Here is a 121,896-nt window from a genome sequence, read left to right on the forward strand (position 1 = left end):
CACGGAATAGTGGAGGAGTCACTGAAGAAGTACGTGTGCGACCAGTGCGGCAACGAGTACATCCTCAAGCAGTCGTTCAGGAAGCACCAGCTGACCCACCGCGGAAAGATCATCCCCTGCAGTGTGTGCGACAAGCTGTTCGCGACACATGACCATCTGCGCCGGCACTACAACACCGTGCACCTCAAGCTGAAGAAACACTTCTGTCCGCACGAAGGCTGTGATATGAAGTTCGCCTTCCGACGCAGTCTGACCAGTCACGTGAACATGGTCCATCTCAAACTGCGGCTCTTCCCCTGCACCTGGCCCAACTGCGACAGGAAGTTTTACGCCAAGAAACACCTGACCGTTCACCTGCGTATTCACAACGACGAAAAGCCGCACAAGTGCAGCATATGTAATTACGCGTGCCGACAGAGGGCAGCACTGAATTGGCACATGAAGAAGCACGGGATATACCACGAGCCGCAGGATGACGTGACCAAGCCGACGTACTCTCAGTTTCCTTCCAATTTCAAACGAGGGAGGAAAAGGACGAGATTCCGAAAAACGAAGCCATACTCGATGGTAGAGGCCCGTGGGTTAGATCATCTGGTCAAGGAAGAGCACACGTTGGTAGGGCCTGAAAAACAGACGTCGGAATTCACAGACCAGGACAAAAATCAGACTCGGTCTTCTTCACCTCCAGGTCAAACGAACTTACAGCGTCAATTTTTCGCCGAGGAGGCAAACCTTCAGTATCCTACAATGGTGAAGCCCATTTCGAAGTTCCAGATGCAGTTCGGAGCTGGTGATGAGTACAATCACGATGGTAATCGTGACCAGTCGAAGAGTTATTCAGACGACAGTTCCATTGAGTGCGGAGCCCGCAACACATCTAGTCTGCCACTGAACGGCGAAAGGACGACTCAGAGAGACAAACCCGATCACAGACTCGATCCGGTTAGCGAATGTCCAACTTCGTCTTTTCAGTCACCATTGCATTTTGCAGGCCATCCAGCTGAATTACCGAAATACGAGAATCCCAATTCCCTCAGAGCTTCCACATCATTCCAGATTTACCCACAACCACACTCAACTGCGACAAACACGAAACTAAATTACAATAACACAGCAGCTAAGGAACCCTCTCCCAGCAGCCTGAACGCTAACAGTGATAAACTCAATTCATTGCATTACGAAAGTTTCGAAAAAGTTCATTCAAAAGTTTTAGATCCCGGGGGTGTCAAATATTCGGGAAATGTTATCAATTTCTCAAAATACGAGAAACAGTACGTACCGGATGATGACGTAAATCCCGATGGACGTGGACACGCGACCTCCAACGTGAAGTATTCGGAAAATCCCGACCTGCTGAGTGCTAGAACGACTGGCGCTGACCTGTTCCATCTGAACAGCAACTTTGATTCATCACAGATGAACCGCGTCAAGTCGTGGATCAATCAGATGCACATGGCCGGGTTCCAGTACCCGCCGAGTCAGAATTGTTTTCCTGGGGACACGGAACACAGGCTGGTGATGAGAAAGTACATGAATGAAAATGAGTCTGATCTTAGGCACGGGATGAACAGCTGAAACTTTTGAACATGGGTTTGTGAAGCATATAAGTATCTGGGTCCATTGATTGTCATGGCTGGTTTCATCTAGTTGTTACAAATGGATCAGCTTTAGAAGACTTGAATGAAAATGAGTCTGATCTTAATTAAGACACAGGATGAACAGCTGAAAGGCTGAACATGGGTTTGTGATGGATACATATCTGTGTCCAGTCATAGATAAGTATGAACAGTTGAAGGCTTGTCAAGGGTTTTTCATTTAATTATAACAAATGTAAACATCTTTGCAGACAGCTGAAGGATTGAACTTGGGTTTGTGAAGCATAAGTATCTGTGTCCAGTCATAGAGAAGTATGAATAGTTGAATGGTTCTCAAGGATGGTTCTGTCTAATTGTTACAAATATAGCAGCTTTTGAAGACCAGCCTGAAAATGAGTGATCTTAGACACAGTATGAACACAGGGCTAGTGGTCATAGACATTGATGAACCGTTGAAAACCTGTCATGGCTGGTTCTAATTGTAAAAATATAGCTGCTTTGAAGACTGAATGAAAATGAGTGTGATCTTTAGACTTTCGGTGAACAGCTGGAAAACTGAAAATGGGTTAGGGATGCCCAGAAATGGGATGATCAGTTGAAAGTTTGTCACGGCTCGTTTTCTCTAGCTGTAACAGTTGAGGCAGCGTTGGAGATGAATGGATACAATGAATATGAGATGAATAGCTCAAAGCTTGATTGGTTTAGTCTAGATAATTTTTTACAACAACTTTTCAGCCTTGAATGCAAGATTGTGTATCAATCTTATGCATTGAACAAATAGCTGAAAGCTTGAACATAAGTTGGTGATGTACAGGTGTGTGAGTCTGTTAATAGATATGGGATAATAGTTGAAAGCTTGACTGGTTTCATCCAGTTGGATCGGGATAATTCCACTTAACAGATGTATATCGGCTTTTCAGGCTTGAATGCAAGATTTTGTATCAATTTTGTGCATTGGACGATGAATAGCTAAAGCTGTGTCATGACTGGTTTCATCTAGTTGGATCCGGATAATTCCATGTAACAGATGTATATCAGCTTTTCAAATTTGAATGCAAAATTTTGTATCAGTCTTACGCATTGGACAAATAGCTGAAAGCTTGTCATGACTGGTTTCATCCAGTTGAATCCAAATAATTATCTGTAACAGATACATGTATGTACATTCAGCACCTTCCAGACTTGAATGGCAGATTTTGTCTCGAAGAGGTTGTGTTTCAAGAAAATAGACCATTGTCATGGTTTTTAGGCCAAGATGCAGGATTGTGTTTTGAAGAGAGTGTGTGTGCCAAGAAATTTTGCAGGCCGTTAAATGCAGAGCGTTAATGTTGAATAGGTTATAGCACATGATGATGGAGCCCAGTGATGATTTTCAAGCCTTTGAATGCAAGCTTTTGTTTTGGGAGCGGCTGTTGTCCGAGAAATTAGACTAGTGCGGAAAAAAATGTTCAAGTCTTACGTGTAGGAGTTTGATTATGGGTGAGGTGGACCATATCCCTGAAAAGTAAATCCTGATGATGATATATAGCAAAGTGTATATAACATGCCCCTACCAAAACTAAAATCATACTTACACTTAAATTTGAAGTGTATATGGTCATCCTGGTATTTTTAATATCTCAAAATGCATTTCTCATATTTTTAAAAACACATGTGCGTCTGAGAAGTAACAGTTATGGAGTCCAGTTTTAGTCTATTTTTAGAGGATATTTCACCATTTCAAAGTCACAGACTCAGGTTTCACTCAGTTATAACTTTATCCAAATGAAAGAAAGAAGTGTTTTATTTAACGACGCACTCAACACATTTTATTTATGGTTATATGGCGTCAGACATATGGTTCAGGACCACACAGGTTTTGAGAGGAAACCCGCTGTCGCCACTACATGGGCTACTCTTCCGATAGGCAGCAAGGGATCTTTTATTTGCGCTTCCCACAGGCAGGATAGCACAAACCATGGCCTTTGTTGAACCAGTTATGGATCACTGGTCGGTGCAAGTGGTTTACACCTACCCATTGAGCCTTGCGGAGCACTCACTCAGGGTTTGGAGTCTGTATCTGGATTAAAAATCCCATGCCTCGACTGGGATCTGAACCCTGTACCTACCAGCCTGTAGACCGATGGCCTGCCACGACGCCACCGAGGCCGGTTATCCAAATGTGTTACAGGTTTGTAGATTAACTGAACTTACCGGGTAGTGTTAATTTTCACGGGTTGAAACTAGGGTGTGTCCCTTTAAGAGAGGTTAAGATTAAGCTTTGTAAACTGAGTCCCTTGTTTTGGAAATGGAATCATTCTGAATGCATAAATATTGTCAGGGATGTTAGTTCTTTTAACTTTTTACCAGAATTCAGATTTTTTTTTATTCAGCATTAAATTTTTACCAAGTAGATTGAATTTACCTAAATGCTGAAAAATTACTAAGTTTTTTTAAAACTATGATAAACACTTTACAGCTGTTATTTAAAAAAGGGTCTCACACCTCTGAACTGTTGCAAGTCTGGTACTTAGTGATTTTCTTTATTATATGATTGTTGTTTTTTCCTGAAGTTTTTATTTATTTACAAAGTTATTGCTCGTTTGAGTATTTTGCTTTCTTGTTTGTTGATTGTGGAGTGTCATAATCATTGTAAATGTTTTAATTTATTGGCAATATCAGATCTGGAGATGTCGATTCTGATGATACGAAATGCATTTCTAACCATTATTTTGTGGATACTGTTCAACTTCCAGTGTCAATTTATACCTGTTTTAAACAGGAAAGCATTTAGTTTTAGCCAATTTTCACACTTGTAGAACATTTTATTGAATATTATTCCAAAATGGCTCATTAAAAAACACATTTTGGTATTCTAATACTAAATGTTGTAGCTAGTTAGCATAATTTGGCAATGGGCATGGTGAGCTCTGTTAAATCTATCATATTTTCATATGCTTGTTTTTCCTGTCTATTTTCTGTGAGGTCTGGACGTAGCCCAGTGGTACAGTGCTCGCTCGATGCGCGGTCGGTCTGGGATTGGTGTAACAAAGGCTGTGGTATGTACTATCCTGTCTGTGGGATGGTGTATATAAAAGGTCCCTTGCTGCTAATCGTAAAGAGTAGCCTATGAAGTGGCGACACCAGGTTTCCTCTATATATCTGTGTGGTCCGTAACCATACATCTGACACCATATAACCGTAAATAAAATGTGTTGAGTGCATCGTTAAATAAAACATTTCCTTCTTTCTTTATTTTCTGTGAATTATGAAAATAATGTGTCTACCATGTCTGTTTTCATGTTACCTGCAAATGAGTGATCCATGTACGAAAATACGTGAATTTCGAACCACTTTTTGAAATGACATCATACTGAAAATAATGTGTCTACCATGTCTGTTTTCATGTTACCTGCAAATGTGTGATCCATGTACGAAAATACGTGAATTTCGAACCACTTTTTGAAATGACATCATACTGAAAATAATGTGTCTACCATGTCTGTTTTCATGTTACCTGCAAATGTGTGATCCATGTACGAAAATACGTGAATTTCGAACCACTTTTTGAAATGACATCATACTGAAAATAATGTGTCTACCATGTCTGTTTTCATGTTACCTGCAAATGTGTGATCCATGTACGAAAATACGTGAATTTCGAACCACTTTTTGAAATGACATCATACTGAAAATAATGTGTCTACCATGTCTGTTTTCATGTTACCTGCAAATGTGTGATCCATGTACGAAAATACGTGAATTTCGAACCACTTTTTGAAATGACATCATACTGAAAATAATGTGTCTACCATGTCTGTTTTCATGTTACCTGCAAATGTGTGATCCATGTACGAAAATACGTGAATTTCGAACCACTTTTTGAAATGACATCGTACTGAAAATACGTGAATTTCGAACCACTTTTTGAAATGACATCGTACTGAAAATACGTGAATTTCGAACCACTTTTTGAAATGACATCATACTGAAAAGGGTCAGGACGTAGCCCAGTGGTGAAGTGCCTGCCTGATGCGTGATCAGTTTAGGATCGATTCCCATCAGTAGGCCCATCAGGCTATTTCTCGTTCCAACCAATGCACCAAGATCCCTTGCTACTAATGGAAAAATGTAGCGGGTTTCGCCTCTAAGAGTATATGTCAAAATTACCAAATATTTGACATCCAATAGCCGATTATTAATAAATCAATGTGCTCTAGTGGTGTCATTAAACAAAACAAACTTTCATACTGAAGAAAGTGTCGTCATCAATAATGGACAAGGAATATATGTACCGTATGAACTGACTCGTATTCTTAAGGTGTCCTTTCAAAATTAATATGCCAATTTAATTAATATGGCTATGGTGAGTATATGGAAGGAAGGAAATGTTTTATTTATCGACGCACTCAAAACATTTTATTTATGGTTATATGTCGTCAGACGTATGGTTAAGGACCACACTGATATTGAGAGAGGAAACCCGCTGTCACCACATCATGGGCTCCTCTTTTCAGTTAGCAGCAAGGGATCTTTTATATGCACCATCCCACAGACAGGAGAGTACATACAACAGCCTTTGTTACACCAGTTGTGGAGCATTGGCTTGAACGAGAAATAGCCCAATGGGCCCACCGACAGGAATCGATCCTAGATTGATCACGCATCGGGCGAGTGCTGTACCACTGAGCTACATCCCGCCCCCTTGTGTATATGGAAACAATCAACACGAATGTGGATTCATACTTTACGTACCAGAAAAACATACATATGGAAACGTAGCTTTAGTCATCAGACCTACCCAGCAGCCTCATTTCAGTGAATTCCTCAGTATGGAATCCCATACTGTGTATAAAATTGTGCACGAAATCACATTACCGGTAATAAAAACGGGGCTTATAAGTCTGATGGCTTAATTAGCTGCTATGCCACCGAAGCATGTGTAATAAAAAGTAATGGTTGTTTTATATACGTGTATAAGCGCTGAAATATAAATTAATATTCTTATGCTTACCTGTATGTCTGCAGTTATTCTTTACACCTGTCCATGTTGAGTCATGTAGTTTTGTGGGCATTGTTTAAGGATTATTATTTTTTTATACGAATTAGCAGCAACACAATAAATTATTATTGATTACTTGTTACATGCTTATAAAATGTAATCATAATTATTATAATCTTTTATTTGCATGTTTTTCATATATATATGTACGTGTGTATGTAATGTGTATATATATATATATGTGTGTGTGTGTGTGTATATATATATATATGTGTGTGTGTGTGTGTATGTATGTATATGTATGTGTGTATATGTTTGTGTGTGTGTGTGTGTATATATATATATATACATTTGTTCTGTTGTTTTTTTATTATCACATAACTGTTTATAAACATTTAGTTAATTGATATTTTGTTGAATATTAAAACATTGTTATAAATTCAAGTCATTATATAAATTTGTGCAGTAAGCACTGAAATAATTTATTAAATTTTTTTGTGCTGTTTATTAAGCTTTTAAATATAAACTGTGTAGAGTATACATAATATTATATATTATTTTTCTTTTCTAAATTGTGATATTAGATGTTGATTGATGCGTATAGACGGCATTTGCATACCAAATGGTTGAATCCAGTCAGAATTTAATTTTCATTCAGTAAATACAAATTCAACTTTAAAAACTGTTACAGTTGTTAGGCCAGGACCCCATTCCACGAAGCGATCTTAGCCTAAGATCACCTTAAGTGCTTAGCTACCTCATGTACTTAAGGTGATCATAGCACTAAGATCGTTTTGTGGTACGGGGCCCAGGACTTGAACCCAAAACCATAGTGCACTGTTACGCACTAGAATGCTGTGCCTTAGACCACTAGATGCATTCAGCACCAAACAGACATTTCCATATATATTTGAAAGACCAATAATCAGTTACCCTATTGGAATAACAAGCTCATTGTTATCAATATTCATAAGATTGAACGGTTGTGATTGTAAGGAACTATTTGATTGGATAATCCTGTTGTTCATTGTAAAGAACTATTTGATTGGATCCAGCCATTGGGTGCATGATTGTGGTGCATGGAAAAAATAAATGGCATAATTACGGAGAGGTAATATAAATAGAACTGTACCAAGATTAATATATAACATGAATTCTTACCCAAGCTTTTTTGGCTTTATGTCGACAGATGTTTTTCAAATACTTAATGACAGCAGACTTTTCTGTTCCTAAACCCTAAGTCAAGCCATCTTTCCATTAACGCGATTCTGTTAGAGGAAATATGCATTTCCACATCTGAGCTTTATGATAATTCATAAAAGGCTTCAGAATTAAAAACTGAGGTAACTGTTTCCTTTTTTCATAAACCATTATGTTCATGATAAATAGGCTACACAAAATGACAATTGTGTGAGCAATGCGCAAACAAAGCAGTCATTCTTTCAGTTTTCAGAGGCAAAATTTCTATACAGGTTACTTTGTTTCATTTTAGGGCCAATACGTAGTCCAGTGGTAAAACACCAGCCTGATGTGCAGTCGATCTGGGATCGATCCTTGTCCGTGGGCCCATTGAGCTATTTCTTGTTCCAGCCAGTGCACTACGACTGGTATATCAAGAACATTTCCTTCCTTCATTTTCTAAATCCATGTCTTGGTCAACACACATTATAAACTGGAGAATTCTCCTGTTCAAAATTTATCAACCTATTTTGTTTTATTGTGAGCTTCACAACTTTCTTTCCAATACTGTTGTGCATGTTGCCACACAATTAGTACAACAGATTTAGACAATTACATTGTCGATTAATCTACCAGTAAACATTATGCATTTTGAGAGAGAGAGAGAGAGAGAAATGTTTTCTTTAACGACGCACTCAACACATTTTATTTACAGTTATATGGCATCAGACATATGGTTAAGGACCACACACATATTGAGAGAGGAAACCCGCTGTCGCCACTTTGTGAACTACTCTTTTCCATTAACAGCAAGAGATCTTTTATATGCACCATCCCACAGACAGGATAGTACATACCACAGCCTTTGATATACCAGTTGTGATGCACTGGCTGGAATGAGAAATAGCCCAATGGGCCCACCAACGGGGATCGATCCCAGACCGACCGCGCACCGAGCGAGTGCTGTACCACTGGGCTACGTCCCGCCCCTTTCTGCATTTTGATTACACCAAGCAGAAGACTTACACTCAAGACAAATTGTTCATCAATTGACTTTGTTTTCATGAACAAAATGACCGCACACAGAAACACTTACAATGTATATGAGAAAATGTACCGTGTATATGCACTGTGTCCATAAACTCGTGGATGGAATTGCGTTAAAAAGAGTAAGCTTAATGCTATTCCTAAATACATGTTGGTGAAACGTCTTTTGGCAAATGTAGGTCCAATCTTCACTTCTTTTCATTTATGTATACATTAAATGTACTTGGTTTTCAGACGAAATTGTTTGGTATTAAATACTGTCTAAAACATTATTCCTTGTTTGAAATAGCAATTTTATTAACATCTAGTCATAGAATTTACTTCTGAATGTCTAATCCAGTGTTTAATTTATTTCTGAATGTCTAATTCAGTGTTTAATTTATTTCTGAATGTATAATCCAGTGTCGGATCCATGTAATATTGGGGGGGGGGGGGACTAAGGGGGGATAGGCACATGGACCAACTCATAAAATGGGCAACCCGATGAAAATTAAAGGGGAAAAAAACTTAATTTAATATATATTTAGTGGGGATGGGTCCCATGGTCCGCCCCCCACACATACACACATTCCTGGATCTGCCTTTGTAATCACCTGCAACTTCATGTGGCATGTCGCAGCCCAAAATTTTCCAATCTTAATCTGGGGCATGTATAAGTGTTTATGTCTGTGATAAATTGATATGTTCTGAATTACACATTGTGGCAATTTAATAGAAAGTGTTTCTACAAGGCAAATGTACTTCCAAAAATCCTGTATCATCAGCATTCTGGCTCTTGCAAAACAGTCAAAGTCAAGCTCAGCATCATAAGCTTATATAGACATTATTCAGCCAGTACACCATGACTGGTATATCAAAGGTCATGGTATGTGCTATCCTGTCTGTGGGATGGTGCATATAAAAGATCCCTTGCTATTAATGGGAAAAAATGTAGCGGGTTTCCTCACTGAGATTATATGATAAAATTACCAAATGTTTGACATCAAACAGCCGATGATTAATATATCAATGTGCTCAAGTGGTGTAGTTAAACAAAACAAACTTCTTCTTTTTTCTATAGACATTAAGACAACACAGGCCCGTAGGAACAACATGTGGACTTGGAGTGGTGGGGAGGTGTGTGGTTCTAGTGGGGGTGGGGCACTAACCAGATTTTATTTTTTATATAGGGGGAAAACATTTTTGTCCTCGATTGCGGGGATGTTGTCCGCCCCCCCCCCCCCCCCCCACCCACCCGATTTCTTCCAAGGATACACTGGATGTAAAGAGATGAATATTCTAAACAAAAATCTGTAAGTCTTAACCTTATACAACTTTTAAAGTCTAGACTCAAGTGTTTGATTCTTTAATATTTAATGCCACAACGATCACAAATATAAATGGTGCGAGAGAGAGAGAAAGATCATGAAAGACTGAGTCTAGACTAAACGTTTTTATGAGCACTAGCCCAGAAATGCAATTCAGTATTTTTTGAAGGCTGTGTAACTGAAGGAAGGAAAGAAATATTTTATTTAATGATGCACTCAACACATTTTATTTACGGTTATATGGCGTCAGGTTATATGAGCAGTGAAAAAATAAGACTCCTCAGCATTTTCCAAGTCAGTTTTGCAGTTAATGAGAGCTTAATTTTTTCTGTGAATCAATAAATAAATAATTAAGCACTAAGGCATATTTCTCACTATTAGAGTCCTTTATGATCACTCAAATCAAACAGCCTATATTTTATTGTTTCGATTATCTATTTCCGTACAACCGGAGTGTTTCTGGTCATCCTGGTGTTTCTAATACCACAAAATGCATTTTTCATATTTTTAAAAACGCACGTGCGTCTGAGAAGTAACAGTTATGGAGTCGCGTTTTAGTCTATTTTTAGAGGGTGTTTCAACATCACAGACTCTTTGTTTCACTCTGTTGTATCCAAATGTGTTACAGGTTTGTAAATTAACCAAACTGACAAATATATTTCCCTCCTAATAAGTCAGGAGTGCTTTCATTGCACATTACTGTGTAATTAAAGTTATAATTTCATTGCTTGAAACATTTTTCATTTGAGAGGTGTGCATGTCATATACATGTAGCCATAATTGATTGTGAGAATAAGCCATAATTTTGTTGTTGATTATTCAGTCATGGTATTTGGATATTGTGATGATACACATCTATGTGCTTTACATAATATCAGTATTTATCCTTGTTATATAATATATATATATATATATATCCATATATAATTATTTCATGTGATGTAAAATCTAATGTGAAACTGTCACTTTTGAAAAAAAAGAAGTGGAAATAAATGGTAACATACCATCATGGTCAGGATTTTGTTTGTTATATGTTTTGGTGGGAAACTTGATCAGTTCCAGGTACATACGTGTATTAAAGGTACATACCCGAGTTTGCTGCATTGTAAGATATTTCCGACCAATAAAATATTTCTACGATTAAATTACATATTAAATTTATTTTCTTTGTTTAGAGTATCAGTGTCTGTACATTTAATGTTTTTGTGGTCTTAATATTTGTAAGAAGCCCAAACTGGATTTTGTCTTCAAATAATTTCGTACGTATGATTTGTTGCCTCTCTCTGTTATAGAGTGGACAGGACTGCAGGAAGTGTCACCATTATCCTACCTTGTGATTTAAGAGGTGGAACCTATCCCAGTGGTGAAATGCTCGCGTAGTGCACTGTCGGTATAGGATTGATCCCCATCGTCCACTGGGTCCATTGAGCTATTTCTTGTTCCAACCAGTGCAGCAAGATTGCTGTATCAAAGGTCGTGGTATGTGCTATCCTGTCTGTGGGATGGTACATATAAAAGATCCCTTGCTACTAATGGAAAAATGTGGTGGGTTTCCTCTAAGACTGAGGTGAGATGTAGCCCAGTGGCAAAGCATTTGCTTGATGCGCGGTCAGTTTGGGATCAATCCCCGTCAATGGACCCATTGGGCTATTTCTCGCTCCAGCCAGTGCACCACAACTGGTACATCAAAGGCTGTGGTATGTGCTATTTTGTCTATGGGATGGTGCATATAAAAGATTCCATGCTGCTGTCGAAAAAGAGTAGTTCATGAAGTGGCGACAGCGGGTTTCCTCTCAATATCTGTGTGGTCCTTAACCATATGTCCAATGCCATATAACCGTAAATAAAACGAGTTTAGTGTGTCATTAAATAAGCCATTTCCTTCCTTCCTACCTTGTGATTCAAGGGGTGGGACCTATCCCAGTGGTGAAATGCTCGCGTAGTGCACTGTCTGTATAGGATTGATCCCCATCGGTGGGTTCACTGGGCTATTTGTTGTTCCAACCAGTGCACCAAGATTGGTATATCAAAGGTCATGGTATGTGCTATCCTGTCTGTTGGATGGTGCATGTAAAAGATCCCTTGCTACTTAAAGGGACACACCCTAGTTACGTTTATTTGTTAACAATTATAGCGTTGTTTTTCGCTATTAAACCCCATTTTTCACAATTAAAATTGCACTTTACTTAAATTTTATTATTTAGAATACACATTTCCATTCACCTGAAGTGCTTTTTGGTAATCCTGATGTTTGTAAAACCACGAAATGCATTTTTTGCTTTTTTTCACAAGACGTGTTGTCGAGAAAAAAACGTTAAGCAAGCGAGGTCCAATCTATTTTTAGAGGGGATATTTCCATTTCAATGTCACAGACGTTGGTATATCACGTGACCGTTATCATTTTGGTTCGGTTTGTTTTCTCGTGCACGGTTCGCACAATCAACATCCGATTTGTTGTTCATTTGTGAGATTTTTCTTCACAGTTCGTGAACATTTTCAGTAACAATAAAGTTCAGACAAGTAAGTGTCTCAATACAAAACGTTACAAACCCTTAAAACCAATAATTTTGCTAAGTCTTACGATATCTGGAGAGGGGATATAACCTGGACAGAACAGTTGGAACATGTCCAGGAGAGGTGAAACGAACACACCCAAAGTCTGTGAAATTTGTCGTGACGTAGGCATTGTTGTGCTTCGAGCGACATCTACCGGTGACATCAGAATACTAACTTTCAAAATTATTTCAAGCAATTGGGACATGGGGATTCCCATAGTATTTATCGATATAAAACCTGCTTTTTCACTCCATTTGATAAAAACGTGATCTAAGTGTGTTACAGGTTTGTAGATTAACCAAATTATAATTTATTTTCGCTGGATGGAACTAGAGTGTGCGGCTTTAATGGAAAAATGTTGCAGGTTTCGTCTAAGACCAAATTACCAAAATAAAAAATTGGCTATTTCTCATTTCAACCAGTGCACCAAGATTGGAATATCAAATGTCGTGGTATGTGCTATCCTGTCTGTGGGATGGTGCGTATAAAAGATCCCTTGCTACTAATGGAAAAAATGTAGCTGGTTTCCTCCAAGACTATATGTCAGAATTACTAAGATAAAAAATTGTTTTCTTTCTTGACCACTAGAAGGTATATATACTGCCATATTTATGTAGTAACATGCGGCTGAAGCTGCTATATATGTTTCAGTCAACATTAAAGGGACAGACCCTATTGTTAACAACTACAAAAAATTACTCTCCTACCTTTAATTGCTGTTAGATTTCCTCCAAAGTTTGTCCAGACACAAATCTTGAAAAAACCATTACAATGACACAGATTCCACATACCAGATGATAACTATGTCACCTATATTGACTTCGCTGAGAGAGCATAGGGCAAAAAGCATGTAATTTTGTTGCCAGCTGCCATTTTGTGGAATATTCTTTAAGAGGGGTGAAAGGATAGGACTTAATCTAACAACGTCATAACATGTTATGATATAAAAGCAAATGTGATGACATTGTTTTTTTGTTTTTGTTTTTTTTAATGATACTACTAGAGATCATTGATTTCATATTAATTGTGTCATATACTTTGGAGGCTTTCACCCCTCTTGAAGAGTATTCCATAAACAAGCAACATGGCAGACGGCAGAAAACTGCATGTATTTTTTCCTATGCAATCTCAGCAAAGACGATATCAGCGACATCGTTGCAGTCTCGTGTGTGGAATCTGTATATTTGTGTTGGGTTTTTTTGCGATTTGTGTCTGGACAAACTTTGGAGGAAATCTAACAGCAATTAAAGGTAGGAGAGTAATTTTTTGTAGTTGTTAACAATTTGGTTCGGACAATTTTATTTTTTTTAAATAGTTTCAACCCGTGAGAATTAACACTACGTTTAGTTAATCAACAAACCTGTAACACATTTGGATAAAGTTACAATTGAGTGAAACCTGAGTCTGTGACTTTGAAATGGTGAAATACCCTCTAAAAATAGACTTGACTCCATAACTATTACTTCTCAGACGCACGTGTGTTTTTAAAAATATGATAAATGCATTTTGTGATATTAAAACCACCAGGATGATAAAAAAGCACTTTGAATGTACGGAAAGGAATAATCTAAACAATAAAATCTAAGTAAAGTATGATTTCACTTATCAAAAATGGCTATTAATAGTACAAAATGTGCCTTAGTGTTTAAAAACTAGGGTATATCCCTTTAATACTATGAATATAAATGCTACTATCTCACCCTTAAAGTAAATCTGAAAACAAAAATTGGGGGGTTAAGCAGCTAGTTTCAAATATAAGAGAAAGAATCTGTGACTCCCATAAAACTGCCATAATCCTAACTTTAGTAGCACCCTGTACATTTCAAGTACACTATTAGCCGATTGGTAAAGTGTGGTCGGTATATACTTGTAGCATCCATCCCCATTGAGGTGCTACAACACGTACAATAACCCTAACCCTTGTATACAACGTCTAGGTCATTTATTGCCTACCAGAATAAATTCAATTATATAAAACAGTTAAATGTATTATCTTCTCATCATTTACAGTATACATTGTATATTACTGGTAATTTGATTTTCAATTGGCTTCTGATGTCCATGATTCAGATCAGCAGTTGTAATCGGAAAAAAAGAACGAACGTTTTATTCAACACGTTATTTACGGTTATATGGTGCCAGACATATGGTTAAGGACCACATAGATATTGAGAGAGAAAACCTGCTGTCGCCACTTCATGGGCTACTCTTTTCAATTAGCAGCAAGGGATCTTTATATGCACCATCCCACAGACAGGGTAGTACATACCACAGCCTTTGATATACCAGTCATGGTGCACTGGCTGGAATGAGAAATAGCTCAATGGGCTTGTAATGGGAAATGCTATGGTCAAGTGTGTCTACATTGTATATTAATTTGATTTTCAGTTGGCTTCCAATGCCCATGATTCAAATTAGCAGTTGTAAGGGGAAAAGTCAAGTGGGTCTACCAATTAAAAGAACATAGACAATACATATCAGTGGCGGATCCAGAAAATCCATTGGGGGGGGGGGGGGGGGGCACCAATGACATGAGGCGGAATGCCAATGGAACTTTGGGGGAGGTTTGGAGGGGATCGTTAAAAAATGAAAATTAATATATAATAAAATTATAACTCGCAAAATTTAGGGGGGGGGGGGGGGGCCCTTCCCCTAGATCTGCCTCTGAATATGAATAACAGATTAAAAGAACATACATAATAAATACGAATAATAGCTTTATTTCAAGTCAGTAATCAGATAGGTTGCTAACAATTACTAATTTTGTCTGTAAACTTTACATTTCCAAATAGTAAGCAGTGTTATAAAACCTATTCACAAAGCACCCAGACATGTACATGTACGATCTAAAGAAAAACGTTTTACATTCCTCCATATATGAGCTCATACATGTACAGTACTGTATTTATCTAACATGCAAGTATATAATATATGTTAACCATCTAATACCTGTATACAATATAATTATAGAAATATAATATATATATTATAAATCCATTACAGGGCTCGAAATAGAAAGTAAAATATGCTGTTATGTTTACAAAATGGCTGGCCAACGGAAATATGTCCTTGCTAAAAAAAAAATATAGGCTGCTGGAAATTTAACTTTGAGATGTATTTTAGAGCATTATGGAATTAAAATATAACAGAAACATGAGTGGAGGGTTTGGGACAGTATGTGGATAATTAGGACCTACTGAAATATATTTCAGAGCATTATGGAATTAAAATATAACAGAAACATGAGTGGAGGGTTTGGAGCACTGTGAGGATAATTAGGACCTGCTGAGATGTATTCTAGAGCATTATGGAATTAAAATATAACAGAAACATGAGTGGAGCGTTTGGGGCAGTGTGTGGATGTTGAGCTAAATAGCAGATGAGATAACCGTATGTAAATCAGTCTCTTGAAAAATGACCTGCAATTTTTTAAAGTTTTAGTAGGTGGATTTCTATTTCCCCTGCTTGGTCTAAAAATAATGGACTGCTTTTTAGTTTTCACAGGCTGCTTTTTCAAGCCCTGTACTATACAAACTTCTTTAAATAAAATGTTTAATTAAAGGGACATTCCTGAGTTTGCTGCAATGTTTAAGATGTTATCGACTAACCGAAACTTTTTAACGATTGTAATATATTTTTCTGCATAAAATATTAATGGCTGTATATTAAATGTGTTTCTGATTGTTCTAAGTTTAAGTAAGTTTAATCATGGAAATATTTTATTAGTCGGAAAGATCTTACAATGCTGCAGGAATGTCCCTTTAACCCCTACCCTTCCCCTTTTAAAATAAATTTTATGCAAGAAACATAGTGTGGGTCAAACATAAAAATACTACACTTCGTTGGTGGGTTTTTTAATTTTCAGTTGCATGATTAATATACTCGAGGGTAGATACAAAATTAAAAGGACTGAAATTTCTCTTTTTTTCACACACTTTTGTTAATTGCTTACATAATTATATTCCATTGAAATTCAACAAATACAACTGTGAAAGCAATAAGAAAATCACTATTGTCACGTAAGTATTAAAACATCAGAAAACTCAACTATTTAATTACCTATTCTGATTCACCAGGGCTTCTAGCATTTTTGCAAAATCCACTAGCCATGGGATCAGTAATTTAAACAATGTACTCGCCACGATAAAAATTCACTAGCCCTACTTTACTTTAAATTAATAAAATTTTACCAAATAATAGTAATAATCAGATATGTCAGAGGGACTATACTAAAGAGGCTTAAAAACATTAACAGTAGGGGTTGGAGTAGGATCAGTATATTCATATTTACAAAATAGACTTAACTGCAACATTTGACAATTTTTGTTTTTCACTAGCCATCGGGCATGGCAATTGTAGTTATTTACTAGCCCAACAATGAATATCACTAGCCACAGGAGTGGGGCTACCATAATCTAGAATCCCTGGATTCACAATTAAAGTTCAACATCTACCAAGTTTCAAAAGTATTGAGTCAAAAATCTAAGAGAAATTAGACTTCAAAGCAAAGCTGACAAATATGTCAGATAAACTGGTAGAAAAGTATGCCTGATAAATGTCACAGAGTAAAAAAAAAAAATTGTTATCAAATGTCTAAGAAAGCTCTTACGGGTGTGTTTCATTTTGCTTCAACTTACGTCCGTGCTTATTATAATCTTATATAATATATCCAATTATGGTTCAAGCACATTATCATGTGCACATATCAGCTATCTATCTGGACTGTCTATCCTGGACTGAGTTAGTTGTTAGTCACTGGCGTAGGAAGTGTGTGTGGTGGGGGGGGGGGGGGGGGGGGTGCAAGAGGGGCATGTGTCCCACCCATTTTGTGGGAGCAGAGATGTTTATATATTTATACATGTATTTAGATATATATATGTGTGTGTGTGTCCACACTTTATGGCACCTTTCTACACCTGTGTTAGTGGTTAGTGAGAGAGAAGTCTGTGTAGTACGTGGCCTTACACCTACATATTGAGTTGTTAAACTCGCTCTAGGCGGGAGCCAGATCTGGGGTGCGAACCCAGTACCTACCAGCCTTAAGTCAGATGGCTAAACCTGTACACCACTGATGCCTATGTCTATGAGTGTCAAAGATTCAACAGATTAATAAGTCAGGGCTTCTGGATTATGGTATCCCCACTCCCATGGCTAGTGATATTCAATGTTGGGCTAGTAAATAACTAATATTACCATGCCCAGCGGCTAGTGAAAACAAAAGTTGTCAAAAGCTGCATTTTAGTCTTATTTTTAAAATATGAATATCCTGTAACCCACTCCCACCCCCCCCCCCCCCCCCCCCACCCCACACACACCCAATCTTAATGTTTTTAAGCTCCATCTCCCTCCATCTCTCTCTTTAGGTGACATATCTCATTATTACTATTAATTAGTAACATTTTATTTACTTAAAGTAGGGCTAGTGGATTTTTAATCGTGGCTAGTAAATTTCTTAAATTACTGATTCGGATCGCATGGCTAGTGAATTTTATAAACAATCTAGAAGCCCTGTAAGTTAGTATGGCTCTTGTCCCTAAGTAGCCCAGGGCTATTCAGGGTTTCTGCCAGAGGGTAAAACAGGTATGGTGCCATACCTAAAACATTTTGCAGATTTTAATTTTTTTAAGTTAACCTTTTAACCAAATTAATTACTGTTATCATTACTGTATGATTTTCTTAACTCTAACCCTACACCTAACCCATTTTCTTTTGGCTTCCTATCATATAAGTATGGGGAGCAATTAATCACTCCACTAATTGTTTTCACTGCGTGGTGTGTTTACTATGCATAATTTTTTTTTTTTTTTTTTTAAATATTTCTAACAGAAGCTAAACTTTTTAAAAGTTTCACAATCTTCTCTCAATTCTAGTAAAACTACTGAAATATGTATAATTTATATATGTTATCTTATGGTACAACAAACAATATATTTAAAACAATGCAATAACAGTTATTAGTACTAAAAACCAATTCACTGAATTTGAAATGAAAGAAAACAACAAACAAAATAAATAAATAAAAAATAAGTTTCTTTTTTAAGATACTTAAAATGTTCACAAAAACAAAACAAAAAACCATCAGATTCTGTAACTTCAAAACAAAACATTAGTGTTTAAATGAATCAAGATAAAATAAAAAATACCAAACCAAATATGACAAGCTAAATAAATAACAAGTAAAACTACGAATATACAAGTTAACATGTACACATCTAAAACATATACACTGCAAAAGTAAGAATGTATCTCACAAGAAAGTATCCATTAAAACTAAGTTGTAATAGAAGTGGTGTAGGTCACAAGCCAATATTTTAACACTCATAAAGCTATTATCACAATTATCAACTTATTCAGCATGCGTAAAAAAAAAACACAACAACATACATTTGTTTTTCTTTTGATACTCACTTCTACCTTCTAAAATTGTGCAGCAAAACTGTTCATTTTGTTACGAATATGCTTTCCAACATTTGTGTTTGTTTTAAAGAGGCAGGATTTAGCTCAGTCAATTGAAGAAGTTTGTTTTGTTTAACGACACCACTAGAGCACATTGATTTATTAATCATCGGCTATTGGATGTCAAACATATGGTCATTTTGACAATCATAGAGAGGAAACCCGCTACATTTTTTTTTAGTAGTAGCAAGGGATCTTTTATATGCACCATCCCACAGACAGGATAGCACATACCACGGCCTTTGATATACCAGGCATGGTGCACTGGCTGTGACAAGAAACAGCCCAATAGTCCCATCGATGGGGATCGATCCCAAACCGACCGTGCATCAAGCGAGCGCTTTACCACTGGGCTACATCCCGCCCCCAGTCAATTGAGTGCTCAAATGAGATGCTAAGGTCAGTGGATCGAATCCCCTCAGTGGGTCCATTCTCAGATTTGTTTTTTGTCAGTTCCAACCAGTGCTTCATGACTGATATATCAACGGTCATGGTATGTGCTGTCCTTGAATATCTACATGTACATGCCAGATCATCCTAGTTACCAAAAATCACATTAAATGTTTTTTAATAAATAGTAACATTTCAGTTTGGAACATGTTACAGGTTTTTTTAACATATGACACATTTGAAACATGTTTCGCTTTTATAAAATATTAGTTATATGTTATAGTTTTTGTGACATTTTTTATTATTGTTGCACATTTACAGTTTTGGAACATGTCAAAAAACATGTTACAGTTAAATGGTACATATTTCAGTTTTGAAATTACAGTTTTGAAATATCATGTTCATGTTAAGATTTGGAACTTTTTACAGTTTTATAACATGTTGTAGTTTTGGAACATGTTACAGTTGTGAAACAAGTTTTAGTTTGGAAAGTTGTCAATTTTGCAACATGATACAGTACTGGAATTTATTATACGTTTGCAAAATGTTTCACTTTTGGAACATGCCAACATGTTTGACCATTTTTCATCGTACAGTTTTGAAACATGTTTCAGTTTTACACAGTTTTGAAAAGTGTTGATTTGAAAACATGTTGCAGTTTTGAAACATGTTACAGTTTTGAAATGTTTCATTTTTGCATCAAGTTTTAAACATGCCAGTTTTAAAACAATTCAGGTTTGCACATCATGCTTTAAACTTTAAAAAGTATAAATTTTGAAACATGCTTCAGTTTTGCACATCATGTTTTAAACTTTGAAAAGTATAAATTTTGAAACATGCCACATTAGTTTTGAAACATGTTTCAGTTTTGCACATAATGTTTTAAACAGTTTTGAAACATGTTTTAAACTGTTTTGAAACATGTTTCAGTTTTGCACATCATGTTTTTAACAGTTTTGGAACACATGTTACAGTTTTGGCCTTTTAACAGCTGGTCCTCTGAAGAGAGTCATGGGCACCGTCGCGTCTTCGTCGACACGCTCACCCAGTCTGCTCTGGTTGATGTCGTTCTGCTGCCGCTCCCACTGGTTCCCGCCGTAGTAGCTGTTCACCGCCTCAGCCATCGCTCCGTCGATTCCCTCGAGAAGAATCTGTTCCAGCAGAGACTGTATCATCTGAAGGCAGAACTGAGCCAGGTAGAAGTCATCTATCACCACAGAGATGTCCCGGAGCTGGGAGTCTGGCCGCTTCTCGAAGACAAACACGAGCATCGCTTTGAAGAAGGCGTTGATACACGCATCAGCTGGGTAGTCTGCAAAACAGATCAGCAGAGGGATCTTGTATATGCACCATCCCAAAGACAGGATAATACATACCACTAACATTGTTACACCAGTTGTGGAGCACTGGCTGGAACAAAATAAAGCCAGTCAGGCAGAAAAATGAAGAAACAAAATGGATGATGCTATCCAAGACAAAAAAATCTAGAAAACATTGAAGGATCTTGAGAAGAAAGGAAAGGAAATGTTTTATTTAACAATGCACTCAACACATTTTATTTATGGTTATATGGCATCGGACATATGGTCAAGGACCACACATATATTGAGAGAGGAAACTCGCTGTCGCCACTTCATGGGCTACTCTTTTTGATTACAGTAAGGGATCTTTTATATGAACCATCCCACAGATAGAACAGAACATACCATGACCTTTGACATACCAGTTGTGGTGCACTGGCTGGAATGAGAAATAGCCCAATGGGCCGGGATGCAGTCGATTTGTCCACTGGACAATTCGTCCACGGACGATTCGTCCACTGAAAATTCGTCCACTACTCGAGACGATTCGTCCACTACAAAAAATCAGTTCCGGACGATTCGTCCACTGGGTTTTTATTTCCACAGTACATTTCGTCCACGGACTAAATAATGTGTACTACATGTATGTGGGGGCTAAATAAATTATTAGATATATTTTACCCCGTATTTTTTTTTTGGTGTGTCATAAATTTACAAAGGTTAAAATAACTTATATTGCATTAGATTACGCTTAGTAGATGTTTTTGTAACAATGCTCTGCAGACATAATTCTTTGGCGTTTCTATTTATTCGGTTATTGTTTGTTTCTATAATGTACGCCTTTCACGCTACATGTCGTAGGATGTTTTTAGTACAAAATGCCCAGTAAAGATAATCTTTAGCCCTTCCCTTTCAACTTGTTTGGTTTCTGTTTATTTTACCAATTAAGTGTACAGGTGTCCTCTATTGTGATATTGTGAAGTAATTAGTTTAAGCTTGTTTCACCAAGTTGGATCCAGTAGTGTCTAAAACAACATTTAATTAAATTCGAATTGAAGACAAGTTTTTATTTTATTTCGAGGTTATTAGGCATATGGGGATAACATGTGACGAGGGAGGGTACAGTGGATAGAATTTACGCCATTGAAGGAGAACATGACATGGTAATAAAGTCTTCCGACGCAGAGGCTTGCATTACCTATTTACCTCATCGTGACATGTGAGATAATGTACGAGCGAGTGGACGAATCGTCCGCATGATAATGAATACAAACAGCAATCTAATTAAAATTAGCTCCACTATTACATGTGGATCTAACAGCAGCCAGTTGTAGCTCATGTCCACCTAGCCCGAGTACTCTGACTGTAAGAGAGCTAGACGGACATAAACACGCTCTCATTACAGTCAGAGACCAACCTATGTATTTGGCAATTCCTGACAACCAAAAAATTGGCAAAGATTCCCACTCTAATACCACACCAATCCTATGTTTGACGTCAAATACCTTTACATCGATCATTTTCAAGTTAACTGATAAAAACAAATCCACATATTAATCACTAATACACATACTACAGAAAGAAATCCTTACTAACCTGTGCCCACCAGTGGGCTGGTAATGGACAATTCACTTTCTAATTACAGACAGAAGGCGGGATGCATGGTCAGTTTTTTTGGATCAATCCCCGTCCGTGGTCCCATTGGGCTATTTCTCGCTCTAGCCAGTGCACCACGACTAGTATATCAAAGGCCATGGTATGTGCTATCCTGTCTGTGGAATGGTGCATATAAAATATCTTTTGCTTCTAATGGAAAAATATAGCGGGTTTCCACTCTTAGACTATATGTAAAAATTACCAAATAGCTGATGATTAATAAATCAATGTGCTTTGATGGTGACATTAAACAAAACAAACTTTAACTTTAATTACAGACAGGACTTTTTTTATTATTAAATCTGAAGTTAAACGTGAATAAAAAGCTTACTAACCTGTGCACACCAGTACATAACAGAGATTTTGTTGTTTTTTTAATCTGAAGTTGAACATAAATACAAAGTTTTCTAACCTGAGCCCACAAATGAGCTGCCGATGGACAAGTCCATTTTTACAGAGGGTTTTTTAACATCTGAAATTGAATCTGAATAAAAACAGATGGACCGACAAGTCTATTTCTGATTACAGAGTTGTTGTTTTCATTACGAAGTTTTATCTGAATACAAACCATACTAACCTGAGCCACCAATGGGAAGGCAATGGACAAATCCATTTCTAATTACAGAGGTGTCTTTTTCTTTAAATAAATCTGAAGTTGAACCTGGACACAAAGCTTACTAACCTGGATATGGAAAAGTCCATTTCTAATTATAGAGGGGTTTTTTTAAATCTGAAATTGAGTCTAAATACAAACCTTATTAACCTGAGCCCACCAATGGGAAGGCTATGGACAAATCCGTTTCTAATTACAGAGGTGTCTTTTTCTTTATATTAAATCTGAAGTTAAACCTGGACACAAAGCTTACTAACCTGGATATGGAAAAGTTCATTTCTAATTATAGATGTTTTTTTTAAATCTGAAATTGTTTCTGAATACAAACCTTACTAACCTGAGCCCACCAATGGGAAGGTGCTTAACAAATCAGGTTCTAATTACAGATGGTTGTTTTAAAATCTGAATATAAAACTTATTAACCTGTGTCCACAAATGGGCTGGCGATGGACAAGTCTATTTATAGTCACAGAGGGTTGGGGTTTTTTTAATCTGAAGTTGGACCTGAATACAAAATTTACTAATACCTGAGCCCTCCAATGGGCTAGCAATGGATATAGAGTTCTGTTTATTATTAAATATGAAGTTGGACCTTAATACAAAGCTTACTAACCAGAGCCCTCCAATGGGCTAGCAGAGGATAGAGTTCTCTTTTTTATTAAATATGAAGTTGGAACTGAATACAAAGCTTACTAACCTGTGCCCACCAGTGGGAAGGCGATGGACTTGAGCTTGAGATGATCATTGGCGTAGGTCAAGCAGTTTAGCAAAGATTTGAGCAGGTCATTACATGACTGAGTCTCGTTTTCCACAATCCATGTCGGAGCCGGGACGTGCAGGATGTGAGACACCTTGCCGACCAGAGTCCCGCTTGCCACAGTGTTGAACACCTGGGCCTTCTCCAGGGGTCCACCGTTCTGCCGGAGGAAGTTCTGGCACTGGTTGATCATGGTATTTCCTGCAGCAGCAGCCACGGACATCGAGGTCCTGTTCACGTGAGTCAGCTGACCATCGGTGGAGTTCACTATGGCATCGGCCGTCTGCTCAACGAGATCCCCATAGCAGATGTGGATCTTGAGGTCGTCTGCGAGCTCGAAGGTGTACTTGTCTCCCTTGTTTGACAGTGGGTTCATTTCGACAGGTGGAGCTGGAGGTTCCTTTGACTCAGATTTTATTTTGGTTGCCGATATCTGTGGTTCTCGAGTCCTCGCGAATCTGTCTTCAGCTGAACCTGCTGGAGTCAGCCGCTCTTGAGATCTCATGATGTTCCGTCCTACAGCTGCTGCAGTAGACATGGAGTGGCCAGCATGTTCACCACTCTGTCTATCTGCAGCTCCAGTTCTACCTGCTGGATTATTAGTCTGAACAGGACCGTGTGAAGCCGTTTCGGATGTTCTAAAATTGGCAGACTGGTCTTCGTTGGATCTTGAGATAGATGCTGAAGGAACAGGTCTGCTAGCATTTGATGTAACCATGTCTGTTTTTCTAGTATAATCTCCTGAAGATATCGTACTTGGAAATATTGGCTGATGGCTTCTTGCAAAAGAGTTAAAAGGTGTTGCAACTGTTGCTCTTGGGGTAGCCAGTGAAACTGGTTTACCTGCAGAAACTGAAGGCTTCTGACCAATCATACCAACATTGACTTCATTTGAATTCTGCGCGACAGAAGAATGTTTTGCCGTCAATTCAGACCGAATGCTACTTGTGTTTTCTGGTGTGCTCGAAGTGCCAGCATAAAATGGATTCCTCATAGTTTCAACATTAGCCGTCTCTGAAACCAAATTACCGGCGGTCTCACTGCTGGTGGTTTTCTGCTTGTCAGCAAATGAGGACCATGTTGGTCTTGTTGGATTAATGAAACCCTGAGACGGGTAGTTCTGAAAACCAGTGGTACCAGGTCTGGTTGGCAGGGTGTCATCAGAAGATGATCTCATATTCACTTCAGTAGACTCTGGTGATGCAGGTCGTTTGATTGGAGTCTTGTTGACAGATGCGTTCAACATACTGTTCCTTGTAGAAGGAACATTGCCTCTTGGTGGCAACACAGACCCAAACCTTTCTAGCTTGATGCTCATTTCATGCTGTGGAATCACCTGTTTTACAACTGAAATCCCAGGAGATGAGACAGTCTGAGTTGGTGATGAACTATATCCTGTAACCATAGGAACAGTCATCATACCAGATCCATGGCTTGGGACAACTCTCATTGGTGATGAAGTATATTCAGTATCCATCGGTTCAGTCATCACACCAGATTCATAATCTGGATTACCTTCTGGTGGTGAGCTAGTTTGTGTGGCCATAGGAACATGAACAGGCATCACATCCGATCCAGATGCTGGGTGAGGTGCTGGTAATTCATGTTCAACCGAAGAAAATGTCTGTGACCCTACCGAAGCTGTATGGACAATACGGTTCATATTCAGCGATATTTCTGGAAACTGGTATGGTGGAGATGTTATAACTGCAGGACCACAGGAACGGTCAGTCGTCTTGGATTCCTGGGTCTCGGCAAAGAGATCCTCAGTTGAAGTCATGGCAGATGACATCTTAGATGAAGCAACATGTGGTGAGACAATAGCAGTTGTTTGGGTCAATGTCTTGTCAATATTACCAGACTGTGGAGCAACATTTTCAGGCTTTTTAGTTCTTATGTTCGGCATATTTTCAGTTGATGATGATGATGATGATCCCTTAAATTGAGTTGAGAAAGATATGGTTGAGGGGCTAACTCTTTCATTGGTATTAGTAGAAACTGTGTGACCACCACCAAACTTGACGACAACATTCTTAGTAGCAATTTGTTCTTGAGTTGATGGCAAGGGTGAAGCTTTGGAGCTGACCATTAAAGACTCGGATGCAGGGCCAACGTTTTCTTCCCCACCATGTGAGGATGATGTCTGATCAATACCAAACCTGGCGCCATGCTCTTCAATTGGTGAAGATGTAGCTTTAGGGCTGACTTGGACAGACTCGACTGCTGTTGTTTTACCTTGATAGATGTATGAGGAAAATGTTGGACCACTACCAAATTGAACATCCTTAGGATCAGTTCTGTCTTTGCTTACTGGTGACGGTGTAACTTTTGGACTCACCGGCAAAGGCACCGTTGTAGTGCTGGTTTTACTTTCATTGACATGCGAATCAGCCTGCTGACTGTTACCAGAACCGACATCTGTAGGATCCATTTCGTCATGCACTGACGTTGAGGGTGTCAGTGTAAAATGTTGAAGTGTCGGTGACTGTTTACTAGACATTTCCTCAGTGTTTTTTTCCTTTAGTAAATGTTTTGGAAATTTCTTCTGTTTCTGAGTATAAACCACTGGGTGTTGATCACTTTTTTTTTCATCCTGCAATTTCTGTGAATTGGTATTTTCCTTAGCATCAAGCACAGCAGACACCAGTGATGACTTTGGCATGGACATGTCAATTGCAGCTTTTACTAATTCCGGTGTCCTGATCCTTTCCTGTTCAGAAACACCCACATGTCTAGCAGCTGGCTTCAGAAGATTATTGGTTCTGAATGGAGAATTAGTGAAGTGTTCAAACTGTTTAGGAGAGCGATGACCTTCTTTCTTTGTAGACCGTGTGGTCTTCGGCTGCTTCTGGGTCGCCTGTTCATCTGGGATTCCAGCACTTCCTTTAAAAGGCCTGTTGGAGCCTCCAGTGCTCCTGACATCAGCATTGGTGATTACCTCAGGCTCGACGTCCGATATCTTCCTTTTCACCGAGCCACCTGCAGTACCAGCTTGACTTGATCTTTTTGGAGCCTCAACAGAAACCATGTCTATCATCCTGGATGTGGGACTGCTGGTGGCCACTTGGTTTCGTGGTGACCGATTCGTCTTACCTGTCTTCGGTATACTACTCACAGAATGAGATGATGGTGAAGAAGTAGTTTCTAAGCATTTATCAATCTCCATAAGTATCTCATCCTCACTCCCCAGATCATCATCATCATTTTCTGAGGAGTCGATAAATCCTAGTATTGGCTTAACCTGTCTCTCCATAAACCTGCTTCCTCTGTCTGATCCTTTGACAGACTCGTCGATTCTACCTTTCACATCTTGTTCCTTGTCCTCAGAACCAGTCACTCTGGAGCTGGGTTCTTCCTCGGGTGCCTCCACCGATTCAATAGACTCCTCTTCTTCCACCTCACTGAAGCTGTCGCTATCATTCATCGACTCACTTTCGTCTTGTCTGGAGACATCGGCTCTCTCGTGATCAGAACCACTGTGGTAGGCATCGTCCCCTCCAGAGTCGGACCCAGACGATGCAGGCTTCGACACCTGCTCAAAGACCTTTATGTGGTGTGTGTATTGTTCGTTCTTCTCCGAATCTGAATCACTGGCATCAGCCTTAGAATCTTGATTTCCCATGTTTGATTATCAGTAATCGTCTTAAGTACAACTTGGCAAACACTGCTATGTGTGCACAAAAAACATCTGTAAAGATAAATTAAAAAAATTACTTATATTTTAATTGGTCTTAACTGAAACAGATTACAGAAGGAAGGAAATGTTTTATTTAACGCATGGGCGTCGATCGGTGGGGGACGCATCCCCCTCACTTTTCAACACCGGGGGACAATCTATATAAATGTCCCCCCCCCCCACTTTTTTGTTTAGCAAAAGCAACAACAACAACAGCAGCAGCAGCAGCAGCAGCAGCAGCAGCAGCAGCAGCAGCAGCAGCAACAGCAGCAGCAGCAGCAGCAGCAGCAGCAGCAGCAGCAGCAACAACAACAACAACAACAACAAAAAAAAGCGACACACAACGTACTGTTTTTGGTCGGTTTTAAAACATAGACAACTATTTTGTTAAACTGTCAGAAATCAACGTTTTGATTTGCAATTTGGATTTGTTTCTTGAATTAAAAGTTTAACCACTAATGTGTAGCTTTATGATTTTCATTCACATTCCTTTATCACACACACACACGTTCCCCCACTTTTAAAGCCAGATTGACGCCCATGATTTAACGATGCACTCAACACATTTTATTTACTGTTATATGGCATTATATTTGGGGGGGAGCCCAGTGTAAAGGCCACACAACATCTAAAAACTGGGAACGTACATCCAGTTGTAAATAATCATGATGGTACACCATGACTGATACTGAGATTTTATTTTACTGGGTTATATCCCACCCCATTTCAGAAGGAAGGAAATGTTTTATTTAATGACGCACTCAACACATTTTATTTACGGTTATATGGCGTCGGACATATGGTTAAGGACCACACAGAGATTGAGGGAGGAATCCCGCTGTCGCCACTTTTCAATTAGCAGTAAGGGATCTTTTATATGCACTATCCCATAGACAGGATAGCACATACCACGCCTTTGATATACCAGTCGTGGTGCACTGGCTGGAATGAGAAATAGCCCAATGGGCCCACCGACGGGGATCGATCCCAGACAGACTGCGCATCAAGCGAGCGCTTTACTACTGGGCTACATCCCACCCACCCATGTTGAAGTGTAACTGATTAATTTATATAAAGTGCTTGCATGAACTGTTGCATCGATTTACAGGCAAGCACTCAATCGAACACATTCTAGGAATTTACCCAACCGAATAAAACTGAACCGAGCCGAGCAATAAAAACAAAATGGCAGCCAACAATGTTCGGAAACGTGTGTTTACATTTTGTCGTAGAGTAACATACTTTGTTGTGCCTTAATGGTTCAAATGATCAGTTAAGCAGAAAAACAATGTATGTATATTAATTAATTAATAAATAAATAAATGTATTATTTGACCACAAAAGTTAGCATTTTATTTGACAACTCGGAAAATTGTAAATTCCGTATAAGATTTGCTATTCCGCAATTCTGTGATCATGGAAAATCGGTACCCCTAATTGTTTCTAATTAATAATAAATTAAATAGGCAAAGGAGTTCTTATCAGATTGGTACCTCTTCGAAGATGTCTATTTAACCAGTGTTTTCCGATTTGTATAACAAAGATAAGTACCAGTCATATATTAAAAGGTTGCATGGACGCTAAAAAATTCTGGTATTATTAAACATGTCTTTCAATCAGTTAGATAAGGTTTTGTAAATAGTGGCAATCAATATGCAAAATTATTTTGCGTGCGCTGTTAAGTGTTACGTGCATTATTTTTCACACTGAAATTATGTGTGCTATACGAATGCGATCACATTCGCGCACCGTAAAAGACAAGATCTGGGAGATGATATTGATCTACAACGGAGCATTTCTTACACCAGTGTGTAAGAAAGCATTGTGTTTTGTTGGTTTTTTATTTCTATTTTCCTCAAGTGAAACAACCACATCGACATCTAATCAGTGTTGTTTCTGACTGTAGAGATTATAACTGTCCAAATCTCTGTCTAGCTCTCGAACAGCAGAGTAGCTAGGCCTACTCGGGCTAGTGTTGAGGTGGAAATATCTATATACCGGTAACTTATCTCCTAATCAAAGGGTTATTATTGTATTAGAGCGGGAATCGTTGCCTACTTGGTGGTAGGCAGCAATTCTGTGTTTTCGCTGTGTTTTCAGCTACAATATGTGAAACAAAATAAACTGCAATCAAGTAACGTAAAAAATCAACAATGTAGACGTAAACAAATCCATTCTAATAAATAAAAGTGAAACACCCTCCGTTAAACAGGAAATGGTGCGACGTTTCTAACTGCGTTCAGGTGCATGCGTTTGCAAAAGGTATCGTACTGCACATGTGCGGTTCGTTATTTTCCATTTTTAAGGCAACTACATGAAAAAATATATGTTTCTTAATTATGCACAGTTGCCAAACACTTAATTTATTAATTTTTTAAAGGAAATATTCAATTTATCAAGCGTTCTGGTCCGGTCCGCGTTTTATCAACATACATCGCTCACACTTAATGTCAATACTGATAGGCATTACGTTCATACCTGTGAATAGTTTGTATAATATACTTTTTTTAATGAATTGATTCTAAATTAAGACAATTTATATACTCAAAATTATTTACCACTGTTATAAATGGATTATGAATACTATTTACTACAACAGAGGCACAAAAATGTAGCATACCTTTTGCAGATTGAATATAATAATTGAAAACAAATTCTAACAACAGGGGTCTTAAAAATAGTAAAAATTCAATTCTTAGACCTTGTTGATCTGGCACGTGTGAGGTCATGTGACACGCACCGAATGTTAATTCATCTTTCTCCATTTTAAGTCAATTTCTACGAGTCATACATGTGGACCCGATATCGGTAATTATAACCTCCTTAGTGCCCATGCAAAATTTCAGGGCTCTAAGTTCATCATGTCCTGAGATAATAGGTCTTGAAATATAGCAGGAAAATTACGGCAGCCATTTTTCAGCTAAATTTAACTCTTACCATAGTTAGGAAAATATCCATTACTTCAAAACTATTTGAAATATAGAACTCAAACTTGAGATTTGTTCATGTGGATAACTGAGGCATGTTTGGTACAAATTTCAAGTGAATCTGAGACCGAAGTGCGTGGGTGACCTCAAATATTTGTTATTGGAATTTTTCCAGCATTCTTAAAATGGAAACGTCATGTATCGTCTCGGTATGTATTATGACGCGGTATGTATTTTGGCACGCTATCTTTAAATAGCAATTGTGCGTCATCAAAGAAAAGCGATGACGTCAAATGCAGAAATTTTTGTTGACGGAAGTATTTTTTATTGATAAGAATAATGCAATGTTTTCAATTTGCCAGTTTGCGGTAAGTATAAACAATTAAAAATGTCATGTAATTTAAAGTACTATTTTCCATAAGGCACTTTTTTTAACATACATAAACATCCCTCTATCTCCAAATTTTCACAATGAATTTTACTTACCTGCTGTACGAAACATTGTCGTTTGCTACTATTGAAATAAACACAAGGGAATTAGATCACCTCTACGTCAATCTATTTTTATGGACGTCCGAAAGAGTCCCCTGTCCTTATTCTATATGCACTGCATACGATTATATTGGGTCAGGATTAAACATTGTTCAAGAGCATATTACATCTTAAAATAATATCTATATCACATGTATGAAATGTAAAGTGGACATTGTTTTGAATAATACTAATAAAAAACAAACAAAAAAGTATCGAATGGCTGTCAAATTTAAACTCACCCTATCAATGTACAAGTAGTGACTATGTTTGCACTGGGCTATATGGTTTACATGTGACAATCTCGTTAAAATGTATGTTAAAATGTGTTATTTTTGACATGTTTTATTAATATGGAAATTATGGACCACCACACATCGTTTCCAGTTGTTTGGAGTTGTTTTTCTTGAATATTGGTCATTCATAAGTTATCTGGATGTTCCACGTCAAAATACATACCACATCATAAAGGTTAGAATATTACAGTATGCACATATAAGCTAAAACAAAAACTAAAAATCTCACTATATATTGAATTTAATGTTTATATTTTAATGATATATATATACATTAGGTTATGTCTTTGTAAATAATAACAAGAAAAACATCGTTATTTTTATACTACGCGAGATCATTGCTTATCTGCATCAAAACCCATACCGCGAGGATACCCACTGTATCGTTATTGTAAGGCGATTTAAAGTGACATCATTGGAATACTGATGTCATTCAAATTCAAAATTAGCTATATTATTACAATGCTTCGCCACATTAAAATAAAAACTGGTCCACTAACCTTGACCCCTGTCAAATTTCTATAACAAGTGGACAATGTTGTTTACAGGTTGGTATTTTGTTATTTTTCATAATTCTGGACAAAATATTAATTTAAGTTTCAAAAGATGAAATAAAAAATACCTTTTGTCAAATATATCATATCAAAAAATTACCGTTGGATATATTTTATGTACTGTGTACGAAGCCAAAACAAGGGTGCCAAAAGTGACTGTCGTCGACCGTAGGCGTAGGAAAATGGGGCACTGCTGACTGAGATTAGCGACCGCAGCTGCCGCTAGGGGCGCAGCTGCGCCCATATTCCGAAATGCTACGAGTTTGGTTCACAACTAGTGGTGATGTTCAAGGCCAGAATACGCTTGTTTTGATGACGATTTTGCACGTTTCTTTGGTTGTTATGACAAGTACACATCTTCTGTTTGATGTATATCCTGTTTCCGAACTTGAACGACTACAAAAAGACTTTTTTTGAGGCAAGTGAAACTTTGAATACTTTTTATTTTGCCCCAAAAAGGGCGATTTCACCGAGATATTGATAAATATCTATAGTAATATAATAAAACTGCATAAATATTTTTTTTTTGTAATTTTAAAACACCAACAACTTTGTTTAATTTGACATCAAAAATATTTCAAGGGAGGTAACTCTGACCCACTGACCCGCAAAAGTGAAAATACAGAACTTCACAGCAGGGACACATTTTGATAAAATTAAACGTATTTGATGCTTTGTCATTATTTATCCACCCATTATTAACTTTTTGGGTAGAATATATATCATACTGAAGCATTATTTTTAGAAGACAATGCATATATTGAATTCAAAATAACGTAAAATAATGTTTTGCTTATCATGATGACTCAGCAGTTTCTAATAGCTAGTTGATTTTAAAAAAACATTTTGATAATGCATAACTATTCAAATATATACATGTAAATCTATTTTCATGTAAATTATTTGAATGAGTTTAGCATATGACTGGATCAGTTTTATACAAAAGAATAGTATTAATGTAATGGAAATAAATTATTAAGTATAATACAGAGAATTTGTACTTTCTAAGTCTGTTATAATTGTAAATACATTTTTTAAAGAAAATGTTTCAGGTACCATAACTTCTCACATTGTGACACAAACTTCAATTTTTTGGTAACCAAGTAACATTAAATTCTAAGTATAATTATACTTTTTCATCACTTCATTAATGAATATTACTGTTAAAAATGGTAAAGAATTAATTATTTGTAAAAGATACTAAACTGTAAAGTAGATGAGATTAGCATATTTAATACAGGGAACATTTGTATAGCATCACGATCCACTCTGCAAGTTTCAGATATATAGCTATACAATGCTAAAACATTAAATAGTAGTTGCTAATCAATTCTTAAATTGATAGCACTGTCACTAATCAAAATTTTAAAAACAAAATGTTCTCTGTAATAATTGTTTTTTTTCTAATTAATATTAGTTGAGAATACTTCCACATCAGCTAAGGACTAACAGATGATCCCACAATGACACGTTCTGATCTAAGAAGTACACTTAATATTAGATTATGACAGTGTATGTTACTCTCACAGTTACCGTATCTAAGATATGCACCTCTACATTTATGTGCAAAATAGTTGGACACATTCCAATAAAATCCTCAGTTGAAGTCTCAGTCTATTTATAAATAAGAAAAAAGATAATGTCTCACGATTTAATTCTATTAATCTTTTTTTTTTTTTATGAAGAACTCTGCTGAACATTAAGTTTCTGCTTAAAATTGGCATATGTGAGGTGGCACTATTGGTAGTCTTTTGAACAGGTGAAAATAACTACATACAGAAAAAACATTTGAAGGTGTGTTTCATCTGATGTAATGAATATTTCTATTTACAAATATTATGTCAAACTAATTACAATATTTTAAACAAGAAGATAAATAGCCATGGTCATAATGGGTATTTTTCTTTATTCCAGGAAATTTGTAGTCTCTGTGCGTCTATGGAGAAACCTGAAATGGAAACGGAGTGGGAGATACACTATGGTTATGAGACAACTTTCAGTAGATTCAATTATACTTCAAGCTTGATGCTGTTATGTTTTCTGTTTCCAACTGTGACAGAACTTGGAACAGAAATGAAGTGTGTGACAATAATTCATAGACAAATTTAGACTAATACTCTTTCATGGATGCTAAATTTGGTAGATCTAGCCATACATTTTTTATTATAATTCAAAGTGGTATATAGTTATATTTATAATAATTCATTGTTTGAATTTGTTTTTATAAAGCACTTTATTAAACCAAAATAATCATAGCTACATTTAGTAAATTATTTAGCACACATGTGTGACTGCTGTCTCATGCCTTAAGTGTTTCAGCTGCTAAAATATGTTTTGGGGATATTTTTTCTGGATAGAAATTTACCTTTCTGATATTGTATGAGTGTTTGGACATTCCTTTCAATGGTGAAATATGGCTACTTACATTGCTTTGTTTCTAATAATGATATCGAAGGTGTAAAGTATGTAAATATTTATGTAAGAAATTGATTAAACATATTGGCCAATCATTGGCATTCGTCGTGTGATAAGTTTTTACTGGTTTGAGTTAAAAGACTGGTACATATGATAAGTTTTATTGCATCTTTTATTAAAATCTACATGTATTCAATATTATTATGAGTCTAGGTAAATATATATATATATATATATATATATATATATATATATATATATATATATATATATATATATATATATATATATATATATATATATACACAGTGGACTCTGTCTAAACCAGATTCTGTGTAATGCGGATCTCTGTGTAAACCGGTCCATTTCTAAAGTCCCGCCCAGCTACCGTTAAACTTTTAGGTATAAATATCTGCCTAATCCGGATTCTGTGTATTCCGGACTCCGGACCAAAAATCAAGAACGAAAGAACCGTTCATGTATTAATTACCTCTGTCTACACCGGTTTCGGATTTCCCGAAACGACGGGCCTCTTAATTAGTGGAACAATGATCGCCAATTATCAAGGAATCGGGACGCCGTCGCAAGATCAAATACAAAATGTAATCCCAGTAGTGTGAATATTACTCTAATTACGGTCGGCCGTTAGATCAGTCGGATTAAAATTAGTGTGTGTGTTGATACGCAACTAATTTCACTCTTACGAATTCTGTGAGTTGTACTTGTCAAACTAACACATGTATAAATATGTGCGAGTCGCTCGTATGTTTTGTGTTCTCATTTCATTTATAATGGCGGAACGTCCCAAAAAACGGCAGCGTATCGAACTTTCGTTAGAAACTAAAGTCAAATTAATACAAGAATTTGATTCAAATCCTCAGTCAAAACAGAAAGATTTAGCACTAAAATTTAAAATTGGAAAACAGACAGTATCAGACATCATAAAGCGTAAACAACACTACCTGCAATTGTACGATGCAAACATTTCTGGGGAGAGAAAACGAATAACAAATGGAAAGTTTGAAAATCTAAATGGACTGTTGCACCAATGGTTTAATCAGGCAAGATCTAAAACTCTACCAATTTCCGGCCCAATTTTAAAAGAAAAGGCTCTTCAGTTTGCCGAGCAGCTTGGCATAGCAGACTTTAAAGCGTCAGATGGTTGGCTAACGTCATGGAAAACTCGTTTTAATATCAAACAATTCAAAGTTAGCGGAGAAAGCGCAGGTGTCAATCATGACGTTGTCGACGATTACAAAGAACGCCTACTGACGATAATAGGAGATTTCGACTCCAAGGATATCTTCAACTGTGACGAGACCGGATTGTTTTTTCGAGCGTTACCTGACAAGACCCTTTCTTACAAAAGCCAGGCGGCGAAAGGAGGTAAAATTTCGAAAGAACGATTAACTGTTTTATTGTGCTGCAGTTCAATGGGAGAAAAGTTAAAACCTTTGGTGATTGGCAAAGCACAGAATCCTCGTTGTTTTAAGAACATAAATAAGGACACACTACCTGTCACTTGGACAGCCAATCGGAAAGCTTGGATGACATCTCAACTGTTCAACGATTGGCTACAACAACTTAACAGACAGATGCGGCAACAGCGAAGAAAAATCCTGTTGTTTATTGACAACGCACCATCCCACGGTCAAGATCTAAGTGTGAGCAACGTAACAGTGAAATTTCTCCCTGCTAACACCACTTCAGTGCTGCAGCCATTAGACCAGGGTATTATCAAAGCTTTCAAAGCACGATACCGAAAGTATCTGATGCGATCACTCATTTCGCGGATGGAAGACTGTGCAAGCGTGACCGAGCTCTGCAAGGCAATCACGGTTCTGGATGCAGTAAACTGGATTAACGCAGCATGGAAGGAAACCCAACAAACAACAATCGCCAAGTGTTTTATGATGTGTGGATTTCCTGTCACCTCCGAGCAGGAATCTGATGATGAAAATGATGACAACATTCCTCTCGCTACATTGCTAGCCACCATCTCAAGTGAAGTTCCAGTGGCTGAGTTGTTAATTTCGATCACGATATTCCCACAGAGGACCCGGATGCGAGTGACTGGGAAACTCAACTAGTGGTGGCGCACAAATCTACCGACAAAGGTGAGGAAAAACCAGCAGACGACAGCTCAGACGATGACAACAACACAGAGTTGGACACAATGCCTGAACTAAATTATGCCGAAGTGCTAAAAATTATAAAACAAGTTAAAAACTTTGCAGCAACTAAAGAAAATAGACTTTTACAACCAGTTTTAAACTTGGAAGTCATGACAGAAGAGTTTGCCCTTGAAAGAAACATCAGGAACAAACAGACAGCAGTGACAGACTATTTCTCAGGTGAAACTCAATAAACTATGTGTACATTCATTCAACTAATAACAGTGACACTTGCTATTTAAATAAATAAAATGTTTATTCATTCGATACAGTCCATTCAATCAATGTGACACTTGTTAAAACTACCATGTCCTTGTGCTATTTGATGTGTATTAAATCAATAAATTATTTATTCATTTTACGTTTTATGTGTTAAGAGGTTTTGCAATTTAAAAATATTTTTATTGTCTTTGAAATGATCAATTGAAAGTCTGGCTTGCGGTGTAAATGTCACTGCTGATCGCGAGTCGCCGATCTTTCAAGAACCATAACTCTGGATGAAATCTGGCTAAACCGGTCCTCTGTATAAACCGGACTATTTCAACGGTACGAAGCGAGTCCGGTTTAGACAGAGTCCACTGTATATATATATATATATATATATATATATATATATTAAATATTTTGAAATAAGAAGCTTATTTTTTATGTAACGTGTATCCACTTTCCATCTGCGATCTAAACCTTTATGTTTTCCTTTTTATTATTGGTCTGGATGTACATTATTGTATAAGCGTGAATAAATGTGAACTGAAAATGTTATTCTGATGTAACATTTGCATAAATTATTATGTCATTAAATTACTTATTCCAAGATTTCTGTGTGTTTTTGTCATTTTGGAGCGGTTTCGAACCTACGCCAAGAATACGTATGTTATCAGAAATAATAGTAACCCTTTATATTTTCACTTGAAATTTTCAGAGATGCAACATTGATAACTGCTTGTAACATCTATAAGCTTACAACAGAAATTTCTCTGTTATTTTTTGGTTTACAAAAGTGGACGTAAATGACAATTAAAATCGTCATGTCGGCCATGTTTGGTCACAGAAGTACAAGGCTACTACGACTTTATTTTGCTTCATTTGGATAATATAGTGATGTTTTTTTCAATAAGAGCAACATATTTAATGAAACTATGACCATAAAGAAAAATAAAAAATAAAAATTTGTTTGGTCTGCGGTAGCCTACCTACTGAGATCTCGTACGGCAGAGTAGGCAAGTGCCCCTTTAAAATAATGTTTACCGTCATTGTTGCGTACTTAGTTTTGGCATTTAAAATTATTAGTTTTATAGTTTTACCTTCTGTGATAACATAATGTCAGATGTTGTAATATTTTCTAGGAATCTGCGTCATTTTCAATGTTCTGACGCCAAAATAACCTATTTTCGATTTCAATTTTTAAAGGAAGTAAATAAACAAATCGAAGTTCATTTCCGCTATTGCGCAGTTTTCTCAATACTTGGCTTTCCTCTTTTCTCTTTCTTCTTCTTTAACTTCCTCCAATGTGTGGAGCTCTATTCTCTAATCAATGTGAATTTTAAACTTTATTTCTGTGATTTCTTGAATGTCTCAAAATTGATGGTGTAAAATGTATGTAATCCAAGCCTCTAATTGCATCCAATGTACTAATTTTAGCATGGAAGATGGATGGGCTTTACGTAGCCCAGTTGTAGAGCGCTGTCTTGATGCGCGGTCGGTCTAGGATCGATCCCCGTCAGTTGGCTTATTTGATTATTTCTCGTTCCAACCAGTGTATCATGACTGATATATCAAAGGCCATGATATTTACTACCCCGTCTTTGGGATGGTGCATATAAAAGATTCCTTGCTACTAATGGAAAAATGTACCGGGTTTTCTCTCTAAGACTATATGTCAAAATTACCAAATGTTTGACATACAATAGCCGATTCTTCAATAAAGTAATGTGCTCTAGTGGTGTCGTTAAACAAAACAAACTTTAAAACTTTTCATACATGGTGGGGGGGCAGTGGTTTGGGGGCGTAATTATCAAACGTACAAAATGTGTACATTGGGGGGGGGGGGGGGGCATACCGGATCTTGTGCATATGTACTTTATGGATGGCATCCATAATCATTTAAATATGTACATTTATGTTTTATTAATGAATGACACTATACTATCAAACGAGGGTGTGATTTAGCTCAGTCGGCTGAGTGCTCGTCTGAGGTGCTTGCGTCGAAGGATCGAACCACCTTGGTGGATCCATTAGATCAAGTCAGAAAGTTTAACGTGCACATTCAGAGCAAGTTGTTGTAGCGCACGCCTGTCCTGGGCGCAGGTGTCGGCCTCAGCCGGTGTGGATCCATTCAACTGATCGGTGTTTTTCTAGTTCCAGTCAGTGCACCACGACTGGTCAAAGGAAAGTGCATATAAAAGATCCCTTGCTGATAACAGAAAAAGATAGCGGGTTTCCTCCCTAAGACTAAATGTCAAAATTACTTTTTAAAATTGCTTGACATCCAACAGCCGATGATTAATAAATCAATGTGCTCTAGTGGTGTCATTCATTCATTACAGGTGTTAGTGTTCATTGAACACTTCCATTTTGATGTTTTAATTTTTTTTTAAATTTATATATACTTTTAATAATGTAGCATATCTGCTATATTGGGCATAGACCTATATACTACATGTTATTAACCTTGTAAAATGCATTATTATGGCATATATCTGTATCAAAAATAAACATTAGAGTTCAAAACCATAACGTGAAATATTTTTATGTCTCAGAAACTTGATAGAAAATAAGTTGCCTTCGTACCCGTCCATCTTGCCTTGGTACCTTACATTTTGTTATTAAAGGGACATTCCTGAGTTTGCTGCACTGTAAGATGTTTCCGACTAATAAAATATTTCCATGATTAAACCTACATATTAAATATATTTGTTTGTTTATCAGTGTCTGTATATTCAATGTGTTTCTGGTCGTCTTAATATTTGTAAGAAGCCCAAACTGGATTTCGTATTTTAGGAAATAAAATGAAATTTAATCTAGTACAGATATTAGAACAATCAGAAACACGTTTATTATACAGCCTCTAATATTTTATGTAAAAAATATATTTGATATGTAATTACAATCGTTAAAATGTCTCTTTTAGTCAATAACATCTTAAAAATTGCAGCAAACTCAGGAATGACCCTTTAAACCGAAGGCAATAGTTGCCGTGCCCCACCCCCCACCCCCCCCCCCCCCCCAATAATTGAAAATTGACCCCTGACTGTCTGTGGAATAGTGCATATAAAAGATCCCTTGCTACTAATGAAAAAATATTATTGGTAGTAAATCTTAAGGCAGAGATGAATTTTAGTTTTCAAAATTTTACGGAGGAGTATACCCCGAAGCACGCTAGAGACGTATCTTTGCGCCCTCGATTTCAGTCACACACACACACACACACACACACACACACACACACACACACACACACACACACACACACACACACACACACACACACACACTGTCTACTTCCTTCCACCGTGCCTGCTTTAGTCTTGGCATGTGTGCTCCTGCCCTGGAGTCAGCCACTGGCGAAGTCAGAGACTGAAACCGGGGTGGGCGTGCCTGAACCCTAGGGATGTGGGCACGTTAATGGAGTACCCGATGCCCGATGCGTGTGTACTGCATTATCGATTAGTTAAGTGAACATGCAAGTGAAGCTGTATACCTAAATACCCTAATATGTTCAAATCCATTGATTTGTGTAACAATAATAATGCTCAGGTATTAGAAAAATTAGCTGTGTGTTGTTTTAAAGCATTTCAGCTAAGGAATAATATATTATAATATATCTAAAGCTTCTATGTAACACGACAATATTTAAGTATTTTATGTTTAATTAATTACCTGTTCATGTAACTGCAGTCTTTTGGGTGCTTATGTATATATGACGTGTGTGTGTGTGTGTGTGTGTGTGTGTGTGTGTGTGTGTGTGTGTGTGTCTGTGTGTGTGTTCATATACCACCATATTTTATTTTATTTTATTTTATTTTATTTTATATGTAAGTACATGTATATTATGAATGCTCAAAGGCCAGTATGCCTATTGCAATCAAATATATATATATATATATATATATATATTATATATATATATATATATATATTATATATATATATATATATATATATAATGGCGCTGACGCAATCTAATTAAAATTAGCTCTACTGGGTTTATCAGTAGATCTAACAGCATTGCATGGACTCCCTTGTCCAGGTGACATTTCATCTATAAATAACAATTTAAATATCGACCAATTACACTTCGCCTTTTATAGCGTTATTCGAGAGCATACAATTTTAAAAAATATCGGGCGAGACTATTAAATATTTTACGCAACAGGCGAAATTGTCGGTCTATTTCAACATTGAAAAAAAAGGGGGAAAAGTACAGTAATAAACTCTGGATTGTATACTAGTATGAACAGATTTTATGGCTATACCATCACTGGGGTTTTGTTGTAGTTTTTTTGTTTTTTTTGGGGGGAGGGGAGGGGTTCGTCTTGAAACGAATTTTATATAAAATTTTATATTGAAATTAGTTTCCGGCATACTTCCTAATTCACCCGAATCATTTCGTATGCTCTCTTCATAATCCCGAATGTTTTCAAATTCTTTTCAAATCACTGGCATGATTTTGCAGGTAAGGTTTTGATTGGTCGAATAAAAGGTCAACTGGACATGAGCTTCAAAGTGCTGCTGTTATAGTGGAGCTAATTTTAATTAGATTGGCGCTGACGTAAAAGGATAATTGCCAGTTGTATTTTAGAATGGATATCAATTTTCACGTAACAGATATGACGCCACCATGACGGGGTGTATTTTATTTCCACGCAATGTGCGACGTTGGAATAGATGATATTTCATTATAGATATGTCGCACACAAATAAAGAAAATATTAAAAATGAGATTTAATCTCTATAATTTAAAGATAATTTTTAAGAAACTTTTTTTTATTTACATAAAAAAAGTTATGAGAGTTGGTAGCCTATAGGTTTAAAACTTACTATTATGTTTTATAGGAGTTTTATTTATTCATTATAGAGTTAGGTTACATGTCAATTCATCGGTTTCCGCTTGACGCAAACGGACCTTTTCTTTTTTTAGACAAATTAGACAAGTTTTGCCAAGCATGGTCGTTGTTAGCGGGAACAAGAATAAGTTCATTTTCCGATACGTACTCTAAAAATTCCTGACTTTTTTGTTTGTTTTGTTTTGTCTGTTTTATGGGTGTTGTTTTTGTTTTGTTTTGTTTTGTTTTGTTTTGGGTTTTTTCTATGTTTTGTTTTGTTTTGTTTTATTGGGGGGGGGGGGGGGGGATTGGGGGGGGTTGTTGGGTTTTTTGTTCGTTTGTTTTTTTGTTTCTTTGTTGTTGGGGAGTTGGGGGAGGGGGGTTTCGTTGTTGTTGTTTTGGTGGGGGGCTGTTTGTTTGTTGTTGTTGTTGTTGTTTTTTGTTCGTTGTTGGGGTTTTTTTTTGGGGGGTTGGGGGGTGGCGTAACTTGTTTAATTTACTTTAAGACGCAGAAAGTATCCCAGTGGTAAAGCGCTCGCTAGATAAGCTGTCGGTATAGTATAGGATGGATCCCCGTCGGTTGGACTATTCAGCTATTTTTCAATCCAGCCAGGCCGTGGTACGTGCTATCCTGTCTGTGGGATGGTACATAGATGGTACATATAAAAGATCCCTTGCTACTAATGGAAAAAACGTAGTAGGTTTTCTCTTTTTAAAGATTATACGTAAAATGTACCAAATGTTTGAGATCCAATAGCCGATAATTAATAAATCATTGTACTCTGGTGGTGTCGTTAAACAATTTTTTTAAAACTTTATGATTTGTATTCTAGTATTCGTTATTCTGGAGTGTGAACTGTGATCTTGTCAGTGTCAGATCCGTAACTAGGATTTTGTATGTGCGGGAGGGGTAGGGGACAGATTAATTCTTGGAACAAACGAGCATGGCGGGCACAAGACACTAGAGGGTCGGGGGATTGTTATGCAGCTACGTCCCTGCTTGTTCCAGGATGGTTGTTACATCAACTTAAATTATTTTCCGAAAAGAAGTACAAACACCTAGAATGGCCATAAACGTTGGAAGATGACAGCAACTTGTGAAGCTATGCATTAATTTGATTTTCAATGGGGAGGAGGCGAACGCAGTGCATTATCTTCAGAGTTGGGGAAGTGCCACTCCCTTCCACTTCCGACGCCTATGACGGTAACTCGAGTGTACTCTAGTGGTCTTCTGTAGAAATGTAGAGCGCACTCAAGCTGTAAGGACGGTTGTCGCTGAATGTAGTGTGTCCGTGGTTTGATTAGTAGTAGCTGCAAATTTAGTGAATTGAGTGTATTTTAGAAAAAAGTACTTGTCAACAGTGTGGTTGTCAGAAATTGACAGTCTGTCACATAGAGTGCACTCTAGGATGTTCGTATTCTTGTAGACACAATTATAATACATAACCGGAATACGGCTAGCGGACACTCGAGCTATGACAGTGAAGGTTCTAATAGACCAAATCAATTCCTATTGCCGATAATGTTAACGTTTACTAATAAAACTGACACAAGCAGCGTATCAACACACCCAGGAAGTACAGCAATAAAAAGTGTGGAACCTCACATCTAATCTACCTGCAATTTAATGGGGGGGGGGGGGGGGGGGGGGGGGGGGGGCACATACCATTTAAGATATTTATTTAATGTTTTTATTAGCCATCGTAATTTTTGCTGGAAATTGCAGTTCCATTTTTTGGGGTAGTTTCAACCTCTGATATATACTGCATAACAACTGTATGACAAATAAAAGTGTATCTATTTATTGCCAATGGATAATAGTACTTGCACAAATAATCAATGCCACATATTACTACCAATCACAGCCACAGCTGGTTTTACTCCGTACACCTCGAACTTTGACACGGAACTTTCTTATTTGGTACCAGGCAACCTGAAAGCACGCGATTTATTAAAGGCACTATATCCTGAGTCTTCTGCCATTGTAAAATGTCTGTGACTATGTGACGGAACATGCTCTTAATTTTGTTTTCGCCTGTGGCGATATTAATTGTTTTAGAGGGCCGTGTGCAGTTCCAAATGCACTTAGCCAAGTGGGCAACTTGTTACGTGATACCTTTGCGCGACGGTCGTCGAGCTTTTCTAATACACACCTAGCGCAGGCGTGGAGGCCATGTGGCCAGTAGTTACGTAATAACTCCGCTAGTGCTGTTTATGACCAGGGGATTGCTCGCGGAATGGCGACAGCCAGTCTGGGCGATCTAAGAAAAATATGCCGGCGTGGTGGCTGTGGAAAATCCACATGATACGTGAGGTACCTCCTTGTAACCCCAGGCGATATTCGGAGTTTTGAATAAATAGCTAGGATTTTAGAGAAATCAGGGAGAAACAAAAGGAAGGCTCCAGGGGATCGCTGTCCGTCCGGACTGGTAAATATTATATTTTCTGCTCTGTGTATAACCTTGATGTGATTGATGTGACTTTAAATATTTTAATACTGTATTATACCAATATTATTTAGACGGTGCTGCCGGTCATCTGACGCAGTAATACCAGTATTAAGTCTGTATTACAAGGTTATTGAATGAGTAGTTAGGGTTAATTAAAAGTTAACCAGTTAGGAATAGAGTTGTAATTCCTATATTAATTAAGTTCCCCTGGAAGGGTTTCTCAGTTATCACAAGTTACTGAACGAGTAGTAAGGGTTAATTAAAAATTAACCAGTTAGGAATAGAGTTGTAATTCCTTTATTAATTAAGTTCTCCTGGAAGCGTTTCTCAATTATCACACGTGTGGGTGTTGTGTCACGGTGAAGTGATTAGCATATTGTGTAAACTAGACACCTAGAGATTAACTAATTAAGTGATCAGTTCTGGGTTGTTATTATTTGTTGTTGTTAATTAACTACTGCGGCAGTACATTTGTCAGCGTAGGTTAATACAGATTCCAAAGTGTATTGTGTTTTTGTTGTGTTTTCTAGTGAACTAAACGTGCTATAATAATATATACTTTATATAAGATCTTATCTCTGATCATACCTAGACGAGCCAGCGGGTATAACTGCCTGTTACAGAGAGATTTAATAGATATACAGTTAGGAGAGATATTGGGACAATCGTGTTTCATTCAGTTACGGGTATTATAGAATCCCCGTGACAGACTAACAATTACAATGCTTTATATTTATAACATGTTATGGTGAGATAGTGTTTTACATAAAAAGCAGGATGTGTGTTTGTTTGAGGTGTTTTTTGTTGTTGTTGGTGGTGGTGGTGGTGGGTTTTGGGGGGGAAACAAGCGGAAATCTTGCTTGGTCTGAAAACTCGGGATAGTCTCTTTAAATGCAGTAGATATGAAAACGAGACTGGGGCTTTAAAGTACATTTATTTCGGGCTGTGCAATTTTCGCAAGGGCTGCGAAGCGTTCATGAGAAAATTCACGTCGAAATTTTAATCAAGTCGATTTGGAGAATTAGAAAAAAAAAAAAAAAAAGCTAGCTCGTGCTTGGCGTGGGTTTTGCGGTGTCGACTGGAAGATACTGACTTAATGACCACAACGGTCCGGGTGGGGTGGGGGAGAGGGGGGATTAAGATACATCCCAAATATATTCAAGTGACTTTTTTTCTTCTTTCTTTCTTTTTATTTAATTAAAATAAATAAAAATGTAGGTCACATTTTGACTAGAAGAGAATGACTTGATGATTGGAGGCAGATCCTAGGTACTATCAAAGGACCCGCCTACCTTCCCTCCCCCCCCCCCTCCCGTAATACATTCTAGTGCCTCTTTTTAATTATATTTATTTTAATTTTATTTTTTCTTCTTTTTCTGAAGGCGAGATGTATCCCAGTGATAAACCGCTCGCTTGATGCGCGGTCGGTTTGGGATCGATACCCGTCAGTGGGCCCATTGGGCTATTTCTCGCTCCACTGGTACATCAAAGACTGTGGTATGTGCTATCCTGTTTGTGGGATGGTGCATATAAAAGACCCCTTGTTGCTAATCAACAAGAGTAGCCCATGAAATCGCGACAGTGGGTTTCCTCCCTCCATATCTGTGTGGTCCTTAACCATATATCCGACACCATATAACCGTAAATAAAATGTGATGAGTGCATCGTTAAATAAAACATTTCCTTCCTTCCTTCTTTTTTTTTTTTTTTTTTTCTTCTTTATTTTATTTTTATTGGGTGTTCTTTTCACGAGTTGATCCATGTTTTCATTTTCCCTTTGCCCCTCTCCACCCCCCCCCCCCCCCCCCCCACACACACACACCAAATATTTCCTGGATCTGTACCTCATATGATAACATTTAAGAGCATATCAAGAAGTTCGACAGCTCGAGGTCATGGGTTTTCCTCAGGTCCATTAATCATAAAATAAAATGCAGTAATATAACATTGTTTGCTATCTTTTTTTAAAGCTGTAATCTCGATTATTTACTCAGCAAAATTAACCAAGGGCCCAGTAAACGTTTGGTCATTCTTCGCCAATCTGATTAAAATTAGCTCTACTGGTCTCACCAGTAGATCTAACAGCATTGCGTAGACTCCCATGTTCAGGTGACATTTCATCTATAAATAACAATTTAAATATCGACCAATTACACTTCGCCTTTTATAGCGTTATTCGGGAGCATACAAATTGTAAAAATAACGGGCGAGACCGTATTTATGCAATAGGCGAAATTGTTGGTCTATTTCAACATTGAAAAAAACAGGGGGAACAGTGCAGTAATAAACTCTGGATTGTACACTAGTATAAACAGATTTTATGGCTATACCATCACGGTTTTGTTTTTCGTCTTGAAACGAATTTTATATAAAATCGTAATTCACCCGAATCATTTCGTACACCCTCGGCATAATCCTGAATGTTTTCAAATTCTTTTCAAATCACTGCATTCCCAGTCTGGAGCTCCACGCGGTAAGACGTGTTTGTTTCGCTTGTACACACTGCACGTGCTTTCGCGGCTCGACTTGGGGATCCTTCATTTCGTTGTTTTTGTCAGCGAAATGAAGTTTTCAACTAGGATGTATGCGGCCATTGGAACTGATTGAACGCTGGAACGCTTCTGGTTTCGACAGTCTGCACCACCAGGTTGGATTCTTTTTTAGCGAGATTCCTTGCCTCCACGTCATTTCTCCGTCTGACTATGTTGACTTGGGGTTTTTTTCGTGACTCGTATGACGGCCATTCTGCAGAACGCCACGGTTGTTCCCGTTTAGTCTCTACATGTCCGAGCCAGTCCTAGCAGCACTGGGAGATTGACCGCCCCACTCTAAGAAGAAATAGGAAGCGGGGTCGGCCCCTACTACTCTTTTCTAGACTTTACTTTGTTTTATTGTGATACCATCTCGTATCCTCCGGAGTCGGGCCCGTCCGTACCACTATACCAACCCATGACGACTGGACTATATCCTAGTCTGATTCTCTCTCTCGTTCAGATGGATCCGTCTACTGACTGTCAATCTAGGGGTTTTCTTGACGGGATGCAACCCATCTCGTCCCTACAAGCTGTGCACCCTAACGACCTTAACGAGGCACTCACGTGGATATATAGACCGGACTTTGAACTTTTAGACCTTCGTTCAAAAGTTTATGTCGAAATTACTTTTTTTTTTAATATTATTAAATAGTCCGATCATCTCTTCTTTCTCTTATTTATTTTTGGACTGTCCTTCTAAAATGCTCCAAATTATATAAATATTCGACCGAGCAGTCAATTCTTTTTATTTTTGGCTTGTAATGTTTTTTTTTTTTTTTTTTTTTTTAATTCTATTAACTTTTTTACTAATTGCTATTTTCAAAATTCTGCCCATTTTCAACTCTAGGCCCCGCCTCTAGAAGGGTGTGTACACATTTATTTTAAGAACTGGTGTAATACTGACGTCACTCTTAAACAGTGTACATTCCAGTTTTTATTTTAAGAACCGATGTAATGATCAATACAGTATTTTGTCCAAATGTGTATTTGAAGACAATGGTTACTTAAAATACATATGTTAATTAATATCCCCAACCCACTTTTTATTATATAGCAGCTTATTAAAGAGACCGTTCATCACACCCAACATTGAATACATGTATACTAGAGAAGAAGAAAAAATAATGATGGGATGTGAAATGTTAATAAATGATACACTGATATCTGTATTATACATTTATCAGCAAAACCACTCCTATGTAGTCTTGTTTAGTATTTCCAAAAAGTGTAACATGATTCATAGGTGTGCGTGTGTCACGGTGTGTGTGGTACCGACCGATATGATGCAATCCTGAATGAACCGAATGCTGGAACTTTCGGAAGTCTTGCCAATGTTATACTCACCTATATTAAAATAATATCCATAGGAAAAATCCACATAGATACTTACTTATGAGAATGATTTTAGCAACTAATCTTATACGATATAAGGCGCCACAGTCTGGGAGTCAAATTGAAATGCGTTATCTGTCAGCTGTGAATCGTTCAGTTGATCTATATACATCCTGGTAATCTAAACTATGTGTGAGCCCACTTGAATTTTGTTTACCCCCCCCCCCCCCCCACACACACACACAGACACATCTCGATGACGATAATATATATATATAGTGTTGGATTCGGGGGGTGGGGAGGGGGCGGGGAGGGGAGGGGGAGTAGTGAGACCGGAGTGCCCCTAACGTACATATTTATTTATTTGAAATAAGAATTTTTTTCTTAATATAGTATATACTTACTTTTGAAGATACATCTTTAAGTATATCCATATAATGCATTTTTAATCCACTCCTTAATACACTGTTTAGCACAGTACATGTCATGCACTTATGCCAACATAGAGAAAAATGCAATTGAAACATCCGATTCTGAATGGGATCATATTATGGTGCTAAAGTTCCAAGAGGGTCTGTAATGGAGGGGGTGATTATATACAACGTTTGTATAAGCTAATGGATCGTGTTTTATGATATTCATTACTGCTTGATGCTCTGGCCCTAATATCTGACCACATACAGCATTTGAGAAATGATTTACAGAGTGAGACTGAAACCGGATACACACACTTACGTTACAGTGGAATAACCTTTTGTTATATTACATTTTTTCCTTCTATATTTAAAGATAAATGACGAAAATATCTACTGGCCGTTAATTTTGTTAAAGAGACATTCCCGAGTTTGCTGCATTGTAAGATGTTTCCGACTAATAAAATATTTCTACGATTGAACTTACATATTAAATATACTTTCTTGTTTAGAATATCAGTGTCTGTATATTCAGTGTGTTCTAGTTGTGTTAATATTTGTAAGAAGCCCAAACTGGTTTTTGTCTTCAAATAATTTCGTACGTACAAAAAATTAATATTTTAGGAAATAAAATAAATTTAACCCAGTATAAATAATAAAACGATCAGAAACACGTTTAATATACAGCTACTAATATTTTATGCAGATAAATATGTTTGATATGTAATTATAATCGTTAAAAAGTCTCTGTTAGTCGATAACACCATAAAAATTGCAGCAAACTCAGGAATGTCCCTTTAATAATTTAGAATAGAATAATGCTATCTTTTTCTTACCATGGCACGGTTGGCGGCAGCGGGTTTTTGTTTGTTTGTTTTTGTTTTTGTTTGTTAGTGTGGGGTTTTTTCTCTTTCTAATTGACATGTTTTCGGATATGTTTCAGACAGATGATGTAGCCCAATGGTAAAGTGCTCGACTGATACGCGGTCAATCTAGGATCGATCCCCGTCGGTGGGCCCATTTGGTTATTTCTCTTTTCCAGCTAGCTGGATCGAATCACCTCGGTGGATCCATTCAACTGATTGGTGTGGTTTTTTCTCGTTCACCACAACTGGTCAAAAGCCGTGGTATGTGCTTTTCTGTCTAATGCATATAAAAGATCCCTTGCTGCATTAAGAAAATGTAGCGGGTTTTCTTTATTAACTACGAGTCAGAATTACCAAATGTTTGACATCCAATAGCCGATGATTAATTAATCAATGTGCTCTAATGGTGTCGTTAAACAAAACAATTTTTTATATATGTCAAAATTACCAAATGTTTGACATCCAATAGCCGATGATTAATTAATCAATGTGCTCTAATGGTGTCGTTAAACAAAACAATTTTTTATATATGTCAAAATTACCAAATGTTTGACATCCAATAGCCGATGATTAATTAATCAATGTGCTCTAATGGTGTCGTTAAACAAAACAAACTTTAAAACATTTTTTTCCCAGCTAGTGCCCCACGACTGGTATATCAAAAGCCGTTGTATGTGCTATCCCGTCTGTAGGATGATGCATATAAAATGATACTTTGCTTCTAATGGAAAAACAATGTAGCGGGTTTCTTAATTAAGACTATATGTCACAACTACCAAAACTTTGACATCCAACAGCCGATAGGTCTAATAGACAACATGAACAGAAAAAGTTAAAAGTGAAAGTTTGTTTTGTTTAACGACACCACTAGAGCACATTGCTTTATTAATCATAGGCTATTGGATGTCAAACATTTGGTAATTTTTGACATATAGTCTTAGAGAGGAAACCCGCTATATTTTTCTATTAGTAGCAAGGGATTTTTTATATGCATCATCCCACACACAGGATAGCACTTACATGTACCACGACCTTTGGAATACCAGTCGTGGTGCACTGGCTGGAAGGAGAAATAACCCAATGGGCCCACCGACGGGGATCGATCCTAGACCGACTTCGCATCAAGCGAGCGGTTTACCACTGGGGTACGTCCCGCCCCATGTGGATGTAGCCCAGTGGTAAAGCGCTCGCTCGATGCGCGGTCCGTCTGGGATCGGTCCCCATCGGTGGGCCCATTTGGCTATTTCTCGTTCCAGCCAGTGCACCACGACTGACATATCAAAGGCCGTGGTATGTACTACCCTGTCTGTGGGATGGTGCATATAAAAGATCCCTTGCTGCTCTCTCAATATCTGTGGTACTTAACCATATGTCTGACGCCATATAACTGTAAATAAAATGTGTTGAGTGCGTCATTTAATAAAACATTTCCTTCCTTCTTTCTCGCCCACGTGGATAGAAGAAAGGCACTATACGGGAAGTAAAACAAAAATACATGTATATTATTCTAAATGCTAAATATTTAAAAAGTAGGTTTCAAAAGTTCTTTCAAAAGTATTATCTTGTCCAATATTCGATATGAATTCCTAATATTATATTTCTGCTGCTTAATCATTTTTAATCAATAATTCGTGTAAAGTACGGCTGCTTTAAAGATTTGACAGAAATATTTTTTTCTCTGTCAAAATGATGCTTGCAAGTTCTGGGGCCATACACCATGTAATTAATTTGATAAACCAAAACACAAACGAACAAGTAACAAGCATCCAAGAATGTCTGTAAAGTAACCCAGTTTAGGTCTTTTCCTATAATTTAAATTTAAATTTAAATTTAAAATTTAAATGCTAATGCCAGTGCCATCAATTCCATCAATTCCATCAATTGCAATTCCAATTACATCAATTCCAATTCAATCAATTCCAATTTCAATTTCAATTCCATCAATTCCAATTGCAATTTCAATTCCATCAATTCCAATTCCATCAATTCCAATTCCAATTCCAATTCCATTAATTCCAATTCCATCAATTCCATTTCCATCAATTCCAATTGCAATTTCAATTCCATCAATTCCAATTCCATCAATTCCAATTCCAATTCCAATTCCAATTCCAATTCCATTAATTCCAATTCCATCAATTCCAATTCCAATTCCAATTCCATCAATTCCAATTGCAATTCCAATTCCATCAATTTCAATTTAATTTTAAAAACTTTTGATTTTAACTTTAATTTTGATTGGTTTAAATCTTTGAGATCGTGGAATAGAAGAAGAATTTGTTTAACGACCCCACTAGAGCGCATTGATTCATTCATCATCGGCTTTTGGATATTAAATATTTAATAATTTTGACTCGTAGTCTTCAGAGGAAACCCAGTCCATTTTTTTCCATTAGCAGCAACGGATCTTTTATATACACTTAGCCACAGACAAGACAGCACATATCACGGCCTTTGATATACCAGTCGTAGGGCACCGATTGCGACAAAAAACAAATCCGAGGAAGGAAGGAAATGTTTTATTTAACGACGCGCTCAACACATTTTATTTACGGTTATATGGCATCAGACATATGGTTGAGGATCACACAGATATTGAGGGAGGAAACCCGCTGTCGCCACTTGATGGGTTACTCTTTTCGATTAGCATCAAGAGATCTTTAAATATGCATCATCCCATAGACGGGATAGCACATACCACGGCTTTGATGTACCAGTCGTGGTGCACTGGCTGGAACGAAAAATAGCCCAATGGGCCCACTGACGGGGATCGATCCCAAACCGACCGCGCATCAAGCAAGCGCTTTATCACTGGGCTACGTCTCTCCCTTGGGTCCACCGAGGAGAACCTATGACCAAAGCACCTCGGGCAAGCGCTCTACTCACTAAGCTATACCCAGACCCAAGATTTAGAAAATCCCATTTCTAACATTACCAATGTATTTTGGGGTACATGCACGCACACACGCACATACACTCCAAACCCCCCCCCCCCCCCCGGGCACACGCACAACACCCAAACCCAAATAAAGCCCCCCCCCCCCCCCCCACACACACACACACACACAAAACAAAAAAACAAAAAAACCCGTCTTCATTCAGGAAAATCATGTTTAAGAAACTTTGCACTTTTCTAAAAGTCAATTTTGTTTTTCAAAACACATTTACTTGGCCGCCAAAGGCCAGTAACATATTAAAAGTATTTATTCCCGTCTAATGTTAGCTCCATCCAATCAGAAACGGCACTGTAAGATTTAAATTCTTACTAAGTAATCACATTAGACGTCTGCTTGCAACCTTCTGAACCAATCGCAATTGGCGTTATTGGCGCGGATGAAATTTGACGCGGACTAATCAAAATAAAGATTGCTGATCGAGTCGAGAACGTCCAATTTTGTCTCAAATAAAATCACTTAGCGTTCAGAACACCGAAAACCGAATGATAGATTTATTTAACTGATCACCCTTGCCTCAGATAGGAATCGTATTTTAATAGACATCTGTGTCAATTATCTTAATAATTCTTAGGACGTGAGATTCTGAATCTTTAAACTGTGAAAGAGAATGGAATATTTGCTTACCGTCACCTCAACGCTGGAAGAAATAGTGCATATGTACTTTGCAATAAAAAGGACAGTTGGCCTACATATCACGACCTTTGATGTACCAATATTTTGGCACTGGTGGGGACGGGGGGTGGGATGAGTCCATCGACATCGATCGATCCTGCATTTTGGCACAGAAGTTTGTTTTGTTTAACGACACCACTAGAGCATATTGATTTATTAATCATCGGCTATTGGATGTCAAACATTTGGTAACTTTGACATAGTTATAGTGAGGAATACCGCTACATTTTTACATTAGTAACAAGGGATCTTTATTATGCACTATCCCACAGACAGGATAGCACATACCACGACCTTTGATATAGCAGGTGTGGTGCACTGGCTGGAAGGAGAAATAACCTAATGTGCCCACAGACGTGGATCGATCCCAAACCGACCGCGCATCAAGCGGGCGCTTTTCCAGGGGGCTACATCCCGCCCCCACCGTTTGTTGGCACAGGTGCAGTGAATAGTAATTTAAGACACATTAATTATTTACTTTATTCATTATAATATATCAGTATGCCAATAATAGTACGCACAGAGGGCTGTACCTAACCAGGGCCAGATCCACGAAATATTTCGGGGTGTTGAACTAAGGTAAAATGGCACATGGACCACCTCGTGAAAAGGGCAACTCCCACTGATCGGCCTCGGTGGTGTCGTGGTTAAGCCATCGGACTACAGGCTGGTAGGTACAGGGTTCGCAGCCCGGTACCGGCTGCAACCCACAGCGAGTTCTCAAGGGCTCAGTGGGTAGGTGTACGGCCACTGCACCCTCTTCTCTCTCACTAACTACTAACCAACTAGCCAGCTAATAACTAACCCACTGTCCTGGACAGACAGCCCAGATAGCTGAGGTGTGTGCCCAGGACAGCGTGCTTGAACGTTAATTGGATATAAGCACGAAGATAAGTTGAAATGAAATGAAAATATAAATTTCGAAAATGCTGTATAGTAAGAATGATAACCAGCACACTCATCTACTCACCCGAAAAAAATAAAAACAAAACAGAGAAAAACACAAGAAACGAAAACGGAAATTGAGGGTGGGGTGGGGTGTAAGTCAAAGTTAACAATGACACAATAATAGATGATCTTAAACAGTTAGACAAAAAAGAGGGGTATTTTATCTACTAAAAGGGCACCTTTTTTTCGATTTCATTTTAAAGCCGCACGCCCTAGTTCCATCCAGCGAAAATAAATTATAATTTGGTTAATCTACAAACCTGTAACACACTTCGATCACGTGTTTATCAAATGGAGTGATAAAGCAGGTTTTATATCGATAAATACCATGGGAATCCCCATGTCCCAATTGCTTGAAATAATTTTGAAAGTTAGTATTCTGATGTCACCGGTAGATGTCGCTCGAAGCACAACAATGCCAACGTCACGACAAATTTCACAGAGTGCGCACAGACTTGGGGGTGCGTTCCTTTCACCTCTCCTGGACATGTTCCAACTGTTCTGTTGTATCCCCTCTCCAGATATCGTAAGACTTAGCAAAATTATTGGTTTTAAGGGTTTGTAACGTTTTGTATTGAGATACGTACTTGTCTGAACTTTATTGTTACTGAAAATGTTCACGAACTGTGAAGAAAAATCTCACAAATGAACAACAAGCAAACGTCAACAAATCGGATGTTGATTGCGCGAACCGTGCACGAGAAAACAAACCGAACCAAAATGATAACGGTCACGTGGTATACCAACGTCTGTGACATTGAAATGGGAATATCCCCTCTAAAAATAGATTAGACCTTGTCTGCTCAACGTTTTTTTCTCAGAGGCCCGTGGCATTTTATGAAATACGAAAAATGCATTTTTGGTATTACAAACACCCGGATTACCAAAAAACACTTCAGGTGAATGGAAATGTATATTCTAAATAATAAACGGTAAGTAAAGTGCAATTTTATTTGTGAAAAAATGGGTTTAATAGCGAAAAACAACGGCGTAATGGTTAACAACTAGGGCGTGTCCCTTTAAGGAGTAGACAACTATCTATCCATCCCCCATTTTTTCTGCTAGGTACAACCCTGGGCGTCTCATTTTTCACCAACTTTCCCAACGTCACGGGTTTGTACCAACAGACCACATCTCAACTGCTGTAACTCAATTTCCGAAAAGCCAATAAAAATAATAGCCAAAGCAATTTGGTTTCCTTGCACTGGTGCGTACAATTAGTTCCTGCTCCGGGTGTCAAAACTCACAACGTGTCAATGGCGAGTAATGTCTTTTAGCGGCGACTCCGCTAGATCAATACTGTCTAAGATGAGCGATATACGGCAATGATCGAATACACGCGGGGTCGCAGTGGATTACTGGAAGTCGACACAGATTCTCGTTGGGAAGGTTTTTTCAGTCATATAGATCGCGCAGGGATTACTCTACATACAGGTAAACAGTCTGTACTTGATTTCATAGTTTGTATTACTTTTTATGCTATTTTATTCATGTGTATTTCAGTGATATTGTGAAGCGATCACTGTACATAAACGTAAACCTTCTGTAATTTATTGCATAGTTTTTATTACTTTTTATGTTATTTTATTCATGTGTATTTCAGTGATATAGACTGTGAAGTGATTACTGTTCATAAACGTAAACCGTCTGTAATTTATTGCATAGTTTTTATTACTTTTTATGCTATTTTATTTATGTGTATTTCAGTGATATAGATTGTGAAGTGATTACTGTTCATAAACGTAAACCGTCTGTACTTTATTGCATAGTTTTTATTACTTTTTATTTTATTGTATTCGTATACATGTCAATCATACAGTGATAAGAAAACGAGTATTAAATTGATTTAGTATTACTACATACAAATAACTCTGTCCAAATGTTTCTAAAATTATTTTGGTGGAAATGTTTATGGAAAAACGTTTTCTTAACGGCACCACTAGAGCGCAATCATCGGCTATTGGATGTCAAACATTTGGTAATTTGGCATATAGTCTTAGAGAGGAAACCCGCTACATTTAAAAAAAGTTTTTTAGTAGTAGCAAGGGATGTGTTATATGCACCATCTCATAGGTAGGATAACACATACCACGTCCTTTGATGTACTAGTCGTGGAAATGTTTATGGAGCCATTACGTGCTTTGTAATACATCATAAAAACATTTACAGCTGATACCAGAAGGTGGAGCCATTTATAATATTACCACGTTGAGGGGAGCAAAAAATACTTGTTAAACTGGTATCAGGGGAGTGATTGCTTCCCTAAAACAGTGAGTTCGGGCTCACGACGGGTGCCAATGGTATAGCAGAAAATGCTCACCTTTCGCGAACATCTAATATCAATGTTTTAACAATGGTTCACAAGTGCATGCCATCACAACTGTCTAAATATCCATTGAGCGCTGTCTTGTACAGATTTTGATTTACAAAACAGGAAGAATGTATCGTCCTGGGACCAATTTCACAAATCATCTTAAACCTAGCATTGCACGTAAACATAAATCTACGACTAAACCACAGTTCATATTACTTCTAAACTACAAGTAATATATTTGATAGTAGCCTATACGTGTGTGTGTGTGTGTGTGTGTGTGTGTGTGTGTGTGTGTGGATGTGTGTGTGGATGTGCGCGCGCACGTGTGTGTGTATGTATGTGCATGTGTGTGTATGTATGTGTGTGTGTGTATATATGTGTGTGTGTGTGTGTGTGTGTGTGTGTGGATGTGTGTGTGGATGTGCGCGCGCACGTGTGTGTGTATGTATGCGCATGTGTGTGTATGTATGTGTGTGTAATATATGTGTGTGTGTGTGTGTGTGTGTGTGTGTGTGTGTGTGTGTGTGTGTGTGTGTATGTATGCGCATGTGTGTGTATGTATGTGTGTGTGTATATATGTGTGTGTGTGTGTGTGTGTGTGTGTGTGTGTGTGTGTGTGAAATATTATTTTCTTTCGTCCTTACAATAATCCATCTTCCATAATGATACATTTTCTGCGTAAAATCGATTGCTAAACCTTGATGGCCATGAGTGGTAGTCTTCCAACTGTCAAATTCAAATTCTTTACTCCAATTCTTTATTCGCTCAGAACATATACATGATACATGAGGTAAAATATAATACAATTATACAATGTGAGAAAGTAATACTGGATTAATGTTTCCCCTGGGAGAACATTATCAAATGATTATATATTATATGTATATACATGTAAATTCACACACGATAGTCATTCGTGAGATCCATCACACCCTCGTCAAGGTTCTAATAGACCAAATCAATTCCTAGTGCCGATAATGTTAACGTTTACTAATAAAACTAACATAAGCAGCGTATCAGCACACCCAGGAAGTACAGCCGTAAAACGTGTGGCACCTCACATCTAATCTACCTGCATGAAAATGGGGGGGGGGGGGGGGGGGGGGGGTCACATACCATTTAAGAGATTTAGTTAATGTTTGTTAATAGCAACCGTCATTTTTGCTGAAAATTGCAGTTCCATTTTTGGGGGTATCCCGCATTAGTTTCAACCTCTGGTATATACTGCATAACAACTGTATAACAAATAAAAGCGTATTTATTATTGTTTTACACGCGTATAACTACATACATATACAATGATTAAACACCTGTTTATGTTTTACACGCGTTTAACTACATGCATATACAATGATTAAACACCAGTTTATGTTGTACACGCGTGTAATTACATATATATACAATGATTAAACACCTGTTTATGGTTTACACGCGTGTAACTACATACGGTTACAATGCTTAAATACCTGTTTATGGTTTACACGCGTGTAACTACATACACATGCAATGCTTAAACACCTGTTTATGGTTTACACGCGTGTAACTACATACACATACAATGCTTAAACACCTGTTTATGGTTTACACGCGTGTATCTACATACACATACAATGCTTAAACACCTGGTTTACACGCGTGTAACTACATACATATACAATGCTTAAACACCTGTTTATGGTTTACACGCGTGTAACTACATACATATACAATGCTTAAACACCTGTTTATGGTTTACACGCGTGTAACTACATACATATACAATGCTTAAACACCTGTGTATGGTTTACACGCGTGTAAGTACATACATATACAATGCTTAAACACCTGTTTATGGTTTACACGCGTGTAACTACATACATATACAATGCTTAAACACCTGTTTATGTTTTACACGCATGTAACTACATACGCATGCAATGCTTAATCACCTGTTTATGTTTTACACGCGTGTAACTACATACATATGCAATGCTTAAACACTTGCGTTTAATAAAAAACAGGCTTCGTAAATCCCCCCCCCCCCCCCTTTATCTTGTGCGGTCGGTCTAGGATCGATCCCCGTCGCTGGGCCCATTAGGCTATTTCTAATCCTAGCCAGTGTTAAAATAACGTTAAAGTTTGTTTTGTTTAACGAAACCACTAGAGCACATTGATTAATTAATCATCTGCTATTAGATGTTAAACATTTGGTAATTCTGGCACGTAGTCATCAGAGGAAACCGGCTACAGTTTTCCTAATGTAGCAAGGGATCTTTTATATGCACTTTCCCCCACAGACAGAAAAGCACATACCACGGCTTTTGACCAGTTGTGGTGCAATGATTGGAACTAGAAAGAACTCAATCAGTTGAATGGATCCACCAACTTAAGCACCTCAAGCGAGCACTCAACTGATTGAGCTAAATCCCGCCCCTTCTAGCCAATGCACCACAACTGGTATATCAAATGCCGTGGTATGTGCTATCCTGTCTCTCGGATGGCGCATATAACAGATCCCTTGCTACTACTGGAAAAAAATGTAGAGGGTTTCCTCTCTACGATTATATGTCAAATTTACCAAATGGTTGACATCCAATAGCTGGTGATTAATGTGCGCTAGTGGTTTCGTTAAACAAAGGCAGGGCGTAGTCCAGTGGTAAAGCGCTTGCTTGGTGCGCGGTTGGTTTGGGGTCGATCTCCGTCGGTGAGCCCATTGGGCTATTTTGCATTCAAGCCAGTGCAACACGACTGGTATATCAAAGGCCGTGGTATGTGTTGTCCTGTCTGTCGGATGGTGCATATAATAGATCCATTGCTACTAATAGAAAAATGTAGCGGGTTTGTTTTCTAAGATTATATGTTAAATTTACTAAGTGGTTGATATCCAATAGCCGGTGATCACTGTGCTCTAGTGGTGTCTTTAAACAAAACAAACTTTAAATTTTTCTAGGGATAAATAATACAAAACTCGTTTTATAAAAAGGTAACTCCTTTATTCTTTCAGGGGTTGCTTAATTAATCAACAGGCACATACTGCTCTCTTAATATGCTATATTACACAATGTAATATTATATTGAATTGCAGGTTCAGTATAAGCGTACTCGTCGTTACTTCATCAGTGATGGAAAATGGAGGAGGATGGTAAGATAATTTTTGTTTTAAATGTCCTTAAATATAAATACCGGTCCACGGTGGCGCAGTGGTTAAGCCATCGTACTACAGGCTGGTAGGTACAGGCTCGTAGCCCGCTGCTGGCTTCAACCCAGAGCGAGTTCTTAAGGGCTCAATGGGTAGGTGTAAGGCCACTACACCCTCTTCTCACTAACCACTAACCAACTAAACTAGCCGAGGTGTGTGCCCAGGACAGCGTGCTTGAACCTTAATTGGATATAAGCAGGAAAATAAGTTGAAATGAAATGAAACATTATTAGAATGTTAATCAGCACTCACCTACTCAAGCGAAAAAAACCCTCAAACAAAACAAACAGAGAAACACAAAAGAAACGAAACCGGAAATAAAATTGAGAGGACTTTAGGCGAATAAATTATTAAAACAAAATCATCAAAAACACATTGTTTCATCAGTTGTATTTCATGGGCGTACATGGGGGGGGGGGGGGGTCCGATGGGCCCCCCCCCCCCCCGAAATCGCGTTTTTTTATAATTTAATATATCTGACATTCATATCTGACATTATTATATTTACTCAACATAGAAATATATGCCCAATATCTCTGCAATCTATTTTGGAACCCCCCTTTTCAAAATCCTATGTATTGGAACCCCCCTTTTCAAAATCCTATGTACGCCCATGTATTTGTTTCATTCTTTTCATTTCATTTCATTTCAACTTATTTCCGTGCTTATATCCCAATGAAGGTTCAAGCACGCTGTCCTGGGCACACATCAGCTATCTGGGGTGTCTCTCTAGGATAATGGGGCGGGACGTAGCCCAGTGGTAAAGCGTTCGCTTGATGCGCGGTCGGCCTAGGATCGATCTCCGTCGGCGGTACCCATGGGCAATTTCTCGTTCCAGCCAGTGCTCCACAACTGGTGTAACAAAGGCCGTGGTATGTGCTATTCTGTCTGTGGGATGGTGCATATAAAATATCCCTTGCTGTTAATCGGAAAGAGTAGCCCATGAAATGGCAATAGCGGGTTTCTTCTCTCAATATCTGTGTGGTCCTTAACCATATGTCTGACGCCATATAACCGTAAATAAAATGTGTTGAGTCCGTCGTTAAATAAAAACATTTCCTTCCTTTCTCTAGGACAGTGGGTTAATTATTAGTTGGTTAGTGAGAGAGAAGAGGGTGTGGCGGTCTTAATCTACCTACTGAGTCGTTAGAACTCGCTCTGGGTTGAAAATGTGTACACCCTCTTAATAGACCATTTGTTTTTACCGTTATGCAAAGGATAGCTAATTCACTTTTGTGGACAACAAAAATCACCCGTTAACAAGTGCTATAAATAATATATGATACACTTCTCTTAACTTCTCTGAACCAGCCTCGGTTGCGTCGTGGTTAGGCCATCGGTCTACAGGCTGGTAGGTACTGGGTTCGGATCCCAGTCGAGGCATGGGATTTTTAATCCAGATACCGACTCCAAACCCGAGTGAGTGCTCCGCAAGGCTCAGTGGGTAGGTATAAACCACATGCACCGACCAGTGATCCATAACTGGTTCAACAAAGGCCATGGTTTGTGCTATCCTGCCTGTGGGAAGCGCAAATAAAAATCCCTTGCTGCTAATCGGAAAGAGTAGCCCATGTAATGGCGACAGTGGGTTTCCTCTCAAAATCTGTGTGGTCCTTAACCATATGTCTGACGCCATATAACCGTAAATAAAATGTGTTGAGTGGTGCGTCGTTAAATAGAACATTTCTTTCTTTGTAACTTCTCTGAAAAGCCATATTGTTTTAGCATTATCCAAAAGATAGCTAATTCACTTTAGTGGACAAGAACATCTCCTGTTAACAAGTGTTATGAATAATATATGATGAACTTCTCCGACGTTAAGCATATATGAACACTTTCTGTTTGCGTGATCAAATTGACTACCATGGTGTAATTGGCCTCTGGGGGCTTTGGCGGTCATCGTACGGCGTTTATTTTCCGCGTTTTACGGCTACCGCGTTCGGAAGCGGGAGGCCCATGGGCCACAACTACCAATTCTGAAGATAATGTATTACCCTCCCTCCACTGAAAAGCTAAGCAAATTAGAAAATTACGGCACCGTCCCAAGTTGCTGTCGGCTTCCGACGTCTATACAAATTCCATCCCGGCTATGAAAGATCTCTTTCCGTTGAAACATACCATAACTGGCCTCGGTGGTGGTGGTGGTGGTGTGTGTGTGTGTGTATATATATATATATATGTGTGTGTGTGTGTGTGTGTGTGTGTGTATATGTAAATATGTATATGTATATGTATATGTATATGTATATGTATATGTATGTATTTACGGCTCGTAAGTACTGGGTTCACAGCCCGGTACCGGCTACGAAGAGCAAGTTTTAACGACTCAATGGGTAAGTGTATGGCCACTACACCCTCTTCTCTCTCACTAACCACTAACAATTAATAACTAACCCACTATCCTAGACAGACAGCCCAGATAGCTGATGTGTGTGTCCTGGACAACATGCTTGAACCTTAACTGGATATAAGCACGAAAATAAGTGAATGAATGAGTGAGTGAACAAATTGAATGAATGAATGAGTCAATGAATGAATGAGTGAGTGAGTGAATGAATGAATGAATGAATGATTCAATGAATGAGTCCATGAATGAATTAATTAATTAATGAGTGAATGCGTGAGTGCTTGAATGAGTGAGTGAGTGAATGGATGAGTGAATGAGTGAATGAATATAATGAATGAGCTTATGGTCTCGGTGGCGTGGTGGTTAAGCCATCAGACTTAAAGCCGGTAGGTACCCGGCTCCCACCCAGAGCGAGTTTAAAGTTAAAGTCTGTTTTGTTTAACGACACCACTAGATCATATTGATTTATTAATCATCGGCTACTGTATTTCAAATATTTGGTCATTCTGACATACATTCTAACAGTCTAATAGGAAACGCGCTTCGTTTTGTCATTAGCAGCAAAGGACTTTGTTTTAACTTGTACTTTCCCCACAGACAGCAAAGCACATGCGGTCTTTGATATACCAGTCGTGGGGTACTGGTTGGGAGTGGGGGAGGGGGGGGGGGACAAATCAGAGATTGAGTTTTCAGAGCGGAATCTAGCTCTGGTCTGTTTCTAAGGGTATTTCCCCGTTTAGGCGTCACACACTCGTTTTACTCCGTTTTAACATTATCCAAATGTCGACGTAGCCCAGTGATACAGCGCTCGCTTGATGCGCGGTCGGTGTGGGGTCGATCCCCGTCGGTGGGCCCATTGCGCTATTTCTCGTCCCAGCCAGTGCACCACGACTGGTATATCAAAGGCCGTGGTATGTGCTACCCTGTTTGTGGGATGGTGTTTATCGAAAAAAAGTAGTAGGGTTTTCTCTCTCAATATCTGTGTGGTCTTTAACCATATGTCTGACGCCATATAACCGTAAATAAAATGCGTTGAGTGCGTCGTTAAATAAAACATTTCCTTCCTTATCCAAATGTGTTATGTACAGGTTTATATAGATTGAGCAAACTAGGGTCTGTGACTTTAATTGACCTTGATTTTGACCTTGAATCATTCGCACAGTACAGTATGCAGCATGGCCACAGACCACAATTAATTTCGCTCTATGTTTTTATATTTATTTAGTGGCTATAACATTTTTATTAATATCAGCAGGCCCATGAATATATATATTTTTTTATGTACCTGAGGGAAACATACCCTGAAAGGACAACCCCTGTTGTCCAGCTCTTTCTCCCAGGATATTGGTTTAAACAAACACACCCACTAAAACTGGCCGGAGTACACCAATTTTACACAATACGCACTACTTTTGCATGGGCCGGAATTACCACAAACAAGTCTTCAATGTCAACACGTTACACATGTTTACAAACTACATGCTCTCCCGTCAACTTCAGTCAAATACTTGCCACTTCAAAGCTGTCTGCCTTGAAATAATCGCAATCAAACAGCAGACTACTTGCGCGGAGAAATTTCCGGATTTTCCACAACCAAAATGGGAAGATAACTGTAATCTAAGGCCAGCGAAGCCAGCAGACGATACCGAAACCGTTCATCTACACTCGGAAACCATATAACTTCCCATACGAAGCTAGTAATCTAATCAAAAATATTAACAGTATCGACCACAGTAACAGTACGATATGCTGAACAATATCAAATACTCCGAAGTGACAGACCCGCGTTTTTAAACACTACGACGTATTTTGTAGCGATGTTCCAATGATCGATTATAATCGAAAATCGATCGGGTTGGCTTTTACGATGTGATAATCGATTATAAAGATGCATTATCGATTGTGTGGGGAAAATGTTAACTGTAACTGTTCCTCCAGTTTAGATGATAAAATCGATGTAAATATACAGTTGTTTGGGTTAGGTTCCATGTGTACATAAAGAAAATAAATATTAACTGTAACTGTTTCTCCAGTTTAGATGATAAAATCGATGTAAATATACAGTTGTTTGGGTTAGGTTCCATGTGTACATAAAGAAAATAAATATTAACTGTAACTGTTTCTCCAGTTTAGATGATAAAATCGATGTAAATATACAGTTGTTTGGGTTAGGTTCCATGTGTACATAAAGAAAATAAATATTAACTGTAACTGTTTCTCCAGTTTAGATGATAAAATCGATGTAAATATACAGTTGTTTGGGTTAGGTTCCATGCGTACATAAAGAAAATAAATATTAACTGTAACTGTTTCTCCAGTTTAGATGATAAAATCGATGTAAATATACAGTTGTTTGGGTTAGGTTCCATGTGTACATAAAGAAAATAAATATTAACTGTAACTGTTTCTCCAGGTTAGATGATAAAATCGATGTAAATATACAGTTGTTTGGGTTAGGTTCCATGTGTACATAAAGAAAATAAATATTAAACAGTTATTCTTACACACCCGTTGGTGAGAACACCATGCGTTATGTTTGGTTACACGTGGTTGTTAACACATGCACCTGTGTTAACAATTTCAAGACATAAGACTGGCTGCTCCTAGGTGATGACCAGATCACCAATGCCATACAACCAATGAAAAACTACACGGTGGAAATCGATTAGACTGTGACGTATAGTTAACCTGCTATTAATGTGTCTGTGACGCGTAAGTCAGCTACAAGTGCAACGGCTCTAAATAACTTTTAATCAAAAAACATGTTAAAATGTGCTTACAACTCGTTGTTTAAAAACGTATCAAACTCGCTTTCGCTCGTTAGAAACATTTTAAAACAACTCGTTGTGAGATAAATGGTATTTAACGGCCACTCATGTATTATTCTCTCTGTCTCGTTAGATACATTTTAATACAACTCGTTGTGAGATAAATGGTATTTAACGGCCACTCATGTATTATTCTCTCTGTCTCGTTAGATACATTTTAAAACAACTCGTTGTGAGATAAATGGTATTTAACGGCCACTCGTGTATTATTCTCTCTGTCTCGTTAGATACATTTTAAAACAACTCGTTGTGAGATAAATGGTATTTAACGGCCACTCGTGTATTATTCTCTCTGTCTCGTTAGATACATTTTAAAACAACTCTTTGCGAGATAAATGGTATTTAACGGCCACTCGTGTATTATTCTCTCTGTCTCGTTAGATACATTTTAAAACAACTCGTTGTGAGATAAATGGTATTTAACGGCCACTCGTGTATTATTCTCTCTGTCTCGTTAGATACATTTTAAAACAACTCGTTGTGAGATAAATGGTATTTAACGGCCACTCGTGTATTATTCTCTCTGTCTCGTTAGATACATTTTAAAACAACTCGTTGTGAGATAAATGGTATTTAACGGCCACTCGTGTATTATTCTCTCTGTCTCGTTAGATACATTTTAAAACAACTCGTTGTGAGATAAATGGTATTTAACGGCCACTCATGTATTATTCTCTCTGTCTCGTTAGATACATTTTAAAACAACTCGTTGTGAGATAAATGGTATTTAACGGCCACTCATGTATTATTCTCTCTGTCTCGTTAGATACATTTTAATACAACTCGTTGTGAGATAAATGGTATTTAACGGCCACTCATGTATTATTCTCTCTGTCTCGTTAGATACATTTTAAAAGAACTCGTTGTGAGATAAATGGTATTTAACGGCCACTCGTGTATTATTCTCTCTGTCTCGTTAGATACATTTTAAAAGAACTCGTTGTGAGATAAATGGTATTTAACGGCCACTCGTGTATTATTCTCTCTGTCTCGTTAGATACATTTTAAAACAACTCGTTGTGAGATAAATGGTATTTAACGGCCACTCGTGTATTATTCTCTCTGTCTCGTTAGATACATTTTAAAACAACTCGTTGTGAGATAAATGGTATTTAACGGCCACTCGTGTATTATTCTCTGTTTAAATAACTCGTTGTGAGATAAATGGTATTTAACGGCCACTCGTGTATTATTCTCTATTTAAAGGTAAAATTAGTCATTTGCAGGATGCACACGACAATATGTACATGGTCCTTATAATTCAACGCTTTCATATTGTCATAAATTGCTTGCCGATTGTGTAATCGAAAGTTGATCGGTCGGTGCCAACCGATTATGACCGATGATCGATGATGAAATCCCAACCGATTCCCATCACTAGTATGTTGTCACTATTGGAGACATTTTTGGTAATTGGAATCAGACATTACGTAGACTTTATTGTTCAGGGCGCGAGACGCAGCCCAGTGGTAAAGCGCTCGCTTGATGCGCGGTCGGTTTGAGATCGATCCCCGTCAGTGGGCCCGTTGGGCTATTTCTTGCTCCAGCCAGCGCATCACGACTGGTACATCAGAGACTGTGGTATGTGCTATACTGTCTATGGGATTGTGCATATAAAAGATTCCTTGCTGCTAATCGAAAAGAGTAGCCCATGACGTGGCGACAGCGGGTTTCCTCCCTCAATATCTGTGTAGTCCTTGACTATATGTCCGACGCCATATAGAAGGAAATGTTTTATTTCACGACGCGTCGTTAAATGAAACATTACTTTCCTTCTTTCACAAACGATGAAAAACACTAGCTCCAGTTTAATGTGCTGAGTGCGCAGTTAAATAAAACGTTTTGTTATTTGTTGTAGCAGGTCCGGAAATAGGTTTTGGAATCGGGTCGATTTCTGTAGTATTTAAATAACCCACTGGTTTGAAGTTACTGGTTATATTTAGTACTAACTGATAACAACAGTACAAGTAGTATAGGAAGGAAGGAAATGGTTTATTTAACGACGCACTCAACACATTTTATTTACGGTTATATGACGTCGGACATATGGTTAAGGACCACACATATTGAGAGAGGAAACCCGCTGTCGCCACTTCATGGGCTACTCTTTTCGATTAGCAGCAAGGGATCTTTTATATGCACCATCCCATAGACAAGATAGCACATACCACGGCCTTTGATGTACCAGTCGTGGTGCACTAGCTGGAACGAGAAATAAGAGCTACAGTGTCACTTGCATAACAGCAACACGAGGCGGTGCTCAGGCATGAGGGATTGGCCTATATTGATGTTGTGTGTTGGGGGTGGGGGGGGTGGGGGGTGGCGGGTCTTCTTTTTTTTGTAGAGGGTTGTCAAGGGAGAGTATTACCTAAAACTAGTATTCACATGCCCCTCTCGATGTTGTATTTTTCACAGATTAGACCTATAACCTGACACATTGTATTAACTGCATGGAGTAATTAATAGTGGTGCGTAACCTATAAAAGAGCTCTTTTCGTTGAATAATACTGTCTTGGATACAAGGACTGGTGTACATAAGAACCTGTGCCCAAGACAGGCGTTTGCTAAAACGAAGGAAGGAAATGTTTTATTTAATGACACACTCAACACATTTTATTTACGGTTATATGGCGTCAGATTGCTAAAACGAATACGAATAAGTATATGTTTATTTGGAATGGCGATCATTTCACAGCGTGTTCCACACATAAATACATTACAATGCTTATACATAAATACACATCTATAATCCTTCCCACAATGAACGCCTTTTTTTCATACTATGGAATTTACTACAAGTTATTTATTTCTGAGCCGACTGTTTTCTAAATTATACACAAAAATAGTGGGGGTTTTGTTATTTCCAAATAATTCCATTTTATAATTAGTGTTTGTGTCTGGATTGGTTAAAATGCTATCACGTGATCTAAAAAAAAAAAACGTTCATTCTTCCATGAACGTGAAAACTGCACTTTTTCGGTAAACAAATAAAAACAGAATGTTATTACCGGAACTACTTTTTATCAATTACGTCAACAACGGAATCCCCGAGGATTCCCATCGTTTCTAATTTTACCCCAATATCGTCTGCACTGTGAATGGCAGTGATAAACTGACAGACAACAATCACAATAGCTTTGGTGGGGACTTTACATTAAGCCACCGCAATTCAGGCTTAAACGACTCCGGTTTTAAACCTAGACACATAATGTATTTGACAGGCCACAAAAAAACCGAAGGTTCTATAAGAAGTTATAGTAGAGAATGCTCAACAAATCAAAAAAGAGACACGAGCGCAGCTCTGTCACATTTGACAAAAACACCAAATCGACAACTTACACGCGCGAAAACACATACGCTTTCGTGCACAATTACGCGATCTGTCCTTCCGGAGAATAATATCACACAATCACAAACTTCCTTTGAAATCCACACACACAGTAACACTGAAACCACTGTATTCCTTTCAAGTCAGTCTTCACGTTCACTTTTCACTAATTCAACTTTTGATAACTGCAATTTTAATATAGTAATTGATAAATCTTCTAAATAATTTGACACTTTCCCCGTATGTTAATTAGTTTAAAATTCACACTCTAACCGCTTTACAACAAATCTTCCATTTAAGTATATAGATAATTCAATTCTTAATTAATTATCGTTTGATATTTTTGAGAAAAAAAACCCCAACTGTTTGCGTTATCAGTTGATGTTCAGTTATTTTAAATTTTATAACTTTTTATCCACATTTGATTCAGAAAATTAAAATTTATAAAACCTTATGTAAATCATTATTATGAATTGGAGATTTGACGAAAAAAATCGAAAGTAAATTCGCTTATTTGAGTATTGATACAGTTGTAAATTATTGTGGAATAGAGTTCGATTGGGTTTTTAAATATAGTTTTGTATAATGGCAATATTAATGCATGTGGTATTATAATTATTATTCACAGAAACCATTTTTTGAAGGAAGATGGGACAGACTATAGTTGATAACATTAATGTTAAAAGTGAACATAAAATGAAATGACAAATGTTAAATTAAGTATGTATACTATTTTGTCTGACTATTTGAGCCTTAATTATGAAACAGCTTGCTCTGAATGTGCACGTTCAATTAACTGACCTTGACTTTGACCTTGTATGATGCCCACAGCGGATACAGAAACCGTTCATCTACACTGGGAAACCATATATGTTATTCCATACGTAGACTAGTCGTCTAATCAAAAATATTAATAGCATATTGATCGCAGTAGCAATAACATATGTTGAGAAATGTCAAATTCGCCTTGAGCTTAAAGTGACAGACCAAAGTTTTTAAACATTACGGAGTATTTTTCACTATTAGAGCCATTGTTGATCACTGAAATCAAACATTACTTAGATTTTATTGTTTAGATTATCCATTCCCGTACATTCGAAGTGTTTCTGGTCATCCTGGTGGTTTTTTAATATCACAAAATGCATTTTTCATATGTTTAAAAACGCACGTTCGTTTGAAAAGTAAGAGTTATGGAGTCGAGTTTTAAAGAGACAGACCCTAGTTTTTAAACACTGCAGCATATTTTTCACTATTAGAGCCGTTTATGATCACTAAAATCAAACATTACTTATATTTAATTGTTTAGATTATCCATTTCCGTACAACCGAAGTGTTTTCGGTCATCCTGGTGTTTCTACATAAAATGCATTTTTCACATTTTTATAAACGCATGTGCGTCTGAGAAGTAACGGTGATGGAGTCTTCTTTTAGTCTATTTTTAAGGGTATTTCAACGTCACAGACTATTTTTTCACTCTGTTGTATCCAAATTTGTTAGAGGTTTGTAAATTAACCAAACTTAGTGTCCAACTTAGTGAAACTAGGGTCTAGGTGAAATATATGTCTTACTGTTTAAAAACTAGGGTCTGTCCCTTTAATATATTTTAAGGGTATTTCCCTGTTTCAACGTCACAGACTCTTTCACTCTGTTTTAACTTTATCAAAATGTATTAACAGGTTTCTAGATTAAAGTTACATTCTCTGGTTATCATATTATAGGGTGTATACTACCAAATCAAATCCCATAGACGACAATAGTAACATATGTGGCTAAAACTCCTACCTGCAACGTATCAACCGACATAAACGCCACGGATATAAATACTACCACCCCTTACACTTAAAGTGAATCAGAAAAAAATGGGGGTCAAGCTGCTCGTTTCTGAGATAACGGGTAGCGTCTATGACTACCCTAGTTTCGCACAAAATTCGAGTACTTTTTTTTACAGGTACCCCATACATGTTTCAAGCACAAGGCTACTTGACACATTGGTACTAGATGAAATAAAATTGCACATTTTTTTTACCCAGATGAAACTATTATTTTTTACAACCAACACACTCACATTTATAACCAATCACAGGACTTGTGGTGTTCACTTCTCTATCAAAAGTTCGGTGCACCTCCAACTTTGACCCAGCCGGAAGGTATTTGGTTTAGTACTACCTATGTGAAATACAAGCTCAACAAAGTCGTGTGTGTTCGCTATGAACGGATATCGTCAAAGGTATACGCTTGATTCGTCGCCTGTGCCGCCATAGCTCGGCAAAGCACAAACGACAGCCTGTTGTCAGTTTCAGTTAACACGTGCGTTTGCCAATTTCAAATTGTAGGGTTCGTCTCAAAAAATTAAAAGAGAAATCTTGCGCTGTACGAAGAACGTTCGGTTGAGGATACGGTACTAGAGTCTTTAGTTAAAACCGGTTTGACCTTGACAACGTATTATCGACAGTCGTACCTTCCTATTTCAGAATTGATATTTTATAAAGTGTTAGTAGAACTTTCAAAGTTTAGTTTGTATACTAGTAACACATTAATCTTGTATATATTTTTAAAATAAAATATACTAAAGTAGACAATGAAGGTTTTCACTTTTTAATTTTACGTGTTAAAAATTGTCAAAAGTTGGGGGGCGGGTTGTTTAACGACATCAAAGATAAAGCATATTGATTTAATAATCATCCCACCCCATACAACCGTAAATAAAATGTGCTGAGTGCGTCGTTAAATAAAACATATCCTATCCTTCCTTCCATCTGCTGTTGGATGTCTAACATTTGGTAATTTTTACATATAATCTTAGAGAGGAATCGAGTGCGAATAATTTTTACATGTTCATATACCACTAGAGGTTCGAGCAATCGGGTGCATGTGCAGGGGGAGGGTATTGGAGGTCGAAACCCTTACTTGCCCAAGCTTAAAAAAAATTGAAATGTATTTTTGAGGGGAGCATGGCCCCATATAAACTTCGCTTAACACAGTCTATAACCCCAACCCCGCTGAAATCCCTGCACACATGCCTTGGAAACCCGCTATATTTTTTTTAGCAAGGGATCGTTTATATGTACCATCCCACAGACAGGATATCACATACCATGGTCATTTTTGTATGCCCGCCGATGGGGATCGATCCTAGACTGACCGCGCATTTCCCAAAAACACCTTTTTAGGTCTAAGTAATGAATAAAAATAACATATAGTCTTGAAAAATGTTACGTAAATCGAACACAGTACCCTCTTCCTCTACCCCTAGAGCGTTACGTAATTAGTAATACACCCTTACATGTAACGCGTATGCCAACAGCTGGCCACTGTCAAAATTTCTAGGCAAATCCCCCATTCACCGACCCCTGGAAAGGCGTTGTACCATACTTCTATGGATATAAATATGTTTTGGAGATATGAGACGACTCCTCAATCAAGACAGTTAAATTTGTTCAAAAATTGCGAAATCTCACGTGATCTCTTGTTGAGGAATTCTATACTTGTGATAAGCCAATGAAAACAGATCGGTACGAGCCCGTCAAAAGTGTCCCACTTTCTAAATACTGGCTTTGTTTGTGACCTGGATAAGCCAGCGTAGTGAAACCAATGCGGAGTGCGGCGTCATATATGCACCAAACGTAATTGGATTTTCTGTTCTATATGCTTAAATAATAAAAATATTCCAGGGACTGTAGGTTTTAAACAAACTTACGGTCCATTTTAACGGGTTGAAACTAGGGTCTGCGACTTTAATTGACTTTGACTTTGACTTATGACTTTGACACCTTGACTATTTCGCACACTACGCAACATAGCCGACAGCTGATACAGACCCCCCCCCCCCCCACTACCAATACCACCACCCGTCCCCCCACCAAGTGACACCCATGATCCAGATGTGTTACAGGAGTGTAGATTAACTAAACTTAGTGTCCATTTTTGCGGGTTGAAACTAGGTTCTGTGACTTTAATAATACCCTGTCTTTGACCGTGATTAATGCGCATGTAGTATTCATCATAACCGGCAGCGGATACAGAAACCGTTCATCTATACTGGGAAACCGAAGACCCTGTATATTATTGCATACGTCGATCAGTCATCTAATCAAATTTTTTTAGCAATATCGATCACAGACTTAGCAATACGATATGATGCAAATATCAAATTCGCCTTGACCTTAAGTTATCACGGTGCCAGTATAGTATTACGGCAGAATGAAACATTAAGTGCCAAAATTAATAAGCCTGTTTTTCTTAAACGCAGAAGTTTAAGAACTGTAAATTGTAACTGTATGTGGCTATACGCGTGTTGGACATAAACAGATTTTGTAAATTCGGGTCTAAATATTGGTCAGAACCGTTTACCCCTTTTTCGTTCAGCTCCATTTGGAAGGGGGCGGGACGTAGCCAAGTGGTAAAGTGCTCGCTTGATGCGCGATCGGTATGGGATCGATCCCCGTCGGTGGGCCCATTGGGCTATTTCTCGCTCCAGCCAGTGCACCACGACTGGTTTAATCAAAGGCCGTGGTATGTGCTATCCTGTCTATGGGATGGTGCATATACAAGATCCCTTGCTGCTAATCGAAAAGAGTAGCCCATGAAGTGGTGACAGCGGGTTTCCTCCCTCAATTTCTGTGTGGTCCTTAATCGTATGTGCGACGCCATATAACCGTAAATAAAATGTGTTGAGTGCGTCATTTCCTTCCTTCTTCCTTCCATTCGGAAGAAAAGTTATTAGCAGGGGTGGATCCAGGATTTTGTAAGTGGGCGAGGAGGAGGGGGAATAAAATTCTAAAAAGGTTCATTCCATCATGACTTGTGGGATATTTGATGATTAATTCCCAAATTGATTCCCAAATTGTAGGATAACATTTGAAAACAAAATTAATTGAAAAAGAATGGTGCCGTCTATAACATTTTAAAGGGGATCCTGTTTTTGGTAGACTTTATTGAAGTTGTAAGCACTATCTCAGGTTGAAAAAAGTGATTTTGGTTGGCAGCCCTTTCATTAGCTAGAGTGTTTTGAGAGATATATCTCTTTCACACATAGTTGTTGTTTTAGTTTAGTGTGACTGATTGGACGCTATCTCCACAAAGAGATAAAGACATTATTCCACATAGCCATTTTAAAAATTAGCTAAGCAATTCTCTTTAAGGAAACACATATTTCATTTAAGAACACCCCCCCCCCCCCCCCCCCCCCCCCACCCCACCCCAAAAAACACCATAACCAACAACATGTTCAATCAGACCATATCCATACCAACTCAGTTAACGACACCACTGGAGCACATTGATTTACTGATCATCGGCTATTAAATGTTAAACATTTCATAATTTTGAATATAGTCTTAGAGACAAAACCCGTTACATTTTTTCCATCTGTAGCAAGGGATCTTTTATATGCACCATCCCACATATAGGATAGCACATACCACGGCCTTTGATATACCAGTCGTGGTGCATTGGCTGGAGCGAGAAATAGCATATTATTGGCCCACACTGATCACGCATCAGGAGAGCGCTTTACCACTGGGCTACGTCTCGCCCCCTGCCAGCTCAGTAAGACGTTCCAAAGGTTAAAGTTTGTTTTGTTTAACGACACCACTAGAGCACATTGATTCATTAATCATCGGCTATTGGATGTCAAACATTGGGTAATTCTGACTCGTAGTCATCAGAGGAAGCCCGCTACATTTTTCCATTAGCAGCAAGGGATCTTTTATTTGCACTTTCCCACAGACAGCAAAGTACATACAAACTGACAACTTGTGGTGCATTGGTTGGAACAAGAAAAAAACACGAATCAGTTGAATGGAAGGAAGGAAATATGTTATTTAACGACGCACTCAACACATTTTATTTACGGTTATATGGCGTCAGACATATGGTTAAGGACCACACAGATTTTGAGAGGAAACCCGCTGTCGCCACTACATGGGCTATTCTTCCGATTAGCAGCAAGGGATCTTTTATTTGCGCTTCCCACAGGCAGGATAGAACAAACCATGGCCTTTGTTGAACCAGTTATGGATCACTGGTCAGTGCAAGTGGTTTAGACCTACCCATTGAGCCTTGCGGAGCACTCACTCAGGGTTTGGAGTCGGTATCTGGATTAAAAATCCCATGCCTCGACTGGGATCCGAACCCAGTACCTACCAGCCTGTAGACCGATGGCCTGCCACGATTACGGTTATATGGCGTGAAACATATGGTAAAGGACCACACAGATATATAGAGAGGAAACCCGCTGTCGCCACTTCATGGGCTACTCTTTTCGATTAGCAGCAAGGGATCTTTTATATGCACGATCCCATAGACAGGATAGCACATACCACGGCCTTTGTTACACCAGTTGTGGAGCACTGGTTGGAACGAGAAATAGCCCAGTGGGGCCACCGACGAGGATCGATCCTAAACCGACCGCGCACTAAGCGAGCGCTTTACCACTGGGCTACGTTCCGCCCCCAGTTGAATGGATCCACCAAGGTGATTCGATCCTGTGACACCAGCACCTCAACCGACTGAGCTAAATCCTGCCCCACGTTCCAAAGGTATACTAGACAGACCACACAAATGTCAAACTGACATCGATCCAAATTTTGTTTTAAAAATACAAATACCACGAAAACTACTTTTATTGTAATAACCATGGCAACTCTTACACACATAATACTAAGGGTTGTGACTGATGGGACAATTAGTCTATATTATGTACACGTAGAGGCCTCTGGCACTCACCAAATTAGGTTCGTTTGTCCTTGCTATACCAAAGTGTGTGTGTCTATCCGATTCAAAGACATACAATTTTCAGGCCTATTTTATTTGACACAGCTAATTTTTTATTAGTTTTTCTTCACGTCAATATTTCGACCAATAATAGTTTTTTTCAGTTCATACTTCACATTTACTCACTGACTGCTATGTGCAGGTATTTGAACAAGCTGGGTTTCAATAATGGTTTCTCATCATCTGTAGTTTCAAACAGAGAAACAATAAACAGTTTAGTAAAATATTTGGCGAACATCATGAAAAAGAGTGCTGAAAAGACAGTAGGAAATTATGCTCCAATAAGTACAAACAAACATACTACAGCTAAAGAGAAAATCTGTTTTGGTAAAGAGTGTAGAATAGCAAGGTTTCATTTTCACAAAGCAAGACTTAAGTTTAATCACAGTAAATGTAATATAGATCGTCTCTCGATGATGGGTTTGAGCCAGCAATATAGGAAAACTGTCAAATTTTACAAACGTAAACACGATAAATCATCCGAACAAAAAATACGAAAAATGCAAACAAATAAACCCAAGGATTTTTGGAAACTATTAAATTCAATAAACGAAAAAAAACCTACCCACTGATATAGAAATGGATAAATTTTTCGAATATTTCAAAGAAATAAATGAAACAGACCTTAATGATGTTGAAAGCATCAACATAGATATTTCCTTTGAAAACAATATCCTAAATAATGAAATCACTATTGATGAAGTACTGAAAGCTATTAGATGCCTTCAAAATAATAAAGCAATGGGTTCAGATGAAATTTCAACGAATACCTTAAATATGGAGAAAGAAAACTCGCCTCAATCTTAGTAAAACTATTTAATATCATTTTCAACACAGGCATCCTACCAGAAGATTGGCTAAATGGAATTATTAAGCCAATTTATAAAAAGAAAGGTAGCCCAAAAGATCCCGAATCTTATAGACCCATTACAATAGTAAGTTGTTTTGGAAAGCTATTTACATCAATTTTAAATAAGAAAATAAATTATTTCCTCGAATCCACAGAACAACTAAACTAAAGTCAAGCTGGCTTTCGCAAAGGTTATAGTACTAATGATCATATTTTTTCTTTGCATGCTCTATGTGAAATTATCAAAAAAAGAAAAAAAGAAATTGTATTGTGCTTTTATAGATTTCTCGAACGCATTTGACACTGTTTGGCGAATATGATTATTGCAAAAAATGTTAAGTCTAGATGTAAATAGTAAATTTCTTAGAATTGTTTATAATATGTATCAAGGTATTAAATCATGTATTCGCCACAATGATGAATATTCGGCTTATTTCCTATGTCAAAATGGAGTACGTCAGGGTGAAAATATGTCCCCCATATTATTCGCTATATACTTAAATGATCTAGAAAATGCATTAAAAGAGAAACAATGTAATGGTATAAGAAAAGAGTATGAAAACAACAATACTGACCTGCTGTTTATAATTACCCTGCTACTTTATGCTGATGACACTGTGATTTTGGCAGAATCACCAGAAGACCTACAAAAGTCTTTAAAGGTTTTCTCGGAATATTGTGAAATTTGGACTCTAAAAGTAAATATAGATAAGTCTAAAATATTAGTATTTGGTGCAAAACCACCCACAAATAAATCATTCTACATTAAGGACATTAAATTAGACATTGTCGATAGTTATAAATACTTAGGCATTATATTTACTAGAACAGGATCCTTTATTCAAGCAAAAACATCTTTAATAGCACAGGCTAATAAAGGTATGACCTTACTGAAAATGAGAATTAGAAATCTTAATTTACCAATAGACTGCCAAGTACGCTTGTTTGATAGTACCATTGTCCCTATCCTGTTATATTCCTCGGAAATTTGGGGTTTCGGTAATAATCAAAATATAGAAAGAATACAGCTAAATTTTCTAAAAGACTTATTAAGGCTAAGAAGGCGTACCCCATTAGGCGCATTCCTATTAGATATTAAGATACAAATTAGAATGCTCAGTTTTTGGGCCTCGTTGATCACAGGAAAGGCCTCTAAAATATCAGATATACTGTACAAAACAATGATTAGTGAAAGCACTAAAAAAATGGGTCAAAATTTAAATGGTTAAATGGCCTTTGTTGAACCAGCTATGGATCACTGGTCGGTGAAAGTGGTTTACACCTACCTACCCATTGAGCCTTGCGGAGCACTCACTCAGGGTTTGGAGTCGGTATCTGGATTAAAAATCCCATGCCTCGACTGGGATCCGAACCCAGTACCTACCAGCCTGTAGACCGATGGCCTGCCACGACGCCACCGAGGCCGGTCTAGTTATGATGGAGAATATATACATTGTACCCACATCTGAAACGTCTATAGAAGAATGTAAATTGTAAAACATAGTTGATCGCATGACATTAATATATATATATATATATATATATATATATATATATATATATATATATATATATATATATATATATATATATATATATTTTTTTTTTTTTTTTTTTTTGTTTTTTTTAAAATGCAACTTCACCATGGAATTGACCAAAAGGGCAATTTGAGTTTGTCTAAGGCAAATTATCCGAACTCCGAAAGGGAACGAGATCTCCAGTGGGTTTGTGGGGCATGCTCCCCGGAAGGTTTTGAAATAAAGATGCCCATAAGGCTGGTAGATAATGGGTTCGCAGCCCGGTACCGGCTCCAACCCAGAGCAAGTTTAATGACTCAGTGGATAGGTGTAAGGCCACTACACCGATGTTTCTCTATGTAACCACTAACATAAGGCTGGTAGGTACTGGGTTCGCAGCCCGGTACCGGCTCCAACCCATAGCAAGGTTAATGAGGGCATATTTATTCTATATTGTGAATGATGATTTTTTTTTTTTTACAGTCATTAAAAAGGGCACTTCAAACGGCCCCCTCGCCCCCTTCCTTCATGGATCTGCAATATACGTATGTGCTATTTATCTTCTGGGAATGTCTAGAATTGTAGTGTATGTCACTTCTGTGAATCCATTTCAAATCCAACTCAACAGATAATTTAAGCAATAAAAATTGTTGAAGGGGAAAGAAAATCTTTTAAAAAAAACAACAACCCTGGTATCTAGGCAATAGCACACGAATGAGCTGATGTCCGAAAATACAATTTCTGCACTTGCATTAAACGAAATCCGACTATGTTCAAGACGATATTGCACCGCGTATTAACTTCCGGTTTTGGGTCGTTCCTGCGTAAGAATTGGCACGTTCATATGAGGCTTGTCAAGCGCGAGGCGATTCATTGATTTATCGTTTTTAAATGTCAGTCAGTATTTGTTCGAGAACTGACATTTTAAGAGGATATTAAAAAGAATGATGTTAAAACGAAAAAAAAAAAATCTATTAAAGTGTTCCAAGACCATAATGATCTTGAAACTGGCAGCCATCAAACAGAATTCCAGTAATTGGTTTTATTAAGGCAAGGGAAGAGAATTCGATTGTTTTGTGACACCTTGGCGAATGGTTTAATCTGCGATTATTAATTTTCGTGTTAAATATATTTCCGGTTTAAAAAATAGTTCTTCATTATTCATTTATTTCAACTTATTTTCGAATTATATTCAATTAAGGTTCAAGCACGCTGTCTTGGGCACGCACCTCAACTAGCTGGATTGTCCGTCCAGATCAGTGGGCTAGTTGTTAGTTGGTTAGTGGTTAGTGAAAGAGAAGAGGGTGTAGTTGCCTTACGCCTACCCACTGAGCCCTTAAGAACTCGCTCTGGGGTGGAGCCGGTACCGGGCTGCGAACCATGTACCTACCAGCCTGTAGTCCGATGGCTTAACCACTGCGCCACCGAGGCCGGTTGTTGTTAAATAACAGGAGCAGATCCAGGATTTTGTAAAGGGAGGGGAACACAAAATTCAAAAAATTGCAATTTGAGTTTGTCGAAGGCAAATGATCTGAGGTAGTTTGGGGAAATAAATAAATAAAGAAATGTTTTATTTAACGACGCACTCAACACATTTTATTTACGGTTATACGGCGTCAGACATATGGTTACGGACCACACAGATTTTGAGAGGAAACCCGCTGTCGCCACTACATGGGCTACTCTTTCCGATTAGCAGCAAGGGATCTTTTATTTGCACTTCCCACAGGCAGGATAGCACAAACCATGGCCTTTGTTGAACCAGTTAAGGATCACTGGTCGGTGGTTTACACCTACCCATTGAGCCTTGCGGAGCACTCACTCAGGGTTTGGAGTCGGTATCTGGATTAAAAATCCCATGCCTCGACTAGGATCCGAACCCAGTACCTACCAGCCTGTAGACCGATGGCCTAACCACGACGCCACCGAGGCCGGTAGAGGAAATAAAGATGCCCAGAGACTCATTTTCAGAGCAATTTAGTGTTTATTGTGGATGGAAAAAAAGAAAGAAAAAAAGAAGCAAACAAACAGAAAAGGTTCTTAAAAGGGGCACTTCAATCTGACGAAAGGAGTCACGAGGCCACGTTCCAATTTCCCCCGCCCCAGAACAATTGCCTGAAACTCAAGACACCCTACCAAGAAAGCCCCTTTAATTCGCCTCTGGTTTACTCATTTCTCATTGCCAGACACAGTTCATATAGCTGATCGAGTCGTGTGCAAACCGTAGGGCAGGACGTAGCTCAGTGGTTTTAGCGTTCGCTTGATGCGCGGTCGGTCTAGGATCGAACCCCGTCTGTGGACCCATTGGCCTATTTCTCGTTCCAGCCTGTGCTCCATAACTGGTGTAACAAAGGCCGTGGTATGTACTATCCTTGTCTGTGGGATGGTGCATATAAAAGTTCCCTTGCTGCTAATCGAAAAGAGTAACCCATGAAGTGGCGACTGCGGGTTTCCTCTCTCAATATCGGTGTGGTCTTTAACCATTTGTCCGAAGCCATATAACCGTTAATAAAATGTGTTGCGTGCGTCATTAAATTAAACATTTCCGTCCTTCTTGAACCGTAATTGGATATAATAGGGAAAGTAAATTGAAACGAAATGAAATGACACTTTATATTCTGAATTTATGGGAGGGGGGGGACTTTTCATGATCCAAGTGATATATGACTAAAATGTGTTTTCAATGTCAGATTACATCAGTTTGATACCATCAGAAACTCGACCTCCAAAACACAGAATACTGGAAATGGACTTCGACTCGTGCAATGGAGAGAACCCGAGTTTAGAGGACAAACCGAGCCAGTATGAAGACGACGTTTCGGATCTAGAAAGCTGCGTGGACTTTGACGAGGAGGCGTGTCGAGCACCACCATTACAGGTGTCAATCAAATTAAATTACAGCACATCTTCGTCTGTAACAACGACTGTAATTTGATCAATAACCTTTTTATTGAATTTAAAGTCTTGTACCCAGACTTTAACGAAATTACAAGTCACTCAACTTCATTTACTAATGAACAGAGCCATACTTAGCTGTTTTTCTTTCTGTTTCGCTCTTTCAATGTATGTCTGTAGATATTCCTGACTCTCTATCGTTCTCATGTTGAGTGCGTCGTTAAATAAAACATTTCCTGTCCTTTCCTCTATCGTTCTCTATCTCTCTCTCTCTCTCTCTCTCTCTCTCTCTCTCTCTCTCTCTCTCTCTCTCTCTCTCTCTCTCTCTCTCTCTCTCTCTCTCTCTCTCTCTCTCTCTCTCCTGCAGCATTAATGTATATTGTAAAACTATAAAGTATAATGGACTACAACATTTTATTATCAGTAAACTACTTAATTTACATTAGTCCTCTACCGGTTCAACCGGAGGGACTATATGTTTCATTTCCGTCATTCTGGGTCTGGTCCCACAAAATAATTGTCCGGATGTGGGGTTTGGTGGGGTTTTGTTTTGAGATATTGAGCTGAAATTTTGTGTATAGCTCTATCACGTACTGTTACAGATCAAGTTTAGACTTCCATGGCGATTTACCCGGGGTTTTTTCTTTTACAGATTTATGGCCGTTGAACTTAGGAAATAAGAAAATTTGTTTTCCCAGGCTTTTTTGCCCTTTTGTTTTTGTAATGCCTGAAACTATTGAGACGAAATTTTGTATATAGTTTTACCACCTACTGTTACAGATTAAGTTTCTGGCGATTTACCCATTTTCCATAGAGTTATGGCCCTGAATTTAGGTGATATGAAAATTTGTTCGGTCCGGTAGGGAAACATGTATTAAGTTGCCTTAGCAGTACTCTCAGAATCAGTGGCGGATCAAGAAAATCCATTTAGGGAGGGAGGCCCCAGTAACATGAGGTAGAATGCCAAGGGAACTTTGGCGGAGGTTTGGAGGGGGATCGCAAAAAAAAGAAGAAAATTAATAGATAATAAAATTATAACTATCGCAGAATTTAGGGGGGCGGGCACCTGCCCCCCCCCCCCCCACCTTAGATCCGCCTCTGAGAATGCTTGCTTGTTTATATTTAATTTGTCTTCCCACTACAGGACCTGTACAGGTATCACGTGTTCTTCTCTCACAGCGCAGATGACATCGACTGGGTGCGACAGATGATTGGCCGACTGCAGGGTCCGCCATTTTGTTACCAGTGCTACTATCTATGCGACAAGTTGCACCGCAGACTGAGCATCGTACAGAACTTGCAGTGTGCCTTGATGCTGAGCGAACGAGTGGTCCTCGTGCTGACTAAACAATACGTCACAGACACGTGGCCGCACTTCCTGACGATGATGAAGAGTCTGACGTCAGCGAGTCTGCGCCAACAGCGCATGCTCGTCCTCGTTTTGGAGGAGTGTGAAATTCCGGCTGAGCTGGAGCACAACGAGTTTCTGGACGCCAGGGAATCGGATTTCTTTCGAATATTCGTGACAAGGTTGAAAAGTGGTATGTTTGTTGGAATCTGCTTTAACGTAATATTTTGTGTCATTTTTCTCGTTCCAGTCAGTGCACCACGACAGATATATCAAACGCTGTGGTATGTACTATCCTGTCTGTGGGATGGTGCATATAAAAGATCCCTTGCTACTAACAGAAATATGTAGCGGGTTTCCTCTCTAAGACTATATGTTAGAATAATGTTTGACATCCAACAGCCGATGATTAATAATCAGTGTGCTCAAGTGGTGTCGTTAAACAAAAATATGTTGTGTCCTTTTGGTCATACATTATTATAAACATGTGGGAGAAGGCCTTGGTATCATCACATAGATGGTTGATCACTATGGTCATTAAAATCAAAGATTAATTTTCATAAAATACACCATATATCCGTGGATAAAAATTCGTGTTTGTTGTTGTTGATGTTGTTCTGATGTTATTAATATTCTTCTTGTTCTTCTTCTCAATTCTCTTCCTTTTTCTTATTCATCATCATCATCAGCAGCAGCAGCTTCTTATTCTTTTTCTGCAGATTCTTCTTCGTCGTCTTCATCATCATCATCATCATCATCATCATCATCATCAACATCATCATCTTCATCTTCATCATCATCATCTACTTCTTAATCGTCTTCTTCCTGAGATGCACCTTGATAAACATTTTGACTCTATGACACTAGTGTTAATAAATATATTAAATTTAATTGCATGTACTACAATAATTATTCTCGTATTTGCAGATCGACTTCCTCGAAGCAGCCAGTCCATCAGCAGTGATATTGCTGCAGCACTGTCAGCACGTGAGATCTCACCTCTTTGTCACCTAGTGGCTTAGAACTTAAAGGGGCTCACCTGGGTTTACAGCCATTGCAAGATGTTTTTGTCTAACAGACTCTTAACACAGCCTTTTTTGCGACTAACATTACACTTTAAATACATTTTCTTATTTATATATCAGTGTCTGTGTTTGCGGTCGTGTGCTGAAGTTTGCAGCAGTTATATTTCAATTTATTTTCGTAATATATGTACTTTTTTATACGTTCGAAATTATTCGAAGATTAAATGCAGTTTGGACTATTACAAACATTAGGATGACAACAGACGTTTTGTTTATACAGACATTTGTATTCTAAACAAGTAATTATCTTTAATATCTAATTTTAGTCACCAAAAGGCTCTTTTAGTCGTAAACAAATTACAATGGCACCAGACTCCGGATAGTTCCTTTAGAGACGAGGTTGTTGGATCAAGTTAATTATATCCCCTTTCCCAATCTCAAGGAATTGATGTAGCTAAGGATCACCACCCTCTTAAAGCGGAATGATGGATATAATGTCTGTCTTAAATATGGATGCCACTATCTCACATCCACTCACAATGCAATATCGTGTCATTTCATTTATATTTGTGTCTATATCTAATTAAGATTCAAGCACTCTGCCCTGACAAGCATCTCAGCTATATGGGCTGTCGTTCCAGGACAGTGGTTTATATGTCTAGACGTATAATTTCCAGAGATATGATAGCTGATAACGACCTCTAGTCTGGCAAATATCTTGTGTAAAATGCTGCTTTTTCTCTCAAACTTCTGGCATTCTATTGCCTTTTGTCAGTAAATTGGTCTGCTTAAAAAAACACTACCATCAACGCCAAGACCGGTGTAACGGTGAGAAGATTTTGTATGGTTTTAAGAGGGAGTCGTTATTCTACGGGGGTCAGTTTGCAACGTGTGGGGAATCGTAGTACTACGGGCTTTACAGCAGTTATTTTTCTACTGTAGAAAACTGACTATTATGCCGTAGAAAAGTGACCGGGAGTCAACAAATATTTTCGATTTTAGCTACATTTCGTTTCACAAATGTTTTCGATCCTACAAACATGTATAACTGTGATTGACTTATACAATACAAAATCAAAGGTCTCAGAAATCAGTTTTCAAAGCATGGAACTGTTAATGTCATGTTTTTTTTAAAGTTGCATTTATGAATTATCGTTTATTATAACATTTAATAAAGAAAGCACTGCCATTAAAAGGGATCTGTCAAAACTGTTTAATGTCGGCTTCTTGCCATAAACATTTATCATTTTTAGTTTAAATATTAAAGTTTATGCCTTCAACTAGACTCCGCAAAAATGACAACCAAATGACATTTACTATCCATAACTATATGCAGTAGATTCAAAAATAAAAACTGGAAACAAAATTAACTTTAAAGGCATACTGTCACAGATTTAAGGACCTTATTTCTCTAAAAATGGATAATAAATAAAAATTACATTAATTGTTGGAAACAAAATCTAGCTCTCTCTTCACCTTAACTGAACCATGATGGAATGAAATCCATGTCATCCCTCTCAGCAATTTTAGTTTTTGAATTATGGACCATTGCCATAATTCAATTATTTTTACAAAATGCCATTAATAAATGGAGTATGGTGGTTTTATGAAGATGGTTGAATAAAGTATATTTAGGAACAAATCAAATTGTATTTGTTCAGGTAATACTTTGTTAGACCATTAAATAGGTCAGTAGTCCGAGACAATATGCCTATAAGATGGAAACTGAAATATGATATTTCCAGCTATGATACTAGATATTTAATGTATTATGGAACGAAATAATGGAACACACAAGTAGAATCAGGCAATAATGACTGCGACCACAGCTCTCATCCATAATGCCTGGGAACTGACCATGTTACCGACATTCAACCCCATTTCGGTGACATTCAATCTCACATTATATCTTTATATTCTATATAGACATAACTTCGCTGGTAATGAATTGAAATTAGATCTAAAATGTCAATCTTTTCATCAGTTAGTGTTCATTCAGAGCCGAACTTTGCCAAACAAACATTATGGAGTGCAGCAATATATCATGGTCTTTCCTAGCTCGAGTGTCTTCTAGTGTTATTCTATTAAATGTGAGAACATAACCCTAACCCTAACCCTAACCCCTCACATATAATAGAATAACGTTAGAAGAAAGAAAGAAATGTTTTATTTAACTACGCACTCAACAGATATTATTTACAGTTATATGGCGTCAAACATATAGTGAGGGACCACACAGATAATGAGAGAGGAAACCCGCTGTCGCCACTTCATGGGCTACTCTTTTCGATTAAACAGCAAAGGATATTTTATATGCACCATCCCACAGACAGGGTAGTACATATCACGGCCTTTGATATACCAGTCATGGTGCACTGGCTGGAACAAGAAATAGCTCAATGGGCCCACCGACGGGGATCGATCCTACACAGACCGCGCATCGAGCGAGCGCTGTACCACTGGGTTACGTCTCGCCCCTAAACGTTAAAAGACACTCGAGCTAGATCTTTCCCAGCTAAACAAAAAGGCCACGTTTAAACTAAACAGGCACGTTTTGTCTTCTTTTTTCGGCCTCGGGCACGTTTCCCCTTGCTCCACCCCGCAAGGTACAGTCCTGTTTAGCGATGTTCCAATGATCGATTATAATTGAAAATCGATCGCTTTGGCTCTACCAATCAGATTATCGATTATATAATAATAAATAATAATTAAATAGGTATTACAGGTAATACTAAACCAAATAACTTCCGGCTGGGTCAAACCTTTGATAGAGCAGTTGATACCGCAGGTCCTGTGATTGGTTATAAATGTGAGTGTGTTTGTTGTAGAAAACAAAAAGTAGACTAGTACAACTGTCAGGTAGCTTGTGCTTGAAACATGTAAGGGTACCTGTAAAAAAAAGTACTCAGATTTTGTGCGGAACTAGAGTAGTCATAGCCGCTACCCATTATCTCTGAAATGAGCAGCTTAACCCCTATTTTTTTTTCTGATTTATTTTAAGTGTGAGGGGTGGTAGTATTTATATCCGTGGTGTATATGTCGACTGATATGCTGCATGCAGGAGTTTTAAATAGCCACATTGTCACGGGGATCCTATAATATCCGTAACCGAATAAAACACGATTATCCAAATATCTCTCCTAACTGTATATCTATTAGATCTCTCTGTAACGGGCAGTTATACCCGCGTGGCTCGTCTCTAGGTATGATCAGAGATACGATCTTATATAAAGTATGTATAATATAGCACGTTTAGTTCACTAGAAAACACAACAAAAACACAATACACTTTGGAATCTGTATTAATCTACGCTGACAAATGTACTGCCGCAGTAGTTAATTAACAACAACAAATAGTAACAACGTAACAACCCAGAACTCATCACTTAATTAGTTAATCACTAGGTGTCTAGTTTATACAATATTCTAATCACTTCACCGTGACACAACACCCACACGTATGATAATTGAGAAACGCTTCCAGGGGAACTTAATTAATAAAGGAATTACAACTCTATTCCCAACTGGTTAATTTTTTATTAACCCTTATCTACTCATTCAGTAACCTTGTAATACAGAATTAATACTGGTACCTATCACAATAAAGACATGAACCCACAGTTTACCTAGGTCCTCTAGGATGACTGGTTAAGCTTTTTATATATTAGACAGTGAGCCTACAGTTTACTGCGTCAGATTACCGGCAGCACCGTCTAAATAATATTGGTATAATACAGTATTAAAATATTTAAAGTCACATCAATCACATCAAGGTTATACAACAGAGCAGAAATAATATATTTACCAGTCCGGACGGACAGCGTTCCCCCTGGAAGCCTTCCTATGTTTCTCCCAGATATCTCTAAAACCCTAGCTATTTATTATAAAATCCCAGTATCGCCTGGGGGTACATCGCGGCACCGAATACCTACAAGTGATATTTCCACAACGACCAAGACGACAATTTTCCTTAGATGGCCAGACTTGCTGACGCCTAGTCGCCAAAATCACGGTCGTAAAAACCGCACTCGCGGAGGTATTACGTAACTACTGGCCACATGGCCTCCGAACCTGGGCTGGGTGTGTATTAGGCACAGCTCGACCACAGTCGCGCGGAGGTATTACGTAACAAACTGCCCACCTCGGCTTAAGTGCATATTGGAACTGCACACGGCCCTCTAAAACAATATCGCCACAGGCGAAAACAAAATTAAGAGCATGTTCCGTCACACACCCCCACCTCAAAAAGGATATTTCCTCTACTCTAGGAATAGGGAAATATACTACATTATAACAAAACAAATGTGCGTTAACCGACGCATCCGGGCATTTATAACACATAGTAATAAAGTGACTACCAGTAATCACACTGAGTCTCTGAGTCCCTGGTATACAATAAAACTACTCAAAAGAATTTAAGGGTCAGACGATATTTTCGACATTATTTTCTGAATGTCAATTATATTAGCTAGACCATAATGTCACGCATGGTATTGTTCCTTTTTGACGAAAGTGGGTCTAAGCAACCCATAAATGAATTAAAATCCACTGTCATGGACACTGTCGACTAGTTCTAATGGCGAAAACATGCTTACATTTGCACGTAAATTAGGGCGAAAGCGAAAGGTCTGCTAAGTGCCCATAACTTGCTTTTTCACAAAGCGCTTCATTTGCACGCTTTGCGTGTGTATTCCATGTTCCCAATGCTGAATTTCCGTATAATTGGAGCTTGCGTTGGTGTACGGTGCACACTCCAAATTCGACAATGGTACGACGTTAACTGACTATCGAAGATCGAGGAAGGGCTATTGCTTGGCTTCAGGATGGCAATACGCAAAGAAATGTTGCTCTGAGACTTGGTGTCAGTCAGAGTGTCGTTGGCCGACTGTGGCAACGGTACCAAGCAACGAATTCTGTTCGAAATCGTCCACGTTCGGGAAGACCCCGAAGCACTACAAATAGAGAGGACCACTACATCACCAATATGGCTCTACTTCAACGCACAACCACTGCACGCCGATTACGTGACAATCTGCGGACTGCGACTGGAACTCGAGTGTCTGATCAAACCATACGCAATCGTCTGAGAGCCAATAATCTACGCTGCCGTCGCCAGGCTGTTCGACCACCACTCCTACCACGTCACAGAACGGCCAAACGTCACTGGTGCACACTTCATCTGCGGTGGCAACGTGTTCAGTGGGGTCGAGTGATGTTCACTGATGAGTCCAGGTTTAGTCTCCAGTTCAACGACGGTCGGGTTCGTGTCTACAGACGTCCTGGGGAGCGCTTCGCTGACGTTAACGTTAGACAACGTCACCGGTTCGGTGGTGGCAGCGTCATGGTGTGGGGCGGCATCTCTATCCACCACAGGACCCCCCTCTATGTGGTGGATGGCAATCTGAATGGAATCCGCTATCTGAATGAGATTATCCGGCCGTTGGTTCTCCCAGGCCTTCAGCAGATTGGCGGCGGGGCAGTTCTGCAGGATGACAATGCCAGACCCCACCGCGCCAGGGTGGTAACGGACTTTCTCAGACAACAAGGTATCGCCAGGATGGATTGGCCAGTGACGTTTTTTGTAAATAAGGAACAATAAATAAAAAATTTGGTGTAGTTTACATCATCAATCTAATACACTCTGAAACTTATTTGGTTATACATTTTTGACCCTTAAATTCTTTTGAGTAGTATATATAAAAACAAAACAGAAATCAAGAATGTCAACACATTATCATAACGTTCAACTTCGGGACAGGGCATCAGCGATTACATTGGATGTGCCCTTGATATATTCAATGGTAATTGGGAATTCCTGCAGAAGAAGACTCCATCTCAAAACTCTCTGGTTGGTGGCTTTCATTCTGTGAATGAAGGTAAGCGGATTATGATCAGTAAAGACCACCACTTGATGCAATGCCGACTTCACGTAGATCTGAAAATGCTTCAGAGATTGTACCATGGCCAAAGCTTCCTTCTCTATAGTGGAATAGTTCACCTGGGGTTTGTCAAACCTTTTGGAGAAGAAACTTACAGGATGGTCCAGTCCATTTTCGTCTTCCTGGAACAGCACAGCTCCAGCTCCCACGTCACTGGCATCCACAGCCAGCTTGAAAGGCATTCGGTAGTCTGGTGCTGCCATCACGGGAGACGAGGAGCGCATCTGCTTGAGACGGTTGAATGACTTTTCGCATTCATCTGACCACTGGAACTTCGTTTCCTTCTTTTTCAGTGTCGCACGTTTTCCAGGTTTTCTCCGATAGGCATGCTGTCGAAACGGTGTAGCGTTGGGTTCCAAGCGCAGATCCTGGCTTAAGGTATTGGTAACCGTTGGAAGGTCCTGACAAATGGAAACATTGTCTTGTTTCAACGTAGTCAACTTTGCTCGCTGGGGGCTCAAGTCTGCTATAATCTGGCTGTTGGTTAATTTGTTCTCTGCAGTCTTGACGTCATCACAGGAAATTGAGTGATTCTCAATTTGGACCGGTAACTCTGGAACTATCGGCAGTCTGTCAAAATAACCTTTTAGCAAATTGATGTGACAATACCTACTTTTCCTAACCCTATCAGGAGTGTTTATCACATACCCTGTCTCATTAACCCGTTTGTGTACAACATAGGGACCGAAATACCGGTTCTGTAATGAACCCCGTTTAATGGGAAGGTACAGCAGCACCTTATCCCCTGGTTTAAATTCCCGACTCCTAGCCTTCCTATCAAACACTGATCTTATTTTGCTCTGAGCATGGCTCAGTTGCTTCCTAGCTAGTCCGGACGCCTGCCACAACCTATCACTAACTCTCTTATTCATTAATACTCCCTTGTCCATATCATAACCTGACATCTGATCCTCCATCTCACCCTCAGTTAACAATGTAGTGCGAGCTGCCAACAATTTTGGATCATCCCCCTGCTCTAGAATTAACTCTTGTTTATTACAAGGTAAGTCCCCTCTATCAAACACAACTGGTTCATTTACCCTCTGCGGGAGTCAACAGGTTCCACCACATTTATTTCCTCAGTAGACTTATCTACTATTTTACTGATAACCTCATCCACTCCAATTTCATGGCTCACACACGTATCAGACAAATCACAAATATCCTCTGGGTCTCGTGTTACCCTTCTGGCCATAGCCCTAGTCTTTACACACGCAGGATAACTAACCTCATCAACCTCACACTCTTTTATGGGTAAAGGCTGTCTTCATTTAACAATTTGTCACCTTGGGGCTGGCAACACTGACTAGTCAAATCATTACCCAACAAAACTCCTATGTTTTCAACAGGCAAGTCCTTCACAACACCCATAACGACTGGTCCCGTCACAAACTTCGAACACAAGAAAACGTTATGTAACCGGACAACCATTTTTTCTCCAGTAACCGAGGTTACGGCCAAACTACGTCCTGTATCTGAATTCTCAATACCAGTTAAACACTCTGACGTTATCAGCGACTGACTACACCCGGTATCTCGATAGATTGATATTGCCTTAGGACTCAATTCTTGTTTCACATCACAAACCATACCAGTGGACACATACGGGTTTACTTTCTCTGCCATGGGACTAACCATTAACTCTCTCGCTAACGAAGCTGACCTCACTAAACCGACCACTTGCGCATTATCGCGTTTCCTTTTAAAACAGTCCCCGACAAGATGGTTATCCTTTTTACAGTAACTGCAATGTGGACGAAAAGTTCGTGCATTGGCTGATAATGCAGGTTTATCCTTACTTTGCCCACCAGGTGCATTCCTTGCCTGACTAGCTGACCAACTAGATGACTCTCCCCGATAGTTACTTTCCCGGGAAAAACCTGGCTGAAATTTCTTCTTATCACCCTGTTGTAAAGAGCTACCCTGTACTGCCTGAGCTTTGTGTATTAACACGTAATCATCTGCCACTATGCCTGCCTCCTCTATCTTTTTGACATCACGATCCTCTAAATGAATACGTAAGCTAACTGGTAATCCATTTTTAATGTCCTGTAAGATCAACAACTCCCGTAACTCGGTATATGACTCTGCCTGATGAGAAACCACCCATTTATCAAACATCCCTGCCTTCTTAGCCACAAACTCACTATAAGACTGACGCTGGCTTTTTCTCAACTCGCTATACCGTAAACGATAATCCTCAGGTCGTAATTCATAAGCCCTCAACACTGCAGCCTTAACTAGGTCGTACTGACTTGCTCGCTCATCACTCATGGAACTATAAGCTACACTAGCCTTCCCCTTAAACTTAGACACGGCTAACAATGTCCACTTAGACTGCGGCCAATTTAGCTGCTTAGCGGCCCGTTCAAAAAGTTGGAAGAACATATCTACCTCCTGGTCATCAAATACAGGCACTGATCTATAAGCCTCCGACATGTTAAACCCATTTCCGGCCTCCCGTCTAACTTCTTCAGTATTCAACTTTAACTCATGTTCCACTTTTAATTTTTCTAACTGGAATTCTCTATCCCTATCTCTCTCTTCTCTACCCCTCTCTTCTCTTTCTCTCTCCCTCTCTCTATCCCTCTCTCTATCTTCTCTATCCCTCTCTTCTCTCTCTCTCTTCTCTCTCTCTCTCTCTCTCTCTCTCTCTCTCTCTCTCTCTCTCTCTCTCTCTCTCTCTCTATCCCTCTCTCTATCTTATCTATCTCTCTCTCTATCTAATGCACGTTCTTCTCTTTCGTACTCAAGTTTTTTAAAAGCTAATTGTTGTTCCACACTTAACTCATTTATCTCTATCTCTGGAACAATCTCACTGTCTTCCATAACAGGCCTATCACCAAAAACTTCCTGGATAATAATTGTCTTTATATCACCTAAGGTTTTAGCTGATGTTAAATCAATTTCCCGCTCACTTACGTGCTCGCTTAATCTCCACTACACTGAGCGTATGCCTATCCAGCAAATTCTTATCCATGTTTAGATATGACGCACTTATTATTAATGAATTTTCTAGTGAACAACGTTGCTACTTCTGGTTAATTTGTAAAAATAATTTATAAAGCCCCCATTTACAAACAATACTTTTTTAAATATGCATGTCCCGTTTCAGATCCGGGACGAGCGCCCCAATTTTCACTCCTGTCACGGGGATCCTATAATACCCGTAACCGAATAAAAAACGATTATCCAAATATCTCTCCTAACTGTATATCTATTAGATCTCTCTGTAACGGGCAGTTATACCCGCGTGGCTCGTCTCTAGGTATGATCAGAGATACGATCTTATATAAAGTATGTATAATATAGCACGTTTAGTTCACTAGAAAACACAATACACTTTGGAATCTGTATTAATCTACGCTGACAAATGTACTGCCGCAGTAGTTAATTAACAACAACAAATAGTAACAACCCAGAACTCATCACTTAATTAGTTAATCACTAGGTGTCTAGTTTATACAATATTCTAATTACTTCACCGTGACACAACACCCACACGTGTGATAATTGAGAAACGCTTCCAGGGGAACTTAATTAATAAAGGAATTACAACTCTATTCCTAACTGGTTAATTTTTAATTAACCCGTATCTACTCATTCAGTAACCTTGTAATACAGAATTAATACTGGTACCTATCACAATAAAGACAATAACCTACAGTTTACCTAGGTCCTCTAGGATGACTGGTTAAGCTTATATATATATATATATATATATATATATATATATATATATAACAGTGAGCCTACAGTCTACTGCGTCAGATTACCGGCAGCACCGTCTAAATAATATTGGTATAATACAGTATTAAAATATTTAAAGTCACATCAATCACATCAAGGTTATACAACAGAGCAGAAATAATATATTTACCAGTCCGGACGGACAACGTTCCCCCTGGAAGCCTTCCTATGTTTCTCCCAGATATCTCTAAAACCCTAGCTATTTATTATAAAATCCCAGTATCGCTTGGGGGTACATCGCGGCACCGAATACCTACAAGTGATATTTCCACAGCGACCAAGACGATAATTTTCCTTAGATGGCCAGACTTGATGACGCCTAGTCGCCAAAATCACGGTCGTAAAAACCGCACTCGCGGAGGTATTACGTAACTACTGGCCACATGGCCTCCGAACCTGGGCGGGTGTGTATTAGGCACAGCTCGACCACGGTCGCGCGGAGGTATTACGTAACAAAGTGCCCACCTCGGCTTAAGTGCATATTGGAACTGCACACAGCCCTCTAAAACAATTAATATCGCCACAGGCGAAAACAAAATTAAGAGCATGTTCCGTCACACACATATATTATTATTGTCGTCTATGGGATTTGATTTGGTGGTATACTCCTTAAAGGTAAACATTAACAATTTGTAAGATATATTCCGGTGTTTGGTCCATATAATTAAAATCTTTCTTATGTTCATATAATTCTAACCGATTGTGTAATCGAAAGTGTCAACCGATTATAACCAATAATCGATGCTGAAATCCCAACCGATTCCCCAAATCTAGACCAGAGCCCCGTTTTACAAAGCGATCTTAGCGCTAAGATCACGTTAAGTGCATAAGGTAACTATGCACTTAAAGACTTCATGAAACGGGACTATGATGCTAATGTCTTAAATTTTAATTTCGTTTCAGATCTTGCAAATGGTCATATTTTGGCAAGTGTTGACATTAACATGCGCGGGGTTTGGCAGCCCCATCTGGTGGTGGACGACACGGACAAGGACATCCCGACCTCTCTCAAGTGGCACGGAATTAATGTAAGAAAGCGTTGTGCTGCCTAAAAGTGTCAACATAAAAACTAATAAGCTTTAATGGACATTACCAAGACTCTACATCACACATAATATATATTTTTCATACAATAGATATGCAAATTAGCTTGATAATAACAATAATGGATATTAATATTTATTATATAACATTTAGTGAAATATCTATAAATATCAGTGAAATAAAAGTGTTATCAGTCACTCAGTGACGATAACACATTTTAGAGTGAAAATTTCACTATATTTCATTCTAAAATGTGTTATCGTCACTGTAGAAAGTGTTATCTTCACTGTAAGAAAGCCCGAACTATTTTGCTGCTGGCATATTAAAAATAAAGGTGAATTGTTAAAAGTTATACAATAAATAGAAAATTTCATGTTTCTTGTCAAATATGATTTATATCTCATCTCGTGAAGTTTGCAATCATATCACACTCGTCTCGCAAGCGCGACTCGTGAGATATGATTGCAAACTTCATTCGATAAGATATAAATCATATTTGACAAAAAAACATGATATTTCCTCTATTTAGAGGATGGTCAGGCCTTTCATTCAATGGTTCTAGCTTCTATATAAAGAAAAACAAAGTTATAGAAGTTAGAACAAATTTGGTTTTTAATGTTAAAGGGGCATTCCTGTTTCCGACTAATATAATAGTTCTACGATTAAACTTACATATTAGATATATTTTCTTGTTTAGAATATCAGTGTCTGTATATTCAATGTGTTTCTGGTCGTTTTAATTTTTGTAAGAAGCCCAAACTGGATTTTGTCTTCAAATAATTTTGTACGTACGAATTTTTTTTATTTTTTTTGGAAATAAAATGAAATTTAACCTAGTACAAATAGTAGAACGATCAGAAACACGTTTACTATACAGCCACTGATATTTTATGCAGAAAAATATATTTGATATGTAATCACAATCGTTAAAAAGTCTCGTGTTAGTCGATAACATCTTAAAAATTGCAGCAAACTCAGGAATGTCCCTTTAACCATATGTATGGCGCCATATGACCTAAAATAAAATGTGTTGAGTGCGTCGTTAAATAAAACATTTCCTTCTGAATCAATGTTAAAACTTTAACCCATTTTACCGAAACGCCAGCTGTTAGCACCAGACTGGACCAACTATAAAGTACACGCATTTGGTGTTAAACTTACATAAATTGGCTTTTATCCGTATTAGCGATCGTATATCGACCATATAATGGAGTTGCCAAAATGTCCGAAACACTTAAAATCTGCGTACACCGGAAGCGTGTGAATTCAGAACGCGATTTTCTGATGCGTCAAAACCTTTATCGGGTGACAGAAGTTACATAGCCATGCAGATTGTACTATACCAAATAAAATTCAACAGGCGACCATGTTAACGTTTATGTTTAAAAACACTACATGCAATATATCAATCAAACTATGACCCATAAATATCAGGACCCATATTCACAAAATATCGTAAGCCTAGTTTTACACGTAAACGTAAATCTACGACTGAAGAGCTATTCACGAAACCACGAAAACGTAAGTTACGTGTAAAGTTGGACGTAAATATAAGAGTGCCTCAGGTTGCAACTAACGCTGCACGTAAGTTGTGTACATATAATAAATCAAGCACGATCGCCGTTATTTACTATTATTTACGGAAACTAGCAGCATTTCCAATAAATGAAGCAGTTTGCTATGGCGAACGCCCACGGATTGAACATATTTTTGTTCGTGATCGAACGGATGTTTTCGACTTGGCCAATTTCTCCTGACTTATCTTTTCCTTTTTAAGAAATGTCCTCAAGTTCGTACCAAAACGCGGATCCCCACCAATACCAAAATTCCAAGGTTCACTGTTCGCAATGTTATTGTTAGCAGACGACAAACAAAATTGCGTTTTGCGCATTTGTTATTTACCCAGTAGCCATCGTTTCTAATGTGTTTTTATTAATTACTCCAGTGAGAATGTTACATCGTAGATTTACGTCCAACTAAGTTACGTTTACATTTACGACCATCTTTGAGAATAAGGTGCTTCTTGCACGTAAACGTAAATCTACGGCACACGTAAGTGCTAATCGTAGACGTAAATTTACACTTTTTTGTGAATATGGGTCCAGTACTACAACCCCTACCTCAAAGTATTAACTGAGGAAAATGGTACCTTTCAAGGCTCATTTTCGATATAACCAGATGCTTTTACAACATTTCGCACAAAATGTTTACGTTTGTAAACATGTTTCAAGCACAAGGCTACTTAACACAGTGGTACTAGATGAAATAAAATTGCATACATTTTTAGCGCAGATAAAACTAATTTCTTTTACATACAACACACTTATATTTATAACCAATCACAGGTCTATTCACTTCTCTATCAAAAATGCACCTCGAACTTTCACCCAGCCGGAAGTTATTTGGTTTAGTGCAATCTGTAAGCTATATCTAGCGCCAGACTTCTGAATATATCTCGAGGTTACAAACGATGTGGGGGGGGGGGGGGGGGGGGGGGGGGGGTTGAGGACAAATAGTTTTAAAATTTTTCTGTCGAAGCATGCCCCCGAACCACTATAGAATTGACATAATACCGGGTAGGGCAAGGGTGTGTGTGTATGATCGCGCCCCCACCCCCGCATACACTTTTTTGGGGCACCTCCCTACGCCCGTGACATGTTACCAGTGAAGTCAAACTAGTTCAGCTAACTTTTAAAATGGAAAGTCCTACAGATTTATTTGGAAATAATAAATGGCAAAATAATGGATTTTTCGTTATTTATATAATGTACATGATGTTTGCAATTGTAACTGTAACGGATTGTTTGATTGGATCGTGTGTGTGTGTGTGTGTGTGTGTGCGCGCGCGAGAGAGAGAGAGAGAGAGAGAGAGAGAGAGAGAGAGAGAGAGTGTGTGTGTGTGTGTGTGTGTGTGTGTGTGTGAACGCGCATGTGTGTGCATGTGCGCGCACATCTATGTGTATGCATGTGTGTATGTATGGGGTTCTACTTTATATTGGCCAGTGCACCACAACTGGTATATCAAAGGCCGTGGTATCTGCTATCCTGTCTGTGGGATGGTGCATAGAAAAGATCCCTTGCTGCTAATCGAAAAAAAGAGTAGCCCATGAAGTGGCGACAGCGGGTTTCCTCCCTCAATATCTGTGTGGTCCTTAACCATATGTCTGACGCCATATAACCGTAAATAAAATGTGTTGAGTGCGTCGTTAAATAAAACATTTCCTTCCTTCCAACAGATGAGTCAGAGCGAGTATACGGAGTTGATCCGACGTGTGACGCACGTGCACCGCGGTACGAGTCGCCTCCCCTGGGTTTTCAGCCTCCAGCCCGTGCTCGTCCTGCTGTCTGTGTTCGGGCTGTGGATCGTCATCTTCGTCCTCGTCATCGTCGTTCCCGTTGAAGACGTCGCTGGAGGTGTGTGACGTCATATTATATATGTTTGGTATTAGTAAGAGCATAGACCTCGGCCCGTGCTTCTAAAACGTTAGAGTTTTAGACTCAAATCCCCAAAGATGATGTCACATCCATACATTTTGTATGGCGTTGTCATGGTATTAAAGGCATATTGTCACAGACTACTGACCTATTTAATGGTCTAACAAAGTAATACCTGAACAAATATAATTTGATTTGTCCCTAAATGTATTTTATTCAACCATCTTCATAACCACTACCCTCCATTTATTAATGACATTTTGTAAATATAATTGAATTATGGCAGTGGTCCATAATTCAAAAACTAAAATTGCCGAGAGGGATGACATGGATTTCACTTCACTCCATCATGGTTCAGTTAAGGTAATGCGATAGCTAGATTTGGTTTCCAACAATTAATGTAATTTTTTATTTATTATCAATTTTTAGAGAAATAAGGTCTTTAAATCCGTGACAGTATGCCTTTAAAGTTTCAGACTATCGGTTTTGGTGCATTCCAACCCGAACAAGTTTCTTGTTGTTGTTGTTGTTGTTGTTGTTTCCGTTTCAGATCAGCTTTGGCTTGTTCTACCGCCTGTTGCGTTTGGGAGACCATGACGACATTGGGTGTCGAAGATTTCTTCTGTTCCTTTTTCTTTTTTCCACGTGGGATCGTAGAGTTCTAAACATCGATCCACACTGTACATTATCTGACTTTTCCCCATCACGCTGAATTTCTAGTGAGATTGAAGTTTGCCTTCTGGTTGTTGCTTGTATAAATGGGTCCACTTATCCACATCGGAAAAAAAAAAGAGTTTGGTTTGTTTAACGACACCACTAAAGCACATTGATTCATTAATCATCGGCTATTGGATGTCAAACATTTGGTAATTTTGACATATAGTCATCAGAGGAAACCCGCTACATTATTTCTAATCAAGCAAGGAATCTTTTATATGCATTTTCTCACAGACAGGATAGCACATACCACCGCGTTTGATATACCAGTCGTGGTGCACTGGCTGGAACGAGAAATAGTCCAATGGACCCACATCGGAAACGTACAACTTGTACTGATCTGACATGTGGGTCGGGACGTAGCCCAGTGGTAAAGCGTCCGCTTGATGCGCGGTCTGTTTAGGATCGATCCCCGTCGGTGGCCCCATTGGGCTATTTCTCGTTTCAGCCTGTGCACCTCAACTGGTGTAACAAAGGCCATGGTATGTGCTGTCCTGTTTCAGGGATGTGCATATAAAAGATCCCTTGCTACTAATCGAAAAGAGTAGCCCATGAAGTGGTGACAACGGGTTTCCTCTCTATATATCCGTGTGGTCTTTAACCATATAACCAGAAACAAAATGTGTTGAGTGCGTCGTTAAATAAACATTTCCTTCGTTCCTATTGCAGTCTCGTAGCCCAGTGGTAAAGCGCTCGCTTGATGCGCATTCGATCTGGGATCGATCCCCGTCAGTGGGCCCATTGGGCTATTTCTCGTCATAGCCAGTGCACCACGACTGGTATATCAAAGGTCGCGGTATGTACTATCCTGTCTGTGGGATGGTGCATATAAAAGATCCCTTGCTACTAATGGAAAAATGTACCGGGTTTTCTCTCTGTGATTGTCAAAATGACGATATGTTTGACAATCCAATACCCGATGATTAATAAATCAATGTGCTCTAGTGATGTCGTTAAACAAAAGAAACAAACTTTACTATTGCAGTCTTAAGTCTAAGACTTTAAAATGTGTATAGAAGGTTTTTTGTTTAACGACACCACTAGAGCACATTGATTAATTAATCATCGGCTATTGGATGTCAAACATTTGGTAATTCTGACTCGTAGTCAACAGTGGAAACCCGCTACATTTTTACTAATGCAGCAAGGGATCTTTTATATGCACTTTCCCACAGACAGGAAAGCACATACCACGGCCTTTGATATGTCAGTCGTGGTGCACTGGCTGGAACGAGAAATAGCCCAATGGGCCCACCAACGGGGATCGATCCTAGACTGACCGCGCATCAAGCGAACGCTTTACCACTGGGCTACATCCCGCCCCCTAAAGTGTGTATAAGCACAGGGCCATCTATAGGCGTACGAGATGGAGCAAATTTTAGTATTCCCGCATAAAACGATGGAGACGTACGGGTAAAATGAGCTGGTCTGAAAACTTTTCACTGTGCATTTTTAGCATTTTACTCACAATATTAGTTGTAGGTCTAATTCCAATCTGATTAAAATTAGCTCTACTGGTCTACCAGTAGATCTAACAGCATTGCGTGGACTCCCATGTCCAGGTGACATTTCATCTAAAAATAACAATTTAAATATCGATCAATTAAACTTCGCCTTTTATAGCGTTATTCGGGAGAATACAAATTCTAAATATATCGGGCAAGACTATTTTTGCAATAGGCGAACTTGTTGGTCTGTTTCAACATTAAAAAACAGGGGGAAAAGTGCAGCAATAAACTCTGGATTGTATACTAGTATAAACAGATTTATGGCTATACCATCACGGTTTTGAAATTAGTTTCCGGCATACTTCGTAATTCATCCGAATCATTTCGTATACTTTCGGCATAATCCCAAATGTTTTCAAATTCTTTCAAATCACTGGCATGATTTTGCAAGTAAGATTTTAATTGGTCGAATGAAAGGTCAACTGGATATAAGCTCCAACGGGGTGCTGTTAGATCCACAGGTAATAGTAATTAACTAGTGGAGCTAATTTTAATTAGATTGGCGAATATGAAAACGTCAAGGTTTATTAAAAAAATTATCAATTTCTCGATTTTATGGGCTCTTATGACTTTGGGATTGACTGTAGATTATGCTAAATGTGTAATATTTGTAATTTTTGTCTTATAAAGGATACGAAGGTGTTTTTGTGTGTCTCTTGACCGGTAAAAATCTGACATGCGTGGGCCGTACCACTGCTGCTGCTGCAAGCGGTGGATGATTGGTGTGTTCTGTGCATTTAATTGTAAACTGAAATAAACAAAATAAAACATGTACAGATTAAAATGCCCCTGTTACACAAACATTCAATAATTAGATTGTGTCCTGGACAGACAGTCCAGATAGCTGAGGTGTGTGCCCAGGACAGAGTGTTTGAACCTTAATTGGATATAGGCGCGAAAATAAATTGAAATGAATGAAAATGAACTTTTCGTTTCGTTTCTTTCTTCTTCTTTCTTTTTTTATTATTTTTATATTTTTCTTTGCTACTACAATGCAACATATGGCTGTCATATTTGTTTCCTTGCGGGTGGTGCACAGTCTGGGTTGTTGTATTAGAGTGGGAATCTTTGACTACCGTTTGGTAGGCAGCGATTGCGCAGAATTTATAACATATTGGTCTTGATGGTAAGCGAGTGTTCATAACTGTCAATTAACGTGATAGGATAGAACACGACGGTACCAGTCAATTTGTACGCGAGCGCTCGCACACCGGAACACGCCAATGGTTTGATTTATTAGCAGGTCAGAAATCAGCGAACGTCATCCATCATGGTTTCTACTTGCGAGAAGTCTTCCACAGTAAATGCCATTTCTAGTAACTAAAGCAATGATTTCTATTTTGAACACTAGGTCCTCTGTCTTGTTTGTTTCGCCGTACGCCCGTGTGTGAAAAACTACATGATCAGTGAGACCAAATGTCGTTGGCAAACTCTCAAATACACATCAATTAAAATAGTTCATAGATACCAGAAATTAATATGGTGAATCGTTTCATAATATTCAAAAATGACAATTTCTTGTACACCCAGTCGGATCTCGTGCAATTAACGATGTCCCTCTCATGTGTGTGTGTGTGTGTGTGTGTGTGTGAGCGAGTGTGTGTGTGTGTGTGTATATATATATATGTGTGTGTGTGTGTTTGTGTCTGTGTCTGTGTGTGTGTGTGTGTGTGAGCGAGTGTGTGTGTGTGTATATATATATATGTGTGTGTGTGTGTGTTTGTGTCTGTGTGTGTGTGTGTGTGTGTGTGTGTGAGCGAGTGTGTGTGTGTGTGTGTGTGTATATATATGTGTGTGTGTGTGTGTTTATGTTTGTGTGTGTGTGTGTGTGTGTGGGTGTGCTTGTGCGTTGTCTGTGTATGTGTGTATGCTTGTGCGTGTTTTGTGTTTGAGTGTGTCTCTGTGTACGTGTACGCGAGTGCGTGCGTACGCGCGCGACGGCCTTTCAAATCCATGAGTAAGGGGCATTAAATTGCCTCATCCACCCTAAAAAAGACACGAAAAGGTTCCTTTATTAGATTAAAATTGTCCTTTCAGACATCTGGATTAGAAGACACACAAGCCAGCTATATTTATTGTGCCTTGATTATTATTTTTTAGATCCCCCTCCCCCCCCATTATTTGATTCTAGATTCGGCCCTGACCTCCCCTATTCTCCGTCCATGTCCAATTAGCCAGACGGTTAATCTGCTCCTGGTGACACCGCCGCCTCGTCGAACTGATTACTTGGGCGAGCATACCAATCAAGTCCGGAAATGACCGAAATGTAATTTCCGAACATCTCGAAATTCTTGTTAGGTTTCCTCAGTTCGTCGCTATATACTGCCAAGAGTTCTAGATTAACATTTATGATCCGGAAGTTAAACGTTTTTTGAGTTTTGGGGGGTTTTTTTTAATGAAAACACTAGCGGCACATTCATTTTTTAATCATTGACTTGACTTAAACTGTATTTACGTGCCTATATCCTTTCAAGGTTCGGGCACATCCAACCAGTGGTTGGGCTTGGGACAATCTTAAAGGGACAGACCCTAGTTTCGACCAGTGGAAATTAACACCAAGTTTAGTTAATCTACAAACCTGTAACACATTTGAATAAAGTTAAATTGAGTGAAACATGAGTCTGTGACTTTGAAATGGTGAAATACCCTAAAAATAGACTAAAACTCGACTCTATAACTGTTACTTCTCAGACGCACTTGCGTTTATAAAAATATGAGAAATGCATTTTATGATATTAAAAACACCAGGATGAATGGCTATTGGATATCAAACATTTGATAATTCTGACATATTATAGTCTTGGAGAAAGTTAACCCCGCTATATGTTGGGGTTTTTTTATCATTAGTAGTAAGGGATCTTTTATATGCAGCAATTTTTTTAATAGATAGAGCAGCACATACCACGGGATGTGATAATCCTGTTGTGGGGCACTGATTAGGAGGGTGAATACCCAGTTAGAGAATGGGACCACCGAGGTGTTTTCCATAGACAGAACAGTACATACCACGGTCTTTGATATATCAGGGATTTGATTTGGTGGTATACACCCATAAGGTAGTTAGGGATTTAATATGATTTTAGTGCTAAGATTGCTTCCTAAAACGGGGCCCAGTTATATATTAATTCGACTTTCAGCTTGGGAGCATTTATGTAATCTTCAAATTTGGTGTGGGCAGTGACACCTATCCACCCACCCTTTTGTCTGCGACGCCTATGGTTGCAGGGAATCATGCAAAAGGGGGGGGGGGGGTCCAAACTATGGCGAGCCAAGTTCCTAAAGGGTTTTTGGTCATGCTCTCCGGAAAATATATTTAAAATATACAAATAAAAATAATAAATACATTTTAAAATTCGCTTTGAATTGAGGGATTAAACCTCTTTATTTATCAGTTTTCCCGGCACGAGTGATTTTGGGATGTAAAAAAAGTAGTTTGTTTTATTTAACGACGCCACTAGAGCACATTGATTTTTTATCTTATCATCGGCTATTGGACGTCAAACATATGGTCATTCTGACACTGGTTTTTTTAGAGGAAACCCGCTGTCGCCACATAGGCTACTCTTTTACGACAGACAGCAAGGGATCTTTTATTTGCGCTTCCCACAGGCAGGATAGCACAAACCATGGCCTTTGTTGAACCAGTTATGGATTACTGGTCGGTGCAAGCGGTTTACACCTACCCATTGAGCCTTGCGGAGCACTCACTCAGGGTTTGGAGTCGGTATCTGGATTAAAAATCCCATGCCTCGACTGGGATCCGAACCCAGTACCTGCCAGCCTGTAGATCGATGACCTAACCACGACGCCACCGAGGCCGGTTTTTTGGGGATGTAGGACACGTACATTTGTCTAACAACTGGTCCGACTGGAAAGGTGGTGCAAAATAGAGGTTCATGGCCGGATGTACAGAATCTGGATGACCAGTGACCGTCTTTTAAATCGATTTATGTACATGTACAAGACAGAGCTGAAGGGATGTTTTGACAAGATTGTGAATGCTACCATTACATGAATCACTGTCACTGTTTTGTCTATCTGTAGAGGACTGCCACTCATGTGGTCGATACATTGGCTTATTTTTGAAAATCATGTGATATCAATATGACCAATCAAAACATTTGTAACAAGTTTAGGTACGGAATTATAATGAAATTTATTAAGGGCCAGTAGATATTTTCACATAGCAGATTCTAGCCGAATGCACTCTTCATCATCAAAGGCGTACGGGCTTCCATTTTTGGCTCCTGTTTTTGTAGGGGGGGGGGGGGGGGGGGGGGGGGGTGGTGGTGGCAGGCTGGATTTTGCCCGAATTAAACGAAAATGCCCGAATCTGGATAGCAACTTTTATTCATATTAGCATTACTACCAAACAGCTAAATAGGGCTGCACACGAATCACTACATTTTTACATAGATTACAACTAATCTTGATGGAAATACATAGTAAAAAGGTCTCAGGTTTGCACATTTTTCCCGAATATATGTATAAGTTTTGCCCGAATTTGAGTTTTGCTCCAGCACGGGGGGGGGGGGGGGGGGGGGGGGGGGGGGGGCACAACTCCTGTCTCATATTAGTAGTTTTTATAAATATACCAAATTCTCCGCCATGTGCACGATTTTTGCGTATATCATGAGTCACAATTTTACTGAAACGACGTTTAGAAGTAATAATGTGATCCAAACTTGCTAAAATAATGACACTAGCAAAGAATTAGCAAGGGCGGAACTTGAAAATATTTTAGGTAGGAGACCAAGGGCAAAAGGGTATTACAATGAAAATTGTAAACAAGTTATTAAAAAAAAACCCGGGGCTCTTTAATTATTAGTCGGGGGACAGGTCCCCTCTATAGTTCATCAAGATTAACGTCAACATGCGGTCAACGTTAATCTTGATGAACTAGTCCCCCTGGCATCTTCCTTGGATTCGCCCTTGATTACTAAAACGTCTACTTGCCGTTAATTAATATTGTTGAGTGTATTTACTTTCAGATATTCTTCCCGTTCGTCTAGTGGTGTTCATAGTTCCGCTCATCCTTCTCTCACTCCTCTACACAGTGCGATGGAAGAGGAGAAAGATCAAAAGAAAGGTGATATCAGTTATAAAGTTAGCCGGAGTGCTCTGCCGTATTCTGCCTTTCGAGAGCTAGACGGACATTGGACGGTAATGATCGCTCTATCAGTCGGAGATAATTCTGTAGCAAAAACATGGTTTATTTCCCCCCAAGGTAATATTTCTCCTCTCCCTGAGGGGGTTGCAAAATATATTATTGAAAGGGGGCAGAGCCGGTTTATTTTAGTAGCACGTGGGGCCCGTGCTACGTTTATTTTCCCGAGGTAATTTTTCTCCTTTCTCCAAGGGGGTTGCAAAATATATATCTTTGGAAGGGGGATCCGCTGTTATTTGTGCTACAGGCCCCGCGGATCCTTAAACCGGCCCTGAAAGGGGGTGCTATCGGGTTTCTTCCCATAGTGTGTGTATTGGTGGTTAATATGCGAACTATTTGTTATTGGCGAACTCAAAAATAATCAATGCAATGGTATTTAACGTCAAACATAGCATTATTGTTGTATTAGAGCGGGAATCTTTGCCTACCCAGTGGTAGGCAGCAAGTCCGTGTTTTCGCAATAGAATTATCTCTGGCTTAGTGAGCGATCATAACCGTCCAAATGTCCGTCTGGCTCTCGAACAGCAGAGTGCTCGGGCTATTATATAACATATACTGAACCACTTTGAAGATCATTTAATATTGTTCATGCGTTAACCGTGATACTTAAGCCGACGGCACACGATACGAGTATCTGGTGCGAGAATAGCCACGAGAATAAGCGAATGCAGAGCAACCGATAAAATCGCAGACCCCAATTTACGAAGCCTGTTTTTCTTAAACGGAGGTGTTTATTAACTAATGTACATGTATATATGTAGTTAGACGCGTGCAAGACAAAAAACGGGCTTTGTAACTTCGACCGGCCTCGGTGGCGCAGTGGTTAAGTCATCGGACTACAGGCTGGTAGGTACAGGGTTCGCAGCCCGGTACCGTCTCCAGGGCTCACGCGACCGGGCGAAGTGAGCCCAAACTTCGCTCTGACCAGCGTGCCAGTCACCATAAAATGAAATCTGTGTCGCCTTTAAAAAAAAATAATCATCACTTGCAATGTACACATAACGGATGAATGGTGAAAACTTGAGGAACACCTATTCATAGATAATGATTAAGTGTGAAGTGTCTGAGAGTTTGAAAAGAGACTGGCGCCACTAAGGCATGCGACAGGCTCACAGACAGACGGTCTAGCTCGGACAACACCCGTGTCTGGCACTAATAGTAGGCCTAAAATGTGCGACTGACTGTTGAAGCGTACTGTCAGGCGAATGTGCTGGAAATTGTACAAGGGTGAGGATCTAGACTATGGCGAGTGAATTTTTTATGGGAGTTTGGGTCATGCTCCACCGGAAAATACATTGACCTCGACGTCAAAAAAAATGCGGGGAGTAGTTAACTAGTTTTACATAGACTTTGTAATAATGAATAAATTCAACATACAAAACAGATGCCGAAATGATAAAATAATACAGGCAAACCTGTCCTAGCGGATTTTTTAATGTATATACACTCATAAAAAGCGGTGACCTGTCCTACACACCCAGCGGCCACTTAAACTGGATCCCCAAGTCGCTAAAGTGCCCGTATTAAGCGGCCACTGTAAATTCTATTAAAATATTTTTATTTAACCAACATTGACAAGGTGCAGCAGATAAGCAATGTACACACCTTCACGGATACTAGTACCCATTCAGTCTGACAAATCCACAGTGTATCAGTTAAGAAACTGTGACTGGGGGACGCATTCAGTTGCCTCTGGGTAATCTAAGCTTGACCGCGGTAGATTAATCTACTAAGACAATACCCTGCATGGAGTAGTTATTAAATGAAATGACAAGACAAACTTGCGAGGGAATGAATTCTAAACGGTTAAATTGGTGCTTTTCAATTACATTTCATTATTTCTAAAGAAGGCGACATGTGAAAACTATAGAGCACATAAATTAGCAGTACAGACGGTAAAACAAAATAATAATAATAAAAAAATAACATACAAATTGTAAACGTTGCACCTGTATTAAGATCACTTCTTTTTGCGTATTTTATTTTTTGGATTAAAAATTCAAGTCTCCCTGCTGTTAAAAACTTCGCCCTCTCTAAAGTTTGAGAGAGAAATGACTTCGCTCTATGATTTTGACCTCGAGTGACGGCGTCTCCAACCCAGAGCGAGTTCTTAAGGGCTCAATGGGTAGGTGCAAGACCACTACACCCTCTTCTCTCTCACTAACCGCTAACCAACTAACAACTAACCCACTGTCCTCGACACAGCCCAGATAGCTGAGGTGTATGCCCAGCACAGCGTGTTTGAACCATAATCGGATATAAGCACGAAAATAAGTTGAAATGAAATTAATGTAACTTCGGCTCGTAATGTTAGTCTTGTCAATCGACAACAAGCGTGGCTATTGTACGTACGTGACACTTGTATCGTGTGACAACACCTTTACGGAACAACAACTTTACATTTAAACGTTAATTTGTGGTCAGTTGTAATGTCAATAATATCGAAAGTGAAAGTCTTTATCGTGTATATGTTTTATACTTTGTTTTTAATGTCTTCATGGCTTGCAAACATTTTATAAATGGGCAACAAAAAATAGTTCCAATTTCAGTACATCTAATTAAATTTTGAGTGTTGAACCTAATATAATCCACTTATTGATATCAAAAACTTGAAAAAGTCTTTCGTTTGTTTTTTTGTTTTTTTGTTGTTGTTTGTTGGGGGGTTTTTTTGTTTTGTTTTTGGGGGGGGTATTAATATCAAAAAGTGAAATAGTCTTTCGTTTGTATTTCTGTTTTTTAATATCTTCATGGCTAGCAAACATTTCAAATGAAGACAATTCCAACTTGAGAACATGTTACTGAGTGCTACCGATTCGAACCAAACATAATTCACTCGAAACCTCCATTTAGTAAACGTGATTTTCATTTTCATTTTTGTTTTTAATATACTCATGGTTAGCAGACTTTATTTCCATTGTCATGTAACATTTTGTTTAGTATCGCGTCGTGATTCGCTACACAAGACTCAGAGATCGCTACCCAGTTTTAAAACATTAAACAGTAGTTGCTAATACATTTTTAATTGACTAGAAATATCGCAAAAAAAAAATTGAAAACAAAATTTTTGCTGCATTTTTATCTAGTACTGAAATCAAATCTTTTTTGACATTTTTGTCTATTTGTTACCTCGCAATGAACTGGGTTCAATGTCATATTGATGGTGATCATTTCAATGTTTTTAAACACTGAAGTGCCACAACCTTTGAATTCTAGAGTTACACCCTTCAAGTATTTCTATTTTCAAAAATTTCTACTTGGTACTAGTTGAAAACCAAATTGTATCATTTGTTACATGTTTTGTTATTTTTTGGAGAGTCTTGTTATAGTCAGTGCCACAGAGAACACCATTTTCTTACTATGGTATTTGTACTACAAATTATTTATTTCCGAGCTGATTGTTTTATAAATTGCACACAAAAATAGTGTGTGTTTTATTATTTTCAAAAACGCTTTTACTTTTCGTTTTACATCAGATATAACTGAAATTAATTTAAAAAACAAAAACAAAAAACAAAACAAAAAATGTTCACGGAGCCTGAAACGGACTATAGATTAATTTCCATCGTATCTGTGGGTTTTCTGACACTTCGACAAAATCGTTTAGCAATGTGATAAATGATGTTTAATAAAAAGAAAAATGAAATCAGACACTTGATAAAACTGATGCGTCGTCTGTCGGTTTAAGTAACAGGAGATTTTCAGTACAAAATTAATTGCGTAACTGTCACGTCACTGAATGTAGGTTGCATTTTAAAGTACAAAATTTGCACTAATACCAAGGTCAAATTTCACAAAACATCGTAAGCCTAACTACGTGTTGCACGTAAACGCAACTTTACGACTAAACCACAGTTCTCAGCCTTTTACTATTAACAGTACAGCAAACATAGTTTTACGTAGTGGTGGGAATCGGTTTGGATTTTTTCATCGATCCTCGGCTATAATCGGTCGGCACCAACCGATCAACTTTCGATTACACAATCGGTTAGAATTTCATGACCATAAGAAAGCTTTGAATTATAAGGCCCATGTACCTATTGTCGTGTGCACCCTGTAAATGGCTAATCACTGGCGTAGGAAGCAGGGAGGTGGGGAGAGGAGGCAAGGGGGCATGTGCCCCCCCCCCCCCCCCCACTTTTCAGATATCTTACTTCATATTTGATTTATAATAGTGTAAAAGTGTGTAAATATAAAAGTGTGCCCACCCCCACCCCTTTTTGTCATCTTCCTACGCCACTGCTAATTGTACTTTTATTAACTATTTAATATCTATTTTCTTTGTGTACACATAAAAACAAACCCAAACCACTGTATATTTCCATCAATGTTATCATCTAAACTGGCCCTCACAAAAAACATTTTGTCTCTTGGCTAGGAATTGCCTTATCTATATCTCACAACGGTGATATAGAGATTATTATACGAGCTTGTGTGTCGTACTGATTTTACGAAACGAGTGTCAGGATTATTGTAATACATGAATTCTGACATGAATTTCGTAAAATCAGTACGATTCACACGCGAGTGTAATAATTTCTTTATTATCCACATTATCCAAACTATTACTTGCATGAATAACAAATAGGACCATGTCAAAATGTTTCAAACGTAACTGAAAAGAGATGACGACACGACGTAATTTTTCGAAATGACGTTATTTTGATAAGAACGTGAAATCATTATGACACACGTGGGTCACACTGGTTATATTTCCCTGAATATCTTGAACACTGTGGATAATAAATTGATTCACAATGCTAAAGCTGGGGTTTCCATAGAAGTTCACTTTTCACGTGTCATGATTAACGTTTCACAATTCACTTTCATGACAGTTTGTCACTTTCGTTTTCCCGTGGATTGTCGTAATTTCCATACCATACCAAATCTGATTAAAATGAGCTCTTCTGGTCTACCAGTAGATCTAACAGCATTGCGTGGACTGCCATGTCCAGGTGACATTTCATCTATAAATAACAATTTAAATATCGACCAATTACACTTCGACGTTTATAGCGTTATTCGGGAGAATACACATTCTAAAAATATCGAGCGAGACTATTTATGCAATAGGCGAACTTGTTGGTCTATTTCAACATTAAAAAACATGGGAAAGTGCAGTAATAAACTCTGGATTGTATACTAGTATAAACAGATGTTATGGCTATACCATCACGTGTTTTGGGGTTTTTTTTTTTTTCTTGAAACGAATTTTATATAACATTTTACATTGAAATTAGTTTCCGGCATACTTCGTAATTCACCCGAATGATTTCGTATACCTTCGGCATAATCCCGAATGTTTTCAAATTAGTTTCAAATCACTGGCATAATTTTGCAAGTAAGGTTTTGATTGGTCGAATGAAAGGTCAACTGGACATGAGCTCCAACGGGGTGCTGTTAGATCCACAGGTAATAGTAATTAACCAGTGGAGCTAATTTTAATTAGATTGTACCATATCATACCATAATCTAATCATATCCAGTCATATCATATCATTTCCACCCAGTTAGCAACCAAACATCAATCAAAGATTTTTTTGTAAAATGTACCCAAACTCCATGCAGGATGAAACTACAGTATTTACATTTTCAACATAATGTAATAATTTTTGCATTATGCAGGTTCATTTTGCACCTATAAAGCTATTTTTTAAAAAACAAGGATAAAATGATTTAAATGGGCATACTTACAAATATGGGACGAGACGTAGCCCAGTGGTAAAGCGCTCGCTTGAAGCGCGGTCGGTTTGGGATCGATCCACGTCGGTGGGCCCATGGGCTATTTCTCATTCCAGCCAGTGCACCACGACTGATATATATATATATATATATATATATATATATAGAGAGAGAGAGAGAGAGAGAGAGAGAGAGAGAGAGAGAGAGAGAGAGAGAGAGAGGAGAGCGAGAGAGAGGGAGGAGAGAGAGAGAGAGAGTGTGTGTGTGTGTGTGTGTGTGTGTGAACGCGCATGTGTGTGCATGTGCGCGCACATCTATGTGTATGCATGTGTGTATGTATGGGGTTCTACTTTATATTGGCCAGTGCACCACGACTGGTATATCAAAGGCCGTGGTATGTGCTATCCTGTATGTGGGATTGTGCATATAAAAGATCCCTTGCTACTAATGGAAATATTGTAGCGGGTTTCCTCTCTATGACGGTGTCATAATGACCATATGTTTGACATGCAATAGCCGATGATTAATAAATCAATGTGCTCAAGTGGTGTCGTTAAACAAAAACAAACTTTAACTTACAAATCCAGTGCAACTGTACTTCGCTGTTCATGTCACAAAAAAAAACGAAAAAAAAAAATTCTTTATTTTTATTCGCGCGTGACCCATGACATGAAGGTGACAAGTAACAAGTGACTGAAAATGACTTCTTCGTTTTTCTGTTCACGCATGAGTGGTGAAAAGTGAATCGGGAAGGAAGGAAATGTTTTATTTAACGGCGCACTCTACACATTTTATTTACGGTTATATGGCGTCGGACATATGATTAAGGACCACACAGATGTTGAGAGAGGAAACACGCTGTCGCCACTTCGTGGGCTATTCTTTTCGATTAGCAGCAAGGGATTTTTTTTATGCACCATACCACAGACAGGATAACACATACTACGGCTTTTGATATACCAGTACTGACTGGAGCGAGAAATAGCTCAAATGGGCCCACCGACGGGGATCGATCCCAGATCGACCGTGCATCAAGCGACCGCTTTACCACTGGGCTACGTCCCGCCCCCAAAAAATGAATCATAACATGTGAAAAGTGAGTTTCTATGGAAACCCAGCCTTAAACACCCGCGTTTAAAGGGACATTCCTGAGTTTGCTGCAATTTTTAAGATGTTATCGACTAACAGAGACTTTTTAACGATTGTAATTACATATCAAATATATCTTTCTGCATAAAATATTAGTGACTATATATTAAACGTGTTTCTAATATTAGTACTAGGTTAAATTCATTTTATTTCCTAAAATATGTCTTTTCGTACGTACGAAATTATTTTGAAGACAATATCCAATTTGGGCTTCTTATAAATATTAAGACGACCAGAAGCACATTGAATATACAGACACTGGTATTCTAAACAAGAAAATATATTTAATATGTGAGTTTAATCGTAGAAATATTGTATTAGTCGGAAACATCTTACAATGCAGCAAACTCGGGAATGTCCCTTTAAGAAAAGCAGGCTTCATGACGTTTTGTGTAACTGATTTCAAACTGCTAAACTGGTCTCTATCTTTAGTACATCTCTAATTCAAGGTCTGAACAAATTTCAAAACTAAAACCATCATTTTGATGATAAATAGAGGTATTTCGCATTCCTATTGCGCATGCGCGCGAAGAGTAACGTCCCTTGACAAAATAGACTGAAACTAGTCTATTTACAAATTGGGGGGCGTGACAGACAAGTTGTTATGGGTGACTTGAGTAGCTTCGTAGGAGACTTTTAAACTTTGGCAACTAACATGTACATATTTCGAATTAGATGGTATAATGGCCGTAGAAAACGGTCCGCTGAAATTTACAGCGGAATGGTTCAAATTAAAGGGACATTCCTGAGTTTGCTGCATTTTGTAAGATGTTTCCGACTAATAAAATATTTCTACGATTAAACTTACATATTAAATATATTTTCTTGTTTAGAATACCAGTGTCTGTATATTCAATGTGTTTCTGATCGTCTTAATATTTGTAAGAAGCCCAGACTGGATTTTGTCTTCAAATAACTTCGTACATAAGACAAAAACAATATTTTAGGAAATAAGATGAAATTTAACATAGTACAAATATTAGAACGATCAGAAACACGTTTAATATACAGCCACTGATATTTTATGCAGAAAAATATATTTGATATGTAATTACAATCGTTAAAAAGTCTCTGTTAGTCGATAACATCTTAAAAATTGCAGCAAACTCGGGAATGTCCCTTTAAAAAGCAGTGCAATAACTGTTGTTTCTTGTTTTACCGTCTGTACTGCTAATTTACGGATTTGTGCTTCATAGTTGACTATAAATCAACTTTTGACATGTTGTCTCCTTCAGAAATAATGCAAATAGAATATATTAAATTAACCGTTCTCCACAATTTTGTTTTCTTTTTCCATTTAATTATTTAATTCCGACTTCATGCGATGTATTGTTATAGTAAGTGAATCTACAAATGTCAAGCGTAGCCTGCCCAGAGGCAATTAGATGCATGTCAGATTCATACTTCCTTAACTGATACACAGTGGAGATGTCGGGACTGAATGGGTACTAGTATTCCTGAAGGTGTGAAGATCAGTTATTTGCTGCACCTTATCGCTGTTGTTAAAATATCCCTTTTATATAAGAGTAAAACTTTACTGTGGCCGCTTAATGCAGGTATTTAGCGATTTGGGATCCGATTTAGGTGGCCACTGGCCGCTTTAGACAGGTGACCGCTTATTACAGGTGCCTTTACATTATAAATCGTTTGGGATGAAAAAAGTGGCCGCTTAAGGCAGGTGACCGCTGAGTACAGGTGGCCGCTAGGACAGGTTTGACTGTGTATATATATATATATATATATATATATATATATATATATATATATATATCAGAAGGTGTTTTGTTGCATTTTTCTTAGTGTCTATCTAATTGGGAAAAGTTAAAAAAAGGAATTGATTTTATGCTGTTACATGTATATCCATAAAGTGGGAATTTAAAAAAAGGGGGATTTGAGGGGAGGGGGGGGGGGGTTTGAAGGTAGGTGCCGTTCTCTTTACCCATACACACATTTTTATACAGCGTCAAAATGAACGCATTGGGTATTATACCAAATATATTTATTTTCTTTACTGTTAATGTGTTTTCCACCATATCTAAGTATATAAAATACTAGACGGACCTGTGTAGGAACGTCCTGTACACAGCCGTCATCACTCTATATATATTCATATATCATTATTATTATTATTATTATTATTATTATTATTTAAGGAGTGTCTGTTATTTCTTTTACGTTCATCGGGGTATGAACAAAATAAATCATCCGTAAATTGTTTGAATCGGCGAAGCCGTTCTCACATAAGTTTGCGGATGATTTTTTTGTTCATACCTAGATGAACGTAAAAGTAATAACAGACAATACTTATAATTAAATTTGAAACACACTGAGTAATAATACATTAAAAGTTCATATATATATATATATATATATATATATATATATATATATATATTCTGTTGAGTATTGTCCGAAATATACATATATTTTCTGTATATACAAAATATATATTTAATTATTTTATTTACTGTTTACTACCATATCTAAGTAAGAATACTAGACCGCCCTGTATAGGAACGTTCTGTACATAGCTGTCCCGATTACATATATTTTTTATATATTTACACACGCCACGTTATATATTTTATTGAGTATAATTCGAAATATACATATATTTTCTTATATACAAAATATATATTTATTTTCTTTACTGTTAATGTGTTTTCCACCATATCTAAGTATACTAGACCGCCCTGTGTAGGAACGTCCTGTACAGAACCGGTAAGGTTTTGGTCCCTTATGCGTTCACTGGCTTCCCTCCTACAAAATGTACCGAACAAACCCTCGTACTTAGAGTAACATTAAAATCGTTTTCTACGTGAAACGATTACCCACAAACGTTTCCGATATCCATTGGTTGGATATCGATGGAAGGATAACGAATTTCCCGGACATATGCGATTGGAACAGTTAATAATTGAACAATGGTCGTGGCCTCCCATTGCTTTTGCCCCCCAATTTGCAGATAGGTCTATTTTGGCGAGATCTCGCGAAATCTCGCGGTTTGCGTCCTCGAGTAACTCCGCAACGGGCACATGCGCAGTGGAATGAGAAAGAGGTCTATTCAAAGTAAGGAACTAGGATTGTGTGTATTTAACTTTGTGTGTATTTCAGATATCAAGACAGATGTTACAACTGTGTGTACACCTAAAGAGTTTATTATATACCTCGACTGGTATGGTGTACCTTTAAAACCACATGTATTTCAGATATCAAGACAGATGTTACAACTGTGTGTACACCTAAACAGTTTATTATACCTTGACGATCGCCCCCTGGTGGTAACGGCTGCACATAGCAAAGGTCGAACATTCACAGTATCCTTTTAATGGTGATGTTGGGTTTTTTTTCACTGACCAATCAAATTCACTTGTCTAAAATGCCTATAAAAACGTCCATGTTGTTTTGTTGCTAATGATGATAGTATGAAAGTTTTATAATTTCTTGAAAAAAGAAGGGCCGTATTTAGCGAGGTGGTGGTGCCATCAGATACAAATTCGAAAAAGTGCCTTTTTTTAATTTACAAGTGACCTGTTTGTCCAGCTGGAGAAAACTTTATATTAATGTGATTTGATTATTTTCCTTTTACTGAACCCCACCCTTGCCCGGTCCTCGCTAGATATGACTTTCCAGTGATAGAAATAAGAAAAACTGTTCACTAGTTCACCGGACAAGTACATCTTGAAATCTAAATGTCCGTCAATATTTTCACTTGTCCAAATAAATGTTTTATTTCATTCAAGTACAAGGACGATGTTTTTACTGCTCAAAAATGAAAATCTGTTGAACATTTTTACTTGTCCATAGATAACCATTGAAATAAAATGTGTTTCTCCAAGCACATTTTCACCTGTCAGAACAAACGGACAAGTCCTTATTTCGGACACTGCTTTTATTACTGAATTCATGATATTTGCAATCTGATTAAAATTAGCTCTACTGGTCTACCTGTAGATCTAACAGCATTGCGTGGACTCCCATGTTCAGGTGACATTTCATCTATAAATAACAATTTAAATATCGACCAATTACACTTTGACTTTTACAGCGTTATTCGGGGTGCTGTTAGATCCATAGGTAATAGTAATTAACCAGTGGAGCTAGTTTTAATTAGATTGTGACATTTGTAGAAGTTAATATTGCATGTAATATTAGGTAATAATATGTGATAAAATAGATGGACATTGTTTACGCTTTTAAAAACTGCTTTGAAATGAAAACGAATTGTTTAACTTTTTTTTTCTGTTGGTAAAAACAGATAAAATGTTGTTTATAAAACAAAGTAAACTACACCAATCCTTGACTTTACAAAGCTCCATTTTGTTTATTTCAGCATTCCAGAATGCACGGTTTGTATATTATTATTATAACGTTTAAACAACAATACTTAGCAGGAAAATGTATTATGCTTATAAATAGTTTTATGTATCGTTATGTTGGCGCAACGTTCAACCATTATATTCTCAGATCGCAAATCCCGCCTTTGAAAGTTACACATTAATTTTGTTCTACCGTTTATTTTGGTCTTCAGAGTCAATGGATGGATTGGCAGATGGATGGACAGATAGACAGAAAGACGATCAGAAAGACAGATAAATAATTTTAACATACACGTATCTGCAAAGACATCCTGACGAAAAAAATAAACATTGGATGCAGTTAGTATTGTACTGTTATCATAATGTAACAGTAAAGTTTGTGTTATTTAACCACGCCACTAGAGCACATTGATTTTGTTATGTTATCATCGGCTATTGGACGTCAAACATATGGTCATAGGCTACTTTTTTACGACAGGCAGCAAGGGATCTTTTATTTGTGCTTTCCACAGACAGATAGCACAAACCATGGCCTTTGTTGAACCAGTTATGGAACACTGGTCAGTGCAAGTGGTTTACACATATCCACTGATCCTCGCGGAGCACTCACTCAGCGTTTGGAGTCGGTATCTGGATTAAAAATCCCATGCCTCGACTGAGATCCGAACCCAGTACCTACCAGCCTGTAGACCGATGGCCTAACCACGACGCCACCGAGGCCGGTTTATTATAATGTAGGTCAGATCATATAAAAGTTCAAAAAGGAAACATGACTCGTAGTGATGGAAGGAAGGAAATGTTTTATTTAACGACGCACTCAACACATTTTATTTACGGTTATACGGCGTCGGACATATGGTTAAGGACCACACAACACAGATATTGAGAGAGGAAACCCGCTGTCGCCATCTCATGGGCTACTCTTTTTCGATTAGCAGCAAGGGATCTTTTATATGCACCATCCCACAGACAGGGTAGTACATACCACGGCCTTTGATATACCAGTCGTGGTGCACTGGCTGGAACGAGAAATTGCCCAATGGGCCCACCGACGGGAATCGATCCCAGACCGACCGCGCATCGAGCGAGCGCTTTACCACTGGGCTACGTCCCGCCCGGAACATGAGATAGATGCAGTAGGTTTGAATTCTGCCAGCTGACACTTTAGATTACATTTAAAAGATCTGTTCTCAGTTTGCAACAGATGTAACACTTTTTCAAATAATAAATCCTATTTAACAACTAAAGTTACATCTTGGATACAGTTTACTGTTTAGAATATCGATTTCTGTGTATCTAATGTGTTGCTGGTCATCCTAATACTTGTAATAGATCAAACTTCATTTTACTTCTTTATATAATTGTTTTGTACGTACGAAATTATTTATAGGTAAAATACTGTTTGGGTTCTATAAAAATTAAGATAACTAGAAACACATTAATTCTAAACAAGAAAATGCATTTAATATCTAATTTTAGTTGGTAAAAATTAAAGTTTGTTTTGTTTAACAACGCTATTGGAGGTCATTGATTAATTAATCATCGGCTATTCGATATCATCCGATAAATTTTTCCATTAGCAGAAAGGAATCTTTTATATGCACTTTCCCACAGACAGGAAAGCACATACCACGGCCTTTGAACAATTGTGGCGCACTGGTTGGAACGAGAGAAAACCCCAATCAGTTGATTGGATCCACTAACATGGTTCGATCCTGCGACGCCAGCACCTCAGGCGAGCACTCAATAGTTGTTAAAAATGCTCTGTTAGTCGAAAACATAATCCATTTAACAACAGCTATAATTGCATATTAAAAATATTTCTCTGCATAAAATACTAGTGACTATTTTAAACCGTTTTCTGGTCGTCCTAGTGTTTATACAATGTCAAACTTCATTTTATTGCCTATGTATATTTTTTCGTGCGTACGAAATTATTGGGAAACCAAATCCAGTTTGAGATACTTACAAACATTAGGACGATCAGAAACACGTTGAATATACAGACACCCCTATTCTAAACATATGTGTGTAATTTTAGTAGTTACAAAATTGTACTAATCGAAAACATCTTACAGGGCAGCCATGGCCGTACCCTACGGGGGTGGGGGGTGAGGGCAGGGGATGCAGTTGCCCTCCTGAGAATTTCACTTTTTTTCTTCTTGTTTTTACTCTAGAAAATAGCATACACATCTCAGGGCCCTGGCAGCAATGCAGTCTCTTTAAAAGGGGGAAAAAACGTAACGTCAGTCACGGTTAATTAACTTGCCATCAAAGACAAATTAAATAGTCTGGTGAATTCCCCTTCAGCACTTTGATCAATAATCAACTAAAGAACTTTCTGCATGATGGCGTCATCACCGGACTGGACGACAGTTGGTGGGCATAAGAGTACACACTTCCATACTTCCATGTTTGTAGGTGTGTGTGTGTGTGTGGGGGGGGGGGGGGGGGGCAGGCTGGATTTTGCCCGAATGAAAACGAAAATGCCTGGATCTGGAAACAACATTTATTCATATTAGCATTACTGCCAAACAGCTATACAGGGTTGCAAACGAATCATTGCGCCTTTGTTTGAGGTTTTTTTTGGGTTTTTTTTACATGGATTAGAACTAATTTTGAGGGTAGAATGATGGAAATACATGGTAAAAACGTCTCGGGTTTGAACATTGTGCCAAATATCTTTATCGTTTTTGCCCGAATTTGAAGTTTTGCCTCCTGTCTCGTACGCTTATGTTGGTGGTAGTGGGGGGGGGGGAGGGGAGGGTCGGAAGTCAGTGGATTAGGGCCGCTTAGAGCGTGGGATGTTTCGGCCATAGGGATATGGCTTATTTGTCTATAATGGACTTGGCCTTCCATCCCCTACCACCTATTTCGCCACACTAAAGTCTCGAATATATCTGGTCATGCCAGAGATTTGGCTTATGGGATGGACGTGCTTTAACGAATTAACCTTGAAATAATATAGGCACGTAAATATAATGCACTATAGCCTGAGCACTCTGAATGGAACAATGTTTCACGTTAAATACCTTTACATCGATCATTTGCAAGCTCCCGGATAACAACTATTTGACATATTAATCACTAATACATACACTACATGAAGAAACCCGACAGCAACCCTTTTTAATACAGGGCCGTTGTTATTTTGTGTGTGTGTGTGTGTGGAGGGGAGGTGGGGGGAGATGAACACTTTTGATATAGTTTGCTCTGGCCGTAATGAAAAGTATAATTGTCCAAATGCACGAATCTGGAATATAGATTACAATTAATTTTTAGGGTAAAATTATGGAAATACATGGCAAAAAGGTCTCAGGTTAGCATATTTTTCCCGAATATCTGTGTCAGTTTTGCCCGAACTTGATTTTTTTTTTCTCCAGCACTAGGGTGCAGTTGCCCCCCCCCCCTCCCCCGTCCCCTGTTTCGTACGCTTATGTGCACTCTGAAGGTCAAAGTACTCGGGCTAAGTGTACTACTTCTACCTTCAAAATTAAAGGGACATACCTGAATTTGCTGCATTGTAACATGTTTCCGACTAATAAAATATTTCTACGATTAAACTTGCATATTAAATATATTTTCTTGTTTAGAATATCAGTGGCTGTATATTCAATGTGTTTCTGGTCGTCTTAATATTTGTAAGAAGCCCAAACTGGATTTGTCTTCAAATAATTTCGTACGTACGAAAAAAACTTATTTTAGGAAATAAAATGAAATTTAACCTTTTACAAATATTAGAACGATCAGAAACACGTTTAATATACAGCCACTAATAGTGACAGTTTTTTGTTTTTTTTTCAGAAGGATGTGGATCTTCTGATCACCAGCTGTCTGACAGAAGATGTAGGGAAACTGTCACAGATGACTCGCTTTTATACAAAAGACACAGAATACCTCTGTCGGGTAAAACCCAGTTTCCAAACTAAAACGTCATTTCAAGTTAAACGGACATTTCTGAGTTTGCTGCAATTTTTAAGATGTTATCGACTAATGGAGACTTTTTAACGATTGTAATTACATATCAAATATATTTTTATGCTTAAAATATTAGTGGTTATATATTAAACGTGTTTCTGACCTGTGGCTCTTCTTCTTTTCTTCTTCTTTTTTTTTGGGGGGGAGGGGGGGCGGTATCTTTTTACAAAAGGGACATGTACATATTATTGGAAGGAAGCGAGTATACTATATAGTATATAGAAAGAATGCACAAGTCTTATAATTCAAATAAAACTACATTACTTTCAGGTGTCCCTGGCGGAACGCCTCACCGTCATGATGGCGGCGGCCTTCACCTTGAAATTAACCAATCACCAGCTGCCATACTCGCCCCAGCAACGTCACACGGACAAACTGCTATGTCTGTGTCAATTCACAGAGGAGTGCATATCGTCCTATGTACATTTCGTCACCAAGGAAGATGTAACGGGACTGGTCGAACTATTTTCTGTAAATCTTTTCTGCTCCATCACATCCAAAGACATCAGACGCATATTCGAAAATATGCTTTCCGTTTAGATACTTATCATATCTGATTTTCATTCTTCATTTTTCCAATAAACTTGTCACATTTATTCCAGTTTAGTGTATGTCATTATAGCCATATTTATTCCAGTGAGCTCTATCCTGTGTCAGTTCCGAGTTGGTAAACCAGTCTGGGGTGTGGCGGTGGTAGGAAGGATGCACTGTCCAGTAAAGGATTACCTCCCATACACGAGGCACTAGATTCATAGAATCAGCCATTATTTTGCCAAATGTCCATTCGACTATCCAACGTAAATAATTGTTTTGTCGGCCAGGAGCCTAATTCACAAAGGTCTCTTAGGCTCTGCTAGACAACAAAGCATCCTCTTTGCAAGTCTTTTAGCATTGCACTGTGAGATTGCAAAGTTGCGAAAGCTTAGTGAATTAGGCCCCTGGTATATACGTGTGTAAAACGTTTATAGTCTGAACTCAAGAAACAAATCAACATGCATACTTCTGGTCTGGCGCTTATAAAACGTTTAGAGTCTGAACTCAAGAAACAAATCAACATGCATACTTCTGGTCTGGCGCTTATAAAACGTTTAGAGTCTGAACTCAAGAAACAAATCAACATGCATACTTCTGGTCTGGCGCTTATAAAACGTTTAGAGTGGAAACAAATCAACATGCATACTTCTAGCCTGGCGCTTATAAAACATTTTTAAGATTTGTTGAATAAAAGCAATAACTCTGTTTGGGATTAAATCTAGTACAGACTTAAAAATCAGATAGGCAGGTAAAATATTATGTTAATAGATTAATGATACATGAATTAAAAACAACACTAAATATTGGCACATTAATTCAATTTTCAGAAATATTGTGATTTTACAGACAAGGACTATCTTTTCAATTACATTTCACAGATGACTTTTAAGCAAACATTTCTCTATAATATAAACTAATAGAGTACCTACGTGAACTGTTGTTTTTTTAAGTTGAATGAAGAAAATTATGAGTACATGTACCAACCTTAAAAATATTGAATCACAACATTTGCTTTTCAGATCCACGACAAAACATTAATTCTATACAAGAGTTAATTCCCTTAATTCTATACAAGAGTTATTTCCCTTAATTTGCAAAACATTAATTCTATACAAGTTATTTCCCTTTATTTAAAACTCGCATTACACCTTGAAAATTCAATTCTAAACAAAACCATTCAGAAATATTTTGTAATTTACAGATGAATATAAATTCATTAAAAAGACAATTAAATAAAAAGTATATAAATTCATTAAACAGGCAGTTAAATAAACTGAATCATCAATAAAAGAGAAACATGATTTGTCTCATTTTTGTAAATAATCTTTCAAAATTTAATTCTGGGATGGACCTTAGCAACCTAAACTTTGAAATCCTGTTCCATGTTTCAAAAGATCCTATTCCAAACAGTGGCGTAGTGTGTGTGAGGCCACTGGGGCGGTTGCCCTGGGCGCAAAATTCTGGATTGATGGAAGGGACTATGGGAGTGCTAACGGTCCACTGGTTAGGGGGCGCTGGCAACCCACGCAACGCCACTGATTCCAAATATATGAATGATCCACTATTATGATTCAGACATACACACAGACAGAACAATGGACACCAAGCGTAATGCCCAACCGATCAATAAACAATTGCACGAATTGTATTCAACCCTGGTAATTAATCAATCATGGCCATTGGCAGTGCCGTGGAGATTGCACAGTGTCCTTAATTTTTTGCCATTTATTTATTTTGTCATGGAACATTCAATTTTCTTTATCACTTTCTTAATTAATTATTTACTTTTTGTAATACTCACAAATTAAACTCCTTTCTTACACATTAAAGAAAGTTTGTTTTAACAACACCACTAGAGCACATTGATTTATTAATCATCGGCTATTGGATGTCAAACACTTGGTAATTTTGACATATAGTCTTAGAAAGGAAACCAGCTAAATTTTTCCATTAGTAGCAAGCGATCTTTCATATGTGCACATTATATACAGGATAGCACATACCACTGCCTTTGATATACCAGATATTGCCATAGGGAAATGCCATGGAGATTTACTTTTTCAAGGCATGTTTTTTGCTGTGACCATTTTCTTAATTTACCAGGGTTAATACTACAGAACATCGCCATAAATATGTTACTGCATGATACCTCGAAAAACAAATAATTTTATATGATGTTGAATGGTCACTTTTGAAAAATAATCTTAAATGATGTTAAATGTTCACCTTGAAAAATGATCTTAAATGATGTTAAATGTCCACCTTGAAAAAATTATCTTAAAGGCATATTGTCACAGACCAATGATCTATTTAAAGGCATATTGTCACAGACCAATGATCTATTTAATGGCCTAACAAAGTATTACCTGAACAAAAATAATTCGATTTGTCCCTAAATGTGCTTTATTCAACCATTTTCATAACCACCATACTCCATTTATTAATGATATTTTGTAAAAATAATTGAATTATGGCAATTGTCCATAATTCAAAAACTAAAATTGCCGAGAGGGTTGGCATGGATTTCACTCCATCATGGTTCAGTTAAGATGATGTGATAGCTAGATTTGGTTTCCAACAATTAATGTAATTTTTTATTTATTATCCATTTTTAGAGAAATAAGGTCCTTAAATCCATGACAGTA

General features: G+C 38.2%; 4 protein-coding genes across 4 annotated transcripts in view; 3 read left to right on the forward strand and 1 right to left on the reverse strand.

Moving 5' to 3' along the window:
• Positions 1-3,308, forward strand: part of LOC121389780 — a 16,379-nt gene extending 13,071 nt beyond the window's left edge. The window contains exon 3 of the mRNA XM_041521428.1: positions 1-3,308. This exon is cut by the window's left edge and continues 1,303 nt beyond it. Within this exon, the coding sequence (XP_041377362.1) occupies positions 1-1,575 (1,575 nt within the window). The 3' untranslated portion in view covers positions 1,576-3,308.
• A 16,455-nt stretch (positions 3,309-19,763) lies between these two features.
• Positions 19,764-37,838, reverse strand: LOC121390534 (cell wall protein RBR3-like). The gene is made up of 3 exons (XM_041522366.1): positions 37,716-37,838; positions 23,779-27,526; positions 19,764-20,823 (listed from the first exon to the last, which is right to left on the reverse strand). Exons 2-3 carry the CDS (start codon positions 27,458-27,460, stop codon positions 20,480-20,482), a joined length of 4,026 nt encoding a protein of 1,341 aa, XP_041378300.1. The 5' UTR covers positions 27,461-27,526; positions 37,716-37,838; the 3' UTR covers positions 19,764-20,479.
• Positions 35,029-36,327, forward strand: LOC121389781 (tigger transposable element-derived protein 6-like). The gene has a single exon (XM_041521430.1). It carries the CDS (start codon positions 35,029-35,031, stop codon positions 36,325-36,327), a length of 1,299 nt encoding a protein of 432 aa, XP_041377364.1.
• LOC121389782 lies at positions 36,522-119,277 on the forward strand. The gene is made up of 11 exons (XM_041521431.1): positions 36,522-36,591; positions 79,455-79,642; positions 80,786-81,200; positions 81,935-81,994; positions 92,625-92,749; positions 96,002-96,179; positions 103,417-103,514; positions 113,630-113,737; positions 114,734-114,769; positions 118,544-118,645; positions 118,988-119,277. Exons 1-11 carry the CDS (start codon positions 36,522-36,524, stop codon positions 119,255-119,257), a joined length of 1,650 nt encoding a protein of 549 aa, XP_041377365.1. The 3' UTR covers positions 119,258-119,277.
• The last annotated feature ends 2,619 nt before the right edge of the window (positions 119,278-121,896 follow it).

Source organism: Gigantopelta aegis, chromosome 15 (assembly GCF_016097555.1).
Source record: "Gigantopelta aegis isolate Gae_Host chromosome 15, Gae_host_genome, whole genome shotgun sequence".
Taxonomy (NCBI): domain Eukaryota; kingdom Metazoa; phylum Mollusca; class Gastropoda; order Neomphalida; family Peltospiridae; genus Gigantopelta; species Gigantopelta aegis.

Excerpts from the sequence above, each read along its gene's own strand:
- LOC121389781 (XM_041521430.1), top strand. The coding sequence starts at position 35,029 with ATGGCGGAACGTCCCAAAAAACGGCAGCGTATCGAACTTTCGTTAGAA.
- LOC121389782 (XM_041521431.1), top strand. The coding sequence starts at position 36,522 with ATGACAGAAGAGTTTGCCCTTGAAAGAAACATCAGGAACAAACAGACA. Across the intron at positions 79,643-80,785 it reads GTCGAGCACCACCATTACAG|TTTGTCTTCCCACTACAGGA; the intron begins GTGTCAATCAAA and ends GTTTATATTTAA. Across the intron at positions 103,515-113,629 it reads GGAGAAAGATCAAAAGAAAG|ATATCAAGACAGATGTTACA; the intron begins GTGATATCAGTT and ends CATGTATTTCAG.
- LOC121390534 (XM_041522366.1), bottom strand. The coding sequence starts at position 27,460 with ATGGGAAATCAAGATTCTAAGGCTGATGCCAGTGATTCAGATTCGGAG. Across the intron at positions 20,824-23,778 it reads CTTCCCACTGGTGGGCACAG|ACTACCCAGCTGATGCGTGT; the intron begins GTTAGTAAGCTT and ends TCTGTTTTGCAG.